This window comes from Mustela nigripes, chromosome 1, assembly GCF_022355385.1.
Source record: "Mustela nigripes isolate SB6536 chromosome 1, MUSNIG.SB6536, whole genome shotgun sequence".
Taxonomy (NCBI): Eukaryota; Metazoa; Chordata; class Mammalia; order Carnivora; family Mustelidae; genus Mustela; species Mustela nigripes.
This window is the reverse complement of record NC_081557.1, coordinates 145,561,480-145,676,467: the sequence shown is the minus strand read 5'-3', so window position 1 is coordinate 145,676,467 and position 114,988 is coordinate 145,561,480. Positions and strand designations below refer to the sequence as shown.

At 39.1% G+C, this 114,988-nt stretch overlaps 1 protein-coding gene across 9 annotated transcripts; it reads left to right on the top strand.

Annotated features, from left to right (window-relative positions):
* Window positions 1–18,693: 18,693 nt before the first annotated feature.
* On the top strand, window positions 18,694–79,749 carry GUCY1A1 (guanylate cyclase 1 soluble subunit alpha 1). Of its 9 annotated transcripts, XM_059374791.1 has the most exons (11): window positions 18,812–19,042; window positions 19,169–19,242; window positions 32,444–32,527; window positions 51,099–51,457; window positions 54,821–54,882; window positions 58,250–58,308; window positions 59,671–60,380; window positions 61,946–62,431; window positions 65,961–66,104; window positions 69,645–69,799; window positions 78,858–79,749. In XM_059374791.1, exons 4-11 carry the CDS (start codon window positions 51,203–51,205, stop codon window positions 79,057–79,059), a joined length of 2,073 nt encoding a protein of 690 aa, XP_059230774.1. In that variant the 5' UTR covers window positions 18,812–19,042; window positions 19,169–19,242; window positions 32,444–32,527; window positions 51,099–51,202; the 3' UTR covers window positions 79,060–79,749. The 9 variants fall into 9 exon arrangements, with proteins under 9 accessions (XP_059230795.1, XP_059230764.1, XP_059230774.1 ...); XM_059374781.1 differs by lacking the exons at window positions 18,812–19,042; window positions 32,444–32,527 and adding an exon at window positions 18,698–18,776; XM_059374774.1 differs by lacking the exon at window positions 18,812–19,042 and having other exon boundaries at window positions 19,049–19,242.
* Window positions 79,750–114,988: the final 35,239 nt, after the last annotated feature.

Genomic DNA, 114,988 nt, shown 5'->3' with positions numbered 1-114,988 from the left:
CTTTCTTTTCTTTTGTGGTTGTACTGACTTTATTACTTCTACTAAGCCATTTCATCTTCCTCACATTCAATGCAAGGAAGTAAAACAATATAAAGAAAGAAGAATATATCCTTGTTATTATTTGCAATAAAAAGGATCCGCTTCCATTCTGCAATCTTGGGCATGTTATAGATTAAGAAGAACATAATGGCTCAAGTAGATCAAAGCACCCTTTTGATTCTGACCCACTAAACAGAATCTCATGCATATTTGGTGACTGGGCTAACTTCATGGGAGCTGTGATGTACTGAACCATTTCTGTGATATCCTGAGATCTTCCTACATAAGAAAAGACCTTACACAAGAAAAGATAACAATCAATCTGTCCATAAACTCTGTCTGCAGTTTCTTTCTTTAAGTAGGAAAAAGGGGCCCTTTCTTGAATACATGCATACAAGTATTATTGTGGTCTAAAGATTGTTGGATTGATTGTATCTGTTATAACGAAAATAGGGTGTATATCTAAACCACTGCCTGATTAAGTAACTTCCACAACTTGTCGATTCTTCAAATAATGGAGTAAGGTCTTTTTTTTTTTTTTTTTAAGATTTTACTTATTTATTTGACAGCGACAATGAGAGAGGGAACACAAGCAGGGGGAGGAGAAGAGGGAGAAGCAAGCTCGTCTCTGAGTAGGGAGCCCCACAGGGGATTTGATCCCAGGACCCCGGGATCATGACCCCAGCCAAAGGCTGATGCCTAACGACTGAGCCACCCAGGTGCCCACAAGCTCCTTTTCTAGGCTGACAATGAGTCCCGTTAAGTCCAAGTTTGCTCTCTTAGTTTGCAAAGGCAAAGGATAAAAAATCCGGTCCCAAGGTGTACTCTGGAGCATTACCATGGACCACTTAAATAATAGGCACTCCATCTCTATCCGACACAAAGATAGCATGGAGCCCTTCAACACGTGGTAATACTTTATACAAAAATCGATTTAGGGGGGCACCTGGGTGGCTCGGTGGGTTGGGCCGCTGCCTTCGGCTCTGGTCATGATCTCAGGGTCCTGGGATTGAGTCCCACATCGGGCTCGCTGCTCAGCAGGGAGCCTGCTTCCTCCTCTCTCTCTGCCTGCCTCTCTGCCTACTTGTGATCTCTCTCTGTCAAATAAATAGATAAAATCTTTAAAAAAAAAAAATCGATTTAGGTCATCCGCCATGATGAACCACTTTCTCCCTCAGGATCAATCTCCATGGCTGGTTTGCTGGGCTGCCATGTTCTCTCAACTGTCATTTCAGGAACAAGCTTCAAAGACCGTCTCCTCTGAAAGCCATCCTCACGTGATTTGTATCTCCTCTTTGCTCCAGGAGACCCTTCCAATGCCTCCGATGACCGGTGACATGAGTGATGTGCTCTTTTTCTACTACCATCTCTGTGCTCTGAACTTCTGGCTAATTAACTCAAAACTGGTGGGTTTATTTACACCTCAGATGAGTAAATGCAATATCCTGTAGCAAATATATTGCATGGGCTAATTGATCAAAAACACACCTACGCAGTATTTACAATAATAAAATTTATTTCAAACTCTGTTGTTATATCAGAGAGTCTTGTCCATTGAGGCTCAGCAGGCCCCTTCCGGAATATTCTTGGAATGAAAGCAGGAGCGTAGAAACTATAATTCCCAGAATCCCTCACCAACAGGCTTTAGTTCCAATGTGTGAGCTTCAAAACGCTGAGAAAAAGAGAAGTGCTATTTCCTTCTGGCAGCAGCAGGCGCCTTCACTGATTAAGGGCCTGGAGAGATTTGTATCCCACCTGCTCATGGAAGGCAGCGGACCTCATCAGTGGTATCTTCCTCTGATCTGTACATTTCTCCTCAAGCCCTTCCAGTACTTCTCTTAGCACCTCTTTCTGTTTGAAACGCATGAAGTGATGTCTGTTTTCCTGAAGAAAAATATTCTGATATAGTGGTCATAATAAAAGTTAAATACTCGATAGCTGAGATATGGGGGGTGGGGGACCTTATTGGTTGAATTTGAACAGTTGAAACTTCTCCTTACCCTTTCACCTTACCCCCATCATCCTTCTCTACTTCATTTTTCCCTACAGAAGAAATCACTGACACCCTATATATTTTATTTGTTAATTTTCTTTTTCTTTTTCTCTCTCTTTCGGGGTTGGGGGGAAGCACAGAAGGAGAGGGCGAGAAACAGTATGTTAGGCAGGCTCCACACCCAACCTGGACCCCACTCCATCTCACAACCCCGAATCATGACCTGAGCTGAAATCAAGAGCTGGATGCTTAACCGACAGCCAACCAGGCACCCTTGTTCATCTTTTTTAATTGCCCATCATAGTAAAAGTGCCTTGACAACAAGGATCCTTGTTTATCCTACTGTAGAATCCCTAGTTTCTAGAACAGTGCTTGTTGTATGATTGTTATTCAATCAAAATATTTTAATTAATGAAGGAATCTGAGAAAATGTTTTTTCTTTTTTTCTAAATGTCAGGATCAGAAAAAAAAGGGGGGGGGCAGCCACTAATTACGGTAAGAACAAACAGAGCATGTATATTTAATTCTAAATAAGTCCTTGTCCTATTTGATTGGTCCTCCAGCTTTGCTCTTCCTTCATTGTCTACTGCCTTCTCTGTAAGTTTTAACTACCTTGGAAAGGGTAAAAATCAGCCCAGCACTAAATAGCATTCTGTCTCATGATTTATCATTAAATTCCATTGTGATCTATGGCTGCTTGTAATTTTAATCAAGAAGAATTTAATTTGGGGTTTGATAATTTTGATACTTCAGATGAATATTCTAAATATTTAAGCATTTCCTTCAAATGAATTAGGAATAGAGCACTAATACCTTAATCAAGGGCAAAGGGCATAAACTGACATTTCAAAAAATAAGGGATAGTGGTAGTAATAATGACTAAATGAGTACATAAGATATTCAGAATCATTTATGAAACTAATGTAATCTGAGATTCACTTTCCATGAAAATGTTTAATGTAAAATAAATCTCTAATTAAAATAATAGCAAGCAGGTGGAATATTCTTTATATAAAATTCATATTATAAGGTGATTAAAACTTATGAAATGATCTGGCAATTGACATTAGCAAGCATAAAATAACTCATTTTTTAGGTCCCAATTTCCTGGGAATTTGGGTCCTAGGAATTTTCTTTATTCAAAGAAAAATATAAGGCATGTGAACAAACCAGTTTTACTTACAAAGTTGTTCATCCATTTTTAATTATGTTGCAAATAACTTCAGTTCGTTTATGTCTTGTCTCTTTATTCTCTTTATAGTGTCTTTGATGAAAGGAATTTCTTAAATTAAAAATAGAGTTTAGCAATCAATTACTTTGTTCACATTTACCTTAAACATATGACATGTTTATTATTTTTCTTTTGCTTCTGTCTTGCTTTCAGATCATCTGACTGGAAATACCGTTTTTTCCAAAATGTTTTCTATTAAAAATGGAGTAAACCTGGAGCGCCTAGGTGATTCAGTTGGTTATACTCTAGAGCTCATCTCAGGTCTTGATGTTAGGGTCACGAGATCAAGCACCCTATTGGGCTCCACACCTAAACAAACAAACAAATCAGTAAATAAATTTTAAAACTGGAGTACATCTTTAGAAATTCTTTTATTGATAAGACTATGCTTGTAAAATCACCCACTTCTCACCCTACCGCCAGTTCTCAGAAGACAATTTTGTTCAATATACAGTTCTGAATCGACAGCCCTCTTTCTCTAAGCACTTTCTAGCACCTTGGAGGTAATAACCTATTTTTTTCTGCTCTCAATTATTTCCGTTAAGAAGCTAGCAAAATTGGCAGTCAACCTAATTGTCATTCCATTGTGGATGATTTGAATTTTTTCTGGTCACTTTGCAGATCTCTTTATCTTTGGTTTGGTCATTTCATCAAATGTTTATGAGTGAATTTTTTTAAATTGTATTTATTCTTTTTGAGTTGTTGGACTAAGAAGAAGTGATTGAATTAAATTCTGGAAAATCTTAGCAGTTGTTGTCCTTTTTAATATCGCCTTCCTACTAACTCTCTACTCCTTCTTGGTAGTATCCTTTGTAAATCTTCACTCACTTTCATATTTTCATCCAACTTGTTTTCTAAATTATGGTTATTTCTTTAGATCTATTTTTTAGTTTATTAATATTATCTTCATTTTTATCTAATCTGCTACTTAACTCTTCCACCAGAAGGGCTATTCTCAATCTTCGTATTTGTATTTCTGAAAGTTCCTTTTGGTTCTTGTTTCAAACTGGTTAAATTCTATATTCTGGTTCCTTTCTTACACAATGACTGTTTTTAATGTATAAAATATATTCAACAGGGGCTCAGTCGATTAAGTGTCTGCCTTCAGCTCAGGTGCTGATCTCAGGGTCCTAGGATCAAGCCCTGCATCAAGCTTTCTGTTCATCAGAGAGTCTGCTTCTCCCTCTCTCTCCATCTGTCCCACCTCCTTGTGCTCTCTCTCTCACTGAAATAAATAAATAAAATCTAAATATATAAAACATACTAATTTTATATTCTTCTTTGAATAATTTCTACTTTTACAGTGTTATAGGTCTGATTTCTAATTTATTGAGTTCTCTCTATCATTTATGGTTGCATCTTTCCTCAGGTATTTGGTGACTCCCTTATTATCGGCTCATTTTTCCCGGGACTTTATCTGTAGAAGTTCTTTGAAGACTTTCTTTAAAGTGAATTCCCCGCAGTGAGGATTTTCACTTGCTTCTGCCAGGTTCCTGCAGCCTTCCCAATGTACGATCACTTTAAACCCAAGGTTCTGCCTGCAGATTTTCAAGCCACCGAATCTGTCTTTGCTTCCAATTCCAAACTGTAGAAGTTCAAGCAGAGGATCAGGAAACCTTAGGAAAGACCTGTTTTTACCCCCCCCCCCTCCATTCTGAGTCAGTATCGAGTGAGAGAAAAAGTACCTTGTGAAAACATTGCCTCCAAGATTTCTATTATGTGTCTTATCATTTCCTATTTGCCTTTGGTTTTGGCTTTTAGGTGCTCTCCCCATGTTGCCCCATAACCCAGGTACTGGCCTACTGTGAAAAGGCACATGACCTCAAAATAAACGCCAAGTACCATGCTTCCCTACCAAGGAAGTCTTCCTTTCTCACTGAGTCTGGTTTCAGTCCGTCGCTCTTTCTGGGCCTCCAGCCTGGTTAAACCCAAAAATTGTGTTTAATTTTTTTCTCCAGCATCATCCAGTGTTCTGTCACAGGAAGGGTGTCTATGTACATCTGCTATGGTGTTAGAAAGGGAAGGCCTCTTTTTATTACTTGCATTACTTTTATAATCCGACCAAAATAGAATATTTTAAAAAGTAAGAAGAAAGAGATTTGGTAAGGCACCATTTCCCTTAGGTAATATTGCCAACTGCTCAAACAAATTATTTCATAAATATAAAAGCAGCAGCCGTAACTGTCATTTTCATCAAATGAGATTTCAACAACTCTGCCTGTGCATAATTATCCTATTTTTATTTTTAAGGTCAAAACAGAGTTCTCTCTGCTTTGAGTTTGGAATCAGTTTCTTTTTCTTTTTCTTTTTTAAGATTTTATTTATTTATTAATTTATTTATTTGACAGAGAGAGTGAGAGAGCAAAAGGGGGAACACATGCAGGGGGAGTGGGAGAGGGAGAAGCAGGCTTCCTGCTGAGCAGGGAGCCAAATGTGGGGGCTCAATGTAGGGGCTCCATCTGGACCCCTGGGATCATGACCTAAGCTGAAGGCAGATGCTTAACTAACCCACCCAGGTGCCCCTGGAAGCAGTTTCTTTTTTAATCCCTGGCTCAGGACATGCCTTTAGGCCCCAACTGGCAGGACTATTATTTAAGAGCATCATGCTCTCTGGCTGCTTTTTCCAGTTTTGAGATCTATGTGCTTCACTTTTCCCAGAAGGAGCAGAATACATGATAAGCAAAGCTCTAAGAAAACATCTTGGCTTGGGAAGTAAGTCGAAAACCCAAAGCAAAACTGATGCCCATTCATTGGAGGTTTTTGACACACACACACCTCACTAGCTCATTAGCAGGACACATCCCCAGGGGATGAGTGTCCTGTGTTAGACTAAGGAAAACTACCAGGACATGCCCCCACTGGGCTCCTTCGCGAGAGGCATATTATTTTTCCTCACACCATATTTTGCAGCTTTAAGTTATAAAAAAGGAAGAACTACCAGAGGAATCAAGACAAGGTTTTATGTGTTACAATATTTGAAAGGCAAGAGGGTGCTTTACTGACTGAAGTATACATTTCATTCATTGGCCATTATTTGAAAAATTTACAAACACAGCTTTGCCCACAGAGAGCTTGCTTTTCAATAGGTCAGTAGGTCATGCTGCCTTGGAATATATCTCTTAAAATTTAAAGCTGCTAGATGTTCACATATTTATATTTGCAGATAAAAATTCTCATCCTGAGGAAATGCTTTCATTTACAAGTAATATTCTATTAAGACGGTGATGTTTTTAAACTCTATTTTAACTCTGCTCTACAGGAACCCCCTGAAATAGTGTTGTCATCCTTGTCAAGGAAGATTCTTGGGAACTTCAACCACAGGAGCTCTGGGGTTGTTTCCATGTTGGGTGCTTAGAGATAAAAAGTGTTAAAGCATTTCCAACTCTCTGTATAAGGCATTCATTTAATCAGTGATTACTTTTTAACATGCCCTGCCATGAAAGGAAGTAGGAACAACTCAACCTGTATGACATTTGAAGAACTGGTAGAAAATTACCTGAGCGTGGTTTTCCTTAATCGTTTCTTCTGTCAGGTGCTTTGCTGAGTAGATTTCCAGGGCTTTGCCTACCTCCTCAGTAATCTGCCTCACTCTGTCCTTCCCTTCCTTCTTTCTCTCTCTGTCTCTCTTTTCCTTTCTATAAATACATAATTAAATGGAAACATACTACCCCTATTTAGTTAACCATTCTATTAAAAGCTAAAACTATTGAAACATATTCTCCACTCCTTACTTGGCAGCTGAAACTCATGTCAAGCGAAGAATGTAAGAGAATATATAAACAGTTTGAAGTGCAACAGTTTGAAGCCTATTATATAATTGTGTCAGGAAGAGGCACCCATCTAAGGAATTCTCAATAAGACAACTTTACTACCTTGAAATATCTGTTTCTCACACTTAACCATCAGAATGATCTATAGGTGCTTGTTAAAATGCAGATTCCTAGGACCTACCAATACCCAAAGAGTCTGATTTGATCTGTTTGAACTAGGACTCTTTATTTCATATAATTAAGAAGCTCTTTGCAGATGACCAGGATGATTCATACCTCAGGATTACGAGCCAGATGGCCCGAGACTGAGTCCTGCTTTAGCCACTCCCTAGCTGTGTGCTTTTGGGAAAGTTACTTAATCTTCCTATTCTTCAACTTTCTCATGTGTTAAGCAAATATAATAATAGTGCTTACCTCGAAGGATTACTGGAAGAAATGACTGACCTAATGTATTTAGAATTGCTTGGCTCATATTTAACTTTAATGTCCTATCATGCCAACTCTTATGATTCTTGGAGACCATTAAAATGTTACAATCCCAGAAAAGAAGTCATTCATCCTTCTTTTAATGACTTTGATTGTGGACATTGTTTTCAAATCAACTTCACTGAAATAAATTTACATACAAGAAAATACACATGGGGCGCCTGGGTGGCTCAGTGGGTTAAAGCCTCTGCCTTCAACTCAAGTCATGATCTGGGGGTCCTGGGATCGAGCCCCGCATCGGGCTCTCTGCTCAGCGGGGACCCTGCTTCTTCCTCTCTCTCTGCCTACCTCTCTGCCTACTTGTGATCTCTATCAAATAAATAAATAAAATCTTAAAAAAAATACACTCATTTTAAGTGTGTAGTTGGATGAGTTTTAATACATGTATTAATGACCACACACAATAACCACCACCACAATCATGATAGAAAACATTTTTATCACCCAAACAGTCATGTGTGCCCCTCTGGCATCTTCCTATCTTGGCTGCCAACAGCTCCTCGGTCATCACAGATTAACTTTGCCCTTTCTTGAATTGCATACAAATGGAATCATGCAGTATGTATACTTTTATGTCTTTTTTTTTTTTGCCCCCCAGCACAATGTTTCTGAGATTCATCCTTGGGATTCCTTCTCTACTGTTGAGTGGTATTCCATTATACGAATGTACCATAATTTGTTCATCCACTTATCTGTTGCTGGATATTTGAGTTGTTTCCAGTGTGGGACTATTACAAATAGTCCAAATAATCTATTAATTTGGCATTAATTTGGCTGGCATTAATTTTCCTATACGAAAGACAGAAAAGTAAGACTCAGAAAACAGAATCTGTCTGTATATGGTCAATTATTTTGAAAAGCCTAGAAATCTTGTAAATACAGGGTAGGGCTGGATACCAAGCTAGAGTAGAAATTGCAATATTGAAAATTAAGTGTGTTTTGAACTAAGTTACAGTGAGAGATTAACCATAGTTATGCACTTTTTGTTTTGTTTTTATAAACATAATGTCTTTGTAGGGCTGAACTGTTCCTTTTAAATGTGTCAATTTTTACTCATGGGAAATATTTTTTTACCGGGTAGAGTTACACTCCATAAATACCTTTGAGTAAGTTTTTCAGGTCTTTCTTTTGCAGTCTCCATCAACCCATTCATCTTAGGGACTTCCATGTCAATGTCTCCTTTCTACATTTTCTTTTCGATTTCCTAAAGTCAACAGCAGGAAATATCTGGAGGTCTATAGGCTACTACTTTGGCCTCCTTTCGAAGCACATTTCTTGGAATACTACCGATGCTGTTTAATTATATCAGGCTAAAAGTGTCAAAATGATTAGTACTTTGAGACATGAAATTAAGATATGGGGATCTCCCATATCAGTATGTTCAGCAAATTTTTCAAATACAAGAATCGGTAAGTCCTCTCCGTTTTCACCCAAGTACAAGGATGTTACATTTATCTGGAAAATGATGGCAAGGCATCTTTCACAGTCTAGATAAACTGAAGATTTCCTAAATCACCAATCCTGGTTCCATTTTGTTTCGTGATTCTTCCTTTCAATTTCTCTCTCCTTTCACATTCTATAGTAAGCGGCAAGAAAAACCCAAGTCATGCCTTCCAACACTTTTCTTAGAAATCTCTTCCACTAGAGGTGCCTGGGTGGCTAAGTCATTAAGTATCTGCCTTTGGCTCGGGTCATGCTCATGATTCTAGGGGCCTGGGACTGAGCCCCACACTGGGCTCACAGCTCAGTGGGAAGCCAGCTTCTCACTCTCCCACCTCCCTGCTTGTGCTCCTGCTCTCGTTCTCTCTCCCAAATAAATAAATATAATCTTAAAAAATAAATCTCTTGGGGCGCCTGGGTGGCTCAGTGGGTTAAGCCGCTGCCTTCGGCTCAGGTCATGATCTCAGGGTCCTGGGATCGAGTTCCACATCGGGCTTCTCTGCTCAGCAGGGAGCCTGCTTCCTCCTCTCTCTCTGCCTGCCTCTCTGCCTACTTGTGATCTCTGTCTGTCAAATAAATAAATAAAATCTTCAAAAAATAAATCAATAAATAAATCTCTTGCCACATATCCAGGTTCTGCCTTTCTGGTACTTGCAGACCATAATTCAGCTAAATTTCCTGCCATACAGCTTTTCCTCCAGCTTCCAGTAACAGATTCCTCATTTCCAGCTATTGTCCCTGGTATCACTTTTAACATCATAATTCAAACCAGCAGTCAGATCATGACATATTAAGTATTCCCCAGAATGATACAGGCTCTCTCTACCACATGCCCACTTCTCTACCACATTTTGGAGTCCTTGCTAGCAGAGTTAACATACATATGTCCACTAACACTACATTCAAGCAACCTAGGCTTTTTAAATTTAGGAATGAAAGGAAATTTAGGAATTAAGGAAAACGATAATGAAGTTATCATTCTTCCAGCCTCTGTCACTGCCCCATTTCAAAGCTGCCTTCACATTTCTAGGTGATTGTTACAATAGCACCTCACACTCCAGTACCAAAATTGGCACTCATTTCCCATCGCCACTGTAACAAACAAACGCAGACTCAGTTTCTTCAAGTAACACAGATTAAGACTCTGAGATGAGTCTTACCAGATTAAAATCAAAGTGCTGGCATGGCTGCTTCTTTTCTGGAGGCTTTCAGGGAGAATAGGTTTTCCAGCCTTTTCCAGTTTCTAGAAGCTGCACACATGCCTTGGTGATAATTCCTTTGCATCATCCAAGCCAGCAATTCCTGGTCAAGTCTTTCTCATGTTGCATCACTCTGACTCTGACCCTGACTCTCTTGCCTCCATTTTTCATTTATAAGGACCATTGTGATTATAGTATGCCCATATGGATAATCTGGGATAACCTGCCACATCTCAAGTTCTGTTGACTAGCAATCCTAGTTCTATGTGCAACCTTAACTTTCCCTCCCCCTGTGCCTCGTGGCATAACATAGTCATAGTTTTCTGGGGTGGCATGGGAACCTTGGGGCAGGGAGGGCACATCATTTTGCCTACCACTCTATTTACTGATAACAAACACCACCGGTTTGAGAAAAAATATAAACATTTCTGTCATCATCAGAATCTCTTAGAGTCGCAACTGCTTCATGAATGTCGATACCAAGACGAGACATTTAGGGACCTCCAACCCTACATGACCTGTTTTTCCTAATTGAAACTTCACATTCTTTTTTTTTTTTTTTTAAGATTTTATTTATTTATTTGACAGGCAGAGACACAATGAGAGAGGGAACACAAGCAGGGGGAGTGGGAGAGGGAGAAGCAGGCTTCCCGCCGAGCAGGGAGCCCAATATGGGGTTTGACCACAATCTGAGAATCACAATCCGCGCGGAAGGCAGATGCCCAATGACTGAGCCACCCAGGTGCTCTTAAGGTTTTACCTCTTTATTTGTCAGAGAGAGAGAGAGGGTGGGAGAGCACATGCAGGCTTCCTGCTGAGCAGGGAGCCCTATGCAGGGCTCTATCACAGGATCCTGGGATCATTACCTGAGACAAAGGCAGATGCTTAACTGACTGAGCCACCCAGGCGTCCTGAAACTTCACATTCTAAAACAGACATTTTGGAGCACTAACACAGTCCCAGTAATGACAAGTTAGCAATGTGAAGTTTATCTAACTAGCTGTATTTAAAACAAATTGAAAGTAAATCATCTTAAGAAGAAAAGGAGGGGAAGAAGTCATAAAGAGGAAACAGATAATGAAGTTATCATTCTTATGTTTGACAAGTTATCCTGACTTGATAAACATACAGTCAAGTGGTTTGTCTGTTTGCTAAAAAATAAAGTGAAGTTCTGCCCCTGACACATTAAAAAAGTATACAATAATGTTCAATGTTTTTCATATCTTCCCTCCTGCTACATTGCTCCCCTCCTTGTTTCTCTCTCAATTCCCTTTGGTTTATCAATTTGTGTTTGGTTTATGAATTAGACCAAGAACCTCTTAGAGATGAATCAATTAGTCCCATTACTTTATTAAAACTGATTTGGTAATAACTTCACAGAAAAAAAAAATAAGAGAAAATACTAGTCCTAAAAATCTCTGGGTTTAAACAGATTCATTGAATCTGTTTCCACATCTAGCATACTTAATGTGTTGATATTAGATCAGTGCTTCTGAAACTGTAATATGCATAGGAATCAACTGAAGACTTTGTTAATGAATATTCTGATTCTGTAGGTTTGGAATGAGGTTCATAACTCTGTATTTCTGAGAGGAGGACAAGTCACGCTGATTCTGCTGATATGCAGACTACACTCTGAGTAGCAAGACATTAGATCACATCTCTGGTTGCCATTGTCTTTTGGGAGTGTGAAAAGAATACACATTTGAATGCTTTTGTGCCATTGTCAGTTATGGGCACAGGAAAAAAACCAAAGCATTTTTTTTTTAAGCCAAAACATTTTGAGAAGAAAAACTTGTTTTTCTGCCAAAGATGCCAGGGCTACCAAGGATTACTGTCAACCCAACACTTGTCCTTGTTAACAGTTTATTAAATTGTCATGACAAATTTCCTATTCTCAATAAAGTGGAGGCCAGTGGGTTTTAACCTACACATTACCTAGAAGACAGAAGAATGGACCTGGAAGATGATGAAATATTCATATATTCATTCATCCACTCTATAGTTATTTTATTCCTCTTATGAACCATGTTCATTGCTAGGCACTTAGGCTGCAAAGATTCCTTCCATAACAATAAGGAACTCTTAGCAATTTTTTAGGGCATATCAAACATCCAGAGTAGAGCATATGCTTCATGATCACCTGGCACCCTAGATTGGTTATTTTTCCCACATTCTGCATTGCCTGACAGTCACAAAGGATGGGAGAAGGAGAATACAAGCCCTGTCTCTAGCTGAGAGTCTATTCTTGGTAAAACTGAGTAGCCTGGGGGACAGAGATTACTGAGGATAAGTGCAGTACTTGGGAAGGACTTTGGTGTGCACTGGGATATAAAGATGGTGAAGGCAGAAATGAATGGGTTAAGCAAGTCATGTGCCAGGATGACAGGAGTATTGACAAGAGTAAAGGAACACAAAAACACAGATTTTATACAAGCTTACAGTCATGCAACTGGAAGATAGGCCAGTGGGGCCATTTGGCCCCAACTGATTTTTCCACTTTATCTTCCTAGACTTTTGTTTGTTTTTCATTTACTTCCTATTTCTATCTATTGACATCACTCTCTGTTTTTTGACTATTGGTCTTCATGCCTTCTCACCTCCATGCCCTTGTTCACAAGTTTCCTTCTGCCTGAAAACAAAACAAAACAAAACAAAGAAAAATCTCCTTTGATTCAGGAGTCAATTCCATTTGCACTTGCACCCAAAATCATAAGATACCTCGGAATAAACCCAACTGAAGAGACAAAGGATATGACTATAGAACAGTCATGAAAGAAATTGAGGAAGACACAAAGAGATGGAAAAGCATTCTGTGCCAATGGATTGGAAGAACAAATATTGTTAAAATGTCTATGCCACCTAGAGCAATCTAAGTAATCTAATTCAATGAAAGTCCTATCAAAATACCATCAAGTTTTTTCACAGAACTGGAACAAATAATCCTAAAATTTGTATGGGAGCAGAAAGCATACTAAACAACCAAAGGAATGTTGAAAAAGAAATCCAAAGCTGGTGGCATCACAATTACAGACTTCAAGCTCTATCACAAAGCTGTCATCATTAAGACAGCATGGTACTGACACAAAAACAGACACACAGAAAAACAGAACAGAACAGAGAGCTCAGAAATAGACCCTCAACTCTATGGTCAACTAATCTTCAACAAACCTGGAAAGAATGTCCAGCGGAAAAAAGACAGTCTCTTCAACAAATGGTGTTGGGAAAATTGGAAAGCCAGATGCGGAAGAATGAAACTGGACCATTTCCTTACACCACACACAAAAATAGACTCAAAATGGATGAAAGACCCTAGGGTGAGACAGGAATCCATCAAAACCCTAGAAGAGAACACAGACAGCAACCTCTCTGATCTCAGCTGCAGCAACTTCTTGCTAGACACATCTCCAAATACAAGGGAAATGAAGACAAAGAGAAACTAATAATATCTGATAGAACTAAATGTTTTATCAAATAAAAAACTGGTATCCAAAACCTATGAAGAACATATCAAAGTCAACACCAAAAGAACAAATAATCCAATCAAGAAATGGCAAAAGAACAAATAATCCAATCAAGAAATGGCCAAAGGACATGAACAGACATTTCTACAAAGAAGACATCCAAATGGTCAACAGACACTTAAAAAATGCTCAACATCACTCGGCATCTGGGAAATACAAATCAAAACTACAATGAGATTCCACCTCACACCAGTCAGAATGGCTAAAATCAATAAGTCAAGAAATGACAGATATTGGTGAAGTTGTGGAGAAAGGGGGAACCCTCCTACACTGTTGGTGGGAATGCAAGCTGGTGTGGCCACTCTGGAAAACGATATGGAGGTTCCTTAAAAAGTTGAAAATAGAGCTACCCTATGACCCAGTAATTGCACTACCAGGTCTTTACCCTAAAAATACAAATATAGTGATCCGAAGGGTCATGTGCACCCGAATGTTTATATTATAGCAGCAATGTCCATAATAGCCAAACTATGGAAAGAGCCCAGATGTCCATCAACAGATGAACAGATAAAGAAGATAAATATTATATATATATATATATATATATATATATATATATATATATACATATACACACACACATACATACACAGACTACTTAGCCATCAAAAAAGGAAAGAGATCTGACCATTTCCAAAGATGTGGATGGAACTAGAGGGTATTATGCTTAGTGAAATAAGCCAATTAGAGAAAGACAATTATCATATGATTTCACTCATATGTGGAATTTAAAAAACAAAACAGAGACAGGAAAAATAAAACAAGATGAAATCAGAGAGTAAGACAAATCATAAGAGACTTTTATTTTATTTTATTTTATTTATTTGACAGACAGAGATCAGAAGTAGGTAGAGAGGCAAGCAGAGAGAGAGGGGGAAACAGGCTCCCTGCTGAGCAGAGAGCCCAACTGGGATCATGAACTGAGCAAAAAGCAGAGGCTTAATCCACTGAGCCACCCAGGCACCCAAGACTTTCAATCATAGGAGACAAACTGAGGGTTGCTAGTGGAGAGGGGTGGGAGGATGGGTAACTTTACATTATATGTTAATTAATTGAATTTAAATTTCAAAGACATCTTTTTTTTCCTTTTAAAAAAAAAATTAAATTTCTTTTCAGTGTACCAGAATTCATTGTTTATGTACCACACCCTGTGTTCCATGAAATACGTGCCCTCCATAATACCCGTCACCAGGCTCACCCAACCTTCCACCCCCTCAGCTTCGAAATCTTCAGATTGTTTTTCAGAGTCCACAGTCTCTCATGGTTCATCTCCCCCAACTCCCTTCTCCTCTCCATCTCCCCATGTCCTTGTGTTATTTCTTATATGCTCCACAAATAAGTGAAACCATATGATAATTGACTCTCTCTGCTTGACTTATTTCACTTAGCATAATCTCTTCCAGTCCTGTCTATGTTGATACAAAAGTTGGCAGGTGCCTGGGTGGCTCAGTGGGTTAAGCCTCTGCCTCCGGTTCAGGTCATGATCTCAGAGTCCTGGTATCAAGGCCTGCATCAGGCTCTCTGCTCAGTAGGGATCCTGCTTCCCCCTTTCTCTCTCTGCCTGCCTCTCTGCCTACTTGTGACCTCTCTTTCTCTGTCAAATAAATAAATAAAATCTTTAAAAAAACAAAAAACAAAAGTTGGGTATTCATCCTTTCTGATGGAGCCATAATACTCCATGGTGTATATGGACCACATCTTCCTTACCCATTCATCCACTGAGGGCATCTTGGTTCTTTCCACAGTTTGGTGACCATGGCCATTGCTGCTATGAACATTGGGATACAGATGGTCCTTCTTTTCACTACATCTGTATCTTTGGGGTAAATACCCAGTCGCGCAAATGCAGGGTCATGGGGAAGCTCTATTTTTAATTTCTTGAGGAATCTCCACACTGTTTTCCAAAGTGGCTGCACCAATTTGCTTTCCCACCAACAGTGTCAAAGGGTTCCCCTTTCCCTTCAGCCTCTCCAACACACATTATTTCCTGTCTTGTTAATTTCGGCCATTCTAACTGGTGTAAGGTGGTATCTCAATGTGGTTTTGATTTGAATCTCCCTGATGGCTACTGATGATGAACATTTTTTCATGTGTCTGTTAGGCATTTGTACATCTTCATTGGAGAAGTGTCTGTTCATATCTTCTGCCCATTTTTGACATGATTATCTGTTTTGTGTGTGTTGAGTTTGAGGAGTTCTTTATAGATCCTGGATATCAGCCATTTTTCTGTACTGTTATTCACGAATATCTTCTCCCATTCAGTGGGTTGCCTCTTTATTTTGTTGACTGTTTGCTTTGCTGTGCAGAACCTTTTGATTTAGATGAAGCCCCCAAAATTCATTTTCGCTTTTGTTTCCTTTGCCTTTAGAGACATAGCTTGAAAGAAGTTGCTGTGTCTGATATCGAAGAGGTTACTGCCTATGTTCTCCTCTATGATTCTGATGGAGTCCTGCCTCACATTGAGGTCTTTTATCCATTTTGAGTTTATCTTTGTGTACGGTGAAAGAGAATGGTCAAGTTTTATTCTTCCTCATATAGTTGTCCAATTTTCCCAGTACCACTTATTGAAAAGACTCTCTTTTTTCCACTGTGTATTTTTTCCTGTTTTGTCAAAGATTATTTTACCAGAGCTGAGGGTCCATATCTGGGCTCTCTACTCTGTTCCACTGGTCTATGTGTCTGTTTTTATGTCAGTACCATGCTGTCCTGGTGATCACAGCCTTGTAGTAAAGCTTGAAATCAGGCAACGTGATGCCCTCAGTTTTTTTTTTTTTTTCCAACATTTCCTTAGCAATTTAGAGTCTCTTCTGGTTCCATACAAATTTTAGGATTGTTTGCTCCAGCTCTTTGAAAAATGCTGGTGGAATTTTGATTGGAATGACATTGAAAGTATAGATTGCTCTAGGCAGTATAGACATTTTAACAATGTTTATTTTTCTAATTCATGAGCATGGAAAGGTCTTCCATCTTTTTGTGTCTTCTTCAATTTCTTTCATGAGTGTTCCAAAGCTCCTCGAGTATAAATCCTTAACCTCTTTGGTTAGGCTTATTCCCAGGCATCTTGTGGTTCTTGGTGCTATAGTAAATGGAATCGATTCTCTAATTTCCCTGTCTGTATTTTCATTGTTAGTGTATAAGAAAGCAACTGATTTCTGTACAGTGATTCTGTATCCTGCCACATTACAGAATTGCTGTATGAGTTCTAGCAGTTTAAGGGTGGAGTCTTTTGGGTTTTCCATATAAAGTATCATGTCATCTGTGAAGAGAGAGAGAGTTTGACTTCTTCACTGCCAATTTCAATACCTTCTATTTCTCTTTGTTGTCTGATTGCTGTTGCTAGGACTTCTAATACTATGCTGAACAGGAGTGGTGAGAGTGGGTATCCTTGTCGTGTTCCTGATCTCAATGGGAAGGCTGTGAGCTTTTTCCCATTGAGGATATTTGTTGTGGGTTTTTCATAGATAGATTTTATTAAGTTGAGGAATGTTCCCTCTATCCCTATACTTTGAAGCATTTTAATCAGGAACTAAATTTCAAAGACATCTTTAAAAAAAAAAAAAAAGGAAAATCTCCTTTATTTCATCTTTTCATAATGACCAAATTTTTAAGAACTAACTTTAATGTTGCTCCATTATGAAGTGTTTCTCCTATCAGAAGATATCTCTTCTTCCTCTGGGCTTTTATATCACTGGATTTATTTTTTAAAAAATAGTAAGAAATCCTCTCTCAATTGTGTTGTCCACTGAAAGAAAGCCACGCTCATTAGGTAGGTTCGTCAATGCGTTCGTCGTTATTCATTGTCTCCCTGAGGACTATAGCCTGGGTAGTATTTCAGATTGCTCTGAAGAACTTCTTCAAAGCTTGTGAGCTACAGGGGATTATAGATACAAAAGGCGAAGGGTGCATATGTAGTTGTTCTCCAAATACTTACACATTATGAGGTATAATTCGGGTGTGAAAATATATATGCCGTTGTAAAATATAATACAGTTGTAAAAATTAAGTTTTTCTGCTTTCTAAATAGACCCAAGAAAGACCCTTAGTCTTCTTAATATGTTATGTTTCTATCATAGTTGATTATTTAAAACTATTGTTTGCATGCCTCTACTTAACTGGTTTTCTAGTTCTTCCTGTTCTTGATTTCTCCCTGAGATAACCTGAGACAATCCCACAAGGCTGACATAGTCACCTACTGCAGATTTAATTAGTGCACAGTGGTGGTCCTGGGTTTAAGGAAGGAACACATAATAATCAGCATTAATTATGGATTCACAATGAAGCAGCATAATGAGATTTTTTTTTAAGTCAGAAAACTGACCCAAAATGAGTATCAGAACTTACTTTTCTGTGCTGGAATTCTCTCTCTCTCTCTCTCTCTCTCTCTCTCTTTCTCTCTGTCACACACACACACACACACACACACACACACATACACACTCCACCACCACCACCACCACCACCACCACCACCACCACCAATAGAATTAAATGCACTGAACCAAGCAGAATCAGGACTTTACTGGGAAGATGCATAAGCTTTGCAATCGCAGAATCGCATTTGCAGAGCCTTAGATTGGCTTTAAAACCTGTAAAACAGGAAAAGAAAACCATCCATTTGGTATTAACTTCCCAGTAGAAATGTTGGAGGTTTTAACTACTGTAAACGACAGTTTTTCTGGACGAGTGCATAGTGCAGATTTTTTTTTTTTTCCTAAGTGAGCCAAATTTTCCTTGGGTTTCCTCCCTTTTTTGTTTCCTTTCCTTTGTCCCTGTCCCTTCTCTCTGTCTCCGCACTGTAACTGCCCGGCTGGCGATTGGGCGGCTGGAGAGAGGCCAGGACTCAGTTCCCCTGCCCTAGCCTGGGCGTAGTGGGTGGGACTCTAACACAGAGCAGATTTTCCAAAGCAGGTTTCTTTGCAGTTTACTGACTCTTTGGCAGCGCTAAAGGCGAGGCCAAAAGGCCAAGAGCAGCCTGGAGCCGCCCCAGGCGACGGACACCTGCCCGGGGTTTGGGGGGTTGGAGGGTGGGGACAGGGGGCAGGGAGCATCGCGAGCACATCATCAGCAGGACCCAGACCCCAGTGACCTCACCATGGTTGGTTTTAGTCGCTACTTTCTTTTTCAGTCTTTCGGTGCAGGGAAGGGGAAGGATTCTGACAAGAACTTGATTGAATGCAGTAGGGAAAGGGATTATAAGGGATCCTTTGGAGTCGTCAGGGAGAGGGAGAGAGATAACAGAGACAGGGAGGGAGCCCGGCCAGAGCTGATTGAGTGTTTGGGAGCAGAGCGGGGAATCCGGTTTGCAAGGCACGTCGCGTCCCGCCCAGCCTGTTGAGCAGGTAGACAGGAGTGAGCCCTAGTGTGAGTACCGCGGTCGCGCGTTTGGTTGGATGCACTCGCGCCCGGACTGACAGGTGCGGCTGCAGGGTCCCTTCTCCCGCTCATCCTCTTCTGTCCCTGACGCCTACTGTCTTTCCGCGTTCGCAGTGGGGATTTGCCGGGCGCGCCCGGGAGCTGCCCGAGATCCGGAAACGCAGCCGCCGGGTCTGGGAAGCCAACGAGTAAGTGGTCTCTGCATGCCCACGCGGCTCGGGGTTCCCCAGAGAGGCAGTCCTTCTCCCCCGGCCGGTGGCCTGGGCTCTTCCCCTTACCCCTCCCTGGGAAGACTTCCGTGCGCTCCCAGCTGCTCGGCCCCTGGGGGCCGGAGCCCGGTTCCCACGCTGGGGAGGAGCGAAGTAGCAAAGCAGACGGCGCCCGGGGGGCCCTGCTCAGGGCTCGGGAGGGGGGGCGGTTTGCGGGGCCGGAGGGAAGAGGACTGAAGGGGGTGGGCGCCGGGCCGTGCAGCGCCAGCGCGGGCCCTAGGAAAGCCAGGGCGTGAGAAAACGCGCGGGGCGCGCTGGGGCAGCTGCTCTCCCACGGCCGGGGTGCCGGGGCCTTGGGCGCACGCGAGGATCAGCTGCGGCAGCAAAGGGCGGCCGGGACCTTAGAGCCGGCCGGGGCTCGAGGCCGCGCCGGGGCTTCACCGCAACTTCACCCCGCCGGCTGCTGCGTGGGCGAGCCATTCGCCCTTGTAGGGAGCAAACCGCTACGATCGCAGAATTGCTTAGAGAAAGCAACCAGCAAACTTCCAGCGGGGCTGCTCGGGGCTGAACCGAAGAGTAAGTGTGTGTGTGTGTGTGCGCGCGCGCGCGCGCGGGCGCGGTCTAATCTGGCAGACCAATTTTCTGTTCTCATTAAGACCGCAGCACTTGGGGAAATGGTGAACTGGGGATCAGGGCTGTCTCTGCGCGTCGAGGCTGTGCCTGCATGCAGCCTGTTCCTGCTGAGCTAAGCGGCCTCACGGTGGCATTTGTGTGAGGGGCTGCAGTGCTTCGTGGTCATGTGATTTCAGGCTATGGATTTCATGCGTCTTTCTTTTGCTCACTTATTTCCTGTGGTTCTCCCTTTTGCACTCGATGAGCAGTTTTCATCTTCCGAAGTAATATAGGTTGGACGCCTTCATGGTAACCGGTCAGAGGCACCGGGTTTCCAAGGATCTGAAAACTCCTGAGTTTTAAGTACAACAGGCCATATTGTGTGTGTGTGTGTGTGTGTGTGTGTGTGCGCGCGCGCGCGCACGCGATCGCATTTATTCTGTATCAGTAGTGATTTTCCAGGATCAGTCTTCCGATGGTGATATCTTTAAATGTCTCCCAAGTAAGTATACTTGAACTAGTCTTGGTGGGAGCATCATTAACCCTCTGGTTATGTACATAAACGTTGAAGCACTTAATGATAGAGGTTTTTATAGCTTGGTTCATAGTGTGGAAGTAATCTGTTGCTTTTCCTAAAATGGCTGTATTTTTCTTCAGGAGTGGTCCTGTCAAGTGCTTTACTATGAAGAGTGGTAAAAAATCAGTAACAGTAAAAATATAACAACATTCTGAAAATCTGAAATTCCAAAGCAAACTTTAATTTGTCAAAAAGCCCTATAAGCTTCATTACTCCTTAGGTGAGACTATCTGTGTAGTCTGTATTCGTTGAGTTAAGCAACTGAGTCTGTAGATCTCTGTGTAGGAGTCACGAAGCTCTTGACATTGTATGTAAACATTTGAGTCCCTGCATTTTTAGGGCGGTAGTCCAGAGTCCTCAGACATCCATAGGGATTTTTGACCCAGCAGGAAACTAACCACAAAGTTAAAATATAAAAGCTTTATTTTTTCTTGTCAAAACAATAGGCTTTCCACATAAAGCCTGCAGACATAAAATGGTAGGAGCAAATCTTGAATAACTCATGTTACAATAATTAAACATTTAATGTAAGATAGGCCCCCTTGTGTGTTTTTAAATGTATCAGGAAACTTAGGTAGAGGAACTCTATTTAGTAGAAATTTGTGATGCATACATTGGTATATTCTGTTTCTGCTTGTACTGTAAGATCTCTTGCTAGTATGACACAGAAAATTTTTTTAAAAAATTCTATTTTTCTCTATTTGAAACCAAACAGAAATATACTTGGTGTGGTGTTTCAAAGTGTGTGAATATAAGTAATCCCTTAGAGACCTTGGTTTTAGATGTCTTGTTTAGATGGTATAACATATCTAAGGTAGTTTTCTGTCATTAGAGAATGTGGAAGAAAATGTAAAGGTATTTGACTTACATCTGGCAACAGCAAAGGAAAGAGCAATGTGGGCAACTTCATAAGCCTTAGTCCTTATAGTTCTTATAACTATGGTTTATGAAACACTCTTATTTTAAGGCATTATTGTGAAAAACTGTTTTAATATTGCACCAAAAACTAAAGAAGTAATAACTAAAATTAAATTACATCTGTTATAAATACATCAATAAAATATTATTGTGCCTAAATGTCAACTGTTGTGTCATAGATATTTTTGAAACAAAAAGACTTAAATCTTTAGTTAATAGCAGGTTTGTTTGTTTTATTATAAATTAAAATTGGATAACCTTGAATTTTGTCAGAAACCATATCAGGGAGATTAAATCCTGTATTTACATTTGTAGATTACATTTGCTAACAATTAATAATGACTGTAGGGAGGACAATATTGATTTTTTAAACAAATAAGATCAGTACCCAAAAAATCTCTAGTTAAAATCAAATTTGCCTTAAGAATTAATTTTTCGGGGCACCTGGGTGGCTCAGTGGATTAAAGTCTCTGCCTTCGGCTCAGGTCATGATCCCAGGTCCTGGGATCAAGCCCCGAATCAGGCTCTCTGCTCAGCAGGGAACCTGCTTCCTCCTCTCTCTCTCTCTCTGCCTGCCTCTCTGCCTACATGTGAGCTCTATCTGTCAGATAAATAAATAAAATCTTAAAAAAAAAAGAATTAATTTTTCAAGGAAGGAGAAGTAGAAAGCTAAAGCAGTATTTGAATAAACCAAAAAGTATCTTACTATTGGGAAAAAATTTGGGGGGAAATTAGATATTGAGAATATTTTCTATATGTCAGATCTGCCAGCAAGTTGCTTAGCTTTTCTTTTTTTTTGCTGAAATACATAACTTTTATGGCACTGATTTTTATACCATTTAATTATAGATATTCACCCAAGCTACTTTTCTTAAATACTACTAATTACTTTTCTGCATATTTATAGAAAAAGATATTTTATTTCATAAAATAACAATAATTTTAGGTTTTAGTCTCTAGGCCACCTGGATTTATTCAATAAGTATTTATTAGGTGCCCTATGCAATAGTTTTGAGTATCTCTACCTTGACCTGATACAAGAAGAATTTTTGATAATTTTTAGGTCTTTATATGAACAAATTTGGTTGTCCATAGATTCGTTGACTTATTTGGGGTTAGAATACTCTTTTGGCTATCCTGAATCACATTTGCTTATTTTATATCTCTCAGTTTGGAAGTGTCTGACCTATTTCATATTATTTTCTCTCTCCTGGGTTCAGGCCAACAGATTTTATCTTCCTATAGTCATGCGGGTTATACAGTATGAATAGAACTATTTGCAAGGAGTGTAGAGCTGTAGGTAAGCTCCCTCCTCAGCCTACAGTAGGAAAGAATGAATGCTTTATAAAACTTGAGGGTCTCTGGGGCATGGTTACCCCTTGCTACAACTACTTCTTCTAGTTACCTGTAGTTACTCCTATCACTTACCCAAAATGCTTTCTGGAAATTAATACTAGTTTTATAAAATGAACCCTCCCTTTCAGAAAATCAAAGGCAACTCAATTTAATTAACTCACATACCACCTCCTCCTACTCACCACAGTAGGAATTAGCAAGAAGCCAACAGAAGACAATGGCTTTGGGAATGAACACCCTGGGGAAAGGAAGTTGAGCAAACCAGAAAAAAAAAAAAAAAAACTTCTTAATCCTGAATTTTCTTCCAGGTCTGACCTATCTACAGGTCTCCTTTTTCTATGGGGCATTACATTAAAAATACCTGTAAATATGCCTTGTATTGCCTACCAGACTCATATCTCTTTCAGGATACTCATCACTGGGTCCATAGCCTGGCACACAGGAGGTGTCTAATAAGCTTAATTGTGTTGTCTTTGTAATTGTTGCATTAAGGTGTTTTTGTTTTTGTTTTTGTTTTTAAATTCTGTTCAAGAATACAATTTTTTTAAAAGAAATACTTGTCTTGCACTGACGCCCTGTGGAATATTCTGGTCTTGACCATTGAGAGATTTTGCTGTGCTCTTTTCTCATATAGCTTTCAGCCTGTTCAGAACTGCTTGTAAACTGCTGTTTCTTTCACCATTGTCCAATTATCCTTTGTTTGTTTGTTTGTTTTTAAGATTTTATTTATTTATTTGACAGACAGAGACCACAAGTAGGCAGAGGGGCAGAGAGAGAGAGAGGGGGAAAGCAGGCTCCCTTCCGAGCAGAGAGCCCAAGGCGGGGCTCGATCCCAGGACCCTGGGACCATGACCTGAGCCTAAGGCAGAGGCTTTAACCCACTGAGCCACCCAGGTGCCCCTACCCTTTGTTTTTTTAATTTACATCTTTAACTTGTGTTACCCTGACCCCATTACCAGTGCTTTTTGACCTCCTGAACATTCTGCTTTCCTTGGGAATCTTAAAATAAAGGGAGGTTGTTCAGGGCTTCATTCAACATCTATGATTTGGCTTTCAGAGGACCCTAACCTGCTTGACCTCCCGGTGGGGGTCCACTAGTATTCACCCCTTCAGGCCTTCTGATCCCTCAGGGTTGCCCCAGCTGGACCAAAAGTCAAGCATTTCACATTTCTTACCAACAACATCTTATCCCTCCCCCTCCCCTAATTCCACTCACTCATTACCACCCAACACCCTTCTCTCCCATCACTGTTAGTTGGGCACCCCCAATTTTCTCATGTTTTCCTCTTTACTTACCACACTCATCTTGAATGGCAATGTCAACTCTGCTCCAGACTTCAGATCTCTTGCCACCAGAGCTACCAGAATCTGATTTACTGTTAACTTCAGCTTAAGAGCTGGTTAGTAGGGCACCTGGTTGGTTCTATAAGTTAAGTGTCTGCTTATGACTCAGGTCATAAACTAAGTGCCCTGGGATCAAGTCCCACCTCGGACTCCCTGCCTAACGGGAGTCTGCTTCTCCCTCTTCCTCTCCTCCCACTCACATCCCTCTCAATCTCTCTCTCTCTCAAATAATAAATACATAAAATCTTAAAAAAATAAAAAGAGATGGTTAACAGTGCTAGGAAGCTATTTTATTCTCTCTTGGATAATTCCATATCAAATTCTCCATAGTACTTGTTCCAGATTTTTCCAGATTTTCCAATCTGCCCACTTTAGCCTTACTCTTTTCATTCTTAGCAGATGACCTTATTTCCATCTTCACAGAGAATATTAAGTTCAACTTAGGCAAACCATTTATCAAGATTCATTTGGAATTTAGGAGGCATTTCTTTATTTGACCCATCCTGAGCATAAGAACTCTCTTCTTATATTGAACAAAACTATTTATCTCTATAATATTTATGTGCTGATTATTACCTCTTAGAGTACTAATACAAAAGGCTTTTATATATGACAACTCTTGGGTCTCTATGGGTCCCGTCCAGTTCCTTCAACTCATCTGTATTTGACATGCCTTGAAAGTCTCATCAGGGAATTTCTCTTTTGAATACCCTCCTATTTTTCTTAAAGTGTGGTCCCCAGAGCTGAATATAGATGAGTGGACTGATATCATTGAATATATCTGGTTACATCCTCTGGATACTGTATACTACTCATCCTAACTCTAATCTGTCTTTCCCCCACTTTTTTTTTTTTTTTTTGCATCCACACTACACTGTTTAATTATGCATCCTTTTACCCATACTCTGATGCAGATATACTTCTCCCCAGTTGTGCATTTGGCCATTTGAGTTGGGATTTTTAAAAATACTTACTGCAATTAAATTTGATCTTTACCTTTAGTCTGTTGTTCCAAAAGGTCAAGGTATTTTTGGATTCTAATTCCTTGATAAAGTTTAGCCATTCTTCCCAATTTGGTGGCATTAATAGATTTGATTAGGATCCATTTAAGATCTTCATCCAAATAACTGCAAAATGCTGCACTGGAGGGACATCTGGCACGATCCTAGATCCTGGACACCTTCTTCTTGCTTTACATTAGTCTGTGAATTATTAGTCCTCTTTATGAGGATGTCCCCCCAATTATATCCTCAACTAATTCTCTATCTTTGGCATTTACATTCCTTTGTGTAGCCCAGTAGTATACTGTGACAGATGCAATCAAATTCCTTGGAAAAATGCATTTCCACTTTTTGCGGAATAGATACCAAATTATTATTTTTATGTAATGATATGCTCCCTGTGACCCTTCACTAGCTTGTAGGTAACAACACCTCACATTCTGAATACTCACATACCATAGTTTTACAAATCTTTTGCAAATCATACCTATAGGGAATGTCAAGCTCTCTAGGCTAGAGTTGATGGAATCACCTTCTCTGTTTTGAAAATTGAGACAATGGCTGGATTCTTCCTTTTCTGCCAACCCTTCTCTTCATTGTAATATTTTTAAAGATGATTTTAACTAGTCCCTTATTTCATCCACACATGCTTTCAGTACTTTGTAATGCGGTTCCTTCACATAAGTAGATTTAAACTCGTTTAGAATATTTAATATCATTTTATCCCTTGGGCCTTAAATTTGTTATTTTGATTTTGGTCTTATTTTTGCCAGTATGCATATTGTTTTCTTGAGGAACGGAGATGAAACAAAACAAAATAGAGTAATTCTGCTTGACCAGTTCTGTGCCATCTTTTGAATTTCCTCACCTCCCCTGCGAGTCCTTGAACTCTTCCTTTACCCAAATAAATGCCATTATCTCCACTTTAGCTGAAAGATAAATTAAAAGAATTGGAAGAACTTTTTTTTTTAATTTATGATTTTTGGAGGATTCAGGTTATTTTATATTTTATGACAGTCTTCTCAGAGTCTCAGTCTCTTTTTGGTATTTCTCACAATAAGGTTTATTATGGATTATGTTTGTCACTGGGCCACATACCAGCACAGTTTATGACACAGTCGCTGACTTGAGGGAATTTGAAGTCTGCATGTAGAGATAACAGAACCCAGAAGTAGTCTCAAAATTTCACACAGCAACATTTACAAATGAGCTTAATATCCATGGTGCCTTTTTAGGGAGGTCTGAAGAACTTAAAGGAGGGAACTTGGCAGGATGGAATTACTGAAGGCTCTCTAGAGAAGATCTGGCTCTTCGTTGAGATTTTGAAAGAGGACTGATGTGGGACTTTGCAGGACCTGTAGGATTTAAATATAGAGAAGAGTGGGAAGGGTGCTCTGGGCAGAGAACCGGAAAGGCGCAGAGCCGCAAGCGGGGAGTGGGCTGAGCGTGGGGTGTGCGCGTGTGCGTCCACGTGCGTGCATGTCCATGAGGAACCGGGGTCTGGAGGGAGAAGGGGTAACAGCAGGTCTCCTCCAGCACAGCTTTGAAGTATTCCTTTGTGGAAAATACTATTACCACCTCTCCCTCCATTTCTAGATCTCTTTTTCCTTTGCTCGGTTTTCGGGAAGCCCATTCCTAATCAACCTCATAATCTCAAACTAAGCTCTACTTCTCAGAAACTTTCTTGACCTTCCAGCCTGAGTTAAGTGCTTTATTATGTTTTTCCTTCAATGCCCTGTGCTTTCCCATCATATTATTATACTGCCCTGTAATTGCTTGTTGAATTGCCTGTTTCCACCAGTACCCTCCTATTCGTGGCAGGAAGGTACCATTTCTGCCTAGTGCTCATTCTAGTCACAGACACCTAATAGAAGTGCCCCATGGATCCTCAGCACTCAGTAAAAATGTGTCATATGATACAGGCCTGCTTGGAGTGATGAGGCTATGTTGGGGCATATTTATAAAAAGATTTAAGGTAAAGAGAGGTTAGATTACAAAAGACCAGGATGCCAGGCTGGGTTTTGGCTTTATTAGGGAATGTAGAACTATCTTGTTTTTTTGAGTTTAAGGACAGGATGCAGCACATGCATGACTTTTAATTAAACCTTCATAAATCAATTCAAACTATTCAAAATTTGATATGCTTTTCTAGATTTAACGAGGAAATTATTTGGCTCCTTACGTTGCATCTGGTGTTTCCATGTGTGAGGTTGAGAAGATCCTGTAACTTTAATGCCATTGGTTTTATTAGAGAAGTTTTGTTCTTTTACTAGTCTAATTTTATTTGAAGGATGTTGTAGCTGCTAATTGTTCTCAATTTTCCATCATTTTACAGCTTCAGATACTCTCTATTATTAAAGTTGTGAAATGTTACGTGGTTTATATTATTGAGTTAGTAACACACAGGGTGAGGAATTTTAGTGTTCCATTGGTATAATATAAACTTTTGAGTCGTATATTTGTGAGCATAAAATTCAATCAAGATAGCACAATGGGTGGAGTATTTAGGGGATTAGAACTGTAACATGGAAGAGATTTGGATAAACACATTAACCTTGTCAGTACTTGATATGTCAAAATTTAAAACAAAATATTCTTACAATAGATTAGTATTAATTTGTAAATGTGATTAACAAAAGACTTTTCCCAGTTAAGACTCTTTGGCTAAAATTCCATTTTTTAAGTGTTTTAAAATATTCACAGTCACTAATTGTAAGCAACATTCTTCTTTGTCCACCTCTACTCCCAAATAACAATTTAACATGCCGTGCACATCTATTTCTGGTTCTTTTCTCCAGTGACTGGCTTAGAGTAACTCTTAAGCTCTTGTCGTGTGTGTCGTCTTATGCTCTTGAAAAATCAGCTGTCGTATATAGGAGAGCTGCGATCTTTCTTCAGACAGCCTGTTCCTGGGATAGATAGCAAATTATCCCAACCTAATTTGTTAGCTTTCCTCATCTCCTCTTTCTCTGCCACCCTTTGAAGCTGTAAGAATTTATCCTGATTTAGCCTGGATTACCACCTGCAACTCATTTGATAGCGTGGCCAAGGGTAAGATAGTTGCATTTGAGAGGTATCATAAGGTTTTTCTTCCACTGGTCGTCTGCTAGGGATAACTGCTTTGGATCAATGTAGTCCTTTGGATTTTATCTTTAGGAGGTCCTGGTATAACTGTTTTTACAGGAAAGAACAGCATTACCTTGTTTCCCCAATAGCAAAAGTCACATTTATCATGTTGCCTTCTATCTTCAAGCAAGAGTATGGTTTCTTGGACCGTAGACCTTCAAATGCAAGAGAAAAAGAAAACTCAAAGACCTAGCATGTAGCACCTAAATGAGAAAGGTAGATACAAGTAGGGTACACTGGGGACAATATGGTGTTCAGAAAGGAAGCTGGAGGTTAAAAAAAAGTTTAGGGTCCTGAAAAGAGTTGTTTCTTTACACTTTTGTTCCCTATCCTAACTGGGGGTGCTTAGGATGTTTTCCTCACCTACATCAAACCAGATTAACATCAGTTTAGTTATATTTATCTTAATATTGTATCTGTTTCAGTACATAGTGGAAATTGGTAGCTGTAGGTTGTCACAGTCTGTTTTACACACGGTAAAATGGTGTTTAGCTCTGTTTCTTTACATTAACTGTCCTTGGTAAATAATCACTGATCATTGTTTGAGTATCAAGAATTTGCTGCATGCCATGTATTAAAAACCATGTTAAGTGCTGTAGAGATCATGCAGTGTTCGTAATTTCAAGTAGTCTGCCAGCCTTACTTACTTTACTGTCTAACTTTGCTGGTCAATATCTTGGTTATTCTCTTACTTGAATTCTGTTTTATGGAATTGGTCACCAGGCTTTTTTTGTTTGTTTCTGTCATTGTCTTCTGCACATCTTTTTCTTCTTCTTGGAATACCTTTCTTGTTTTCTATGCCTTGTTGTTTCATACTTATTCTAGAAGATGCAGATTAAGTTTTTTTTCTTTGAGGAAGCCTTTACCAGTGTACCGTGTCATATTTAGATGCAGATTTTCTGGGGCACTGGGTGACTCCGTCGTGAAGCGTCTGCTTTCCAGCTCAGGTCATGATCCCAGAATCCTGGGATCCAGCCCCGCATCAGGCTCCTTGCTAGGCAGGAAGCCTGTTTCTCCCTCTCCCACTCCCCCTGCTTGTGTTTCCTCTCTCACTATGTCTCTCTCTGTCAAATACATCAATAAAATCTTTAAAAAAAAAAAATGGGTGCAGATTTTCTGTCTTCCTATTACATGTCATGACAGATCACACTTTAACTGAATTTTTGTGTTTAGTCCATCCACATCCGATTCCCTACATGAAACATTCCTTAAAGGTCTAGAGCTGGTTTATTTTTATTGCTTTTTGTTCTGGGTTTCTGAAATCTCATCTCTTAGAAAGTAGTCATAGATGCTGAACAAATATTTCTAGGGTATATGAACAAATGGATGGATGGATGGATAAATTGAAGAATTCAGGTAGAAGAAAAAGGGAAGATTTTAAGGGAAGTTTAGGTCGAGTAATTATAAAGAAAGGTCCTAGAGAAAGCATGTTGTGATGGAGTCCAGAACAGTACATAGACTTTGAAGAGGAAATACACTTTCTTATCCAGTATCAGAGACAAGGATACTGAATAAAGATTAGTGTGACCTTAAGGTAAATGCTGTGGAAGAAAGAAGTGGTGTTACCCAAATGATTTGTGAAATATAAACCTAAAGTACATTATTTATAAGCACTAACTATGTATTTGGTAAAAGAACCCACAATATTATATACTTCTTTGACGTAGAAAGTAATATAATTTTTAAATATTTTATTTATTTATTTATTTAGAGAGAGAAAGAATGTGAGCGGGAGGAGGGGTAGAGAGAGAGGGAAAGAGAGAATCTTAAGCAGTTTCCTCCCTCAGCATGAGACTGATGCAGGGCTTGATCCCAGGACTCTCAGATCCTGATCAGAGCAGAAATCAAGTGTCGGACTGAACCAACTGAGCAACCAAGTGCCCCAAAAGTAATATATTTTTTTAACATTTAACAAATTCAGGTTGTTTTTGTTGAAGTATATGAAAAAATTCCAGCCTTCCTCTGATACATAGTTGAAGAGGGAGGAGTCATTTAGTAGTATTTTCAGGTAATTATAGATTTTTCTTGTATAAAAATTTCAAAATTTGAAAAATGATCATAACGTAAAGGTTGCTTGCAGTTTGGGACATGAAACTATTAAAATCTATATTCTGTGAAGGGATCTTTATTAATGCATGATTTTGAAACATGGTCATTGGAAAATACTGGTTCACTGAGCTTTGCCAGGCCTAACATGTTGACACACTTTATGTTTTATCATATAGTAACCAAAAATCAAATTCATCAATATCACCATGAATCTCATCCAGAAAAATTTTTAAGTATTGGGAAGCTGTCGAATTCACCATGGCAGATGTAGAAGATATAGCTATGGTGTGGTGTGGAGGGTGAGAAGGTCTTCAAGCCAAGAATCCACCCATAAATATATGAAAAATACCAATAATCTTTCCTTTTAATTGGAATACATATTATTAAATTCTAACATAGCAGGTTAAGTGAAAATTTACAAGTTAGAAAACAACATAATTTAATATTACCGAAAAACAAAACAGAAAAATGTAGTTATTTTTTGTGTTTACATGCACGTGCAAGAAAAACTCAGAAATTTCAAAATAGTGATTTGTTGGACAGTGATGAAGTTACTGGAAATAATAGCAGGTATAACCATTGATTTCTGGGAAACACAGAAAGAACACAGCAGAAGTTCTGAGAACAAACCGAGTTAATCCCTGAACATACATACATTTTTATACTAAATCTACTACCTTAGAGTATTCTACACAAGCACACATTTGGTTAGCTGATAAAATGAGGACATTGTTAGATGTTGTATAGCTTCTAGAAAGATGCACTCGTTACCTTTGAGAGAATGAGAATGAAAAGGGCACCTGTACCTCAGTACTGTTATGAAAAGAGTTGTGATGTTGCATATCCTTTAAAGGGCCTCAGGGCATCCACAAGAATTTGCAGATGATACTCTGAGAACTACTGCTTTAGGCCAACCAAGCCTGTAACAATGTAACATACAGGTGCTAGAATAGTTTTATACCTAATTTCAGAAACTAGGAGCCAACATTCATTAAATACATATTATATTGTTAAAACTGAATTATAACGAAAGCTTTATTGAGCCCCTGAGAAATATTCTGTGTTATCACTTAATGTACAGATGGGGAAATGGAGTTAAAAGCGGAAAAGTAATTTGCCTTAGTGTCATACCTTCAGTTAGGGGTGGGTGGAACCAGTGTTTGTAGGCAGTGTCCATGCTCTTAAATACTATGTTTTACCAGCTTTCCTGGCTATAGAAAAGATTTTCTGGTGGTTTGTAAATGACTTTTGCCTATGATCAATAGCGTATTCGTTTATACAGTAGTCTACTTTGACTCTAGAGTTAGGTTTCGAAGATTTGTGAACTTCTAAAAATATGCATGAAACAAGAGATAATTAAGGCATCTGAAAGAATTTTGATAGAAATTAGGTTAAATTAGGGATACCTGCGTGGCTCAGTCGGTTAAACATTTGCCTTGGGCTCAGGTCATGATCCCAGGGATCCTGGGATGTAGTCCTGGATGGGCTCCTTGCTCAGCGGGGAGCCTGCATCTCCCTCTGTCTGCCACTCTCTCTCCCGCTCTCTGACAAATAAATAAATAAATAATCTTTAAAAAAAAAAAAAAAAAGGACTCTCTTTCCCCTCTGCCCATCCAACCCCACTCTCTCTCTCTAAAAATAAATAAATAAATAAATTTTAAAAACAAAACAAGGCAAAAAGAATTTCAGTGAAATTAAAATAATATATCTTTAAATTTCCCACCAGTCTAAAGTTGCTATGCTTGTAATGTTTAGGCTACTCTTTTTTTCATATGTATTAACTCTTAAAATATTTTTTTGTGGTTGGGTGTATAATTTAAGAGAAACAAACTTGTTTGTTTTCTTTCTTCGGTTCTTAAATTTTTGTTTCATTGTTCGCTACTTTCCATGATTCTCTGGCTGCCTTTTTTTTTTTTCTTTCTTCTTTTTTTTCTTTTTATGTTTGAATTTCAGAAGTTTGGTAACTAAATACTTAGGTGTGATTTTCTTTGTATTTATCTTGCATGGGTATTTGCTGAACTTCTTGGATCTGTGAGTTAATGCTGTTATCAAATGTGGACTATTCCCAGCCATTTCAAATATTTCTTCTTCCTGCATCCCCTCACCTCCCCACCCTGCCCCCCCACCCGGGACTCTAAAGACCTTGTGATACTTCTGTATAGATTTCAGGTGCTCTCCTATTTTTATTTATTTGCAGTTTATTCTCTTTGTGATTCTCTTGTGGTGGTTTCTGTTCGCCTGACTTCAAGTTCACTGATTCTTTCCTCTGATGTTAAGTCAAGTAAGTGGAATTTTTTTATTGCTGCTATTGTATTTTTCATTTTTAGTATTTCCGATTGTTTCATATTCTTTGCTAGCCATTTCTCAATAGATACGCTTTATTTACACATGCACCCATGTGTATTAAACTGCAAGTATGGAGCTGAGTCAGTATAAATTGTGGGGCGTCACTGAGTTCTAATCTATCTTGCAACAGTTAAAAGGTTGGTAAACATTTAATCAGCTTTTCTTGACCTCTGCCGTGGGGATATTCTGTCACCTTCCACCACTTCATCTGGGATGAAAATAGCTATGAGTTTCATCTCTCCTTAGGCCTGTTATTTTATTTATTTATTTTTTTGGAACTTATGTTATTTAGATTTCTCTGAGTTCTCCACTGAGTTTGTTTTTTTTTTTTAACAACTTAGCCAGTGTGTAACTTACATAAATAAATCTCAAATATATAAAATACAAAGTTGGATACGATTTGACAGATGTATACACATGTGAAACCACCACCAGCATCAATATAAAAAAAATCTCTATCACCCCTTAAAAGTTTTCTTGTGTCTTTTTCCGGTCAATTCCCCACTCCTCCTTTGTCCCCCAGGCGATCATTGATCTGCATTGTGTTCCTGCAGGTTTGTTTGCAGTATCTAGATTTTATGGAAAGGTAATGTATTCTTGTATGTGTGGTCTCATTCACACAGTTTGAGATTTATCTTCCTTGTTGTGTGTATCAGCAGAGTAATAGTCTTTTACATGTATGGCTATACAACACTTCTTTTTATCTGTTGCCATGATCGGAGACATTTAAATTGTTTCCAGGTGTTGACTATTACCCCCCCCCCAAAACTGCTGTCATTGTTTGAAAATAAGTTTACCTTTCTTTCTGGGTGAATACTTAGAAATGGGATAGCTGAGTGGTATGAGAAAGCATGTTTAACATTTTAAGAAACCACCAAACTATTTTACAAAGTGCTTGTTCCTTTTTACATTCCCACCAGCAGCATTTAAAAAATTCCAGTTATCCCACATCATCACTAAGTCTTGCCATTGTCAGACTTTTAAAATTTAGACATTCCAATGGGTTTTTGCTTTATAATTAACATTATCGAACTCAGGAAGAGATATTTATAGGCCATTCATATATATATATATATATAGAGAGAGAGAGAGATATATTCATATATATAGAGAGAGAGAGAGAGATATATATCTCTCTCTCTCTATATATATATATATGAATGGCCTATAAATATCTCTTCCTGAGTTCGATATATATCTCGAGATATATATATATATCTCGAGATATATATATATAGAGAGAGAGAGATATATTTGGTGGAATATCTGTTCAGATCTCTTGCCCGTTTTTAATTGAATTGTTTGCTTTCTTAGCGGTAAAATTTATATATTCTGGATTTAATTTCTTTGCTGATATATGTGTGGCAAATGTTTTCTACCAGTGTGTGACTTAGCTTTCTGTTTATTTAATGGCATCTTTTGAAGAGTAAAACATTTAAAATTTTGATGAAGTCTAATTTATTATTTTCTTTGATGTTTCATGATTCGTTTTTTTAATTTAAACATCTTTGCTTCATACACGGTCACAAATATTTTCTCCTGTTTTCTTCTACAAGTATTATCATTTTAATCTCCACATTTATGGCTGTGATCCATAGAGAATTAATTTCTGTATGTGGTATGAAATATGGATCCATGTTCATTTTTTTTCCATATGCATATCGTTGTTCCAACATCATTTATAGAAAAAGCCTTTTTTTCCCTTCCTCATTGAATTGCCTTGATATGTTGGTTGTATAATTGAATACATAAATCTGGATCTGTTTGGGGGCTTGCTAGTCCATTAATCTCTATGTTACTCCTTTCAAACCAAGACCAAACTCTTTCAATTACTTCAGCTTTATAATAATTTTTAAATAAGGTATATAAATCTTTAAGTGCTTTTTTTCTTCTTTAGTATTGATTTAGCTATTCTCTGTATTCCCTGTATTCCATTAAATCCTAGTATCATTTTTTCCATATCTCCTAAAACGATAGCTAGGCTTTTAATTGGGATTGCCTTAAATTTATAGACTATTTAGGGAAATTGGTACATTAACAATATTAAGCATAATATACCTCTGTATTTCTTTGGCTCTCCTTATTTTATCTGAACACGGTTTGTAGTTTTCAATATAGAGGTCTTGCAAACCTTCGGTTAGATTTATTCCTAAGTATTTCATATTAATTGATATTATTATATATGGATTTTTTTAAAAGATTTTATTTATTTATTTGACAGAGATTACAAGTAGGCAGAGAGGCAGGCAGAGAGAGAGGAGGAAACAGGCTCCCCAAGGAGCAGAGAGCCTGATGTGGGGCTTGATCCCAGGACCCTGGGATCATGACCTGAGCTGAAGGCAGAGGCTTAACCCACTGAGCCACCCAGGCTCCCCCTATATATGGATTTTTAAAAATATTAGTTCCCAGTTGTCCACTATTAGTACAGAAATTACAACAGATTTTTGTAGATTAGCATACTTCCATACGTAGTTGTTTTTGCAGCTTTGCTAAATTCACATCTTAGTTCTACCTGTTAAAGACACATTTCACATCATTGTGCTTCACAGATACTGTGTTTTTACAAACTGAAAGTTTGTGGCAACCCCAAATCCAGAAAGTCTTCTAGAGATATTTTTCCAACAGCATTTGCTGACTTTGTGTATCTGTGTCACATTTTGGAATGATCATAGTATTTCAGAATTTTTCATTATTAATATTTGTTATGGTGATCTGTGATCATTGACTACAACGCACTGAAAGCTCAAATGACAGCGTTTTTTAGCAATGAAGTACTTTTCAGGGGTGTCTGGCTAGCTGAGTCAGTCAGGCTGCCAACTGTTGATTTTGGCTGTGGTCATGATTGTGGTGTGGCAGGATTAGGCTCTCCATTGTTGGGGGGGTGGCTCTTGCTCAGCAGGGAGTCTGCTTGGGATTCTCTCTCTCCCTCTCCTCCCACCCCTCCCCACCAAACCCTGCCCTCTCGCTCATCTGCACTCTAAAATAAATAAATCTAAATCTAACTCTAAAAAAGTAAGGTACTTTTCAATTAAGATGTGTACATTTTTTAGACATAATGCTTTTGTATACTTAATAGATTATAGTATGGTATAAACATAACTTTTATTTGCATTGGTAAACCTAAAATTCACTTGACTCACTTTATTGCAATTTTGCTTTATTGCCATTATTTGAACCTAAACTTTCAATATCACTAGATAGGCTTATGTTTGGTAGATCCCTTGGGCATTCCCACATGAACAATTATTATAGATACAGACAACAAACAGGGACAATTTTACCTCTCTCTAATCTTTGTCTTTTATTTTTCTCTCTTATTGCAATGACTAGGATCTAACTTCAATACAATTTTTTAGGTGTGGTGAGAGGAGGCATCTTTGCCTTATTTCTGATCAAAGTAAAAAGTGTTAAGTCTTTAATTGTGGTACGACTTTTACTGTAGTTTATGCAGACCCCCTCTGATAGAGTTTTTAAAACTATAATTATGTAATTTATCTAGCAAGTTTTCATTCTTGGGGCTGGAGTAGGAGAGTCTCTTGTGATTTTCTATAATCTAATCAGAAGTGAAGACTCTGTACTTTGACTAAGCTAACTTGATACAGATGTGGATAAGTATTTCTATTTATAGAAGACTACCAGTATACATAAATAAAGAACAAGAGATTTCCCATTCTCAAAATCCTTCCTTCAAACTTGGTATTTCTCAATGTCATCTGTAATCGATCACACTGTAGTATCTCCTCACCGTAACTCCTCGTTCCTTTCACCTTTACTCTACTATTTTTATGGAAACTTGTCTCATAAAAGCTATAAATGTCTTTTTAATCTAAAAATCAAATGACGTTTTCTCAATTCTTTTGCTATGGGCTAAAGTGTGTCCTCACCCAAATTCATACGTTGCAGCTCTAAAAATCCCCAATGTATTTGGAGGCTGGGGCCTTTGGGAGATGATTGGGTATAAGGTGAGGTCCTGAAGGTGAGACCCTCAGGATGGGATTAGTACCTTAGAAGAAGAGAGAGCAGAGAACTTGCTCTTTCTCTCTCTTCTTGCACCATGTTAGGCTACAGTGAGAAAGTAGCCATGTACAAGCCGAGAAGAGAGCTTTTACAGAACCCAACCATGCTGGCATCTGATGTTGAGTTTTCAGCTTCCAGAACTGTGAAAAATGAATGTTTCCTGTTTAAGCCACCCAGTCTATGATATTTTGTTATATTGGACTGAGCTAATAGACCCCCTTTCCCTCTTCAGACTAGCAAAATAACACTTCTTTTTGGACATGTGTCCTCTTCTGTTTCCATTCTCATCACAGTTTTCTGATTGCTACTTCTCAGTCTTAGTCATAACAATTCTTCTCTAACTCTTAAATATGAATATTCCCCCAGGATAATGAATTTGGCAGTTTTCTCTCTCTACTTGCAGCCCTTGACATTAAACAGTTTGAATTGAAGTGAACTTTAAGAGCTTCCTCAGTGTGGAGAACCACACACTCATGTCTCTAATGCTTAATTAAACATTCCAATTTTCAAATATATCTCTACCTAGATGCCCTTCTAATAGTTCAAGATCCATGTGTACAAAATGGAATTCAGTATTCCTTCTCTCAAGCCTTCTTCTATTCCCTCTATTAATGGCACCATTATCTTTCCAGACAAAACCTCAAAGTCATCCTGTTCCTCGGATCTAGTCATTTGCCACGTGATGCCAACTTTAATTTTATAATATCTCTAAAACCCATCCTTTCCTGCCTCTTCCCACAGCTTTCTTCACTCTGCACATTGACCTACACTGTTTTGCCTCTCTGGGCTTAGTTTTTGCTAACGACTTTATGGCCAAACCCTAGTTACTTTCAAAACTAAGCTCAAATTCCATGCATTCCAAGAAGTTATCCCTTCCTTTTTGCTGCCACTGCCTTAAAGCAATGTTTCTTATAAATATTATTATTTTTCTGCCTGTGCCTATCCTCCACTTCTTATTATAGCCATTTATGAAAATATATTATCACCCATACTAGACTTTGAAGAAAATTAAAGAAAGGAATAATTTTGTCTTTTTCAGAAACTCAATAAATATTGATTGAATTATAAGTTCATTTATTAATCTTTCATTATAAAACTTGTTTTCAAGAAGCAACACATTTTATAGACTCCAATTTATTAGTCTTATTTTACTTCAATTTTGTAACTTTTTTTAACTGTTTTGTCTTTTATATTAGATATAATAATGGCCTAATATTAGTATATTTTATTGACATTAGCTCATATTTATTGAATACCAAATAATATATGATCCTGGGCTCAGTGCTTCTGAAGAGCAGTGAACTGTAGGAAACGTGTGGTTTTTCACTTAGCTACTCTCACAGAGAACTGAGAAAAGAGGATAGGTAATTACCTAAACCTTGTTGGCTTCTTTGTCACACTTCAGTAAACTTCATAAATTTCTATCTATAACAAGATTTCTCCTTTCCAAAAAAGGTAAGCAATAAATAAGAAAAAAGGAAAGAAATAATAAAAAATAAATAAGTTGGTGAAGGTAGAATAATAAAATAGAAAAGGAAAATATATAGGAAAACATTTTGAAACACTTTTCTTCTCAATTTGTATATCATATATATATATAATATACAATATATATATTGTATTATATATATATATATATATATAATCAGCACAAACACACAAGATCCAGTGAAAATAAAATGAAAAGATTGAGTGAATTTGATAATAAAGATTTAATCAGCGACCCTAACCCCTTCCATGTTTATAACAGATGAGTTCAAGCCAGTCATTCTGTCATTTGATTACAGCATAAAATAACTCATTGGAGGGACTCCTGGGTGGCTCAGTTGGTTAAGCATCTGCCTCAGGTCATGGTCCGTGGATCCTGGGATCGAGTCCCACATGGGGCTCCTTGCTCAGCGGGGAGCCTGCTTCTTGCTCTGCCTGCCATTCCCCCTGCTTGTGCTCTCTCTCTGGCAAATAAATAAGATCTTTAAAAAATAATAATAAAAAAATTTAAAAAAATAACTCATTGGAAGTCAAAAATTGAATAAACTGCCATCTACATGGACCAGTTAGATTGAGTCTGGAAACATACCTACTTGTTATTTATTTATTTATTTATTAATGAAGATTTTGGTTGCCTGGGTGGTTCAGTCAGTTAAGCATCTGCCTTTGGCTCAGGTCATGATCTCAGGGTCCTGGGATGAAGACCGGCAACAGGCTTCCTGCTCAGCCAGGAGCCTGCTTCTCCCTCTCCCTCAGCTCCTGCCCCCCACTCCCAGCTCCACCGCCCTGCTCATGCTAGTGCTCTCTTTCATTTTCTGTCTCAAATAAATTTTAAAAATCTTTTTTTTTTTAATTTTTAAATTTATTGTAGAGAGAGAGTGTGTGTGAGAGCAGTGGGTGGGGGGAGAATTTCAAGCAGACTATGCTGAGCGAGGAACTGAGGTGGGGCTTGATATGACAATCCTGAGATCCACAGCCTGAGCTGAAAATAAGAGTTGGATGCTCTACCAGCTGAGCCACCCAGGTACCGAGGTGCCCCCATTCCTACTTACTTTCTTTCTTTCTTTCTTTCTTTCTTTTTAAGATTTTATTTATTTATTTGACAGAGAGAGACACAGTGAGAGAGGGAACACAAGCAGGGGAAGTAGGAGAGGGAGAAACAGGCTTCCTGCTGAGCAGGGATCCCGATGCAGGGCTGGATCCCAGGACCCTGGGATCATGACCTGAGCTGAAGGCAGACACTTAACGACTGAGCCACCCAGGTGCCCCCCTTCCATACCAACTTTCAATTAAGTGGCAAAGATTGGATCATGAGTAAGGTTATTTAGAAAATATTTTTAGGTAATTGAAAAAGGGCTAAAGATAGCTTCTTGAGAAAGTGCAAAAGGTGATGAGAAAAATCATGAAAAAGAGTCTGGAGAAATACTGTAGAAACTACAGACAGCCAAAGCAATGTTATGGTATGTTTTAGTATTAATTCATTACTGTTATTAATAATGATGTATGGGTGAGATGTAAGCCTCTGGACTAAGTAAAAAAAATTTTTTTTAAAGATTTTATTTATTTATTTGACAGACAGCGATCACAAGTAGGCAGAGAGGCAGGTAGAGAGAGAGGAGGAAGCAGACTCCCTGCTGAGCAGAGAGCCTGATGCGGGGCTCGATCCCAGGACCCTGGGATCACGACCTGACCCAAAGGCGGAGGCTTTAATCTACTGAGCCACTCAGGTGCCCCAGTAAAAATTTTTTTTAAGCTGAAGTATTTTCAACTCTCAAATTATTAAGGGTGGAACTTGAACTAAAATTACTGTTAAAAAGGGGTGCCTGGGTGGCTCAGTTGGTTAAACCACTGTCTTCAGCTCAGCTCATGGTCTCGGAGCCTGGGGATCAAGTCCCACATCAGGCTCCCAGTACCATGGGGAGTCAGCTTCTCCCTCTGACCTTCTTCCCTCTCATGCTTTCTCTCTCTCAAATAAATAAATAAAAATCTAAAACAAATAAACAAAAAACAACAAAAGAAAAAAAAACATAAGGAAACGACATGGACAGTAATGTATCATATTTATCTAAAAACAAGTCTGTGCATAAGCGGACCAGTGCAGTTTCAAATTCATGTTTCTCAAAGTTCTGCTGTATATTGGAGTAAATTCTGGGCTGTCCATCTGCCTGAATTCCCGTCTGACCCCATTACCTCAGTAACTTTGGGGTTTGGGCCAACTCATTGAAATCTGACTTCTGTTCTGCCATCTGTAAGTAGGAAGGGTTACAATACATAGTCTCTAACATCTTTCCTAGTTTTCTAATCTTCTGTTACGTAAATACCTATGTCTTTAGGTTCACTTTCAGTTTTTGTTCAAAATTGCTTGGGCTTACTATGAACAGGAAGGCTTCTTTTAATTTTTCCATTTTGAATCAATTAGATGTAAAAATCATTAAAATAATAGGGCTGTGGTTTTGGATTTAATGGGAAAGAACTTAGCCTTTCTCAACATGCAACTTTGTATCTGAATATTTACCTGCAAAGGACACATCCAGAAGCCAAAATTTACTTCTGGTAATGATTTCTTTTCATTTCATCATTATGTAAAATTCGAAAGGAATGGAATCTGTGCTGGACCCTTGCTGGCCTGGTTCTAAGCATGAGCATCAAGGATTTGTACCCCATTGCTGGTGACAGAAGGTCATTTTCTGTCTCAAGAATCAGAAGAGCTCAGCTGCTGAACTGAGAATTCAAGAAGGCCCCTGACTATCCATCATGTCCCCAGGAGCTTCCAGGGGAACATCTTTCCTGGGGTCTCCAGGGTGGGATTTTGGGGTGAATTGTAAATTGTAGAAGAGAGAGGTATTTTTAAAATACAGCCTTTACATACCTTCTCCTCATGTGTTACCCACCTAGCCCTTTCATGTGCTCACCATCCTAGAAGCTCTCCAAAACCCCTTTGAGTAGGCTTTTTTATGGAGGCTTCATTAGATAGGGATGATTGATGAAATCATTGACCATTAGTGATTAACTCAACCTTCAGACTCTCTCCTCTCTCTAGAGACCAGGCTGGGATAGAGAATTCCGATTCTCTAATCATATGGTTGGTTCCCCTGGCAACCAGGCCCCGTCCTGAAGCTATCTAGGAGTCTTATCACTTTGGAGATTCCTTGGGTTTCAGCAGTTGTGTGCCAGGAAACAACAGGCAGAAGCCAAATATATATTTCTTATTCTGTCCCAGTGTGGATGTGTTCCAATGAAACTTTATGGACACTGAAATTTGAATCTCATATAGTGTACATGTATCATAAAATAGTCTTTGGATTTATTCAACCATTTAGTAATATAAAACCATTCTTAGCTCTAGGGCAGAACAAAAACAGGCAGCAGGTTGGATTTTTGCCATTGTTTGCCAACCCCTGCCTTAAGAGGTCCCAAGAAGGGCACTTGGGTGTTCTCAGTCAGTTGAGCATCTGACTCTTGATTTCAACTCAGGTCATGACCTCAGTGTCCAAGATTGAGCCCTCCTGCTGCCTCAAGCTCTGCGTTGGCATGGAGCCTGCTTAAGATTCTTTCTGCCCACTGTGTCTCCCCCACCCCCCACTCTCACACATTCTCTTTCTCTTAAAAAAAAAGTGAGGGAGAATTCCTGAAAGTCCAGGTTTTCCTGAGTGGTGGTTTAGCTCTCTCACCTTCCCAGTGCTGGCCCAGTGTAGACCTCTTCAGTGCCTGTGCTTCTACTATTGATATATTTGTTCCTGTTCTTGTTTTTTCTCTTTGTTGGTAGAAGGTACTTAACAAGTCTTAAGTTTTCATGGCTTTATAGTTTGCAGCCCTTTTTCTCAAGGATCTTGAGAAAAGTTTCATGGGCTGGTTTAGAAGACTCAGGAGAGTCACAATTGTGTTTTCTTTCAGAATCTTCTTTCCAAATATGACGGGTTAAATCTATTTTCCTCCACCAGATGGTGAGTTCTGTACTAGTCCAGTTACCCCTTCCTTCCCACCAAATATGAGGCCACTTTGTTATGATATCTCCTCATTGTTAAAATGTTAATTCAAATGCCCCATAGGTGTGACAGTCAAAACCAGAATCCACTTTACTCTTATTAGGAATCCCAACATCTCTTATTTTAATCAGACTCTGGGTGACTTAACTTGATTTCACAAATATCCTAAAATTAACATGCTAGTTAATCTCTCCCTACCCATCTCTTAAACCTTTCTACAAAAGAAGTACACACTAAGAAGCTAACACTGAGTCAATATGGAGAACAGTTGACATATGAAAGCAGTGATTGAAGGCAAGATTGGTCATATAACAATATGAGTCATTTGCCAACCTAGCATTCTAGGGAAAAGAAAATAAGATACCACAGGATTTCTATTTCAACTTGGTTGTTACAGGTTTATTTTGTTTTAAAATTTTCCACATTGGGAGTAAGGTGGGCTTATATAAAGTAGTAAGTACTTCACTGATGTAAAGCATGCTTGATTTATATCACAGGTTTGGTTTCATGAGTGGAAAAACATTTAAAATTTAGCACATTCCATCAGTTTTTAATTCTAATATTTTATTAAAGAAACTTGGCATGCAACTCAGCTAAGGGATTTATATAAGATAAAACCAAATTAGAATCTTACTCTTCTGGACTATACTGTAAACTCTATTATTTTATAAACCAATAAAAGGCACCCTAACTACTGACATAGATATTATTTTCTTGGTATGCATTAATGTTGTTCAAGTGGAGAATGTTTTGCAAGTTTGTACAGGACCAAGCAGTTGGTGTAGATTAGAGTTCCCTTAAACTGGCTTTGAAAGGTGTCATAGGTATAAAACATGACTCAGTATTTCTGAGGAAATAGAATAAATTTGTCAGTCTTTTATTTAGTGACTTGTTTTAGCAGGATTCTCTTGTACAACACCTTTGGGTATATTATCTTTCCTAGTCCTTCATACATCGTCATTTTACCATTTTACAGTTGAGGTAACAGAAGCTCAGTGAAATTAAGAAACCTTTCCATTATTGCGCTACTGCTAAGTAAAAATTGTGACAGTCAACATTAATCATTATGTGTTGGGCACCAGGCACTTTCCTAAGTGCTTTGCATTTATCATGTTGTTTAGTTTCAAAACACATTAATGAGACAGTTGCTATTAGGATCCCTATTTTCGAAATGGAGAAAGCGGAGGTGAAGTTAAGAACTTGACGAAGGTCACAGAGCTGAGAGATGGTAGAGGCAAGGCCAGCCACAGACCACCTGGTCCCCGAGCCTGAGCTCCGTCACTGTTGCACTTAGCTCTACTACCTGAGGTTGCAGTGGTGTGAACTGATGTCTCCAAGCATGAAGTCTGTCTCCTACCACTCATCTCCAGAGATAGAGATGTAAATATAAAATCTCAGGCACTTAAAAAAGTCGGCATTGAGCAAGAGGGCAGATAATTGTGTACATGTATGTATGCATGTATATGAAATGGAAGAAGTGTTTCCAGGTCTTCCTGGCCGGCCAAAATTATAAAGAAAAGAAATCAGAGAAGTTCTGATATCACATGGTCATTAGTTTTATTTTCCCACTTAAATGAAATTTATCGGTCAGCCCAATTGTTTAAGCATCATGGACTTGTTTTCATTCTACAGGTTTCATCAGGCTGTATTATCTATATCATAATGGACTCTGTAGGCTGTTCAAGAATGTGACCTTACTGAGTGCTGTTTTGCAGATAGTTCAGGCAGCTTTTTACCTTACCTGCAAATTTAAATCAAACATTGTTGAGAGTACAGGCATTTCTAAAACAACACCATATATGTATTCCTGAAAAACCTTGTTTGCTGTAAAACTGCACTAAAAATAAAAGAGCTTGTGGGAGGAAAATGTGTTAGGGTGAAACCAGCCCAAAGTTTGAGCACCAACAAAAGCAGTAACAATCGTAAAAGCTGTATATACCAGCTCAGGTAAACAAAAGAAAACAAAACAAAACAAAAACAAAACCAGTTGCATTCTATGGAATTCTAAGGAGTACTGGACTGCTGCAATCGACGATGGGTCTGACATGAGGGGAAAGGGTGAAAGTAGCTTGATAGGAAGGAACTGTAAGAAGTGCAGAGCCTGCTGAGTTAGGGTGCCAAGGAAGAAAATAGAGGAAAACCACCGTAGTAAGTACTTCCAAGATGGAACATGAGGTCAGTTGAGCCAGGAGGAAGAATGTGGGGTAGTTAGAGATGCGGCATAATTGTTACTTTAACTGACGTTATTCCCCTTTTTATGACTGCGTCTGAGCCGGTTCACATCACAGAAATACACAATATTTAGCTGGAAATAGATAAAAACAAAATGGCTCTTTATGGTGTAGAAAGGAATTCCATTTTGCATTTAACTCCTTTCACACTAATTGTTATGTTTTCAGTAAATGTATTTTTAAATGACTAAGTCTCTAAGGAACTATTTTAGTAATAAAACAATGATGGGAATCACAGAAATAGCTGCAGGAAATTGTTTTATATATTTCAGGAGCAGAATATTGAAATGTTTATCTGATTTCTTTATGACCTACATGACTTACTCTAAGTGGTAATTATATTTAATTTGAAGACATACTAACTGTATGTCTTCAAATTTCAGTGATAGTCATACTAAAAGCCTTAAACAGAGATTTAGGATTTATAATCCCAGAGGTTTTGCTGCTTAGTTATAAAACATTCTGTGAACGTTTTGATATAAAAACTGAGAATCATATAAAACACTCTGTATTGTCATAAAAACAGAATCTTAGAGTTAAAATCTCTCTACTATAGACGATACTAAACTCTCCTATTACTTCAGAGATGTCAGAGAATTGCTCCCAATTCCAGCAAAAAAAAATTGTGAATCATACACGTCTTGTTTTTAATAGAGAATTAATACAGTTTGAGGTACCTGGGTGGCTCTGTTGATTGAGCGTCTGACTCTTAATTTTGGCTTGGGTGATATCAGGGTCCTAGGACTGAACCCCATGTTTGTCTCTGTGCTCAGCGGAGTCTGCTTCTCTCTCTCACTCTCTGCTCTGCCCCTCACACTATCTCTCCCTCTCTCAAATAAATAAATAAATCATTAAAAAGAAGAAAATACAGTTTGTTAAACTAGAATTATCAGTATTAAATATTATTTTCATTATAATTATTATTAAACATAAGTTGTATGGGTACTTCTAGCTTTAGGGAGGCAGTTGCCATCAGGCGAGGGGGGTTTCTGGCATTTTGACCCAACCTCAGTTGGGTTGCTGTTGCCCTTAGAGTTGACTTTTTTGTTTTGGGAAGGTTGGCAGTATGGGCTCTCTAGTTACAAAATTCAAGGTAAGTACCCTGCACTCTTCTTAAAATAGCTGAGGACACCTTACATTGGTGTGTAGATGCAGTCTTGGAAGGGGAATGTTTTGTTGTATAACATAAACTGGAGTCAGCTTTCCCACCTCTGGGCTTTTGAAGAAGGAGAAATTACTTTCCAAAAGGAGATTTTAGCAAAAGAGTTGGAGCACATTGACTCCCACAAGGTGTTATGTAATAGTGAAAACCCAAATTCTGGGCTCAAAATGATTGAATAACCAAAGTCATGGGAAATGGATTGTGGACTCTTTGATTGCTCTCCATGAGCCTTAGAGTCTTTCCTTGGCTGCAGTATTGAGAAGAAAATTCAGAGGAAGACGCCTTCACGGTGTTTCAGCTCCCATATCCAGTTAGTAGCTAAGGGCTGTAGATTCTCTACCAGAAATACTTCTGGAATTGATCCACTTTTTCATGCTAAGGTCATTATTTAGTCCAAACCGGATCAGCCTCCTGGTTGCTCTGACACATTTCCCATTCTCCATTCCAAATCATCCTTTAAAAATACAATCTAAGCTATTCACGTTCTTACATCTTAGTCTTTCAGTTGGTTGCTCTTAGAATAGTTTTTCTTTGTTTAACGAGGTTTAGAGCGCCCTTCACAATCCTGACCTCCGCCATCACCTGGTTCTCCCTGACCCCATGCTCTGGCCATGCTGGAATTATTTCAGTTCCTAGATCATGGCTAGGTCTGTTCTGTTTGGAACTCTCTTCACCTGGTTCAGGGTCACAGCTCAGCTCAGATGTCTCTTCCTCCCGGGACTGGGTTTGGATCCCTGACTTTGCTCTGAGAGCACTCACTCGTCCTTCCCCTTTCTGGAGAACTGGTATGTCAGAAAGAGTTCTCCTGCCAGACTGTGAGCTCCAAGAGGGCAGGCCATGTCCCTTATTCACTGCTCTGTCCCTGTGCCTGGAAGAAGCCTGACACATAGTAGACCACCACAAATACCTGTTGAACAGAATGAAAAGTGAATGAAAGTGAAGTATCAAAGAGTCTGTGGGAATGGAGATGATGAAAAAGAAAAGGCAAATGGCACTTGAGATCCATTAAGTATGTTAAAAGCCAAAAGGTTCATGAGCTTTAACTTTTCGGAAGTTATCGTGTCTGGGTGTCAGTGACGCAGCAGAAGCAAAAGCCAGGGAATTGTGGACTTAAAAATAAATTATTTTTTAAGGAAGTGAACACGGTACCTATGTCCTGATCTTTTAAGAAGTGTGACCATAAGGGACATTGGCTTGCTTTTTTTTTTTTAAAAACCTTAGTCCTGGGAGTGACTTGGACATTCTTACCAGTTTTTCTAATACTTTGGTCTGCTTTCCTGATAGATCACAGGGGAAAGTTCTATAAATAATTCCCACTGCAAAATGAAAAGAAACACATTGTAAAAGTCTGATTTATGGGATTTTATTTATTTATTTCAATTTTTTGAAGAAAAAAACTTTTTTAGATTTCTGGTCTACCTGAAAATTAAGCTTGACACCAGTTTATGAAAACGGTAACAACTTTGTGCTACTGGATGCAAACTTGATCCTCACGAAGGCAGTTTTTGTTTCTAAGCTCTCTTCTTCTTTCAGCTACTCTTAAAAATTTAGACTTTGGAATTCGCTCTTAAAACATATCCCTTTCACACAAATTGCGGCCTGGCTAGGTGCTAGGCCTGAAATTGGAAATCAGATAATAACTATTTGTTTTTATTATGGAGACTTAATTCTTAGGCTCCTCCCCCCACCCCAGTTTCTAATTTGAAATCTGCTCTTTAGGACCTGCTGTCATAAAAGAGGATTTCCGTGTCAGAATTTTCTTTCAGATCTTTTTATAAGTAGAAAACAAGACTTGTGTGTGTGTGTGTGTATGTGTGTGAACATTAGATTTATTTGTCTGTATATTTTCATTAATCTTTTTTTTTAATTTTTAAAATTTATTTCTTTTCAGCATAATAGTATTCATTTTTTTTTCACCACACCCAGTGCTCCATGCAATCCGTGCCCTCTATAATACCCACCACCTGGTACCCCAACCCCCCCCCCCCCCGCCACTTCAAGCCCCTCAGATTGTTTTTCAGAGTCCATGGTCTCTCGTGATTCACCTCCCCATCCAATTTACCCCAACTCCCTTCTCCTCTCTAACACCCCTTGTCCTCCATGATATTTGTTATGCTACACAAATAAGTGAAACCATATGATAATTGACTCTCTGCTTGACTTATGCTGAGTGAAAACAAGACTTTTATGTGTAACTCTGGAGTTGGAATCATGGACAGGCCCCTCACCTGAACAATCACACATCTTGGCTATTAATATGAGGCCAACAGCTGGGTCATTATTCTCACCATAGCAGAGTTAATCACTTACTAGCAAAAGGAAGAGAACATTTAATACATTTGAGGGCTGTTTAATCATCAACCTTGAGGATGGCAGATTACCTCTCCAAGTTTCTGCGAACATACATCCCACTGCTCACCAAGGCCTTGTCACCAAGTTTATTACTTTAATTAATATTTTTCCCCTTACCGTGTTACTCTCACTTCCCCAATCAGCCACTGACCAAGCCATTTCCAAAGTCACTGCTAATGTTACACCTGAAAATCATCACTTGTTTAGTTGAAGAACGTATTCTGTATTCCTAGCAGGCAAACACAAAACAAGCATAGGTTTCCAAGGTATCAGCACTGAGTGCATCTGTTTTGTAATGTAATTTCATCAGCTGAGCAGATGAAGAATGCTAATTAGCTTGTTTATACATATGTGATTTAATGAGACTAAACACTTAACTGATCTTAAAGTAAGCACAACTTGTTTCCTGTTCCTGTTTTTACTTAATAAAAAACAGTGTTAGACACATTTTCTTGGAATTATAATGTTGTGCAATATAGGAGAAAAAAGAATTTCGAGGTTGACTTGTGAGTTTTATCTTGCAGCAAGATTGAATAGGAGGCTGAGAATCAAAACATTGGGTTTGGGGACAAGGGTTGAAATTCAACATTAATGAGAAGTTAAACTTAGTGGGAAACTTTATCATGAACTGTTTTATGACAGACTCCTAAGTCCCAAATTGAAATTCTGATATGTTCCAGAATAACTTATTCTAGGGAGGAGTTCTATACCTTCATCAGATCCAATCTAAAGTCTTCTAATTTTTTTGTTGTTGTTCTTGCTTGATTTCTTTCTTTCTTTCTCTTTCTTTCTTTCTTTCCTTTTTTTTTTTTTGAGTATTCTCTTCTTCTAGTTATTATAGTTAATTTTGATATAACTGAAATCATGGCACTCAGTTAATATAGCTCTTCTTCCTGAAAATTAATATAAAATAATGGTATTATAATTTTATAGTTATTTAATATTATCCACTATGCTGCCTTTTTTACTTTAAAGTTGTACAAAACTGAATCCACGTAGGCTGCTATGTTAGGGGAGTGAATTGGGTAGAGGAGATGAGAAAGTGACTCTGGCCCTATAGCAGAATTCTGTTTGGATTAACATGCTTCAGTTAACCTGCTCAGCTTTCTAAAACCAGGATTCAGCAACCTATGGCTTGATCCAAGTTGATACGGTGAATCTGAGGGCCAAATCCATAGCCTGTTCTTGCAAATAAAGCTTTACTGGAACACATCCATTCCTCCTTTGTATATCAGCTGTGGTTGCTTTCATGCAGCAATGGCAAGAATTAAATCACTGATAGAAACCCACGAAACTGAAATTATCTGCTCTCTGGCCCTTTACAGAAAGGTCCACTGCCCACTGATCTAAAGCCTTTATGAGGGTGGGAGTTAGTGAATAGTAATAGTTGGATTCAGATGCATTTAAGACTGAGTGACATTTATTTTCTCCGAACTGAATCTCAAAATAAATGTGGTTGAAAGCCTGGGATTTTTAGGTCTTTCAGACTCCCAAGTAACCATTCCCGCTGTCACTGAATTACCTTTGGGTCACTCAGTAGCCTGCTGAGAGAACTCCGTATTCTATTCTAGCAGAAAATGTCACCTGCTCATGAATAGATAGGATCTTCCTTGTATCTTCTTGAAGACTCATAAATTACATGTGATCACAGATTCGGGGGAGGACTTCAAGTAACAGAGAGTAGTAGCAGTTTCTACTGACCTGTCAGCATCCGTAATCCTTCCCCATACCTAATGATCCATGACACTCCCCAAGGGCAGGCAGATGACAAATTTAGCTTCTTTAGTTGTTCCAGTTAAGAAAATGAATTGTCCATTGTCCTAAACTTATTAGAGAACTTATCTGTGACAAATTACAAGCTACGGCTTGTACGCGTTAACAATATACTAAAAGCACTGAGGCACACAGAAAGGAAGTCACTGTACTCCAGTTCTAAAGACTGAAATACAAGGCTTTATCCTGGATCATTCAGCTACTCCCAGCCTATGAGCAGGAGAACTATGTTCTTATTTGCTTTTTAATATAAACTTGTAAACCATATTTTTAAATGAATCCTGGTTTATGAACTAAGCCTGATGATGTAGAAACTGGTCTAGGAACTTGGGTTCATAGAAAATACATTGGCTCTGGTGTCGCATGGACCCTAGTTTGAAGCCTAGCTCTGTCACTTTTCCAGCACATCAAAGGAAAGAAAATAACCTCAATTGTTGAGCCTCTGGCACATTGGGGATAATAATAATGTGCCATATGGTTGCTGTGAGGCTTAACTGTAAATACAGAATCCTCAGCACTGTGCCAGCCATATCACTGGAAGGAAGTAAACTAGGGCTCTTTTGCACTCTTTGTGTGTGTGTGTGTGTGTGTGTGTGTGTGTTTTAATTTTCAAAGAATGGAAACAATGATCCCAGTCAATCAAGATCATTAGTATTACTGACAAACTGAATTCTCAACCAGACAGATAACTAATTATCAGTGGGCTGTGGATTGTGTGTGGGGATTCACGGTCACAACATCAACACAAACAAGAGAAATATGTTGGGATAGCTATACGTATGATTTCAGCTGGCCTCTGGGAGGAGATGCCTTCTTAGTTTATTCCAGTGTCATCTAGACTCAGATCCAGAGACCCAGGAGTATTTTGAAAAAGTAGTATTTGTTTTTAATTTTGATGCTATTTTAAAATTATTTTGCTATTTACAGAAGCAAGTATCTTCTTTTGCCGTAATCATTTTAATTAATCTTTTTTCATCTGAAATTCAGAATTTCAGATCCCAAAACATATCCTTGAGCAGCACTACATACATTTTTTTTTCTTTTAAATATTGGGAGATGCTGGTTTCTGTTATCCTGGTTTTTCAGAAAGGAGGGCATAATGAAAATGTAGTGCTTAGCACTGAGATGTAGATTTATTTATACTTGGCTTTTGTCATAAAACTGTAAAGTTCCATTCTTGTGGAATCAAACTAGACCAAATGGGCTATAGAAATGTAAATCAGTAATTTGTGGTAGGGACAGTTGGGAGAAAATTATGCTCCTTTTGAAAACTACTAAAACCAAGTATTTTACTAGTATACTAAAATGCACAGATACTAAATAAAGATCCTCACCAAATGGTTCATCCATTCTGTAACTGACATATCCACCAGAATCTTCTTCTTCTTGAAAATGACACTTGAATATATCGCCTTTGCTTTTTTACACCTATATTTTTCTGTTTTCCTAAGTATACAAAATCATTTACCTTTCTATTCTGATTTTCTACTTCCATAGACACCCCAGTCACCAGTATCCTTGATCTGCTAGTGGCATCCATTGGTCAGTCCCACGTAAGAAGAACGGCTCACCCAGAAGTACTCTGAGCAGCTACTAACACCATGTTCTGCACCAAGCTGAAGGATCTTAAGATCACAGGGGAGTGCCCTTTGTCCTTACTGGCTCCCGGGCAGGTTCCCCAGGAGCCAGCAGAAGAGGTAGCAGGAAGCTCAGAGAGTGGCAAAGCAACTCTGCCCATCTGTCAGGATGTCCTTGAGAAGAATGTACAAAGAAGTTCTCCTCAAAGAAAGACCAGTAGGAGCCGAGTCTATCTTCACACATTAGCGGAGAGTATTTGCAAACTGATTTTTCCCGAGGTGAGTGCTTTACCTTTTAAGATTTTACTGATATTATGAAAATGGTAAAAGAATATTTTTTAAGGAAAATGTTAACCCTTGCTTTCTCACTTGCAAGGCTAAAACATATAAACACACTTCTTGAAAGTGATTGCGTTCTTAAATTGTGCTTACTCTTAATAAATGTTTAAGATCTTGAATTCTTTTCAGCAGGATCTGCACTCTGATGAACTTTACGACTTTGGGCAACTGCTTAACTCCTCTTATCCTCATCTTCCTTGTCTGTGAAATGGTAGTATAACAGTACCTGCTCCTAGAGTGTTAATGAGCACGAAGGGACTTAATCCACGGCTCTTGCCATACCATAAGTGCCTGGTAGTTGTTACCTATTCTCTTAAAATTAAATTCCTGGAAGAATAACTTACCTCCTGTCCATTTTCTTCTAATTACAGAGAGCATCATATGTTCGCTGCCAGTTTGTTGAGTTGGGAAAATCTCCGTTTTCCTTCTCTAGCTCTGCATCTGAGGTCTCTGCAAAAGCCAGTTCTTGACCTGCTTCCTTGAGTCAGTATCATGGCCCTGTGCTTGCTTGTCCATTAGCTTAGACACTTCCTGATGTAGCTCTGTGAGCTTCATAGCCTTGTGTCACATTGATATCTGGAGCACCTTCTGCTAATCCACCTATAAGAGAACCTGGGGACAGGGCAGTACCTAATGAGGTCACATATCTTAGAATAGAAGGGTATGTGGAGAGCTCCTCTCTCCCTGCAGGGCTAAAAAGAAGAGTAGCTGACAAGTCTTCATGATGTCTTCCTCCCTCTGGCAGTATTCACAGTTTTCTATAAACTCACTTTATCTGGGAGATTGGACATTGACCTGATCCAACTCCAGCTATAAGAATCCACTGAACATTTTTAATTCACCCAACACCCACTCTGTTTTGTGCGGAGCACTGAAAAAACCACGGACTGCTGACTTTTCAGACTTAAAGGAACTTCGGAGGTAATCTTGTTTCAGTCCCAGAATGACTTAGGGAGGTTAAATGACTAAAGTCCCACAGCTTCCGAAAGGTAGAGCACTACTGTTGCCAACGGTATGGCTAGAGTGACTGAGAAAGAAGAGACTAGCATTAAAGCTTGAAGATGGAGAAATTAGAATCAACAGAAAGTTGAGGGAATTTACTTCAGATACAGTATTCGCACAATAATACTTCGGTTAATGGCCTTTGAAACGGAAATATGTCATTATTCTCACCCCACCCCAGTTACTAGACAGCCAGCTTTGGCTGGGATAAGCGATGTCGTCCTTCTCAGCGAGTCGGTTGGCATCATCCTCTGGGAAGTGGTTGGGACTCTCATTTCCAAGAACAGAGTGAGATGCGCAGAGATGAACAGATGGTGAGGATGGGAAAGCTGGAGAGCTTCCATGCCTTCCCTGGGTCCTGTCATTACCATGTTGGCTTTATTATTTTGTTGGATAAATTTGAATTTCTGCCATTGAAGTCAGACAAATGTTGGAATCGCTTTTAAAAACATTCTGAATACCAACTCTAAATGATATTTACCTTTTCTCTTTTTCTTCATTTGGAATAATCTCTGTTGTTTGTGAACTCCTAGGAAAAAACATCATCAAAATTTGACTACAGCATCTTGTAGCAGGGAAGGCAAAGCTGTCAGAACTCTAGGGGGTAAAATGGGTACATTTGGTATTAATAACTAGAACTCTGACAACTGAGGCCATTTGTCATTTAACAGTAAAATGTCCCGGTGCTGGATGCGTTTGGACTGGGCGGTGTTCAGTGTGGATTACTTCAGCTGTCCAAACATCAGCATGTCAAATATAACTTTTTTTCACTGATTCTTTTTCATGTGGATAGATTTGTATGTAAGCCTCCATACTTCATAAATATTTGACGATCTGCTAATCTCTCTTAACGGCGTATTTTCTCTAACTTGTTGGTAAGTAGCACGTAGAGCGTTTAGCTTGGCTCAGTTTAGTTTAGTTTCAATTCTATCAGCAACCTAAGGGAGGGACTCAAAATAGCATTGGACAGCATTGTAGTTCTTGCTTTAGATAATTAGATTTAACTCCGCAGTTATGGTGTTTTGAGTTTGTTTGGGGGTTTTCTTTGGCGGGGGAGGGGACAGTGTCCTTAGCAGATTTAGAACAGAGAGATGTCATCCAGTTGTGGAATAGAACGACCTGAAAATGTGTTATTGCTCATCCAGTGCAAAATTTTCATTTCAGTTTTTTGGTTTTTTTTTTTTTTTCACTAAATTCCAGATTTTTTCCCCCTAAGCTCGATTTGCTCTTTAAAACTGAAAGTCCTTTCCATAACTTATTTTATTAAAACAGAAGCTTGCTCTATTTTGCTTAACTTTGCTGCCTCACTTGACCAGTGGAAACTGTAAGAGGGATATAAATAGTTCTTAGGGGAAAAGGAATTTCCCAACTTGGAACACAACCAGAAAATTCTTCCCTTTCCTCTGGGCAAACTACAGAAAGGATCAACAGTTATATATACACATATAGATACATATGGTTTTTATATGGAATGCAAAACATTGACAGTCTAACTAACCAGTACTCTACTTCCAGCTTACCAACTAGTTAGAGAAAACAAGCCGTTAAGAGAGATTAATAGATCATCAAGTATTTATGAAGAATGGAGGCTTACATACAAATAACTTACAATGTGGAAAAACTCATGAAATACACAGAAATTAAGAGAGTAAAAAAGTAAGGTAAATGCGAGATTTGTTTCAAATCAACGATCAGCTGGCCTTGGTGAAAGCTTGGATTTAAGGGTTTAGAGAAAAGGGAAAGACAGAGATAGCTCAAGTTTTCTAGGCCAGGACCTGTAAATCAAATATGAAATATAAACTTGTATTTGTAGCTGAGAAAATCAGCAGGGGGGGCCGGGTGTAGGGTTTGTGAAGAGAACAGGAATTTGCTTGGCTGGAGCCATGCTGAAATTGAAGCCTTGGCAGCACATCCAAGAGGATTTCCTGACCCAGCGGAAGTAGTGCCCACAATTCCTTCATGGAAGACCTGGCATTACCCACTGGAATCTTCTATTTGGATTCCGATTCAGCCTGACCTTGTTTTGTGGCTGTCAGTGAGACCACCCACAAAGGGCGAAGGCTGTAAGGCCTAGCCCACATCATCCAAACTCAAATTATTTAAAGGACATTGTTTCTTCCCAGAGCTGAGAAACTTCTAGAAAATCAGTCTCCATTTCCAAAGCGTAAATTCACCGCACTCATCAGTAAAGTGATCATGTTTCTGCTGGATAGAAACTTCCAGGACACATTTTTAAAATATCTGTCTTCAGGTAAATTATTATTCAAGGGAATGTTTAAAACTTTTCTTTTCACTTTTTAGTTGGAGCGGCTGAACCTTGCACTTCAGAGGACATTGGCGAAACACAAAATAAAAGAAAGCAGGTAAACTGAACCACTTTAGTTGTGTGACCCTCCCGTGACACTTAACTGATACCACTACAAATAACCACCCCTTAGTGAAGGCTACGACATGTTTCGAATCGCTGTGGTATTGGAGAAACTAGACTAAGTGTTTTAACTGCCACTAATCTGAAAATTAGTGCATTTATTTTTCACACTGAATACATCCCTGAGCTCAGATTTATATAAAATGTTTAGGATTTTACAGCTGTTCAGGAAAAGGCAGAGCTGAGTTTTAAGCCTGTTCTTTCCGGAGTCCGTGATCTTAACCATGTTTCCCTATACTGCTGCTTTTAACAAGCCTCCTACTAGAGGTAATGTCAGTACTTCACAGGTGAGGCAGGGATCCCAGGTGATCAGTACAGACTCCTGCCTGAAGGATACAGCCAAGGGGTGGCAAAGGGTCCCAGTGCCCAGTGTGGGAGTGGGGAAACGAATTTCCACACACTTTAAACTTTCAGCTGCCACAGCCAGAGAAGACTGAAGAAGAATGAAAGTTGGGAGGGTGCTTAGAAGGGAGGGGTTGACTCAGGAGGCTTGAGGCAACATCCTTTTATCAGTCCTAAGGGAAGTGGTTCCACATTTTCATAATCAGTTTTATTCTATTTGTATGCGCTGGCTGAGTATCTTCCAGTTTATACTTTTTTCTTGCATGCCGTCTTTGAAATTTTTTTGAAGAAAGTTTTCGTAAAGGGTTAATATTTAAGCTGCTTTATAGAGTTAATTTTGCATAAATATCTTAGCGTGTTTACTGCTGGAGGGTCATTTTATTGGCCTTGTTTTTGATTCCTTGGGATCTCAAGGATTGTTTCAGTAGTAAATAATAAAATAAATACTTGTGTTCAAATTCGCAGAATTGAACATTGCAGCTTTGCAAGCCAACGCCATTGTCAGGAATATTTTACACATTCATTCATCTATTTCTCAGGAGTGGATTATCTGTCCTTCATTTTCTCTGTTGACTAACTGGCCCCGGACTGCAGGCAGGAGGCAAGCCAAGAAAGGGTCAGGAGGGGTCCAGAAAGAGAGAGTGTGACTCTATGTGTCTGACAGAAGCTTTGTTTATACAAGTGATGCGAAAAGCATTCCGGAATGCCTCTGACCTTAATTCTCAGTCAAGCTGATAAGATAGCCAAGTCATTGTAGCTATGCTACTGTGTCTGTCTGCTTAAATCCTTGGCAGCCAGTTGGCTCAAAATTGATTCTCAGGGCTCTGTGTTCTGAAATGTTCCTAAGCTGGATGCGGCAGGGGTTCAGTTAGGATGTATTCCCAGTTGTGCAGCTCTTTAAAAATACCTCAACACATAAAAAAAAAAAATCTTTTTTTTGAAAGCTGAAGTTTTTTTTACTGCTTCCTTGATTTCTTAAAGAGCTGATCATACTTTTAAATTGTGCTAATGATAATTATTCAGTTGTTGAAATAAGATGAGAAACTTTTTTCTCATGACTTCCTGATGATATGCTAAATGGCTTCTCTCTGCTTTGCTTTTTTAGTGTGTGGATATATTTTTTTGTTTCCTTTTTTCCCCCATCTTCGTTTTGGAAAGTGTGCTGTCATATCTACTGGTCTCAACCTGCCAATCACTGAACATAACTCTTTCTTTGGACTGTTTATAATATTATTTGAAAAGCAAAAAAATCAATATATTAAACAATAAACTGTCCCTAAATGAAGACTGGTGCCCTCTGCCCCCCACCTTTTAAGTGAATTAATTTTAATACAGATATCATTGTGATGTCTCTCTGGGTTGGTTTCACAGAGAGCTTTTGCTTTGTTTCTTTTCCTGGGATCTTCTGATCACATCAGCATATCTGTGCAAGGCTGGGGTGTGTATGTGTACGTGTGTGTGTACAAGCACACACACATTTGCTGTCACATATGAAAGTTTAGTCTTTTTTTTTTTGAAGGTAAAGCTAGAGGACTTATTTTTAATTGCATTATTCGCTGTTTGCACTAAGTTTTGCTCACATCTCATATCATGGGTTCAGGAAATTGGCAGAATTAGGGTTCCCTGAGCAGAAAGGCTTTCATTTCTTTAGGAAAACAAAACAAATCAGAAATTGAGCAAATGAGAAAAATAAGCAAGTCTGAAGATGATTAATATAAAATATAATGAGAGGTTTGGAGATATCTAGACACAAACTAAATAGAAAATTAGATAGTGAGCCTCAACCAATTTAGATAAGGAAGTATTTCTACCTAGCATTTTAAACAGTTATAAGCAACGTACCTTTATGTGATAAAGTAGTGGACTGAGCAGTTTTCCTTCTTGAAAATATTTCCTTTTGAAACTTCTGTACATGTATTGTGTTTTATTGAAATCTGCTTAAAATTTAGATTTTTGTCTGTTTTTAAGCTTGGCTTATCTAATGGCAAACTGAACTACAGATAGAATCTTAGGTGTCTTTTAACATGTGTTAGTAATTTGGCCAATTTGGTTATCATAAGTCATCTCTGTCGGAAATCATCAAAACCTAATTAGGCAAACATGAATCAGTAAGTCATCTAGTGGAAATTACTAATACTTTTTATTGGTCAAAATGTATTATCAACTTCTATGCTGGAAAAACCAGTGCAGTGATTGAATAAAGAATAGTTTTCTTTAGTTACTAATTTTTATACACATAGCTCAATGTAATAATGCCTGAGAGTTAAATATATAGAACCTTAAACTCAGCAATATATGTTACATACTTGCTTTAGAAAAGAAGATAGCCGGGGGGGGGGGGGGGGTGTGTCTGGGTGGCTCAGTCTGTTAAGCATCTGCCTTTGGCTGAGTTCATGATCCCAGGGTCCTGGGATCCAGCCCTCAGTTGGCTTTCTGCTCAGTGGAGAGTCTGCTTTTCCCTCAGCCCACTTCTCCCTCGCCTCCTGCTCCCCCAGCTTGTGCCCCTCTCTGGGTCAAATAAATAAATTTTAAAATCTTGGGAAAAAAAAAGAAAGAGGGAAAGAAAGAAAGAAAGCAAAGAAGAAAGATAATGGAACTTAAAAAGGGAAATCCATCAGTGCACGAACTTTTCTTCTTGGTTGTATTATCGGAAGAACCCTGGGCAGCTTTATTGCCATCCCCTGTTCTGATTCCCTGCCAGTGTAAACTTCTATAGTATTAGCTTTCTAAAGTAAGATAAATATGGTAAATATGCTTCAAAAAATGAGGAAACACTCCAAATCAGGTGTATTTTGGGGTTGCACATGTCATTGCTCCTTTCTTGTAAACTTGATAGTCAAGACTTGCCTCTACAGAAAAGGCAACTCAAACTATTTTCTGTCGTCATGTCTGTATGTTACAATCAGAAGTTGTAGCATGCATTTGTCAGTTTATAATTTAAGATGTTGACATATTTTCAGGAAATCTTTGGAAAGAGAAGACTTGGAAAAAATAATTACAGACCAAGCAGTTGCAGCAGGTAATAGAATTGTTTAAGTATATGTAATTAGGGAGTAATTATACTTACAGAACTAATATTTTACCTGTAAACTAATATTTTCTACTGGTAGAAAATATTTACCTGTAGAACTAAAATTTTCTCCTAAAATATTCATATTTATTTTTGGTGACTTCCAGTATGAAGTATTCAGTATAATATATTGTGTTAACATAAAGAGTAATTCTTTCTTATGCTATGAATTTTTGTTTGACTGAAAACATTTCCTCTTCTTTATAATGTTTATTTGCTGAGACATAGATAAGGCTGCATGGGAAGCTGACTCATAGATATTTACATGCTTTGGCCTTGAACATAACTAAGTATTCCTTATTTATTCATGAAAAATCTTATTCAACAAAGTAAAATAAAGAAATTTTTTGAAGATTGGAAGCAATCCTGGGAATAAGGATTAGCAGTGTTCTAGTATTAATAATTAGTTTATGGGAAGGAAGTAGATGAGTAACTTTGTTGTACTGTCCTTTTTAAAGTTGGAGGACATGGACCAATGGGTTAAATCTTTCCAAAGGTACAAGATATTAAGAATTTGATGATGATGATGATGATGGTAATGGTGATGGTGATGGCTAACAGTATATACTGAGTCCTTCCCGGGAGCTGGGCACTATTCTAAATAGTCTCTACACATCACAACAGTGCTATGAAAAGGGCACTATTGTTTTTCCAAATTATAGATGAGGGGAAAAAAATGACACACAGAATTTAAAGAATAAGGAAGATTAGGGAAGGAGAAGTTACAGGAAGTAAATGAATTAGAAACAAATATTCATTCCAGTAACATTTAAACAAGAATTTTGTTTTGCTTTAAAAAAAAAAAATTAAATGACTTTATATCGTCTCTAGAGAAAAATGATAAAATTGAGGTTCATGACCAGTGATTTCAAATTCATTCCTGTTAACATTTCTACTGAGGGCGGGAGGCCCTCCAGGTTTAGACAGTGCCCCTTCATCAAAATGTGCTGTGTTTATCATTAACAGAATGACAGGAGAGCTTTTTCTTAAATGAACTTGATTCTGTAGTACTGATTGTTCTTTTGTAAGAACAACAGTCTCTTCAGGGAGATTAAAAGTTGTGTATTATACTTAATTTATCATGGTTTCATAATTAACTGATGGGGAATTTTTATTTGGAGTTTCCAGAATTGTGGAAACTCATCGATGTGGGTAATTTGAATATAGATGGTTAATTTTGGTCAAAACTCTTGTTACCAGAGGTAAAGGGCACTAAATCCTCAAATCAAACGGTGTTAAAAAATAGTAGTAACCGTGCAGCTCTTCCCAGAATGATCCAGATATGGCAGAAAATGTATTCTTTGCTTTCAGGAGTTCCAGTGGAAATCGTCAAAGAGTCTCTCGGGGAAGAGCTGTTCAAAATATGTTACGAGGAAGATGAACACATTCTAGGTGTGGTTGGAGGAACCCTCAAAGATTTTTTAAATAGCTTCAGCACCCTCCTGAAACAGAGCAGCCACTGCCAAGAAGCAGAAAAGAGAGATAGGTTTGAAGACGCTTCCATTCTGTGCCTGGATAAAGACCACGATTTCTTAAATGTGTACTATTTTTTCCCTAAGAGAATCACGTCCCTGATTCTTCCTGGCATCATGAAGGCTGCTGCTCGCGTGTTGTACGAAACCGAAGTGGAGGTGTCCCTGCTGCCTCCTTGCTTCCGGAATGACGGCAGCGAGTTCGTCAATCAGCCCTATCTGTTATACTCCCTCCACATCAAAAGCACCAAACCATCCCTGTCCCCGGGGAAGCCCCAGTCCTCGCTGGTGATCCCCGCGTCCCTCTTCTGCAAGACCTTTCCTTTCCACTTCATGTTTGACAAGGACTTGACGATTCTGCAGTTTGGCAATGGCATTAGAAGGCTGATGAACAGGAAGGACTTCCAAGGAAAGCCGAATTTTGATGAATACTTTGAAATTCTGACTCCCAAAATCAACCAAACGTTTAGTGGGATCATGGCTATGCTGAACATGCAGTTTGTCGTCCGAGTGAGGAGGTGGGACAACTCTGTGAAGAAATCTTCAAGGGTAAGGAAAATGTCATCGTGGTTGGCATATGAAATAAATCACTTCTTGTTTAAGGACTAGAAACAAAAAAGTAAAGAGATATGCATCACTTCATACATTTTGATAAAACACCCATTATGTTTAAGACAATTCTAGTAGCATTTTAGGGCTGAAATAAACTTAACATCCTTTCTTCATTCATGTGCTGGTTACTTGATTCATTACTTGAAAAATATTTATTGGATGCGGTCTACCTTTTAAAATCCTCTCAGGGTATTTTATAAACCGAATTAGATAAATGTTTATATAAAAATGTGGTTTTAGTCATCAAATACCTAACAAGAGGCATTATTCTGCAAGAAACAAACAAAAACTACTTGTTTCTTAGAGGAGACAACTAAATGGGTTTTTAAATACATTTTTTTAAAGATTTTTATTTATTTATTTGACAGACAGAGATCACACATAGGCAGGGAGGCAGGCAGAGAGAGAGGGGGAAGCAGTCTCCCCGCCGAGCAGAGAGCCCGACTTGGGGCTCGATCCCAGAACACCAGGACCATGATTCGAGCCAAAAGCAGAGGCTTTAACTCACTGAGCCACCCAGGTGGCCCTTTAAATCAATTTTTAATAGACTTGGAAAATCAGTAACTTTTTTAATTGTTAGAGAATGTTGTGGGGCTTTTTCTCATGGTAGAGAATCTGGGTGGTCATTTAGTCCAAGGAAGGAGTTTGCAAAATCATAGTTGATTATACGAGCAAAGCTAACATTCAGGCTTATATGTATATAACTTTTAAACATGCATAATTCCAGGAGATGTGTAGTTTGTTCCAAAAGTAAAAACAGTTTTAACACTCTTCATCACAAAAACAATGTAGCTAAATGCTCAAAATAGGTAATACTTAGAGGTATTCCTTGCAGCCAAAAAATCAATGACATTAATTGGATACATTTTTGTGTGTGAAACAAAACAAAATACTATTTGGAACTTCCTTTTTCTCACTAAGCAACACATTTCGGGTATTCTTCCACGTCATGGTGTGTAGGCTTGTTTCCTTTTTCCAGAGACTGTGTAGAATCCCATTGTATGCTTACCCTCTATTTAACTAGTCCCCTACTGAAGGGCATCTGGGTTAATTTTGACTCTTTGCTGCAGAGAACACACTTACACATATTTGTTCTCACTCATACAGTAAACCAGGATGATCACCTACCCATCACATCTCTCAAGGCTTCCTTGGTACAATCCTTTACACTATCTGCTACTACTAACAGAAAATAATAGCAGAAATATCAGCCTTCCCCCTAGTGAGAAAAACTTGAAGCAAGATTTTTTTGTGTGGTTTAACGAAAATCATGATCTCTATGCAGAGTTACTCCATTCTACCCATTCTCCAAATGTCCATGTGCATTTTACAATGCACAGTCAATTGGAACTATAAGAAAGCATATTGTTCCTTTTTAGCAGGTGGGAAAAAAAATCGAGTTTAAACACAAAGAGATCGTCACCATATCTCTACCTTTCCTTTTGTCTAAAAAGATGTTGGAAACTGAAATAAACCACAGTTGGTTTGCCTTTACTTCCCAGGTTATGGACCTCAAAGGCCAAATGATCTACATTGTTGAATCGAGTGCTATCTTGTTCTTGGGGTCACCCTGCGTGGACAGATTGGAAGATTTTACAGGACGTGGGCTCTACCTGTCAGACATCCCGATTCACAACGCACTGAGGGATGTAGTCTTGATAGGGGAGCAGGCCAGAGCACAAGATGGCCTGAAGAAGAGGTTGGGCAAGCTGAAGGCCACCCTCGAGCAAGCCCACCAAGCCCTGGAGGAGGAGAAGAAGAAGACGGTGGATCTCCTGTGCTCCATATTTCCCTCCGAGGTTGCGCAACAGCTGTGGCAAGGGCAAGTTGTGCAAGCCAAGAAGTTCAGTGACGTCACCATGCTTTTCTCTGACATCGTGGGGTTCACGGCCATCTGTTCCCAGTGCTCACCGCTGCAGGTCATCACCATGCTCAACGCACTTTACACTCGCTTTGACCAACAGTGCGGCGAGCTGGATGTCTACAAGGTAGGGGCAGAGGAGGGCGAGGCCCATGGGACAGGCAGAAGTCACTGAGGAAAAGCACCAGAGCCAGGACCCCTAGTTACTGAGTTACCATGCAGACGAAAGGCTTTCTCTGCAAGCCGCGTCCTGGGAGCAGGCATTGTGCCTTAATCCTGTGGGTGTGCTCTAGCCAGAAATAGTGCCAAATCTGCTCAGAAACTGAGATCATTATTCCATTAAAGGACTGCCCCATTGTCTTCTCAAAGAATAAGCATAGCGTGAAGGGGTGATAGGCTGAGTGGAAGATGGGGCATAGGACCCCTGAACGGGGACAATTTAAAAGTCAGTAAATGGGACACTTGATGGTGGCAACTGAGCTGAATTATCAAGCATGGGATCATTCCAAGTATGACTTGTATGGAGAAAAGTGATCCTCTGTAAAAGGAAAAGTAGAAAAAAAAACATGGGTCTTATACAAATTATCTTCAAATAGGTTAACTCAGTATGGAGTTAATGTGATGCTTTTAATGGCTGAGTCAGAGGAAGAAAACACTGACTTAAGGCATTATTGGAGATTTGAGGCCAAAGGCAGAGACGTAGGTGCAGAGAGAGGCCTGGCTTCAAATCTAGTTCTCCACTTGTTCGGTAAGCTGAGAAAGTGAAATAGCCTTTCTCATTTCTATAACAGAGAAAGTAATATCCTCCTATGGAGCTTATACATATGAATAACATACATTATATCCCAAAAGCTTCAGGAACAGGCCTGTTGCAAAGATGATGGTAAATTGTATCAGTTATTCATGATGTAGCAGGACTTACTGGATGAGTCTACTGCAAACTGGGCATCACTCTAGGCACGTGGAAGCTCATTAGGGAAGTAATTATCCCTAATGTGTACTAGTCTTTTTTTTTAAAATGTAACTTGATTGGCTATAAGAGAACTAGTGAAATAGTTGTGTGTTTTGTGTTCTGTGTTTCTAGAATTAACTCCCCCTCCCTTTTTTTTTTTTTTTTTTTTTTACTAATTTAAAGTCTTTCACATTACTCTAGTCACTGGCATTAAGAACAAAGCACCCCTCTTATTTGTGTGGCTTGAATCCCATTTTAGTTTGCCATGTACAATCTGGCATTTTGGAGATTCATCCAACATGAAATAAGTAGATCAGTGAGGAGAAAACAAATATTATTTATGAGACTTCATAAGCCTCTGCTTTGTTCCAGTCTAGATGTCCAACTTAAAACCTTCCTTTTAAAAATTTCCAGCAGGAAATTCCAGACAGAGCCATGATCCCCTTGGGGAAAAAAAAAAAAAAAAAAAAAAACACAAAACTCCATGTATAATTACTGATAAAATAATTGGCTTTAGTTAGGTTAAGCTTGATGGCCTCTTGTGCAATTTACTATAGTTATTTGTAGATAGTTTCTATCTTGACCTTGTCTCCTCTCGGAATTGTAAGAAGAAAGCCTCACTCTCCCTTATAACTGCTACAGTGGCTAGCAGAGGTAGTGGCCCTCTTCTACAAATTTCAGCTTGTTGAAGCTAAAACAATTCAGTTATTCCAATCAAGTATTCGGAATCTGTGCTCCTTACCATGTGGATAGTAGTCACAGAGTTCCGTAGCTAATCAAGCCACAACCCAAGCTAAATAGTGAATCATCTGCTCTGTCTTTATTTCTACCTTCTCTTCACTTCTGATTTTGCATGCAAATACTTGGAGACAGCTGTGAGTAGATCAGGAAGGGTCTTCACCGGGAGATAAACGTAAGATGCACAGTATGTGTAATCATACGCTTGACTGTGAGTGTGGTGGCTTCCAAGGAATAGTCTAGCTTCCCCCGCCACACCCAGGACCTGTTTATACCAGGATTTCGTTTAATCTCATTTGCTTATTGTCTTTTCGTCTTCTTTTCATTTTTCAATTTATTCAGCTTTCATTTATTGATTGTTATAGCAGATATTTACTGTCATCCAGGATTGGTCAACTTGAGCGAGAAGATCTCCTATGTGGGGGATAGGAGGGCAGGGCTGACCAATGCCAGATTTCCATGTGACAAGGTGAATGCCTGGTTGGGAACACAGGTATACAGGTGTTATGATAGCAGAGAGAATAAGCATCTAGTAGAAGTGAGAGCACCACTTCTTTTAATTAAATAAGGTGCACTTATTGGGCCCCTGAGATACATCAGCCATTATTTTAGGCACTTTCTTATATATTCATTGATGAAGAAAATCTTACAAGAGGCACTGCCACCTGGTTCACTTGTTAGCAAATATACTGGGCACTGGTAATTTAGGAGTTAGTAAAACAGGCAGTTTGAGAGAGCTGACATTCTACTGGGGAAAAGAAGGGACAATGAGCAAATGAGTCAACTTTTAGCATTCCAATGGGTGTGCTATTCTGGATAAAGTTGAGGAGAAGAGCAGAAGGTAAGGGTGATTGCTATTTTACAGAGGGCAGGTGGGATAGGTATTTCTCACATGGTAATGTTTTAGCGGGCACTGGAGGAAATGAGGGACACGCCAAGTCGCCGTGTGCAGGTTGTTCAAGACAAAGGAATAGCAAGTGGGAACATGTTTGGTATGTTTGAGGGATGACGGGAGGTCAATGGCCCTGGGGCAAAGTAAGCAAGAGAAAGGATGAAGTAAAATCAGAGATTAGCAGAAAGGTGAAAAGGACTTTAGAGGCATTTTACGAGTTTCAGCATTGATTCTGAGCGAAATGGAGAATCACTTTCTCATTTTTCCTTTCTCATCTCCATCCCTCCACACTAGAAAGTTTGAATAAGAGGAGTGATGCGATCTAGTAAGTTACAATAAGTATTTAGAGGAGGAGAAAAACGCAGTGATTATGATTTGGTGGATTATTTGTGGATTCAAATGAACCGGTAACTTTGCCATCAGCATTGCGGTCAGATAAAATTCTGTTACAACAACAGTAATGACAATGATAACACTTGGAATTTATATAGCAGCTTGGTTTTCAATAGCCTTCCAAGCACCATTGTTCGACATCTTGATTTCTATCCCTCGTGACTAATACTCCTGTAGACCCCCTTATAGTTACTATGAGGATCCCCAAATCCTTTTGAAAAACTAGAATGTCTTAGCTTTATAGCATACATTTTTACTAAATTCATATGAAATGATTGAGCAGCGACTGTTCAAAACACTGTACTCTAAGAGGCTATAAAATCGGCAAGTGATTCCAATATCTTTAAGTAAACTGTTACAAACACGCAGTATCATTTACATTACATCATTGGCCTCTACAGAGCACTTGACATGAGGTGGAGGGAGTGAAACGCTCAGCTAGTCTGGGAGGAGACACCGCCTCCTGCTGTTGTGCTCCCAGGACCACACTGCCTTCCAGAGCAGCACCTGATGTAAGGCATCTCCACTTGATGAATTTCCTGAAAGGGAAAGCCATTTCTGAGAGTATCTGATTTACTCTGATGTTCCTGAGGGCCCAAACACTATGGTGTCTGCTCTATGACACGCACTATGATTCTTTCCGAACTTGTATTTGTAATGCCGAAAATCTATTCCGTGCAGGTGGAGACCATTGGCGACGCGTACTGTGTGGCTGGGGGACTACACAAAGAAAGTGACACCCATGCTGTTCAGATAGCGCTGATGGCCCTGAAGATGATGGAGCTCTCGGATGAAGTCATGTCTCCCCACGGAGAACCTATCAAGGTAAGGCAGATCATATATTGCCCAGCAAATGTCATGGAGAGTACATGCTTATTAATTATTTATAGTTAAAGATGAAAATAAAATTATAATTATAAATTATAATTATATATATAAAACTTATATATAATTATATATATAATTTATATATAAAATTATAATTATAATTAAAAATGCAAAGAATAGTGCCTCAGTTGGGGTCAGTTGCAGAGAGCAACTGAAGTTGTTGAAGCCGGAAGAAATTTACGATAGGGTCTTAAGGGGTGTGCAGAATCACTGAGAGGACTAACAAAGCCATCCATAAGTGAAACCTTCAAAAAAAATGACTCCCAGAGCTGCACTTGGGTCCTTGCTTTTTCTGAGATGGAGAAGCTGGCTCCAGAACTCTACGGCCACAGCCACAGCAGGAAACCACTGTGCTCAGAGAGCTGCTGCCTCTATTACTGGCTGCAGGACAAAACTGCACTTAATATAATTTGAATCAGTAACATGGAAATCCTGCATCACGACCCTCACAAGACGAGTGACTGGAAGCTGGACTCTGTGCTAAGCACGCCGTAGGAAACCCATAGGCTGCCACAGCTGTCCATGCTCTTGGAAGCCCCAGAGGTGCAGTCACAGCAGAAATCCTGGCTTCCAAATCACTTACAAGTATATTTGATTCACCAACCGAAATACATCTAGAAAATGCAGACAAGTTTAGAAAACATCATTTCCCCTGTAGGGCAGGACATTACACTCTAATGAAAATTGACTGCTAATCCACCCCAGTATTTTCCAAAACATGTAACACTCTAAAGTTTCTGCATTATCTCAAAATAATGTCTTATTGCAGATGAGAAGATAAAATGACCATGCTAGGCATTAATTTCAGAGAATACAAGATCACCTTTATTTGTCCTACTTGTAGTGAATCTGCCACTTAATTTTTATAAGACAGTCCTCGATTGATGATGTTCAGAAATGGGATTTTGAGGGCTGCCTGGGAGGCTCAGTCAGTTGGGCGTCTGCCTTTGGCTCAGGTCATGATCCCAGGGTCCTGGGATTGAGCTCCACTTTGTCTTCTTCCTCTCTCCCTGTTTCTGTTCTATCTCTCATTCTCTCTCAAGTAGATAAATAAAATCTTAAAAAAAAATAAAAAGAAATGAAAAGAAAGGGGACTTTGAAGTCCTATAGAATCCTATCTGGCATGCTATAAAATAATAGAGAAAAGAAAGAAAAAATGTAAAATACAAAACTATAATACTTAGAAGTGTAGCCTTGGCTCTCTTCATATAATAGAAGCCATATGTTGAACCCAGCCTTTTCCCTCCTTCTTACCCTACGACCCAATGGAATGGAATCAAAGTGAAAGAATAGGAAATGTTTCCTTTTTTTTTTTCAAGCTCTTTGTGTCTCCAACATGCCATTTGTATAAAGCGCCTATCACTGCTGATTTCCTTACTACCGTCCACACGCTCTGGCTTAGAAAGCTGCAGGTGGAGTGTTGATAGAAACCAGAGGGCCAAATGCGACAGGGGAAGTCGGTCAGTGCAAAGTAAATTTGGAAAAGGACTCCTGTCCCCTCCTTCCTTCTCCCAAGGCATCTGTGAGGAGACATGTGCTGTGTCAAACGTGGTCCCCAAATGGAAGATTGCACCAGCCGCTTTCTGTTCAGGACGTGCTGTGCATCTTAAATGTAGGGTCTTTTTCTTACGAATTTGAAATGAAATTTGTGAATTTGCTGGTGAACATGAAGAGTTCCCTGATAAGAAAGTTGTGGAGTTGAGAGCGAAATTCAGAACGGGAGAAGGGAAGAGAAGGAGCGGGGGTGGCATGGGAGGAACTAAAGGCCATTTACTTTATCTGCCTTGTTTGGATTGATTGATTATGAAATAGAAGGAAGTCTTACAAATTTATCAAGACAAAGCTAGAATAACTAAGTACAGAGAGAGAAACAGGTTTAACCAGGAGAGAGCCTGATCTAAATTATAAACTAAAATTGTATTTTTACAGAGAAGATAGACTTTTGCTTATATTGATCAGTTGGTATATGTACAAAAACATATTCTCCTAAAGAAGAAAATACCAGATGTAACGGATGTCTAAGCTTTGCTGATTAAGATGAGATTGTGACAAAGAAGGGACTCTAAAACTAGTTCAATCCTGTATTTTATAGATGAGGAAACACTGAGCAAGACCTAAAGAGACTCACAGAAAGTCACAGATTTTTGTGGCAGATGCAGGTCTCCTAATTCATACTATAGTGCTTTTGTTTGAAAATGGTGCAAAATTCATGATTTGACATTTTATAAGCAAATGATTCTGGAACATTCTTAGCAGATACCTAAAATCAGTTGTAAAACTAGGCAAAACTAGAGTTTTCCAAATTCTGAATAACATTAAATCGCTGAGTACTTGGCCTTTGTTTAAAATGCATATACCTAACAAAACTTTTTTTAAATTTTCAGCTAAACAGAGGACTTGAAAAGAATGAATGTTGTACCCAATTGTCATACAGAATATCCCGACTTTAGCTTACTGTTTTGTAGCAGCAATTTCAGAATTTGTACATCCCCTGAGATCAATAATTCAGAACTTATAAAAGATGCCAGTTTAAAATATTGTTTTAATTGTTCTCCAAATCACTGGTAACCTTCAGAATTCCTAAACTTTCACCCCAGCATATCCCAGACCTCACCTTAATTCTGGATATGGCCCAACTCTGGTTTTCCACGCATTTGGGCGGGTTTAACAAAAATGTGTATGTAGTCATAGTGATGCGGGTCTAAGCCACTTCAGCTCTGCTTCCTCTGTCTGTGGTGTGTTCTACTTAAGTATCACAATTCCTTTCTCCTTTCATGTTCATCATTAAGAGGGGGGAAATGTTTGCCATAAAGTTCTTTTTATCCTTTATATTCTAAGAGTGGCATCTCCTGCCCTTCTCTGACCGTGCGCTGGGAAACAACCCTTGGGGGCCAGGATTCTGTCTGTCTCCCTTGATGGACAGAGCAGGTTCCCATAAACAGAAGCGTACAGACGCTTCGCCTTGTCATTCTGGTGACTGTGATAGGAATGCATAGAAATATGTTTCAGACATTGAAGGCAGCTGAAACAAAAATGCTTTGTGGAACAGACCTAATTGCATAGTGGAGAAGAGTTAAGAAGTCTGACAGATTTTGTACTAGGAATATTTTTTGAAAGATTATATTTATTTATTTGACAGTGATCACAAGTAGGCAGAGAGAGAGAGAGAGAGAGAGAGGAGGAAGCAGGCTCCCCGCTGAGCAGAGAGCAGGATGTGGGGCTTGATCCCAGGACCCTGAGATTATGACCTGAGCCAAAGGCAGAGGCTTTAACCCACTGAGCCACCCAGACGCCCTGTACAAGTAATTTTTAACTGGATGTGAGTAGAGGGAAGCAGGCAGGATGTCTTGCAGAAGAGCAGAATGGTGTACGGACAGCAGAGGGTAAAATCATATAAAGGGCATTCATCTGGTATGGACCAGTGATCGAGAAGTGTTTTACCAATGATGAGGACATTGTGTGACTTTGGGCTTTCAGATGCGAATTGGACTGCACTCCGGGTCAGTTTTTGCTGGCGTTGTTGGCGTTAAAATGCCTCGTTACTGTCTTTTCGGAAACAATGTCACCTTGGCGAACAAATTTGAGTCCTGCAGTGTTCCACGGAAAATCAATGTCAGCCCAACAACATACAGGTACAGTTTGCACTAAATGTCAAATCCCTTCTTTTCACTTATACACTGTTGTCTTGTTTTCCCATTGGTTTATATTATCCTCCATAGCATTTTCTTGCTTAGATAATCTGACAAGAAAGAGAAAAGCAGTAACTTTACTATCCTCGCCTTTTTAAAAATTACTCAGCCTCCTGAGAAGTCTGAGGTGCTTGTTGCCCAGGGGGCTCCTTGACTCACGTCCCATCTTCCTCCATTGTTCTTCTCAAAGCACGGATTCATGCTCTCCATACTTGGTTGGCCGTTCGGACAGCAGCACCTTCCGGCGCTGGCCACCCAGATTTAGCCTGGGCCCCACAACTTACAGGGCATGGTCCTCAACATGCCTTTAGCTCAGATGCCAGACGGGGAGACGTTCCATCTCATGTTAAGAATCCAGTTCTAACAGAAAAGCTTGAATGGCAAAATGTGTTCCAGACATAAGTGGTAGCTAACGTACCAAACTATATCCAGAAAGTTATCATTCCTGTTCTCAGAGAAAGCTATTTTATAGCATCTTCATTCTCCTGAAAACTTCACAGCCTTTCTTTTTAGAGTTGATAACTTCTTTTCCTGTTTCACCAGAGAAGACAGGAATGCATCTGATAAGTGCATCACCACCTTCGCCCAGGGGCAGACCCCATCAGGCTAGTTACCCACCCCCTCCAGAGCCCTGGTCACAGACTCTTGCTCTGGTGACAGTGCCGCCATCTTGCCTGCTCCTCCTCCAGACGATCCCCCCAAGTTTGCTCTGAGTGTGACCACTTCTCGCTTTCTCAAGAACTTGTCTCCTGAAAATACCTGGCTTCTCTCCATGATTAGTTTCTCCAGTGAAGTGATTATTCCCATCAGAAAACAGGCGTGTCTTCCTATTAGACTTCTTAAAATAGTATCTTCCTTGTTTCCAAGCATATTTCAGCTACCCACCCCCAACACCGCCACCATAGTTTTGTTCTTTTTCCAGCAAAACTCATTGCAAGAGTTCTTCATACTCACTGGCTCTATTTTTTTTTAAACCTCCCATTGGCTCTCTGAGTCACACCAATCAGCATGTGTCTCTTGCACTCCACTGACATGGTTCTTAATGGGGTCATCGGTGTTCCTTGCTAAAATCATGGTCAGTTCCTCCCCCTTATCTTCCTCAACATCTCAATGGCAGCTGAATAGCTTGAGCAGTCCCTCTGTTGAACATTTTTTCCTTAGGCTTTTGTGACTCCACACTCACCTCGTTTCCTCATTACCCTGACTTCATCGTCTCAGTGTTTTGTGTTGTTGCTCTTTTCCCCACCATACCTTCAAAGTGCCCGGAGCTCTGTCCCCATTGTCTTCTGTGTCTGAATTTTATTGACTCACAGGTTTTTTGTTTGTTTGTTTGTTTTCTGTTGTTTTTTGTTGTTTTATTCTTAGCCCATCCCACAATTCTTCACTAAGCTACAGACTCATATATCGTATTCTATATTTCTGCTCAGATGGCTAATTGACAAATTTAAATTATCTTGATCATCTTAGAACCAGTATTACATACAGTAGCCTGATGAAATCCACTCCCCTCCCAGCCTAGCTTGCTTTATCAATCTCCTTAAAATGGCACCACCATCTTAGACTCTAAATCTCAGGGCGGTCATCGCTTTCTCCCCCTCGCAGCTTACCACATCCACCCACAGATTATATCCTGAATACATCTTTTTTCACTTTCTTCCGCACCACACCCCAAGGCACGCCTCCCTCCTCTGTCCCACCCCAGCCAACCCAGGATCACCCTCACTCTTCTGCTTGCTTTCTGGTCCACCTCCTCCCCGCAGTCCATCCCCCACACAGCAGCCAGATCGTCTCTCTCAAGTATAAATCCAGTCTCGTCACTCCTGCGTCAAAACCCCCGCAATGGCTTCCCATTGCAGCCAGAATAAAATTGAAGTATGTTACCAAATGAGGCCAAAATGTCCTCTTTGATCAATGTCCTGCCAGCCTGTGTTGTGTCACTTTATTTTCTTCCACTTTCTCCTTCGCTCACTGCCACCCTGCCACCCTGGCCTGCCTTTTTCCCTTCAGACTTGCTACACCCATTCCTGAATTGAGGATACTGGCTGTGCCTCTGCTTTCTCCTTGTTCCCTGGATCATCCTGCGTCATCTTCTTCCTCATAATTAGAGCTTAAGTCGAATGTCACCCCTTCAAAGAGACACTGGTTAGTTAACTGCCATAGCTAGAGGAACAACTTTAGCCTCACACGCCTCACATTATTTTATTTTTTCATCTTCTTAGCTCACACATGTGTCTGCTTCTTAGCTCACACCTGTGTCTGAAATGGTGTTTTCTTTCCGTGTTTATTGCCTGCCTCCCCTCAGAGTGTGTCAGCCTCTGGTGGTCTACACTTCATAGCCCCAGTTCCCAGATCAGTACCTGGGATGCGGTAGGAAAGCAATAAGTATTTATTGATTGACAGACCACTCTTTGATATGAAAATGAGTCACTCTAGCATGAGAATTGGAAAAGTCCTTGGAGATAGTTGTAATAGTAATAGCCTCAGAGTCTTCCCAGATAAGCCATGTAAGGAGAGGAACTCAAGTCCTTAGAGGATATGACTCTGCTTTCTGGAGGAAGTGAGGTTGATAGTCCTGAGATAACTTGAGTAGTTTCTTGTCATTTCACTGCTATTGAGTGTTCAATAATGTAATATATGTGTATGGACACCATGAGGAGTCCTTGGGTGTGTATGTATCCTTAAAACCAAACCTTCATATAGAAAAAAGAGTATTTTCTAGTTCTTCTATTTTAATTGTTTTCAGGAATTACGAGACAAAACTTTTCAAATTCTTCCTTTGTTTCATTTTTCAAAGCCTGGTTGTCTTAAATCTTGATAGGAGACATTGATATCTGCTACTCTTTTTACTCCCAAAATGTACTTTAAGATCTCGTGTCTTCCAACAGAGTATTATGACACTTTGATACACATCTTCAGCAACAGGAGAAGGCTCATAGCTTAAATGCTTAGGTTCATCATATAGGCAATGTTACTGGACATGCACATACAAGATTTTACACCATACATAGTGCCACCTTCCTTTTAATAAATTATTTTTTGATTATAATAGTAATATATGCTCTCTCATTTTAGAAAATTTACAATGTCAGAAAGTTACAAAGGAAATAAAAACAGTTGATAATCTCACTATCCAGAGACAGTAACTATTCACATTTTTGTGTTTTTTTAAAATTATTTCTTAGTATGTATTTTTATGCACATCTATAAAGGATAATGAAAATTTAATCGATACTGAACATCAGTGTTTTTACTAAATTTCTTTCTATCTTTTGTAGACAAATAAGGTATTTTTTTTCCTTTTTTAATTTACTTACCTCTTGCTTTCATATAAGAAATATATATGTCTTCTCTAAAGGGCAAGTGGTAGTTAAAATGCTTTATTTAGGCAAGAAATAAGTATTTAATGTGGAATACGTTTAGCCACATTTTAAAAGTCTTTCTTCTAAAAACTATCTTATTTTTTTCTCCAAATGATAGGAAAATTTAGAATTGATAATATAAATTTCAATCAAAAGTACAGGCTTTGTGAAATTTAACAACTGGATTGTGAAATAGAGACATAAATCCAGTTCTATCAAAGTTTGGGACAAACAGTAGACTCCACTAAAAGTGGTACAAATATAAAAGCTAATTATTTCTTTGGAGAACTTCACGGTTGAAATCTGGGGTGACACTTGTCAAAAAAAATTATATGTACACATGTAACTGTATCCTTGGTACACTTATAAAACTTGTAAATTCAGGATACAGAATACGTACCCAAACACGCACAAAAAATCCTTCAAAATCCTAAACTTCAAATCTTACCTTTCACTCCGGGGTCTAATTAGTAATTTAGAATGTTGCTGTGTTACGACAGTTACACATTCCTTCATTCTAAATGGCACCAGGAGTTTTATTTTCAGGGACAATGTTCTGCCCTCTTGTTTGATCTCACTGAAGTGCAGAAAACTGGGACGAGACTAAATATTGTCCAAGTTTCAGGTCAGTGGATTAATGAGACAGGTTTATGTGGTGATCCAGGGATCATTAAAGACAAAAATGGCAGCTGAGGGATATAAATGGATACTGCCCAGGGTGGGTGGGAAAGTACAACCAGGAACTGCTGTTTGCAAGAAAGATCTGAGAACCTAATAAAAGATAAACAAGACTTCAGTTCTGTAAAGGGAAGGAACAAAGAGAAGAAAGAGATTATAGAGAGCTGACAGAAAAAAGGAGAGTTATTATGACAATTTGGGGAAAATGGTATCTGGTCAAGAGAGAGTAAAGGAAACTCCCACCATATGTGGATATCTGCCCTGAAACTTTTGTTGCTTTTCTTGGCTCTGGCGTCCATGAGACTTTCATCTGAGTGGTATTATTTTTCCAACCTCTTTTCCTTAAAACTTCTGATCTTTTTGGTACACCAGGGTGGCACAGATGATTAAGCATCAGACTCTGAGACTCAGTTCAGGTGGTGATCTCAGGGTGGTGATCTCAGAGTCTGGAGATTGAGCCCCACATCAGGTTCCACGCTGAGCACTGACCCTGACTAAGATTCTTTTCTCCCTCTGCCCCTCTTCCCTGCATGCTCTCTGTCTCTCTCAAATAAATAAATAAATCTGTAAAAAAAATATGATTTTTTCTTAAAGATGATTTAATGAACATTTCTAGCTCCGTGACACTCTAATTGTGTTTACCTGTAAGTTTCTTTAAGAAGGATAGAATTTGTATTCAGAAGACAGGCTGTACAGTCCCAAACACAGAGCTTTTCAGAGGAGTCTTCGTGAGCAAGGCACTTAAATTCAAATGGTATACTTTAAAGCCACTTCCAAGTGCTGAATGTTTTACATAAATTTAAACATAAGGTTATGATTATAATCACCATATTCATTAGGAAAGTCTGGGTTGATATAGACAGAAAAAAGAAAGGTCTTAATTTTATATATTGTTATTTATCAAACCTTTATAGTTTTATGCACTTTATAAGTAATTTTTAAACATTTTAAACCTACAGAAAGAAAAATTAAAAAAAAAAGAAAATATGACACCCATGGCCACCCGTGTGACCAATACTAATATTTAATAAATGTCAGTATTCTGTCATTTTTCTTTCACATCCCTGTTTTATTTTTTTTAAGATTTTATTTATTTATTTACTTGACAGAAAGATCACAAGTTAGCAGAGAGAGAGGGCGAGGCAGACTCGCCACTGAGCAGAGAGCCTGATGTGGGGCTCGATCCCAGGACCCTGAAATCATGACCTGAGCCGAAGGCAAGCAGAGGCTTAACCCACTGAGCCACCCAGGGCCCCCCAGATCCCTGTTTTATTAAAAAAAAAAAAACAAGAAAGAAAGAAAGAAAATTTGCACCCTCTCCCCACAAACCACTGCTATCTCACAGGCTGGACTCTGTGTGCCCCTTAGGGTTTGTAGGAGCAGCTGAGAGCATACATTTCCCACAGACAGGAGGGCTCCCAAAGAGAGGCAGGAAGGCACCGAGAAGAGCAGGCTCAGCAGCTTCTCCCAAACTCACTACCAGGAAAGAAAGTGGGCAGAGAGAGGCCAAGAGTGTCACTCTCATTTAGGTTCCTCCAGGTAGAAAAACAAAACCAGAGGAAAATAGATGCCCGTCCAACTTGTCCATATCCTTTCACGACTTGCCTTAAATCTGCTGCCTATTATGTTTTTGAGGTTTTTTTTTTTTTTTTTTTTGATGAATTGTAAACTTAGTTCATTTAGTTAAGCTGGTCCTAATGCAGCATTTTGCGGGTAAACCAGCATTAGGAGGAAAGTGGAGAGTCTTTGATTTTTAACATTGACCCATTTCTGTGGCGTATGTACTCCCACCACAGCAGGTTTCAGCCACAGATGGTTTAATTGTCCCATAAAAATCCCTGAATGTTTAGCAGTTGGCTCTCATAGGCCAGTTTGAGCCAGGTCTAGCAGTACAGGTCTGTGTACTCTAGAGCTTGAATAAGCCATGGAGAGCTATACTACACCCCACAGATTGCCAGACCATAGGCTATGTCCAGCCCAGCTTCACTAACCATCCATTCGCTGTCCAAATTGGTCTTCCCAATTTATATCCCACCAACAGTATATGAAGGTTTCTGTTCCCCAGATGTTACCAATATGATGAGTGTGAACTGATAACTAATTGACGCTTATCCCATCATGTTTAATCTATCTATTTAATCTTCACAGCTGTCCTAAGAGAACTGTACTATTTTTACTCCATCTTAAAGGTTAGAAAACAGACATCTTTGCTGCTACCTCAGCCTAGATCCACCAGACTTTGAAGCTTATACTTTTAATACTATGAAATTAGAAACTTCTTATTATGTATTACCAAATATTATGCCTTATAAATAATAGGCATGCAGATATTTATGGATCATGACTAAAGCATCATTTCATTAATTATTTTGCAGATTGCATATTTATTGATGAAGCTTTTTAAAATTAGCTAATTGAATATTCACATGTTCTTCTCTACTTGAGTTCTGCCATTTTTGAAACCTAGATTTCTATTTGGTTGGTTTCTTCAGTACATAGGGTGTCCCGGTACCAAATCTAATGCAGCGCCATCTTCTGTTACATTAAGGCATGACGTCACAAGCTGATGAGGCGGAGGTCATGGTCTGGTCGGGAATGTATAATATGTGGTTTTCTGTGGAAGTTGGTTTAGGGCTCAGAACTACCAACATTTCCTGTCCTGAGTACATATACCTGAATAATAAGTTAGAGAAATGCTTACTAACTTTGCATTTGGGGCACCTGTGTGGCTCAGATGGTTGGGCGTCTGTCTTTGGCTCAGCGCATGACCCAGGATCTAGTCCTGGGATCTAGCCTTGCATGGGGCTCCCTGCTCAGCCAGGGAGCCTGCTTCTCCCTCTGCCTCTGCCTCTCTCTCTCTCTGTGTCTTTCATGAATAAATAAATAAAATCTTTAAAAAAATTAAAAAAAAAAAGTTTGCTTTTGACAGAAAGCTAAGGAAGGAAATAGAAAGAGGAACAAGTAACTTCATCAGTAGGACTGGAACTTAAAATGCATTTAACTTGTATGTGGAATTTAAGAAACAAAACAAACGAGCAAAGGGGAAAAGAAAGAGAGAGAGAGCCTTTCTCTCTCAGGCAAGCCAAGACACAGACCCTTAACCACAGAGACCAAACTGTTGGTTACCAGAGGGGAGGTCGTTGGGGGAGTGGGGGAGATAGGTGATGGGGATTAAAGAGTGTACTTATGATGAACACTGGTTGTTGTATGGAAGTGTTGAATCACTATATTATGCACCTGAAACTAATATTACACTGTATGTTAACTACTTGGGATATAAATAAAAACTTTTTAAAAAACTGAGCAAATACAATAAAGTGAGTTTACTGCAGTGGACAAGTAGTTAATAGCAAATAATAAAATGTGGTAAACAGATAAATATAAGAAGAAATATTTCAAATACCAGACAGTAAGAAGAGTGTTAATTTGTATAATTAACTTTCCTTTTAGTCTTACTAACCTACAGTTCATAAAAATTCTATCAAGAGATTCATATGTTATTTTCACATCATATATATGTATGTCACATTATATATAGAAATATATATCACATTATATATATGATGTGTGTGTGTGTGTGTATCTTTTTTTAAAGATTTTCATTTATTTATTTGACAAAGAGAGACATAGCAAGAGAGGAACACAAGCAGGGGGAGTGGGAGGAGGAGAAGCAGGCTCCCACAGAGCAGGGAGCCCTATGTGGGGCTTGATCCTAGGACCCTGGGATCAAGACCTGAGCCAAAGGCAGACGCTTAAAGACTGAGCCGCCAGGCTTCTCTATGTAATATATCTTATACAGAACTTTTCTTTCACAACCTCTTGTCCTAGATTACTTCCCCATAATATATACAAAATAAATGAGCCAATAAATGAACAATGTCTTTTCTCTTTCAACTTAGGAAGCCTTATTCTAGAACACTATGTTTATGGATGGGGTTGGGGGTTTTTTGCTATTATTAGACTTTTGGATTATTTTGCATTTTTTCCCACTACTGTGAATTTACTGTTATATGAATTATTGATTTTATCTTTACAAAAATATTTAATATATTTCCTAATGTGAGTGAAATACATTATTTGGAGAATTTTCTTTTGTTTTTGTGAATCAATTCTTCTTTGTTCTTCTGTGAAGATATTTTTAAAATCATTGGGATCTTTCTGCCAATCACACTGAAAATGGTTGGTTTATTAATACAGACAGTCCCCAGCTTTCGATGGTGCAACTTAATGATTTTTTAACTTTACAGTGGTGGGAAAACCATATGCATTCAGTAGAAACCATAGTTTGAATTTCAAATTTTGATCTTTTCCCTAACTAATGATATGCCACATGACAGTCTTGTTCACAATCAGGAGGATGAACAACTGATAAACTTAACTATTCTGTTTTTCACTTTCAATAAAATATTAACTAAATTACATGAGCTATTAAACACTTTATTATTAAATAGACCATGTATTAGAGGATTTTGCCCAACTGCAGGCTACTTTAAGTGTTCTGAGCACAGGGATGCCTGGGTGGCTCAGTTGGTTAAGCACCTGCCTTTGGCTCAGGTCATGATCTCAGGATCATGGATCAAGGCCCACATCAGGTTCTTTGATCAGTGGGTAGTCTGCTTCTCCCTTTGCCTGTGCTGCTCCCCCTACTTGTACTCTCTCTTTCTCTCTCTCTCTCTGTGTCAAATAAATAAATAAAATATTTAAAAAAAAAAAAAAGTGTTCTGAACACATTACGGCAGGCCAGGCCAAGCTATGATGTTCCTAGGTTAGGTGTATGAAATGCATTTTCAATTTATAGTATTTTCAGTTTATGACATTTTCAACTTATGAAGATGTAACCCTATCATAAGTCAAGGAAGATCTGTTTGTCAGGAATATTGATTTAGTTAAGTTGTTTTTTCTTGAGTAGACGGTTACATCTGTATTAGATTCTAATTTTAATATTTTTATTTTAATCTTTTCAGATTACTCAAAGACTGCCCTGGTTTTGTGTTTACCCCTCGATCAAGGGAGGAACTTCCACCAAACTTCCCCAGTGAAATTCCTGGAATCTGTCATTTTCTGGAAGCTTATCAACCAGTAACAAATTCAAAACCGTGGTTCCAGAAGAAAGATGTTGAAGATGGCAATGCCAATTTCTTGGGCAAAGCCTCAGGAATAGATTAGCAAAATACATATCTGCTTATTAGTCTTTGGGTTTTGACTCCTATGAGCAGGTGCGGAATCTCTGAAAGCACTTTATGATTGCGGATGACTAAGAACAGTATTAAAATTTTAGGAGCTAAATCACGATCTACTTTTTCTTCCACTTAACATGATAAAAATGTATTCACTTCAACACTTCAAGTCTTCAGAAGAGAAAAAAAAAAAAGGAAAGGAACCTCAAAAATGACCTCTGGGGGATATTTCTGTTACTATCCCCATCACTTATCACCTGTACTCACAATTTAGCATATTGTACATATGTCAGATAGGTGTAGTGCCCTGACCTGCACGGTCCGATGGAGTGACCTGTAGTCTTGTGTCCTGGTGGAATGCCGTGGTTGTGAAAGTGCATTTGTGATAGTGTGCCCCCACAAAAGCTATCCAAATAGAAATTAGAGTCTTTGGTACCATTAGCTCTTTGAACCTTTCAGCTCTGCATTTTATTATATTTCTTCATTTCACTGTTGGTGTATGTAACAAAATAGGTTGGGTATTTTTTTCTGTTGCACTTTTTTTTTAAGGAAATAAGCAATTATGGGTTAGATGCAATATGACTATAAAGTAGTTCTTCTATAAATATCAAAGTTTGTTTTATAAAAATATCTGCCATAATGTAATGTGTCATATCAATAAATACTACCTTTTGTTTGACATTTTTATATTCTGCACTTTTGTGAAGGCTATATTAATTCTTATTAGTAGTTTAATTCCTAGTAATTCATTTTTGTGTCATGATATTTGGGATAAATGAGGGTTATAGCCTATATTAAAATGCAATAATATCATTCTAATTTAATTTAATGAGAATCAACATGAGAGTAAAGAGGGATATGGATATACCATAATGTCCAGAAGTAAAACATTTAAGCACACACACCCAGAAATTTGGATTTATATCAGCAGACATCCTGCATTGCCATCCCGAGCCGTACAAAGTTCCAGTGAGAAAACCTAAGTTCAGAAGTGGGAAATGAGACTTGTTCTTTTTGCTAATAGCTTATTTTTAAATTTGTGTTGGACACTTTGGTGTGTACAGATGTCCTAAGAGTCATCAAGTTTTCTTCTCAAAGTACACATTTGTGAATTTTTTTTAACTCTAGTTGAATGATCTCAATCTTTTTTTGAAGAGAATGTTAGTATTGATGAAGAAGATGATGCTATGGTTTCATTAAGAAAATTCTTAAACATTTTTCTGGAGTTGGAACTTCTGTTTTTAATAATACTAGTCTAAGTTCTCTGAAGAGCTAAATAACCTGCAAGTTTGGGTTGGGATACAGATCTGATTTTTAAAAAGAGCTCGATTTCAAAACAAGAGAAAGATGAACATTATAATTTTTAAATCAGTACTTGTAGAGTTTAGATACACTAGCCTGGTGACCTCAGGAATAAAAAGTCATTATTGATTGGCCTCTAGTATCCCAGGTTTACTATGAGAGCTACATGACAATTTATGTACTAAATGATAGCCCAGGATCTTGAAGCACTGACTGTAGCTTGTTAAATACCAATCCTATTATTCGAAAGTGCCATAGGCCTTGGGAAAACAAAGTTATAGTCTCACAATTAAATGGAATTAATAAACATGTGTAAAAGAAAAATAAAGACTTAAATACATTTTTCTTTCTGTAATTGAACCCTTAAAGTTACAAAAAAATGATATGAATTAAAGGAAATTTAAAAGCATAAAATTTGATCTTCCTTATCAAATTTTTAAGCAGACCCCAATTTAGTAATAATTTGTGTTCTAAGTTTGTAAGTTAATTAAAATTCAAAAAAAATATTTTCTCTGTATACACACATACAATGTAAACAACGTTGAGTAAAAGCTATATGGGAATTCCCTGTGGTATTCCTGTAACTAGTCCATAACTTTGAAATCTTATCTAAATAAAAGTTACCAAAAATGTAATTTCACAGAGAAATTAAATCATCTGTGATGGATACCCCAGGCCAGCCTACAAAGGCTCATTAATTATGGAATACTTTATGGCTCTTATGATGAACATACATTTCCATGATAGGATCTATTCAAAATATTCATAGTGTGGATGCTAAAAAAAAATTAAGGACTCCCTTTTTTCTCTCAAGCTTATCCACTTTGGAGGGTAGCAACTATGGATACATTTTCTAATCTAGACCTCTGAATGTAGCCAGAGACAGACTGCCTAGAGGGTAAGTTTTCGAGGAAAGTAAGGGATCCGACATGCAGCTCTGAAGCTAGGAATGGAAATGAGGATGGAGGAAAGAATGGACAGAGGGTTTTTGGCAGGGTTGGGGGCTGTGGGTCCTGAATATTGTTGCCAGGTTAACTATTCTATAAAGAAATGTAGGTCCTAAGAGTGCTTCCCAATCAGTCTGTTTCTCCAAATATCTGGAATTCCAGGAATAGTTTCTTCTGTTCTGGTCTTACTGTTTCCATCCATGGCTTCTCGTTCCTTCTATATCCCGAAAGAAAATGATTCATGCTTTTTTCTGGGTTTGAAAACAGGCATGAGCGTAAAGCTGGCATGTCTGGTATGGAATTTCGTATTACTCTAAAGGCCATTAGTCCTTCAGATCCTTTGATGGGAAGGAAGGAAAAGTTGCTTTAACATTTTACTAACCTTTCCTCCAAATTGCTTCTCCCTCATATTGCCAGTCAAGTTCAGGCAGACCCTTCGGAGCATGTCCTATGGTTAAGTCAGAAGCAGTCATAGAATGGAACAGAGTGTTCTATGGTGGGTCTAGCAAGTGAATGAGGTGAACGAAGGGGAGTGTCTACTCCACATGGTGTCTGAGGGTTAGACATGGCTCCCTGAGACTTCCCAAATGCGAAGGTGCCCAACTAGAGCTTTACATGCAAAGCCCCAGTGAAGTCTGGGGCTATATAATGCTTTTTTTTTTTTAATAAGATACTTTTTTTTAAAAAAAAAAAGATTTTATATATTTATTTGAGAGAGAGAAAATGAAAGAGCATGAGAAGGGGGCAGGTCAGAGGGAGAAGCAGACTTGTAGGGAGCCCGATGCAGGATTCAATTCTGGGACTCCAGGATCAAGAGCTGAGCTGAAGGCAGTCCCCTAACCAACTGAGCCACCCAGGCATGGGGTTTTATGACACCTTAAAGCAACTTTCAAGTCTCTGTTGAAACAACAGTTAACGGTCCCAAGAAGAATGGATTAATGAATTATTGTAGTAGTTTTAAGTGCATGGGTTTTACCTAGATAAGCATTATTAAAAAGTGGAAAGGAATCTCTTGCACATACTCATTGGGGTGGCTTGACCGATTATTCACCTTCACTGAACAATAAAGCATGAAGTGTATTTTGTCTGCGCACCTTGGTGCTGCTTCACTCTTAAGTGGCTGTACCTGGAGAGTTCAGTGAAGGTAGAGCTGAAGGGTAGAAGACTGGGGATATGACCTGTGTGTGAGATGGGAAGGCGGTTACTGCAAGGAGCTAAGCCGGGGTGCTGCAATCCCTGTGTTGATGGACTTAACCGTCTTCTGCAAAGCAAGAACGCAAAGCTGCAAACACCATAGACAAGTGCCATCCCTTGTCTAAATACAAGCTAAAAGCAGGGCCAACTTGCTTTATCATGGAGAGAACACCAAAATGTACTTTAATCAAAGTTTACAGCGTTAAAATGTACATTTGTGGTTAGGCTTCTTGGCAAAGTCTGGGAAATCTTTGCATTCTCTAGTGAGAAGGAGAAGAATCACACTTGTCCTGAAAAGCATATGCTTATGGGAGTAATTAGTCCTTCTTTGTCTTTGTTGAACTCGGGTTTCCTTCTGTTCTTAGTATGTGTGCTCCCAGATTTTAGACAAAGTTGGCTTCCTTTTAAGCGCTCCTTTTATTATGCTGATGATGTGCAATCATTTGGTATTCTTTCTTTCAGCCACTTCAAACATTTTACATTTTGTTGCCATCTATACATTTCCTGTGAAGCAGCTTTGCTCTTAACCTGTCACACCTGCATCTGTTTTGACTATAGCTCACACAACCTATGCACTCTTTCATCAAAAGCTATTCTCCTACCTGTGCTCATTTCTTCTATTCAGTGCCTGCATAAATAAATAAATAAATAAATAATATATATTTTTTGAAATAGCATAGAATCATAAATGCATAGATTCTCATTTCAAAAAATAAAAACAAACCAAGCAAAAGGAGGAAAAAGGTGATATTCTTTTTTTTTGGTGGTGGGGGGGGTGGAGGTGATGTCCTAAAAGCCAGGTTTCTTTTATCATTAGTGCAGACTTTCTTTCTTTCTTTTTTAAGATTTTACTTATTTATTTGACAAACAGAGATCATAAGTAGGCAGAGAGGCAGGCAGAGAGAGAGGGGGATGCAGGTTCCCCCACTGAGCAGAGAGTCTGTTGCAGGGCTCAATCCCAGGACCCTGGGATCATGATATGGGCTGAAGACAGAGGCTTTAGCCCACTGAGCCACCCAGGCTTCACTTTAGTGCAGACTCTTTTTCCACCATAATGAACTTCATTTCAGGAAAATGTTAATATTTTAGATTTAAAACTGGAATAAAAATCAGGACAAAATTTAAATGGCCGGTCTAGGACTTCTCAGATATTCTAGAAGATTTTGCCTTTCAGTTTTTTTAGTATTTAATGTCAAAATATTACATTGCAAACAAACCTTACAGATTGTGAAGAAATTTGCTTGGCAGAAAAAAGACTTTGTGTAATTGTAATGTCCAAACTTAAAAATATCTATAGTAAGATAATGGTTTAGTCTGAAATCAATTTGTATTGAAGAAAGATCTCTGAAGTAGTCCCAGAGGAAATTAAAACAAAGTGAAACAAAAATGCACCTACAGCAATTGGACAATCAGGTATTACACAGCGGGAATAAGAGGGGCAAAACTGAAGCCTTCTGGAAAGTTATAGTGACAGTGGTCATGGAATTCTATTCCTTCAGTAATAGCAATGCCCAGTGAAGCAGGGATATGCAGCATCTAGGCACAGTTCAGTCACAATAAGTTACCTTCTTTTCCAAACAAATTGTGTCTTGGAAAGTTGAAGTAAATAAAAATATGTTAGTATTTGAGAATGCACTGTTCCTTCACCTCCTCCCACATGTTAATTAAAGATGCCTTGCAAAATCTTATGACAACTTGATATTCACTCATCTAGAGCAATGTTCTTCAATCTTTGGATACCTGCACACTCTCAGTAAAATATTTTAGCAGACTGACAATATATTACATATACATAGCATAAATGAATATATTACTAAGATTTGTGATTTATAAATAAAATATGCTGCCCTCAATCTGATATAATGGTGAAGCTTATTTTATTGTTTAACTGAGCATGAATACAAATAAAAATGCTAGCATTTTCTTCACTTAGCTCCAGTGAATTATCTTTATATTTTACTTTGGAAACTGCTACAATAGGCTAGTGGGTCTTCATTTTCAATGAGTCATATTATCACTATGAATACAGGATAAAAGATGAAGGATACAGACCATTATCTTTCCAAAACTGTACATATGACCTTATCTGTATTCCCAGAGTTTGGGGGGGCTCCCTGGATTCTAGAGCTAGAACATCCCTATGAGGTAGCATAACCCTCAAATTTTAGAACTTATTATCAAGAAAGGAAAAAATGTGAATAATATTTAAAATGAGAAGTGTAGGGGCACCTGGGTGGCTGGGTCGGTTAAGCCACTGCCTTTGGCTCAGGTCGTGATCCTAGAGTCCTGGGATCCAGTCCCCCACACATTGGGCTCCTTGCTCCGTGGGGAGCCTGCTTCTCCCTCTACCTGCTAGTCCACCTGTTTGTGCTCTCTCTCTCTGTCAAATAAATAAATAAAAATTATAAAATAAAATAGGGTGCCAGGGTGGCTCAGTAGTTAAGTGTCTGTCTTTAGCGCAGGTCATGATCTCAGGGTCCTAGGATCTAGTCCTGCACTGGGTTCCCTGCTCAGTGGAAAGCCTGCTTCTTCCTCTGCCCCTCCCTCTTCTTGTGTTCCCTCATCTATTTGCATCTCTCTCTGTCAAATAAATAAAATCTTTTAAAACATTAAAAAAAATAAAATTGAAAAAATAAAGTAAAAGAGTGTATAACTAGGAGAAATCAGTGACTTTTACTTTAGGTGAAACCACTTGATTTCTTAAGAATAAAGGGAATTAGTTTAGTTGGTCCTGTTCTATGGAATGATTCATGGGGTTTCACATATAGGCAACTAAAGTTTTCTTTTTATCAAATATTTAACATATCAACCTATTATTCTCCAGGTTTTGGTAAATGTGTGTTGCTATAGGTATCCCAATTTTTTTTTTCTAATTTACATATTTCTTTTCATTTTCCTTCTGTGTCAAATAGAATCACTGTTGGACCTTGCATTGAAAACCTTGAAACTAATAACACTCCTTTTATTATTACTTTCACAGTCGCTTGAAATAACACATTTATTTTGAGTTTGGCTTCTGGCAGAGTTGCAACGTCTATCAAAAACCTACCCTGTGTCTCAGAAGCTTGTTAGATATTGCTGCCACATAAATATTACAAGAAAAGTGTTAAATAAAAATGTTTCTAAAATTTAAAATGAGTGCTATTTAAAAAGAAAAAAATGAGGGGTGCCTGGGTGGCTCAGTGGGTTAAAGCCTCTGCCTTCGGCTCAGGTCATGATCTCAGGGTCAGGGAATGGAGCTCCACATCGAGCTCTCTGCTTAGCAGGGAGCCTGCTTCTCCCCGCCCTCTGCCTGCCTCTCTGCCTACTTGTTATCTCTGTCTGCCAAATAAATAAATAAAATCTTTAAAAAAAATAAAAAGAAAAAATGAACTTTCGGGTCAAGTAAAGGCAATGTTGTTCTAAGTCACACAAACACGTTTGTTCTGATGTAGGTCTTGCTGTTACAGATATAAGAAACTTCCAACACAATAATGTGGAAAAACAGGACAAACAACTGTTACCCCTTTTCAAAAAGTTACTGTCAAATATGGCACTAACATAACCAAAACACATTTCTTTTGATATGTAAAGCTCCTATTTTCTGCAAAATCCATACCCAAGTTTTCAAATCACCCATCAAATCAACTTGTAAACAAAACAAAAACCTGAATTTAAGAACAAAACTCTCTTCTGTCTATCCAATTGCAATGGTTAGTAGCACAAGTTCTGGGGACAATTTGTCTTAGCTACATTCTGCTAAAAAACAATTTTCCATCAGTGCCTTTGTATTTTGTAGAGAAAAAAAGAGTACAATCTGCCTTGGGTCTACACTATCTTTTCAGGATGTTTGTAGAGGAAACTGCCTTAGAAAATCAAGATGAAGTTTCCCTTGAGCAAAAAGACAGGCATATTTAGTAACTGTTATAAAAATTTGTGTTCCTGAACTCAGGGTGTCTTTCCTATAATGCAACCCATTGTGTGTGCAGGTCACTTGGTTCTTTTTACATTGTCTTGTGGAAACTGGGGTCCAGGGAACCAGTGCAAGAGCAAGTTGATTCTCTCTGTCTGCTATCATTGTTGTGAGAAGTGAAGTCTTTAATCTCTGACCCAGGAATCTTGTGTCTTCTGCCAACATCCATGAAACTGTGGCAGTTTAACTTGTTAATTTGTAACCAAAGTAAAATCTCACTCCTCATAGTTATTGTCAGGTTCAGCAATGCAAATGGGACGCTGACAGAGATACGACTTCCTGGAAGAGTGAGTATGAAGGTCTTGTGAGCTGATTCACAGGGTTAGAGAGAAGAGTCTCTGGGAATCGGTGACAAGTATGGTATACAAATCATATGTTCAGCAGGATGATAAATGGTCCTCCATTTTGTTGTCTGCTAGTGAGGAAGAAGTAGGGAGAAATTTGTATGTCAAGTATCAGAAAGAATGTTCAAAGCCAGTTGCCTGAACAGTGCCTTGGTTGTTGCTTACTCCTCCCAGTGAGAATTCCTCCTCCCAGTCCGGCTAGTCCAGGTCAGACTTTGGAAGTTCACTGTTAAGCCATGAGCTGGCTCTGTGTTGATCCAAACTCAAAGCAAATGCTCCTCGCTTAGGGATAACAGCCACTCTTTCCCTCTTTACCCCTTTACCCATCCTTCTCTACTCTGACCTCGGCAGCTTTAAGGAGAAAGACAATTAAGGGTGACACCAAAGTCTCCCTGCAACCATGGAGAGTCAAAGGTCATAAGCACCGATCTAAATATTTGAGCGTTGGGAGTCTTTAGGGGAGGTTAAAAAAGGAAATAAAAAATTTATACCTGTGTTGTACACAAGTCACCATCCTACCTGTCCTTGCTAGAATGGGGCAGTGAATTCAATTAATGATATTCAGGCAGGAATCATAGTGGAGAAGGGAAACAAATGTGCCTTGTGTTTGGGGCCTTTCAGGCTAATTCAGTGCAATATTGTTACATCAATATTTGAATGTATAGTAGGAATTGATGCATTATATGATCATACTTCCTTCTTCCTTAAATGCCAGAAGGAATTCTCCAGATCAGTAAAAGCCCCACGTGGTTACGTTCTAGTAATTTGGTGCCCTGCAACTTGAACCATATCTCTGAGCTACAAGTCTCTCCTCTGACAGTTTTGTTGACTACAGCCTCTGGTTAGAGGAGTCAGCCTTCCCCAGAAGTCCTCTCTGAGGTTGAGACTCGTTGCATCCCTGACAGAGCTACTAAACAACTCTTACTCTCAAGCCTCTATTGGTTTGCCACTAGGTTCTTGTCAAAACAGAATGCCTTACCCATGCGGGTCTTGAGACTGTCCAGCCTGATATCCCCACTTCAGAATACATTGACTCAGACTCAGTGATTAACAACGTAAGGATGGCTCACCAGCTTCACTTGGTAAATAGAAACAGGATGTCCAAGCAAGCAGCCAGCCTAACCCCAGCTTTCCATGGGAACGTGGCAGCTGTCACCACAGGGGAAACCTCATATCCTAGTCTGCTGCTTAGAGCACAGCTACATTAGCGGAGCCCATGGCCCCCAAAGGCTTCCTACGTGTCTGGGCCTAGCTCGCTGATGGTTCAACTAAACTAAAATCCGCTGGTGCCCTGGTAGAGTTTTACTAATTCCTGGGTTGTTGCTATTGGCCTAGCTCTTTAAACTGCTATAGATTAGCAGACTAAAGATACCCGTCTCTGAGGCCACAAACAGTCAAACAAATCACAATTGCTGAATCATTCCTGTAAATGCCTGTGATAAGGACCAATTCTCTAAAAATATGGAACAGAATGCAGAGACTGAATGAAACTGCACCATTCATATTTCCACCTTCAGCACCCTGGATCCATCATCGTAGTGAACATGGCAACATGCTCATCATCACAGGCCAAGCTCAACAACTTGTTTCAGACCTTCCATCCCTTCATGAAGCTATCCATGATGCATCATAGATAGCATCACGGATCCAATGTTTTCACTTTTTTTGGATCACAGTTGCGTTCCAGCTGGATCAGCTCACAGCAGTCACATTATTGTAGCTCTTGGAAATACATTCTGTATTGTCTTAGCTTTCTTGGAACATTTACAGTGTAACAATGCTGTACTTTTTATGGCAAAAGCTATTCAACAATCTGCTGCTGGTGGTTATTCAACTCCTTGTGTCATTGACCATTTGAGTATCATTGTATCATTGATACTAGAATGTACTTGTATATTCAAGTACTTGTATCATTGACCACTAGAATGAACTTCTCAAAAATTGACTAAAATCTTTTTGACTCTGCTCCCACACCTCCTCTTGGGAACCCCTCTGGGAACCCCACAATCTACTAGCTTTTTGGGAAGCCACAGAGGAGGCTTTATCGACCTGTTTCCCCTGACTAAAGTAGGTTTCACTTGAGAGATTCCAAGAACAGTAAACAAAATCATTTTCTTTCCAGGGGGTGCCACATGCCGCCTGGCACTGTGCCCCTCATGTGGAAGCCCAGAATTAATTTTCCTTTGTTCTGAAAACAGTGATTTGTACTGTAGGGGTAAGGGGTAATAAGGAAGGAATATGGCACCCTGCAATACCAAGAGTAGACACCTGCAGAGGAGTACAGAGATCTTTCCAAAGTGGGCCCATCCTTGATTACTCAGGGAAGCTTCCTGGAGGGATAACAGGCTAATTATTTATGCATACCCTGGAAACAGACAGGAGTCATACAGTTAGAATAGCGCAGTAAAATTTCTCCCAACGTTAGCTGAAGTCAAAGTCACCACGTACACCTTTGAAGGCTTCACACCCAGCCTCACTGGTCTGGGTGATTATGAATGATGACAAAATTGCCCTAGACTTTCCCCTTGCAGGTCAAACAGGAGTCCATGCAATCTCTAACACGACCAAGTGGAGAGGTCACTACAGAAACTTGAAGAGAAGGCCACTTGGCCTTCTAAATTAGACTTGGTGGTTTATGGGGCTTGTTCAGCTGTTTGGGTCTGGGATGCCGGTGCAAGGCTGAGGTCAGTATTCAGCATGGCCTCATTCTGCTGCCTAGAGTGCTGTTGATACTAACTATAATTAAATGTTGTGTGAACCAAACTGAACAGAATTGGACTCAGTTCTTTCAATAAGATCAATCAGGGTGTTATACTTATAAAATTCACCAGAAGCCAAGAGGGATTGGAAACTAGCAATGAGGGGCACCTGGGTGGCTCAGGGGGTTAAAGCCTCTGCCTTCAGCTCAGGTCATGATCCCAGGGTCTTGGGATCGAGCCCTGCATTGGGCTCCTCACTCAGCAGGGAGCTTGCTTCCCCTGCCACCTCTCTGCCTGCCTCTCTGCCTACTTGTGATCTCTGTCTGTCAAATAAATAAGTAAAACCTTAAAAAAAAAAAAAAGAAACTAGCAGTGAATATTGTTGTGAGATAATTTTCTATGCACCTCATGCTTATGTGTATCTTATGAGTAGAGGCTCTGACTGCCTTTTTTTTCCCAGTACCTTTTTCAAGGTCATTTGTATTGCAAACTACCTCAGAAGGTACAAATAGTATCTCCCTCTAGAGAAAAGGGAGGCATGCCTAAAGTCCAGGATAAAATACTCAGATTCCCTTAAGTCAAAGTTCCTAGGTCATAATATAACCCACTGCATGCCCAGGGGCCTCCTAGCCCACTGTGCATTATCCTGTGGGAACTGGAACTCAAGAAACCGATTGTTGACATTGCTATGGGTAATACCGTCCTTAGTCACAATTCCTAATCACTGTCCCAAGAGTGTGATGTCTTCTGCCAGCATCCTTGGAACTTCCTCAGGCTAACTTGTTAGCTTGCCAGTAGGAAAAGGTTAGAACAGAATGCCAAAATTTAAAAATTAGATGATTCTGCATAGAAATCTAGATCATAGATCTCACCAAGGAATTACAGCATACTTAGCATTGCTGGCCCACAATCTATCCTGTTAATGAAAGGTTGTCCCTGAGTAGCAGCTGCCTCATTTGGGCTAGAAAGATATTCGCCAGCTCACTGCATTCCCCAACATTCCTTTTGTCTGAAATGTATCCAATCTGTCCCTCATTTTCTATTACTTAGCCAACCCAGTGGGCTTTAGAGATGTGGCTATTGCATAGCATAGGATAGGATAGCATACCTGCTTTAAGAAAATTATGATAAAATGGAATGTTCACTGTGTCAAAAGAGTCTTTCCTTTATAACTCATAGCTCATATTAGGATTTCATTAAATATCTACCCTTGATACTTCTAAATGTGATTTCATGTATGGTCTCCAGAACTGTATGTAGTTGTCGAGAATACAGTTTCTATAAAGTGGTATTTATGTTAGTACTGTTCTCTCATAGTTCTGATATGAGATAGCTGTGTGTCTTTATTTAAATTGTAGATGGCACAGTGTGATAGCTTTGCATCCTAGAGCTGGCCCAGTAGTACAGACATTAATTAACTTTTGGATTCAGTCCCCACAGAATTGTTGTGTCAATAACTTGAACATGATGACTCATGATGGTATTTCTGCCTGATGATTTTGAGACCAGATAAGGTCCACATTACACCTTGTCTTCCTGTTTACGGAAGCAGTAATCTTCATAACTGGAATCTTGATTCTTAACCCAAGGGTAAGGCGTAGTCCCACACCCATTTGGATGGACAGTGTATAGATAATTTCCTCAGCTTCCTGTCCTGTGAAGCCTGTATATGATACAGGAGGCACAAGTATTACTAGAGTGAGCAGTCAAGTATGCGAGCCCTCAGCTAGTACTGTATTATTTAAAGTAGGCTAACCCTCAAATAAATAAAACCTAAAATGTTAGTAGCCCACATGAGCTATTTATCTCTTAAAAAATTGGGTGGGGTGGGGGGGTGATGCTTCACTAGTCATTCAAGGCCCAGATGGACAACCCTCTCATCTTCAGCAACACCCTTAGCATAGACAGCCATTGGACACATGGGGAAAGAAAATGAAAATGTTTGTGTGGCAGGTTGTTATACTTGGTCTTGGACGTGACACATGTCCCTTCTGTTCACATTTTGTTAGCTTCAACTAAGTGACATCACCAGCCTCACTGCAAGGAAGTGGAAGAAACTGATCACATGTGTGATCAGCACAGTTCCTGGTACCCAGATTTATGGAGGAGCTACTTAGTACTGGGCAGTGTTCTGCACTTTGTACCACATGTTATTTGGCAGTTCCACATGGTCAGGAGATTGAATGTTTTGGGCCCCGACAGGTCCACCTTCAGATCTGGAAGCAATGTAGCACTGAAAATAGGTGACGATGAAGCCTCCAGGGGAAGAACAAAATATCCCCTCATCCCTCTCCCAGAACAGGACAATTGATGATACTCTCTGGACCAGGTCCATCATCTGCTGAACCTATTGGACCAGGGCCTAGAACCCTTTATCTCAGATGAAATACATCTGACTGAGGAGCAAAAGCCACCCTCCCTGTTGGTTCCAGGTGGGAGCTCGTAGGGCATGCTAAAAGAGAAATCCAAATAATGAGTCCTGTTATCACCCAGCAAAGGCAAGGAAATGTCTCTGACTCATAGATTGTTTATACGGATAATGGGTGTCACCACTTTTTGCTACAGCATAGGCTATGAAGGAACTCTGGAGGGGTTCATTCTCCTTTAATCAGATGCTCTGGCCAATCGGTTCTTGCATGTTCTCCCACTCAATCATTTGCACACTAAGGGCAATTTTTTTTTCCAGGGCAAGTTTTACACTAAGAGCAGAAATCTCATATAACAACCGCTAACAGGAGCTCATCACTACCAGAGCTGGAAATAGTCTGTACAGAATTTTCCTGTGGCCGACGCAGCCTGCATAGGAATCTCTTGTAGTTTTTCACAAGGTGTTCCCTGAACATTGGGTGTCTTTCATTTTTCAAGCCTGATAGCAAGTGAGAGGAGACCAAGAGGACCATGCATTAAACTTTACCTGGAATCCAGACAGTGGACCACTTGCTTTAGAATCATTGGAGGAATAGGATGCTTGCTAATTTGCAGAATCTCAGGGAAACAATCACAGACCTAACAATTAGAGTAGCAGGATTGGGGCCCAAGGATCTATATTTTACACAAAATTCTCAAGAAATTTTTATCAGCATTTTCAGTCCTAGTAACCTAATATAGTTGTTCCCAAATGGTTGGGGTCACTTAAGGTTTACCTCTAGGTGTCAAGGTGTGCTAACAACTAAAATTTCTCTAGCCCCAGGGATTGCTTGGAAAACATTTCAACCCACAGTTCCCCTACTTACTGGACCATAGTGATATTTACGGAGGCAAGGGATATGCAGCTTCCTTGGATTCCTTCTATCTTGCTTATTCCTAGCTCTCCAAGGCTTGACAAGGGAAAAACTGGACTCTAAGATGGCTGACCAAACCAGCAAGGGAATTCCAGTCTCTGTCTCAAAAGCCCTTCCAGGTTCTTCTTTCCTACCCCGCTTCCTGCGCGCACCAAAAGTACCGAGTATGGGGAAGTAGAAGAATATAAATTACCCTCCCTGCTCATGCTCGGGGCTCAAACCCATGGAGAACAGTCTTCTCTGAGCCCGCCCGTGTTACACGAACCTCCGAGCCTCCAAAATCTCCAAGTGCCTCTTGGTTCTTCTGTCAGGACCCAGTCCAGATTCGGTAACATTTGGTTCCCTGACCAGAAAACTGAACCATGCTGGCCTATTGGTGCCACTCATTTGGGGCAATGGCAGGGCAGTGCCGGAATGAGGGAGGGATTGTAAGGGAGAAGGCACGCCCTGCCTAATTTTCAGCAGTCTCCCGCCTGGTCGCCTCAGGCTGGGCGCCCCACTGTTCCCACCCAGACTCGGGAGATTTGGCAGGGTAAGACCTGATGTAGGATTCTAGTAAGGCCTGGGGGCTGGGGACCCAGTCAGAGCCATCCATGAGGATGGAAGGGTAACTGATCACTTCCCAGAGACCTCTTAGAGACCTCTGGGAGACCCAGAGACCTTCTCAGAGACCCTCAGTCCCTCAGGTCAGGACCCCCTCAAAAGGGGGGATAGGAAGGAATTCCACAGGTCAAGGCCTCCCAGGATTGGGAGTGGGGGAGAGGAACTGTAATTACTTCTGGAGTGAATGCGCAAGTGAATGTGCAGTTTGACCTGACTCGTCAGGCGGACTGATTCTGTGGCTCCACTGGCGGGCACTCTTAGAGTCCCCAGATGCCTACAGAGTCCGAGCAAGCCTAACCTGTTCCTGTGGTGGCCTCATAAGGTCTAAGGCAAGTCTCTTTGGGGCACCAGTCCACGGTTTATATGGACTCACTACAGCCAAGAGCCACCCAGGTCTCTTCCAGGAAGGTGGACAGGTGGGCATCTGACTGATCTCTGCTTTGGAAGGGCACCCACCCTTTTGTTTGTCTTTATGCCAATGACACAGGGAGGGAACACACAGGGTGGCCAAGAGAGCTCCTGCTCCTCATGGGTGGAAGCTCTTCAAAACCTACGGTCTTTGACTGTATGCTCAAAATTTTAAGAAGCTAAAAGGAGGCTATAGGATCAAAACATCTGGAAAATTAGGCACATTATATGAACTGGAATGGGCCACCTTTGGGGTCGACTGGGCCTCCGAGGGGCCCTAAGACCTACCCACTGTCAAGGTCACTTACAAAATTATGATCAGGACTCCCAGACACCATGACCAGTTTCCATATATTGATTCTTCGCTTTAGATAGTCCAAACTCTGCCCCCTGGGTCCAATTCTGTGCTAATAGGAAGGACCAAAGTGTAGTATATTTGTAAAATATACTAAAATAATCCAAAGGCTCTAAGGAAGCAAAGCCTTTCAGGGAGGCCCTGCCCCGGGGCATCAGGGACAGCAACACAGATGAGCTCTGGACAAGGATGAACCCATCAGAAAGTGTGGGGACCACAGTCCTTTGTCCCGGATCCTAAAGATGAGCTGCAGGAAGACAGTACTCCTCCTTCTTGTAAGTGGCATGTGTGGGGAGATACCTGATTTAGCAGCTCTGAGAGCCCACAGGAAACTTGATACAGACAAACAGGATGTAAAATAACAGGAGCTCGCATATTTACCTTTAAGAGAAAGTGGGGGAGGTGCCTGGGTGGCTCAGTTGGTTAAGACCCAACCTTCTGATCAGGTCATGATCCCGGCTGTCCTTCAGGACGAGGACGTTAAGGAATATTTCCAAGCAGCTCTTGAAACTTCCTTTGTTTCCAGGAAGTTCCCGGTATTATCTGGCCCAACATGGACTGCCTATCCCCTGCCTTGTTGACAGGAAAACATGGAGTCTGCTTCTCTGGAGCTGATGAGCCCCTGAACTGGGAACCCTTTCTCTGCCCTCTGGCAGCACTTTGTCTCTTCTGCCTCCCCATCCCCCTTTTCCTGTGTCTGCACCATCTTGGTTGCAGTCTGCATTACTGGCTTCTAGACCATCCTCGGTGCTTCAGGTACCACTGTCAAGGAGCAAGAAGAGCATTCCCAGGATCTAACACCACCCACTCCAGATTTTCCCATGTGTCTCGGGTGAAAATTGACCACAGGGGAAGATCAGGTGGAACAGAATTCAGCATTTAAACTAAGTTTGTTGGTTTAGATAAGATAGATGTGTCTTTTAAGCTAACAGTGGTAAATGTGGAACTTTTATTCTTTCAAGGTTTATTGAAGGTCAAATAACCTCCTGTTATCTCTGTTGGGTTGTTAGTAAAAAGATGACTAAAATGATTAATTGTCTCATCAAAATTTTCATGGGTAATTGTTAAAATAGCTTTCAAAGTCTTTGGTAACCTGAAACTTTAAGGTTTTGGTTGGGTGACAAATGGAATTAAATTTGTTGGACCTCTCTGTCTTTTCCAGATGGGATAAAGTGCTATACCATTGTATACTGGACATAGGTTTGTGCTTTTGACTTACTGCAAAGAACTAAGAATCCTTCAATCTGTTGGTAAACATGTTTTTACCAAGCATGTGAATCATGCTTAACTGACTCGCAAGTTTGCTATTTAAGAATTCTGGTCTAACAGTTCACAATTGGTTTCTCCTTGGTCTTTACTGGAGATTAAGGTTTTAAAAGAGTGCAAAATTCTGCTAACTGTAACTAAGACTGATGGAAATAAGGGAAACAAATCTATATGTGGAAAAGTAGGAGATATGTAAGAAAAGAAAGGAAAGGGAGTGCATCTTATTGAAGGTAAAAGAAGGTAATTTTGTCCTAAATGAGATGGTTGTTTGGAAAGAAATGGCTTGGGGCAAAACCTGAATGCAAAGGAGAGTTGTAGAAGGTTTGTGACAGAAAATCTTTGGAAATGAATATTAAGTGTGGTCAGGATGGACTAAGATTGAAATGAACTTTAGAAAGACACTGGTATAGAAAGTTGGTTTTCATTCTGTTCAAAAAGACAAAGTATTCTTGGAGCGCCTGAATGGCTTAATCGGTTGAAGCCTCTGCCTTCAGCTCAGGTCATGATCCCAGGGTTCTGGGATCGATCGGGCTCTCTGTTTGGCAGGGAGCCTGCTTCCTCCTCTCTCTCTCTGCCTGCCTCTCTTCTGCCTACTTGTGATCTCTGTCTGCCAAATAAATAAATAAATAAATAAAACCTAAAAAAAAAAAAAAAAAAGACAAAATATTCTCAATTGTTGGTCTGTTCTTGATAAGAAAATGCAAACAGTTGTTTTCTCTCCACCTGCTTAGAAAAACCAGTTTCTATGTCTTGCCTTTATCAGGTTTGTTGTTGTTGTTGTTGTTGTTGTTGTTGTGTGTGTGTGTGTGTGTGTGTTTGCCTTTATCAGGTCTTTAACATCCCTAATCCTATGTAGGCATGTGCTTTAAAACTTCCTAAGGTTTTAATAAACTTCCCCAAGATTTAAATCATGAACAAAGTCTTGCTGACTAATTTAACTTTACTTGTTTGATATGTAACATTCTGGTTCTGGCTATTGAAATATTATGTATCACAGAATAACTGAGTTTCCTTGTCAATCTCCTCATAGTGAACTCTCCTGTCAGATCATTATGTCTATTCTGAGTTTTTGTCATGTAGCATTGTTCATGTTCATCATCATATCTATTCTGAGTTTTTGTCATGTAGCATTGTTCTAATTCTCTTGTAAAGGGAGTTATATCTTCAAAGAGATTCATATAAAGGACTTTTAGGACAGATGCACGTATTCAGTATATTAAAAATCCTAAAACTGAAATGATTAAGAACTTCCAGAACTAAGAAGCTGCATTCAGACTGAACAAGAATCAGTAACATGGGACTAAATGAGCTAAAATGATGATTATGATTTTGTGATCCTTGTTTGAAAAACATTGCTGTTTCCTTAATGTTCACTCTTCTTTATTAAGGAAACATAAAATTTCTAGGACATATAGGAACATGATAAAATAATCATTTGTAAGCACATTAAAACATTCAACTTTTCTCTCTATCTGAACCCTCTGAAGCTCAAAAGGTCTCAGTAAGTATACCTTCTTTCATGGCAATCCTAGTCATTTGCATAAGTTCAGTAAGAATCTATTCTCCTTGTAACAGGACACCACTGGAAACATTGGTTATTTTACCAAGGCTTTGACCGGAGTCATATTTGAGCAAAGACATGCATAGACTCAGATATGACCAGACAGATTTAAGGAGCTAAGGTTGACAACCTAGAGCCATAAAGCCTGATACCTTACTTACAGAGGTTCCCTCACCAGGTAAGTAAAGAATGTCACTTCCTGGCAGGTGCAGGAATGTCAGGATACTTTGGGGATCTCATGAAGAGGAATCTGCCCAAATCTTAGAGGTATTACAGGCATGTCTGATGGAAAGCATATGGCTTGGCTTCTGGCCAGGAAAGGCTACTAAAAGTTCAACCTAGAGATTCTTTATAAAGTTCCAGGAAAGCAGATTCTTAAAGATCTATATGATCTCACTGTTCTTGCTGAGCTTATGTAAATAATTAGGCCAGGTTTGTTAGAACTTGAATTGTTTCTCAAATAAATTAGTCCTGATTTGGCTATCTCTGGAAATGAGGGTTATTTAGAGAGAAAAAATGACATTTAAATAACCCACCTTTGTATATGTAAATTCTAGATTTGATTGTCTTTAAATGTTTGTTGTTTACCTAAGCTAGACAACTTGAGGTAAACTTCAGAGAAGTTGCACAATAGCTCATTTAGAAAATCTTCTTGTTTTTATTCTATGGGGCTAATAATAACAGGACCCCATGGCACATGATTAAACAACTGGACAATGGGATTGATTCCCCAATTATTGTATAACTTATCACCTTGACCAGTTCTATGTGGCTGAGATAATGAAATCATTCCCTAAAAGCCAGAGCATACCCCACTCCATAGGCTTATCTGTGAACTTGTGGAGATAATGGATGACCCCACTTTATTTATGATTGGATTGGGTAATGCACTTGGGGATAGCCTTACTTCTTGAGACAAGTTTTCTCCCACTTGCCAGTGATCCTTTGTAATTAGAATGTTAACTATTTACCTCAAACAAAGAGGTGGTCTTAATAGTATTTTTCAGTCATATTTATCCTAGAAGCCACCATTATTGAGGTACAATTGCAAACTAAGGCTTTAGCTAAGCATACAACAGCCCTGGTAAAAGGAGTCTCAAAGCTCACTATGGGAGAGTCCCTGACTGTAATGATTTCACCTCAGGTCCCGAGTGTCTTAGAAACCAAAGGCCACCAATGGGTGGTGGAGGCCGACTTATTAAATACCAGTTACACTGATAGATATAAATACCAGTTACACTGATAGATAGGTGAAGTAATACCTAAAACCTGTCAAACTTTAAATCCAGCTATGCTTAAACCTGGACCTGCACGTCATATTTTCATAGAGGATAACTGTTGGAGGTCATTGATATCATTTATTCTAGTCAACTGGATTTAAAGGACTGCTGCAGCTATAATTCATCTCAAAGGTTCTATAGTGGGCCACCCCATATAATAAGTAGGCTTAGAGGAGACCTCAAACAGATTGGAAACTTAGAAGTGTCCCAACACCACCAAACCTTGGGAAAAACTCCAAGGCACATATCCTGAGAAGCTTTAGAAAGGACCCCCTCAAACCATGGTGGACAGGGCCCCACAATATTGTTCTAACCATCCCTACTGCCCTCAAGGCCATAGGTGTCATACAAATTGGGTCCACTGCTTTAGAGTAAAGAAGGGTCTCACTAGTTGGATGAGTCACATCAGTGGAAAGCCCAAGCAGATCCTATAGACCTGCTCCAGCTCCACCTTTGACAAGACCCCACCTACTGATGGACATCTGTTCACTGTGATATCTGGCTGTTGTTGGTGTGATATCCCTCACCTCAGGAGTTGGACTTTATGCTTCTTCTCCTTCTGACTGGACTTCTCCCAGAAACATGTTATTGTTATGTTTATTGGGCAGCCTTAGGAACCTTAAGATGGATTGCTAAGTCCATAGAAAACATTGCTGCAATGAATTTTGGAACACTGAAAAAATAAAATAAAATAAATAAAATTCAAAAAAAAAAAAGAAAAGAAAACACTATTGCCAGGGGAGCCGCTGCCATCATAATAGATAATGATGCTCTCTAAACTAGGTGTTTAAAGGGGCATCTAAGGGGTGAATGATAAGGGGAAAACTGTACTCCAAAATGGCTGACCAAACCAGCAGTGGAATTCCAGTCCCTGTCTCAAAGCGCTTTCAGGTTCTTCTTTCCTACCCTGTTTCCTGTGTGCACCAAAAGTACTAAGTATGCAGAAGTAGAAGGATATAGATTCCCCTCCCTGCTTGTGCTCGGGGCTCAGACCTTTGAAGAACAGCCTCCTCTGAGCCCACTGGTCTCAAATAAACCCCCAATCCTCCAAACTCTCTAAGTGCTGCTTTGTTTTTCTGTCAGGATCCAGTCTAGGTTCCATAACAGGCTCGGTAGTTACAAGTGTGGAGTAAAAGAGGCCCTAAAATGCCAGACCATACACCATTGGATTACATCTGGGACCAAGACTAAATGACAGTTACTAAGAATCTGTGCCAAGGAATCATAGGGAAGCCATGAACCAGAAGATAAAATGGTAGAACTGAGACTTGGAAAAGCCTATCAATTGGTTTTCAGTGGTTTCACTGCATTTATTCTCAAATGTATAATCAGTATCTTTAGTTTATTATTCCATGATAAATAACCTTTTGGTTTTTATTTACACATTCATCACTGAAATGTGACTCATCTCCTCCGAAAATTTTTCCTTCCCCCAAGATGATTAGTTTCATATGCTTCTCCCTTTTTCCTTTCCCAGCTTTCTAGTTTCACTGCTGGCCTTTTCTCAAACCTCATTCTCAACTCTCAGGATGAAGTACCTCCCTCTGCATATTCCTGATGTTCAAATGCAATTTTAAAAATAGAAAAATTAATTAGTGCTGGGAAACAGACCAAATATCTTGGTAATGGTAGAAGGAAGGCTTCTAGCTCTAAGAAGACTGACAGAAAAAAAAAACCTGCAAACCCTGTAAGGCACCTACCAGCACAATGAGCAAAGACAATTTTTTAGTTCCCCAAGTCAAAAACTATTAAATAATGCTATCTATTTTATAAGAAGGAAACATCCCTATATATACATACTTATGTAATATATACAGTTGACTCAAAATCAATATCTTTTGGATCACTTTTCATGCAGGAAATGAATAGAATTACATGTAATTGATGTTTTTCCTCACTATTTTTCCAGTCTTTGTGATTCTGTGAATTGCTCAGTATTCATGTTTCTTTTTGTGTTTATGTTAGCCACAGCTAGTTTCTGTTGCTTACAGTGTAGAACTTTGAGGAACAGATCAGCAATTTCTGTATCAGTTAATTCTGGGGAAGATAATTCTTTAGAAGAAGGCTGTGGCTATCCATGAAGGGAGGGGGTTGCACATGATACTCTATTATATATGAACTATATCAGTATGATCCTTTTCTCAGTGATACACAACATAGCCAACAGGCGAAGGAGAGACCAATATATATAGTAGTAGGATATACATGGATAGAGAATGGGAGATTTGTTACTATTACTAATATCTCTGAAAGATTAGTATAGAAATATAATTTATAAAAATGGGGGGGAACAAAATCATAAGAGACTCTTAACAATAGAGAGCAACCTGAGGGTTGATGGAGGTGAGTGAGGGATGAGCTAGATGGGTGATGGGTATTAAGGAGGGGATTTGTTATGCTGAGCACTGGGTGTTGTATGTAAGTGATGAATCACTTAATTCTACCACTGCAACCAATATTGCACTCTATGTTAACTACCTAGAATTTAAATAAAATTTTAAAAAAGAAAAATAAAAGAAATACAACTTAAAATTCTATCTAAGTCAGTTTGGGCTGTTATAATAAAATACCATAGACTGGTGGCTTAAATATCGGACATTAAGTTCTCACATTTCTGGAGGCTAGGAAGTCTAAAATTGAGCTCCTGACAACTTAATTTCCTGAAAAGGGCCCTTTTTGTTTGTAAATGTCTTTTTGTTGTGTCTTCACATGGCTGGCTTTTTCCTCTTCTTATAAAGACACTAATTCCCTCTTAGGGACACCACCTGTATGACTTCATCTAAACCTAATCACCTACCAAGGGCTCTAATACCATCCCATTGGGAACTGAAAAAGTTTCAACATATGGATTGTAGGGGACATAAATATTCAGTCCTTAATAAGGTCTTCAAGAGATCTCAAAATTTGACCCAGAAGATACAGAGTAAATTGTATTAGTATCTTATTGCTGCTCTAACAAATTATCAAAAAGTTAGTGGCTTAAAACAAAAGGTTATTACATTATAATTTTGAAGATCAGAAGTCCTACAATCAAGGTGTCCACAGGGCTGCCTTCTAGTGGTTCTAGAGAAGAATAATTTTCTTGTCTATTCCAGTATCTAAAAGCCACATGTATTCCTAGGCTCATGGCTCCTTCCTTGAATCACTCCCACCTCTTCCTGTATCATCACATCTTCTCTGACTTTGATATTTTTGTCTCTCTCTTATAAGAACCTTTGTGATTATATTAAGCCCATTCAGAAAATCCAAGATACTCTCCACGTACCAGTATCCTCAACTTAATCATGTGTACAAAGTCCATTTTGCCATATAAGGCTCTGGGGATAAGGACATGAACATCTTAAGGTGAGGAAGAGGATGGAGAGGGGAGGGTGTGATTCTGCCCACCACAGCATATCAAATGTTGCATATGTGTGAAGAGCCACATCACAGCGCAGGACTCCCTATTCAGTTCACTGTACCACTTTTTTTTTTTTTTTCATATGGGTTAACTTTTGGCTTCATTAACATCATCTATACCTAAGATACACTGGAGAAACCACAGATTTCCATAGCAGGTCAAGGAAGTTGGCCTGAGTGGTCTTGAAAATTATAGCCATTTATTTGTGGCCTTTTTTAATGGGTCTCTTGGCAGAGATGAAAGGAAAGGAAAGGGGAAGGGAGGGGAAAAGAAGGGGAGGGAGTAAGAAAGAAAGATCAGTGCAATAAAATGAATGCACATTATTTTTGCTGATAATAGCCATGGGTGTTGATTTCCCTTCCCTTAGGGTAATAGAATGTAGAGCAGCTTTATTCTGCTGACTTCGGCTCCTATTGGTTGGGCTGGAGTGATACAGGAAGGGATCAGGAAACCATGGCTTCTATTCTCTATTGTGTCATTTAAGATTCAAGTGTTACTTTACCTCCTGTTAAAATGGACTATTTATATTTTTATGAATACATTTCTTAAATGGATTGTAAACTCACATGTGATGAGTATTTACTGTGTGACAGACACTGTAATGTGTCATTTACATACACTATCATATTTCTTCTTCACAATTGCCTTACTTTCACAGGTTTAGACAATTCAGCAGCTTGTCCTAGTAGGGCCAAAGGCCAGAAGTCTTATTGAGCCCATTCTCATATCTCCTTTGTGGTATTTTCTCACAAGAATGTTCACAATTCATGCAATTCAGACAGAAAACCATATAATAAAAATAGCAAATCCAATGTGCATTAAGTTGTACTGTACATAAAATGCATTCATATGTATCTACTCATTTGGTCCTTACCAAAACTCTACAGAATGTATAAAAATTACTGCCTATAATGTTTTTGTTTTAAAGACAAGAAAAGTGAGGTTTATGTCAATTCTTTCCAACCTACATAGCTCATTACAGATAACTTCTCCTTTGATTTTTTTTTATTCCATCATCTATTATAACAAACACCAACTGTTGATTTCTCTAGACACATAAAGGAGAAGAAGGATGTCATAAGGAAAGAGCTCTAGGTTTGGAATCTAACGATCTGCCTTGGGGTCAATGACTAGAGCCATGGGCCTTATCATTGTATGACTCTGGGCCTTGGGTCCCCAGATCTAAAATGAGAAAAACCATCTCCCTCATAGACAAGAGGATAATGTGTATGAAAGTATTTGGTAAACTGCAAAGGTTACTTAAGGCAAGATTGTTTTTTAACTAAACAGCTTAAAATCATTTTAGTAGAACAAGTGTTGTTTCACACTTTAATTTTTCAATAAGGTTTTGATGCTTCTCAAGTGAAACCTCATTGCCAGCTTTTGAATCTGGTTAAAACACTTCAGGAATTTTTGTGTCTGCATTCCGGTTTGACATTCTTTGCTATACAGGGAGCTATCATACAGAAACACCAGAAATCATAAAGATTCTTCAAAATGCATTCTAAATGACATTTTATTAAACACTTCTGTTTTGTAAACATACTCATGATTACATTTAATGAAATTGTTTTGTTGCAAATGTAAATGGAAATGAATATTGTCATATTGGCATGGGCTAATTTTAACTTTTTATGTTGCTGATAAAGTTCTAATTCAGAAAAAAAAGCTCAAGCTCTATGAAAATGGATCAATGGACAATTTACTTCCTTTTCATTATTTTTACTCAGATTGCATTTGTTAGAAAATGCATAACATTGTTGTACTGATAGAGAAAAACTGTACTCTAAGATGGCTGACCAAACCAGCAAAGAAATTCCAGTCCTTGTCTCAAAGCCCTTCCGGGTTCTTCTTTTCTACCGTTTCCTGTGCGAGCCAAAAGTACCAAGTATGAAGAAATAGGAGGGTCCAAATTCCCCTCCCTGCTTGTGCTCAGGGCTCAGACCTTTGGAGAACAACTCTCCTGAGTCCACTGGTGTTAAATAAATCTCTGATCCTCCAAAGTCTCCCTAGTGCTGCTTGATTCTTCTGCCAGGATCCAGTCCACGTTCTATAACAGTACCATTTAGTTAAGTTTGGATTTCATTTTCAACAAAAAAGAAAACAATATGAAGTCAGAGGTAGATGCAAATGCTGGGAAGAAAGAAATTTCCTATGCCCTCAATATCCTAGCTGGATCAAGAATCAAATCAACATGAGAGATCACATTAACAGGAAGAAATCAAGTTGAGTTTCATACACACAAGGAAGTCACATAGACATGAAATTCCAAAGAAAGTGAGGCAACATGAGGTCTATATGAACTAAGGAGAGCGGTAAGACTCTGAGGATATAGAGGAAAAAGACCATTAAGAGGAAGGTGAAAGGGGTGCCTGGGTGGCTCAGTGGGTTAAGCTGGGACCTTCAGCTCAGGTCATAATCTCAGGGTCCTGGGATTGAACCCTACATCAGGCTCTCTGCTCAGCAGGTAGCCTGCTTCTCCCTTTCTCTCTGCCTGCCTCTCTGTCTACTTGTGATCTCTCTGTCAAATAATTAAATAAAAAATCTTTAAACAAAAAAAAAAAAAAAAAAAAAAAGAGGAAGGTGAAAGAAGATGTTTGGAAGACAAAACAGAGTTTGCCTACTATTATACAAATAAATATTTTAAAGAGGAATCTCTGTTAATAGGTCTCCTCCTGGTACCTGCAGGCAGTTGAGTGGGAACTTAAAAAGCTTTTTCTGAATATGCTGGGTTTTGTTTTATTTTAGCTCAAAACAATGTTTACACCAAAGTGGCCCATCTTGGGGCAGTCAGCCCTTGACCCCTATACAGCCAAGAGATTGTCGAGTTGTCACTTGTCACTCAGTGCTTCTTATGTGAGTGTTTGATTTATTCAATTGCTAATTTCCTACACTCAGTAGCAGGGTAGGGTAGTTCTTTAAGGTTTATGAGAAGCCTTCAAACATGTCTTATTTGATTCTCCTACTACCTTACTTTAGGAAAGTGGGCCAAACAATGTTATCATCATTATAAAATGGGGAATTTGGGACTCAGGTTAACTTGCCAAGCAGTAACTGACAAAGCTGATCTAGATCTTCTAATTGCCATGTTTTGGTTCTTTTCACTATGTGTTCATTGCCAGTGGATGCCAGTTAACTTTAGGGCTGGCTAAGCCTACATTTCTGTAGGGAGTACCCAAGGGGTTTAGTCACATTAATCGTTGATTATAAAAACAGCAATAATAGAAAAAACATTAAAAATAATATTAGCTGATAGTTTCTCAGTGCCTATGGGTGCCACTCTTATTTTAAGCATCACATTTGTATTACCAATTTCTATTCACAATGAACCTGTGAGGTAGATACTATTTTTAATCTTCTCAAGACAGGAGTGTATTGACCTAGTTTTTTTCCCATTATATAACTGATGAAACTGTATTCAAGAACTCAAGTGACTTGTTCAATGTTTACACCATTACCAAATCATGGGGGGATGGGGAAAACCAGTCTGACTGAAGAATCTATGCAATTAATTACTTTATCATATTGTTCTCAGAGCTGACTTTGTTTGTTTGGTTTTTTTTCAATATAGAGAAGATAAAAAGAAGTATTCAAACAAATGAATTAGTGGCTCATTCTCTCCTATTTCCTTTTGTATCAGTAATAGCTGCATAGCAGGACATAACTAGAAATATTTAGAGGCTTTTATGAATTGTGAAGTTTTGGAATAGATACAGGTAGCTCAAATAATGGAGGCTCCATGGAGAAATGATAACTGGGCTTGGAACCATGCAGATTAAGAAGCATACAAATATAAATAAAATCAGAATTGTTGAAATTAAAGGACATGCTGCTCCATGAAATGATCCAAAACTAGAAGCCCTGATTCCATGGTAGGAAAAAGTGGCAAAACAGCCAAATCTTGAAAAACGCAGACACAGACCTGAGAAAACCCTCCCAAAAATGCGTTCCTTTTTATTACCAACCTAAGGCTTATTATTTTCACATTTCTGGAAAAACCTTGAAAACAGTAGTTACAATACAATTAATATTTAACTTACTCAAATAACTTACGGTGAGTATTTTCAGGTGATATTTCTGAAGGCCACATACTGCTTATTTATTTATTTATCCATTCACATTTATTTATTTATTTATTTATTTATTTATTTATTTTTGCTGACTTTAAGGCTGGCTGAGCAATTCCTTAAGCTCTTCCTATTCCTACATAACTAATTCTTCTCAGGGGTACACAGAGAAGAGAGTATCGGGGAGTAAGAACTCCTTTCCCTTTCAAGGATCCTTCTAACTGGACCAAGAGTCAAATTGACATGAGGTTAACAGGAGATAATCAAGTTTAATAACTTACATACAGGGAATCCACACAGACATAAGAATTCCAATGACAGTCAGGAAAGTGAAGCATATTTGTCATCCTGAACTAAGGAGAGGGGGTCATTGGTCTAGAACTTGAAGAGAATGCAATTCACGGGGTAATAAGAAGAGTAGATGTTTCACAATTAGGTGTTTTCCCCTGCCATACAGATGGGTCACTCGGATAACATTTTTCCTTAATCTGGAAAAATCCCCAGCTTAGATTTCTCTATGTAGTTAAGGGAAGGGCAAAAATTTCTCAGGAAACTGCCCCCAGCTCCAATAGTCTGTCTGCATGCCAAGTGGCTTATGTGGGGGCAGCCTGCCTTTGGCCCCTACAGCTCCCTCCTCTGAAACTTCCCAGAAGGTGAGCTGGTATACTGTTCCATGTCCTTGAACTGATCTATTACTGTTGACAATAGGTCAGTTCTGTTGTGTTCATTTCAGGAGGCAGTGATGCAGTCGTGTTCTCAAACTTGGGCCTATGGTTCCAGTAGTCAGGTATTAAATGAAAGGTATTTCTACGGAAACAACAAAAAAACAACAGTTAATGATTGGATCATATTATAAACGGTTTCTGAGTTCTCAAAGGTAGCTGGTCAAGATTTCTAGATGTTAGGCTCCAAGCATCTTCAGAGAGAGAGAGAGAGAGATTGAGAGAGAGAGGGCAGGCAGTGGCAATCTGACCGATTGTCCTAGTGTGTAGTTTAAATATCTGGGGATCTTTTAGAGTGGCCCACAGAACAATAGACACAAAGATCGTGGATACATCAACTACTATGGCAATTTCTCTGAAGTTTTACATCAAGTTGTTTATATTCAGTTTGCAGGGCTCTGGGGAAAAGGCTAGTGTTAACTCTCAAAGGATTCCAAGTCAAAAAGATGGGGGGAAAAATAAGATGCTAGTTTAAAGAATTGTAGGCAGGCATTGGAGGGCACTAGAATAAATCAGGATTTAGTCCAGTATATAATGAAAAGTATTCAAATCGAATATCTACAAAAATGCTCTATTGAAACAAATTTTCTCTCTAAAATCGTTCTCGTTTCTACTAAAGATAGCCAAATTAACACTAACCAGCCAACTAAGTCTAGTTTCAAGAAACAAAAACAAAACTTGGCCTGATTATCTCCATAAGTTCTGCAAGAACTATGTAGACTCTTTAAAAATGGCTTTACTGGCAATTTTCATTAGGAATCTCTAGATTGAACTTTTAACAGCCTCTGAAGGCTAGAACCCAAGCCAAATACTTGTCATCAGACTATGCCTGCAGAACCTTTAGATCTGAGTGAATGCCTTTCTTCTCGAGGTCTTCAAAGTATTATTTCCTGTACCTGCCAGGAATGACCTCCTTTACTCACTTGGCAAGGCTCTGGCAATTCTGTAAGCAAGGTACCAGGCTCTTATTTCCAAGAGGCTTTATTGGCTCTATAAAGCCAACCTGAGTTCCTCAAAGCTGGTCAATCTGAGTATGCATGTCTCTCTCAAATATGACATTCCAGTCAAAGCTTTGGTAATATAACCAATGTGTTTAGTTGTGTCCTATTATGAGCAATGCAGATTCTTATTGAACTTATGCAAATAAATATTTTGCAGTAAAAATATAAGAATACTACCTGAGAGTTTTTGAGTTCTGGAGGGTTCAGGTAGGGAGCAAGATAAATGTTTCAATTTACTCACAAAGGTATATTTTATCAAATCACTATCAGTTTGCCTAAAAGAAAAATTTTTCTTAAATAGATAAAAACAAAGCATTTTTAAAAAGTCAGCAGTGTTACAAACAAAAAGTTATATAAAATTTATAATTATTTCCTTAGTTTATTCAAGTCCCATGATACTATTTCTTGTCCTGCTGAATTCAGTTTTTCTAGTCAAACCAGAATTTTTTGACCTAGTTCAGTTTTATGATCTTAAGGCTATCAGGAACCTGCACTCAGAGTTCTTTCCATGAATCTCATTAAAGTTGAAACACATCTGCAGGAAGATTTTACAAGAGTGTCTGAGTAACAGTGTAACTCTCTTTAAATGAGAAAAGACATAAAAACGGCCATGCTTAAAGAGCTGATTCGAGTTCATTATAACGCAAATGGTAAGAAAATCTGGTTATTTTGAACACACAACTCTTCAAGATAATAACATACCTGGTTAGTATCATCAGCTTTCTAGTTTTATACAATGTTTAGAAAACTTATTTTAATAACATATCTCTAGAAATAGAATCTTAGAGGGTTTACTATCACTTACTCTTTCCATGTAATTTGACATACAAAATTAGCCTAATTAGTTTAATTTCTCACAATGTTATTGTTTGGATAGGCTTCAGGGGCCCACTTGAAAATTTCAGTTAGACTGTGGTCCAAAGGCCTCATTTTAGAGTTTGATTTTGGGAAGTATCTCGATAAATATTAAAAGGTTTAAATATTTGATTAAATACAAACAGAAATCATTATGAAACGATATTGAATTATACATTTAATCAAAGTGACAATAAAAGGTATCAAAGGCAAATACAGAAGATTGCACAGTTCTGAGCAAAACTGCCTTTGGCTCAGGTCATGAACCCCAGATCCTGGGATCAAGTGAGCCCCACATCAGGCTCTCTGCTCAGCCAGGAGCCTAATTCTCCCTCTCCCTAAACCCTCCCCTCTGCTCTTGTGTTGTTTCTTTCTCAAATAAATAAATAATTAAATAAAATCTTTAAAACAAAAGAGAGAAATGTTACATCACAAAGGCACAAAGAGATTATCTGAGATTTTTCCAAGGTGGATATTTGGAACATACTTGCCTGTCAGAGGAGCTAGACTTTGTATTTTAAAAAAGCCTCTGTCTTGGGGCTCCTGGGCAGCTCAGTGGGTTAAACCTCTGCCTTAGGCTTAGCTCATGTTCTCAGGTCCTGGGATAGAACCCATTCTTGGGCTCTCTGCTCAGCAGGGATCCTGCTTGCCCCTCTCTCTGCCTGCCTCTCTGTCTCCTTGTGATTTCTCTCTGTCAAATAAGTAAATAAAATATTTAGAAAAAAATTAAAAGGCCTCTCCCCTCTTTTTTTTTTTTTTCTTTCTTTCTTCAGTCTCAGGCAACTGTGAGCTGTGTTTACATTTCAAAGATATAATAATTATAATTTGAAGGGACAGAAAAAGAACATAATAAAAAAAATTCCCTAGAGTTTCAGGGTAACTGCTATTTAAAATTTACCTTTTTTTTAAAGTACAAAAAGATTTGTACCAATATCCTGATCTTTTATAATATGCACAAGCATTTTGATAGGAATAGGTGAGCTTTATTTTATTTTATTTATTTGACAGAGAGAAACACAGAGAGGGAACACAAGCAGGGAGAGTGGCAGAGGGAGAAGCAGGCCTCCTGCTGAGCAGGGAGCCCTATGCAGGGCTCTCTATTCCAGGATGCTCAAGGACTGAGCCACCCTGGGGCCCCAGTAGGTGTACTTTAGTGATTGTTATAGATAGATGGGTTTTTGACTTGCTTCTAGAGTTACATTTCTGCGTTGCAAAAATCTGTAAGACAAAAACAGTTATTTCTAATTCCACAAAGAACCGGATTACAGCCACTTCTTGTTATCAAGGGACAAGCTAGTCTTTTTAACTAAATTTGCTTCTTTATATCAGAGAGAATTTTTAAATAAAATGGGAAGCAAAAGATCTAAGCCTTTGTAAAGTCTGTGCAATGCATTTTAACAAAAGCCTTTTTTTCAATATCAACTCAACTCAATAATAATTTGAAGGGACAGAAAAAGAACGTAATAAAATGCAATTCAGTTCAATTCAATTCAATTCAATATCCAATATCAGCTCCTGAATATTGGCCCTCCACTGTCCATTTGTAGGAAGGCCTATCAAAAATTTTGGTCATCTTGTTTCCTCTTTGAAAGGATGGTTGTGAATATAGCCAAAAAATTCTAATCTTTTGAAAGTAGAGGTAAAAGGCCTTTATAATTTGAAAGATATGCTGCTGTCCTGGGAACACAAATTCTTTTGCAGTGGGGGTCTAAGATACTTCTAGAAAGGATATTGCATAGTAGTAAGGTCTGAAATTGGCAAAGCCTGATTACAAGAGCCCTGGAAGGTAGGCACAAAGCAAGCCCTATGGCCAGTCTGGTTGCTTTTGTTAAATTCATTACTGGCTTTCAGCATTTACATGAACAACCTGTATACTTTCCACCTAGAGATGAGACCAGAGTGGTCTCTATAAATCTTCTAGGGAAATGAGGCTGGATTTTAAGAAGGGGACTTTACATTGGATGAGGACATTTATCTTCGTCCTAAGTCTAATTTCTGCTCTTTTATCTTGTCAAGGGAGTCCCTAAGGCTAACCATTATACTAATAAGACAACAAAATGGTTTATCTCTGGTCTCCCGTGAAAACAGGAGACATCTCCAATCCCAGGCCCGCTAATCTGGGATACCAGGTGGGTGCTAGTGAGATGAAACTTTCCAGCACCAACAAACAGGTAAGGTTGAGACGACAAAGGTTTCTATTGATGGAGTTTTGGATATAGGTGAGGTCCAGGCCGACAACCAAGAAAGAATTCTTCACATGTCTCTGGTGCAAAAAGGTGATCTTATTAAAGCATAGGGTCAGGACCCACGGGCAGGAAGAGTCGCTGCTCCAGGGTTGTGAGGAGTGGTCCATTATATACCTGCAAGTTGGGAGGGGGTCAGGAATAGCTTGTCAATAAGGAATTTTGGAAGCAAGGTTTCCAGGACCTTGAGGGGCTAGCTATTATTGGGAAAGGTCATTTATTACCGTCTAAAAAAACCTTAGTCATGAGATCCTTCAGATGTATATTGGTGGGCCATATGCTTGGGCACGATTGTCAAAACATATCTCGGGGGATTCAGAGATAAAGGAAGTTTCCAAAGGAATTTTTATATGTTAAAGTAGACCCACAGGATCCTGGTTGGGGTGGGGGGAGCAGTCAGGTGAGGATTGCCTTTTGCCCTTTGCAAAGGATTGAGGTGGAGGTAGTTTAGTCCCTACAGGAATGTCACTCTGACTGTTACAAGGACTTTTCAGTGGGCTCTAGATAGTAAGGAAATTTAATAACTTTTCTTTTGCCTCTGTTTTCCACATCACTATGGGCTCAAACCTCCATGAAAAACTCCCCTAAGAGGTGGCAGAGCAGGACAGAGAGACTCAAAACCCCAGTGTACTGGACCATCTATCAAAGTGCACCCTAGTAAGTGGACTCCCAGAATGGTGGAGACCAAAGAGAATATTCTCACTGGTCACAAAACCAAGCTTTGAGGACACAGAACAAGATGAGAGAAAAACTCCTATGTGCAATATGTACCTTAACAGCTTTATCTAAGCATTGGGTCTTTTGGAGCCACACTCATACCTAGGAGGGATGTATCATGGGCTTGGGGACCACTTAACGTTTTATAGTGTACCTGGTTGCATGGAAGTTTTCTAGAAGGTGGTGAACGTTCTAGTGTCAACCCAGGTCTGACCAACTTATCCTATCACAGGAGTCTTTGAGTTTGGTGGCAAGTGCTCTAACAGCTAAAGGCTTGACTCCTGCTCACCAGGTTTGTAGCTTTGGCTTCCATGGTTGTCCATGGGAGACAGCCTTTACCTCATGCTCACACATTCCAAGTCCCTTTGACAAACCATGTGAAAGACACAGACAAAAGAAAACAAAGACCATCTCTGGGAGGAAAGGGATCAGTAACCAAAGAGTAGCTAAGCCTGAGGAACTATTTTGTCCAGTTAATCTAAATTTAAGAAGAGAGAAAAACGACTCTCTCCATTCTTGCTCCACTGGACTCCCCAGATGGATTCCGGGGGGCTGACATGATGTGCCTAGGGCATGCAGTGTTCGGCGAGTGAAAGGATACTGTCCACTATGCCAATTGTCCTGGAGCAAGAATTCCTGCTGTCATCAAGTGTTTTCCTACCTGGATTAATGGAGAGACTCACAGGGGATAATAAAATGTAATTGTGTATGAACTGGCAATCCACACAGCACGAGAATCATAAAGATGGTCAGACATAATGAAGTATCTATGTCATTCTGAATTAAGGAGAAGGGGGTAGGGGTCTGGGACTTTAGAAGAAAGTATAAAAAACAAAGACTGACCCCAAATTGTGTCACTTCATCAGAGTTCTCAAGTCAGTGCCCAATACCTAATCTTATAGCAATTCAATATTCCCCCAGAAATGTAGAAATTTTCCATCTGTGCCACTGAGTCTGCCACCTGGGTCCTCTCCACCCCTCAAAGAAAGATGAGATAATCTGCATGAGGCATCTTGCTTTCTCCTCTAGAAACCACCCTCACCTGGCACAATCTTATTCTTTTGCTAATAAGCTTACCCCCCACCATTCTTCTATAAAATCCTTCCATTTTGAACAACTCTTGGAGTGCCTGTCTACTTAATGGAGGGGGTGCTGCCTGATTCATGATTTCTTTAATAAAGACAATTAGATCTTCACACTTACTTGGTTTAATTTTTTAAAAATAATTGATTTATTTATTTGACAGACAGAGATCACAAGTAGGCAGCGAGGCAGGCAGAGAGAGAGGAGGAAGCAGGCTCCCCGCTGAGCAGAGAGCTTGACTCAGGGCTGGATCCCAGGACCCTGGGATCATAACCTGAGCTGAAGGCAGAGGCTTTAACTCACTGAGCCACCCAGGCCCCCCTTAATTTTGTTTTTTAACAGAAGAAAAGCAATTTACAGGGCAATAAGAGGAGCAGCCATTTCATAGCTAGATGTTTGTCATTCCATACAGATGTGTCACTCAGATAAAATTTGTTTCTACTGGTCACCTTTATTCTGGAAAAAACAAAAACAAAAAACCCTCAATTTAAATCCTTCTAAGCAGTTAAGGGAGGGGTAAAATTTCTTTTGAGCTTACAGGATCTTAGACTGCTTTTGGTTCAAAATAGTCTCCTTACCAGGGGCATTCCGCTGGCTCAATAAAGCATTTGACCGTTAATCTCAGAGTTGTGAGATCAAGCTCCACGTAAGGGTAGAGTTCACTTTAAAAATAAATAAAATTAAAATTATTAAAAAAGAAACAGTCTTTAAAAAAAATAGTCTGTACACCGAAGTGGCCCATCTTGGAGTAGCTTGCCCTTGGTGCCTTCAAAGGTAGTACATTGTTTCTGAGAATACAACATAGACTATTTGTGACTGTATCCCTATGCTCCTTTGTCATGGGAGTGATGGTGGCAGTAATCGGTAGGTGTTGTAGAAACAGAGTGACCTTCTTTGGGATCACCCACAGCTGATGGGCACCCCCATTTCGTAGACCATCATATCCTTTGTAGTCTCATCTGAGCCAAACAAAAGCAGACAAAGATTTGGTGAACAGAATTTCTTTTGGATTCAGAATGAATATGAGACTATTAGAAAACAAAACTGTAAAATATATTTACAAATGCAAATAGGTGTTGGACAGAAGGGCAATCAGTACAAAAAGTTACCAGACAGAAGAGCAATGATAGAGAAATGTTTGAACTTCAGGGAGAGAGAACAAGAGTTGACAGGGACGCTCATTCTTCATTTCCTCTCATATCTCTCTCCAGGTGGACTTTTCTTATTTTTCATAATTAGAGAGCAGTTTCCTTTCTATCTTTTGCCTAGGAAAAGTCTAGAGAACACCAAAGCACACTCCAGACTGAGATGCAACAGGGGTCTACTGCTGGTTGAAAGAAGATAGGTCAAGATAAGATAAAAATTCTTTTCAACAAAATAAAAAATTATTACATCTTTATAGATAAATATCAAAAGGTACAGATGGTCATAATACAAAATGTAAAAGCCTTGGTCTGTCCAACCACTAGTTTGAATTAGAGACAATAGGCATATTGAAGTTTTCCTATGCATTTCCCAAGGTTATACTCAAGACAATGTGTGTGTGTGTGTGTGTGTGTGTGTGTGTGGTCTTACTACCCAAATAGCATTTTATCCTATATAACCATGAAAAAAATCTAGAGTCATTACATTCATGTATCATTTGTTTATTTAATAATATGTTTTTTTCTGTATTGTTATGTATCTATCTTTTTCAGAGTTATAGAGAGTAATAGGCCATTTTAATGGTTAAAAATTAATAGTTAATAATAAATTAAGGTTTAATATTTTATTTATTGTGTGAAGTATCCCATTGTATGACTCTAACTTATTTGATCATCATTGATAAAGTTAGTTTTTTTAATAAGTTATTTGTTGTTGTTTTATTTTTTATATATTATTTCTTTATCAGTCACACTTCAGTATAGGTCTCTGGGTATCAATGCCAGCACCCGTTTTCTTGCTTTGACATTTTTTCTACCATATTGAAATTTTTCTCACAGTAAACTCTTCACATTACAGAATACTATCCTGGCTTCTCAGGTCCACTTGAGGCTGGCAACCTAGTAGCAATGCTTCTTTCTCTTCCTCATTTTGTACCTAATACTATTTAACCATATCCATGCACCTCAAGCAGAGTTTTAATCAACAGAAAGCTCCTGTTCCTCTCATCTTTTCCCTGTGGTGGGGCTCAGAGCAGTAAGGAACCTAAGTGCCTGGTAGAATGTAGACTGGGAGATAGATTAATGAAAAGATTATTGCTCACTTTGTTTTGTTTTGTTTTCCAGTTCATCTGTTAATCTTTGAGAAGGGGGAAAGGAAGTCTCTTCTGGGCAGTTAAAAACTCCCATGGCTCTTCTCTATGGTACAGGGTCAGACGTCTCACCAAGAAAAAGCACAGATCACTGAATGTTGTAGGGAAGGACAAAGTTGGGGTTGACAGGCTGCTCACCAAACTGTATTATTACACTTATCAAGCTGAATACTTTAGCTGGCTCACTCAACTAGTCTCATTAAGTATAAGTAATATGTGTTAAGCTCAGTACTACTAGTTTTCAGTTTGCCAAAAGCTGTTGAGGAATCAAGCCACAAAGGAAATGTTTATCTGCAAGAGGACGATGAACATGAGGATGCTGACCATGAGGGCCTAGTCCTTTTT

Bases quoted from the DNA above. Each gene is read 5' to 3' on its own strand.
- GUCY1A1 (XM_059374812.1), top strand. From the start codon at position 51,203: ATGTTCTGCACCAAGCTGAAGGATCTTAAGATCACAGGGGAGTGCCCT. The intron at 54,883-58,249 runs GTAAACTGAACC...ACATATTTTCAG, and splicing joins CACAAAATAAAAGAAAGCAG to GAAATCTTTGGAAAGAGAAG. The intron at 66,105-69,644 runs GTAAGGCAGATC...TTGGGCTTTCAG, and splicing joins CCCACGGAGAACCTATCAAG to ATGCGAATTGGACTGCACTC.